At 43.4% G+C, this 141,461-nt stretch overlaps 6 protein-coding genes and 1 long non-coding RNA gene across 18 annotated transcripts in view; 3 read left to right on the top strand and 4 right to left on the bottom strand.

The window, feature by feature from the left end:
- Positions 1–46,530, top strand: part of ATP2A2 (ATPase sarcoplasmic/endoplasmic reticulum Ca2+ transporting 2) — a 53,989-nt gene extending 7,459 nt beyond the window's left edge. The window contains exons 4-21 of one of the 3 annotated variants that reach the window (XR_014214629.1): positions 7,742–7,846; positions 11,937–12,075; positions 20,883–20,963; positions 24,258–24,343; positions 26,049–26,513; positions 29,082–29,170; positions 30,601–30,703; positions 32,446–32,577; positions 32,692–32,814; positions 33,073–33,291; positions 33,927–34,262; positions 34,550–34,770; positions 35,379–35,581; positions 36,456–36,541; positions 36,902–37,035; positions 37,779–37,896; positions 38,032–39,854; positions 45,653–46,530. Coding sequence is in view for 2 of the 3 variants with exons in the window: in XM_082203775.1 (XP_082059901.1) it covers positions 7,742–7,846; positions 11,937–12,075; positions 20,883–20,963; positions 24,258–24,343; positions 26,049–26,513; positions 29,082–29,170; positions 30,601–30,703; positions 32,446–32,577; positions 32,692–32,814; positions 33,073–33,291; positions 33,927–34,262; positions 34,550–34,770; positions 35,379–35,581; positions 36,456–36,541; positions 36,902–37,035; positions 37,779–37,896; positions 38,032–38,301 (2,910 nt within the window). In the remaining variant the exon portion in view is untranslated. Of the gene's footprint in view, positions 1–7,741; positions 7,847–11,936; positions 12,076–20,882; positions 20,964–24,257; positions 24,344–26,048; positions 26,514–29,081; positions 29,171–30,600; positions 30,704–32,445; positions 32,578–32,691; positions 32,815–33,072; positions 33,292–33,926; positions 34,263–34,549; positions 34,771–35,378; positions 35,582–36,455; positions 36,542–36,901; positions 37,036–37,778; positions 37,897–38,031; positions 39,962–45,652 lie in introns of those variants that run through there. The other 2 variants (XM_082203776.1, XM_082203775.1) reach the window with 2 other exon arrangements.
- Positions 46,531–49,851: 3,321 nt separating this feature from the next.
- LOC309521397 lies at positions 49,852–54,014 on the bottom strand. 2 transcript variants are annotated; one of them, XR_014214656.1, is made up of 3 exons: positions 51,294–51,417; positions 50,366–50,464; positions 49,852–50,186 (listed from the first exon to the last, which is right to left on the bottom strand). It is a non-coding gene; the product is annotated as an uncharacterized lncRNA (long non-coding RNA). The 2 variants fall into 2 exon arrangements; XR_014214655.1 differs by having other exon boundaries at positions 49,852–50,464; positions 51,294–54,014.
- Positions 54,015–64,080: 10,066 nt separating this feature from the next.
- Positions 64,081–75,482, bottom strand: ANAPC7 (anaphase promoting complex subunit 7). Of its 3 annotated transcripts, none has more exons than XM_082203622.1 (11): positions 75,241–75,482; positions 71,745–71,886; positions 71,132–71,251; positions 70,643–70,754; positions 69,541–69,694; positions 68,578–68,720; positions 67,697–67,814; positions 66,641–66,837; positions 66,170–66,394; positions 65,318–65,468; positions 64,081–65,134 (listed from the first exon to the last, which is right to left on the bottom strand). In XM_082203622.1, exons 1-11 carry the CDS (start codon positions 75,339–75,341, stop codon positions 64,945–64,947), a joined length of 1,653 nt encoding a protein of 550 aa, XP_082059748.1. In that variant the 5' UTR covers positions 75,342–75,482; the 3' UTR covers positions 64,081–64,944. The 3 variants fall into 3 exon arrangements, with proteins under 3 accessions (XP_082059748.1, XP_082059747.1, XP_082059749.1); XM_082203621.1 differs by having other exon boundaries at positions 71,700–71,886; positions 75,241–75,480; XM_082203623.1 differs by lacking the exons at positions 70,643–70,754; positions 71,745–71,886; positions 75,241–75,482.
- Positions 75,483–78,365: 2,883 nt separating this feature from the next.
- Positions 78,366–89,044, bottom strand: ARPC3 (actin related protein 2/3 complex subunit 3). Its single transcript, XM_082203680.1, has 7 exons — positions 88,905–89,044; positions 84,738–84,837; positions 83,501–83,577; positions 82,018–82,086; positions 81,360–81,486; positions 80,414–80,508; positions 78,366–78,639 (listed from the first exon to the last, which is right to left on the bottom strand). The coding sequence occupies exons 1-7, from the start codon at positions 88,908–88,910 to the stop codon at positions 78,577–78,579; spliced, it is 537 nt and encodes a 178-aa protein (XP_082059806.1). The 5' UTR covers positions 88,911–89,044; the 3' UTR covers positions 78,366–78,576.
- A 3,199-nt stretch (positions 89,045–92,243) lies between these two features.
- Positions 92,244–101,431, bottom strand: GPN3 (GPN-loop GTPase 3). The gene is made up of 8 exons (XM_082204052.1): positions 101,272–101,431; positions 100,045–100,153; positions 98,246–98,413; positions 97,550–97,674; positions 96,035–96,150; positions 94,065–94,161; positions 93,341–93,469; positions 92,244–92,701 (listed from the first exon to the last, which is right to left on the bottom strand). The coding sequence occupies exons 1-8, from the start codon at positions 101,317–101,319 to the stop codon at positions 92,639–92,641; spliced, it is 855 nt and encodes a 284-aa protein (XP_082060178.1). The 5' UTR covers positions 101,320–101,431; the 3' UTR covers positions 92,244–92,638.
- A 1,125-nt stretch (positions 101,432–102,556) lies between these two features.
- DENR (density regulated re-initiation and release factor) lies at positions 102,557–112,081 on the top strand. The gene is made up of 8 exons (XM_082203870.1): positions 102,557–102,752; positions 104,784–104,898; positions 105,941–105,960; positions 107,147–107,231; positions 108,933–109,016; positions 110,186–110,302; positions 110,677–110,816; positions 111,769–112,081. Exons 2-8 carry the CDS (start codon positions 104,793–104,795, stop codon positions 111,811–111,813), a joined length of 597 nt encoding a protein of 198 aa, XP_082059996.1. The 5' UTR covers positions 102,557–102,752; positions 104,784–104,792; the 3' UTR covers positions 111,814–112,081.
- Positions 112,082–115,244: 3,163 nt separating this feature from the next.
- CCDC62 (coiled-coil domain containing 62) lies at positions 115,245–133,778 on the top strand. 7 transcript variants are annotated; one of them, XM_082203864.1, is made up of 14 exons: positions 115,245–115,792; positions 117,009–117,185; positions 118,034–118,226; positions 119,317–119,483; positions 120,818–120,919; positions 121,938–122,109; positions 123,487–123,588; positions 124,077–124,165; positions 125,414–125,514; positions 126,571–127,275; positions 130,635–130,812; positions 131,464–131,592; positions 131,840–131,932; positions 133,436–133,778. In XM_082203864.1, the coding sequence occupies exons 2-13, from the start codon at positions 117,150–117,152 to the stop codon at positions 131,924–131,926; spliced, it is 2,061 nt and encodes a 686-aa protein (XP_082059990.1). In that variant the 5' UTR covers positions 115,245–115,792; positions 117,009–117,149; the 3' UTR covers positions 131,927–131,932; positions 133,436–133,778. The 7 variants fall into 7 exon arrangements, with proteins under 7 accessions (XP_082059990.1, XP_082059989.1, XP_082059994.1 ...); XM_082203863.1 differs by lacking the exon at positions 115,245–115,792 and adding an exon at positions 116,060–116,318; XM_082203868.1 differs by lacking the exon at positions 115,245–115,792 and adding an exon at positions 116,118–116,318 and having other exon boundaries at positions 126,571–126,654.
- Positions 133,779–141,461: the final 7,683 nt, after the last annotated feature.

The following is a 141,461-nucleotide window of genomic DNA, read 5'->3' as shown; positions in this document are numbered from 1 at the left end:
ACTTGTATACAAAGACACAATCCTTCATACTAAGCATTCATACACAGTGTTCTAGCTTCGGCATTCTCTGACTTCTGAGAATTGGCCTATGTATCTGATGTTGCTTCTTACAGAGTAGGATACTTGTAGCCTAAATTACATAGCCGCTAAACCAAAAGCCTCTTTTTTGGTAACTCCAGTAACTACAAATAAAATCCTGCTCTCTGGCAGATTGAACTTAGTTTTGTTAATTTTGTTGAACTTAGTTTTGTTAATTTTGTTAAACTTTGAAACAGGATTGAAGAGAGATTCTAGCAGATGTGATCTATGCTTATGTGTGATATGCCAAATAGTGGAGATTAGAAAATATACGCTATATGAGAGTTTAGAAAGGAAGGTGGCTTTATCATTCTTTTTAGAAATTTGGCAAGCTTTAAACATTGAGTATTTTTATCAAGTATTTGATATGCTGTAAAGCAGGTACTGTATCTTCAACCTTTTCAGATGCAGCACCCACTTTTAACCCAAACATGCATTTGGGGACCCATTTCTTAATCTTTCACCATAATATTTGTGTAGCGGTAGTGCTCCTATTACGGCCCACCTTGGATCAAACTGTGACTGACTAGTGGATCCCGACTCACCATTTGAAGACCAGTGCTGTAAAGAATAATATGTAATGTATTAAGAAGCACTGCAGTAAAAAATTATAAAAGAGGGGTGTTAAAGATTTTATTTGGTTAGTGTAGAAGAGGGGATGCAGCTCATTTTATGTGGCCTTGAAAGCTGGCTTGAGTTACTCATTTCTCTACACCAGACAGATTAAGGGAATGATCGAACATGTTATATAAAATGGTGAGAAAAGTCTTGGTATGTAAAAGTGCTGCCTGCATTCTGATAAAAAACATAATTTCCTTTTATAATGACCTCCCTTGACAACTTGTGGACATTTCCCCTTCAAATTTGTTTTCAGGAGGCATCTGGAAGTCACGTAATCATCTTATTAATTTATTCACTGCCTTTTTGACCATGTATTTGTTTGACAGACTTGTAACATAAATTAGCAATTTACCTGACAAAAGTTTTTTAATGCTTGTAGAATACCTAATCCTATTGTGCATCTAGCAGAATGGGCACAGTGATCAACTAAATACATCTTTGGTCCCAAAACTGCTTAGAAAATTATCTTTGTGGCAGTATTTGGCTACTTCACTGTGTGTAGCATTGGATTAAACATAATATGTAATGGGAAGTACTGTAGAATTTTAAAGAACTCGCTTATCTTAAGAATGTGTAGCTTTCCTCCCTCCAGGATGTTTTCATTAGTTTGAAGAAGCCTAGAACCCAACCAGATGAGCAGCTAATAAATTATTATTATTATTATTATTATTATTATTATTATTATTCTATCTGAATTATAGCAAATGGTATGTACAGAAATAACTGATAGAATATCTAAGCGGTGGGTGCTCCTCTATTGACTAACTTTCTGTAACAACTGATAGGGAGAGTTTTTTGGCTGTGAATCATGGAAAGAGTGGAAATAACCTGAACTGATTGTGGACAGTGTCTCTAGGGCAAAATAATTTGTATGGGATAACTTGTTATCAAAACTATTGCAAAGGAATGCTTTATCTGTTTAATTTTAAATCGATTATGGTAAATTAATAAAAACAGTATGCAATAAGAGTCCATACAGCACTCCAGAGAGCATGAGTAAAACAATAGCATTAATAAGGTACTGTGAATTCCAAAAAAGTACTAAATGTGCATAAAAACAACAACTAATTTTAGAGTTGGACAGAGACATGAATCCAGTTAAATGAGAATGGCATACCGTCCAACATTTCTCCAGTGAAAATAGGGATGTCCTATTCCATAATAAAAATGATAATAAAAATTTGATTACAGTATTTATACCATGCCCATCTGACTGGGTTGCCCCAGCCACTCTAAGCAGCTTCAAACATAGTGAAACATTAAGCAATAAAAATCTTCAGATGTCTTCTAAAGGTTGTATTTATCTCGTTGGCTCGGGGTTTACATAACTCGGTACCTTCCAATGAAAATAGGGACGTCCTAAGGAAAAGCAGGACATTCTGGGATCAAATCAGAAACCAGGGCAGCTTCTGTAAATGTGGGACTATTGCTGGAAAAAAGGGACACTTGGGAGAGTCTAGAATTGAGTGGGATGCATGTTCTATGTTGTATTTTTTATCTAGCACTTTACAATGTTTGTAATGCTAATCTCATTCATGACACAAAATCAGATCTTTAGGCTTGTGGGCAGTGAATTTAATTCTGCTTTATTTCAGAATTAGTCATTAGATACAGCACTGGTCCATTAGTATTACCCATGTTTGTGTTTAGCTGATCTTTGGAGGCTCATGGAAGCAGTGAGACTTGCTGCTTTCAAGAACCTCCAAAGACCAACTCAGGATCAGACCCAAGCTGGGGCAAGTGTTCACCTATAGTTTTCACTGGTGAGTTCATTGTGACTAGAGTACAAATCCTGCACAGAAATATATTAAATACATAATGGCATAGTCTTTTTTATGTGTGATGACAATTCTTAAGAACTGGTCTGCCTACCCCCAGTTGCTTTATAGCAGACTGCTTCTACCAAGTCTGCCAAATGCCCACTAGAAGCTTTGACCTTTCACACAGCCAGTAGCCACACAGGAAGCCCAAGTGCTAACATGCCAAAACATTCACATTTGTCTTTCCTTTTTAAAGCTTCGGCCTATAGCGTGTTATACACTAGGTTGAGTCTCACATGGTCAAATACACGCAAATGCCCTGCACATAGAAAGCAGGTTGTCCAGGAGTAGGATTTTAGGACAGCATGTTGGTTTTCTGTGTGTGTGCGCAAGAGTGTTTCGGGGGTGGGTGGGTTCTGTCATGTGATCTCTTCCCTTCCAACCTGAAACAATCCAAGCTTGCCACCTCAACTGCTTGCTGTTTATGAGAACAAGCAGCAGTCATTAAACATGTGTGTTAAGAGTCTTGCGTGGTATGGAAATTTCACACCATTGTATGGTGTCTGCTATGTAGTTAAGAACTTAAAAGGTGACAAGCATGATGTCTAGAGACATTAAACATTTGATACCAGTCTGCATGTACGTTTTCAGGACTTGCAAATAGAACTATTCATATTGGGCAAAAGATTCCTGCATTGCAGAAGGTTTGACTAGTTGACCCTTGTGGTCCCTTCCAACTATGACTCTAGGATCTCAGAGACTCTTGACCACCTATAGCTTACTATTCCATGCCCATCCCTAGTTGGTGTACCTATTTGCTTCAGCTCTCATAATCTTTTGTAAGCAGCAGTGGTATTTTAAACATTTTTGGAAGGTTTATGAAACAGCACATATTACTACAACTCAAAGAATCACTTCTAAAAGTCTTAGCAATATAAAGCTGCAATCCTATATCTGTGTATCTGGAAGTAAGGCCATTGAGCTTGGTAGAACTTCAGAGCAAGAATCCCAATATAAAGGGAATAATGATAATCTAATCAAGATCCCTCTAGCAGTTCATAGGACTGCTTTGTGGTAGAATTTTTTTAAAAAATATGTTACAAGAAATATCAAGACAGTTATTTGTATTTACTAACGATTTTCTGGTTTCAGTGTGTATATTTTGATTGGTTTGCTTGCTTGTGGGGATCTTGTGATGACGTACAACAAATACAGTCTAAATAATTAAAGTATGCTAAATTTTGTATTTTGCTATAATGCCTTCAAACGTTGAAATTTGGCTTAAAATGCAATACATGAGTGACTAGTTTATAATTTGTGAATGTAGAGAAGAGGAAAGGCAGATGGCAGCTACAGTGGATCTTTACATAGAATTCTCCAGTTTCAACTTTTTCATGTTAATTGTACTAACCTCTCACAAAGGAAACTGTTCATTATAAGCTTGGCACAGCTCATTGTTAAAGTTTACATCCTCTTTGGAAGAGAAAAGTGAGATGTAAGATGTGGTTTTTGTAATTGGTGCTTTATATCTAGCAAGGCGTCTAAAATCAGCATGGCTGCTATTAATGAAATGAACCATTTGACAGTTTGAGCATTTATTTTACACAGCAGGTTTCTAGACCTCATAATTCCTTAAGAAAAAGCTGCTGTGTATGGGAAACTTCAGCAAATGCTTATAAGAGTTTAGGATGGGATATATTGGAACTGGTCTCACTCCCTTCTTGTGGCCTTGAAGTCAGTTATTTGTGTTCTCATCTTCTAGTTCCTCCTCTAATTGATGCCTCTCCGGTGCCCATTGTCTGTGCTGGGTATTGTAGAGAAAGGTGGATCAAAAGATAATCAGTTTATCACGAGCCAGAAATTAAAGACCAGCATGAAACATGTAGATATGTATACAGTTGATCCTCAGGTTACGTTACCTTTGGGTAACGTAACTTTCAGGTTGCAAACGCGGCAAACCAGAAGTGTATACTTCCGGGTTTCGCCGCATGCGCAGAAGTGCTCTATCGCGCTGTGTGTGTGTGTAGAAGCAACACCTCTAGATGCAGACTTTTGGGGGTACATACGGACCCCCGGAACGAATTAAGTTTGTATCCGGAGGGTCCACTGTACTGTAATACATTCCCTGTGCCTAAGTGGGAGGTGATGTACCTAAAAATCTGGATCAATAATATTTTCTTGATTTTCTTATTTTATCTTTTTGTAAGCCACTTTGAGAGTATTTTTACAATGAAGTAGTGTATATATTTTATGAAGTGAATTAATCATCTTAAATCAGTATGAAATATTTATTGTTTTTATGTCATATTGCGCATGATGGACTTTAAAAAATTGGCTGTCGTATTGGTGCTCGTATTCCATTGATAGATGCCATTGCAGAGGCATTTAATCTCTTATTTTAGTACTAGGATCCTGAATACTTCAGTCACATCATAGCTGTATAACTGGAGCTCCATCAAGTGGCTAATGATAAGTTATAGCAACAGCTATTTAAAAGAGCCAAGATTAAATTGAGGAGTGAAATCTAGATTCTGTGTTCCAACCCAAAAGAAGGTGATTTTCTAATTGAATTTTCCTCTATTTAAGATTTACCATGCCCCTCAATCTAGAAACTGCCTTCCCTATAGCCTTTAGTGCAGTACTGCATTTCCTCCATTCTCTATTTCCCGCAGCCTGTGTACCCACCTGGAAAATAGTTCTACTTAACAAGATTCCTCTTTTTTTAGCTTCCTATTGACTGGCTTCCAAGCACTAATGATTTCAGCATTATTAAGTTTGTTGATTTTTACTTCCTGTTGCCCAATATGTTGAATATAGCAGTAGTTATTTTCTGTATTAATCGTTGCAGAGTTTGATACAAGCTACCAAGTACCGTATTTTTTGCCCTATAGGACGCACTTTTCCCCTCCAAAAATGAAGGGGAAATGTGTGTGCGTCCTATGGGGCGAATGCAGGCTTACGCTGAAGCCTGGAGGGGCCCAGCGCCAGCCCCACAAGGTCGGGGGACAGAGGGAGGCGGAACGCCGCCATCCTGCTGTCTCCCGAAGTGGTTTGGAGGCTGGTGGCGGGGAGACCCCGCCGCCAGCCCCGCTGTCCCTGGACCTGATCTGAAGGCGGGCGGCGGGGAGAAGAGCGCTTCTCCCCGCTGCCTGCCCCGCAAGCTCTGGGGACAGCTGGGAGGCGCAGTGCGTCTCCCCGCTGTCCCCGGACCTGATCTGAAGGCGGGCGGCGGGGAGAAGAGCCCTTCTCCCCGCTGCCGGCCCCACAAGCGCCTGGGGGGAAAATAATTTCCCCCCAAAAAAACTTGATGCGTCCTATGGGCCGGTGCGTCCTATGGGGCGAAAAATACAGTAAGTGTAGATTAAATAAAATTTTGGCTGTGACTCTTAAGTACCCCATTCAGTGACCTGGTTCACGTGTAACATTAAACCATGGTTTAGTGGTGCATGTGAACCCAGCATAGCACTTTACAAGCCATATTTTGTTGTTGGCTCCCTAACTTTAATTATGTTTCAGTATTGTGTGTGACCCCAGACATTGTATGTAATTCTTTCAGTTTGTATAAGGATTTCCACTGCTCTTGCGTATTCTTCCCGCTGAAAGCAGCTCTTCATGTTTGTGTTGGAGATGACTTCTGAAGCAGCACAGGAAACGCTTTGGGGAAAACTAGGGCAAAGGGGTTCAGAAACCTTTGGATAAAGGCATTTATCTACCTAAGATCAAGTTTCATTTTTAAAAGTTTATCATGGATTTTTATAATATCCAATAGCTATGGGAGCACCCATGTAGATACAATCAAGGAACTACATGTATTCAAGAGAGTACTTGACTGCATTTAGCTGTAAATAATTAGGGTACTGTAGGGACGCGGGTGGCGCTGTGGGCTAAAGCCTCAGCGCCTAGGGCTTGCCGATCGAAAGGTCGGCGGTTCGAATCCCCGCGGCGGGGTGCGCTCCCGCTGCTCGGTCCCAGCGCCTGCCAACCTAGCAGTTCGAAAGCACCCCCGGGGGCAAGTAGATAAATAGGTACCGCTTACCAGCGGGAAGGTAAACGGCGTTCCGTGTGCGGCTCTGGCTCGCCAGAGCAGCGTTGTCACGCTGGCCACGTGACCCGGAAGTGTCTCCGGACAGCGCTGGCCCCCGGCCAATAGATGTGAGATGGGCGCACAAACCCCAGAGTCTGTCAAGACTGGCCCGCTCGGGCAGGGGTACCTTTACCTTTAATTAGGGTACTTTCCTACGTTTCCTGATATTAAAGTAAATTATTCTTTATGCTGATGAATCTAAATAAGGGGATAGCTGCAAGCTGAGCTTCAGCTCTCATGGGTCTGACATCTTTTTTTAAAATGCACACACGCAGTATTGTATGAATTTTTGCTGAGACATTCCACACTTACTCCATTTTTATGTTGTAATCACTTTGGTTTCTCTAGTGCCCTGTCAGTATTTTATTACATATGCACCTCTGAACTGTGTGGCGACCTTATCCAGAAAATGTCAACTACATCCTAGTTCCTGATCACCTTGCAACCAGGACCGCTCAGTATTACATGACTTAACCTTCTCTATTGTTTACAGAGAGGAGGCTTGGCTTTAAGGAATGTGGGACTTAGTAGCAGATTATAATGACAGTTTAGAACCTGATAAATATTACCATGTTTCAATCTCAGAATAGCAAACTAACCAAGCATAAGCATGGTAGCACAAAGCTTACTATGTATTAAACTACTAAAGTCTTATCTTTAAGAAACTGTTGCAGATTGTGTCTCCGGATTTTATTTTTTAAAACTAACCTCTAACATTGCCATGTAAGCTACCCGAGAGAAAAAAATACATTATTAAAAAAAAATTATACACACACACACTGTGTGTGTGTGTGTGTGTGTGTGTATGTGTGTGTGTGTGTGTATATATATATATATATATATATATATATATATATATGTGTTTCCTCTAATTTATTTAGGCATTGTGAACAAAGCTAAACTTTGTAATTTGTTTTGAAAATTAAAGCTACAATTCTAGCCTTCTAACGTGCAATGTACTTTCAAATAAAAGCCATTTGGGAAGGTGAAGATGGGATTATTTTTGTAAAATGGAATTTGCTTTTAGCTTCTAATGTGTCGCTTAAGTGACTTTTCTTTTTAACTGGTGCAATAAATCCTAGGGTATATCTAATTATCAATGACTAACATATAGCTAACATTAAGACAACTATTATAGAAAATACAGTATATAATATTTGAATATGTAAAATGACCTGTTCTTCAATCTCTCTTGTAGGTGTTGGCCTGGTTTGAAGAAGGTGAAGAAACAGTCACAGCCTTTGTAGAGCCTTTTGTAATCTTACTCATATTGGTAGCCAATGCAATTGTGGGTGTGTGGCAGGTGAGTGAATATTTTGTAATGCTTGAATCTTAAGTAAATTTGCTATATATATTTTAGATTAGCCTGAAAGTAGATGCAAGTTGTGAAATAGTTCAGCATTTCAGATTTAGTTATTTGAGAGATGCTCTACATTGTAGAAGTACTGCAGGATCCAAAGAGCCATGCAACTAATTAAGTGAACCCAAGGAAACTTAGGACTTGTATTGCTTAAGCAGCAGCCCTCCATATTGTGTAACAAGTTCTTTTGAAATCAGGAAGTTACAGGATGGATCTGCTGTACTAGAAATTAAATTTTGAGAGTTTGTGAAGAATGCTGAACTTTAGGTCTTTTTATAGTTTTAATTAAGGTTTTTTGTGTTATACCTATTGTCTCCATTTAGGTCATTTATGAGAATTGAGTATTTGGGGGGATGAGGTGATACATGTGTTTTTCATAGTTGATGCATGACACTGAAATCTTACTTGCTTATTTAAATCTAAAATTTGAATTCCTTCTGCATGGTGTATTTATGGTAGTTCTAACTTGCATGCATGGACTGACATGCCATTAAGGTTAGGAAAACCCAATTTGCCCTGAACTACTTCCTCAGTATGCTTTTATTGTCTTTTATATAATTATATGACATGTGAATTGGTCGTTTTGTGTATTTGAGAATGTATGTATGTGTTTACAGCCAGTGTTAGAAACTGAGATATAAAAGCTAATCTCCATATGGCACCTTAAACCTGGGTTGCGGCTGCACTAACAGAATATTTAAGCTCTGTTTTTTACAAGATAACAAAGCTGAAAATGAATTGTGTATATTGTCAGCTCCAGCTAAAATATGCCTACCCCACAGATACTCTTATGTGGGTCCTTTCTTCAGTCTTCGGAGAGTAGCTGGAAATGGGGAGGCAGAAAAAGGTCACCCTTTCCTTCCACTCTGCATTCAAGCTCTAGAACAGGGGTAGGCGACCTAAGGCCCGGGGGCTGGATGCAGCCCAATCGCCTTCTCAATCCGGCCCGCGGACGGTCCGGGAATCAGCATGTTTTTACATGAGTAGAATGTGTATTTTTATTTAAAATGCATCTCTGGGTTATTTGTGGGGCATAGGAATTCGTTCATTTTTTCCCTTCAAAATATAGTCCGGCCCCCCACAAGGTCTGAGGGACAGTGGACTGGCCCATGGCTGAAGATGGTTGCTGACCCCTGCTCTAGATTCTCACTACACCCTCTTTCCTTCATATTACATATATCCTTCTGGCACCACCTTAACTGAAGAGAATGCAAACAACAGCAGACCACCAGGCAGTAAAGCGGTGGCAGCAGATTTGGGCCACATTCACAGCACACATTAGCAGATCTTCTTTTATACTTAGTTCTAACTAGAACCTTGAAAACCCTTTATTTTTTTGACTGTTTCCTTTTGCTGGCTCATCAAACAGCTTGCGTCTTAAATGCACTTTAACATATTTATATTTGTCAAATGTCAAGTAGTTGCCGGTATGAAGACATAAATTGCCCCAATACATAAACTGGTCACTCATTTTGTAGCAAGTTATTTCTATATCAGGCTTTTGTATAGTAGGGCCCACAGCCTTCATATCCTGACAGACAGTGAGTTCCCTCACCCCCAGTTTGTGCATTGGAGATTATTGCTATGCAGGATTCAAGAGAAATCTGGGATCTGAGAAATGTTTGAAAAGGAAGGGCCCCAGTTGGCTATTTCTGAAAGTATGGTGAAATGAGAATGACTGTCCCCTGAAACCATGGTAATAAGATATTGGTATAAAGCCACTGCCAAGCCAGAGCTACCAGATTCTGACTAATAACTTATAGCTAGTGTTTCTTTTAGTTGGTTTCAAGCAGCTCATCCGTTTACAATCCAATAATGTCTTCTTGAAGCCTATACCACAAAAATATACCCAGCCAATGTGTATTACAAATCCCCAAATGGTATATGATAGGTGATTATTGAAGTTTCTCTCTGCTTGGAATGTACAAGGTAGTTGACTATTCTAAATAGCAGATGCTATAAGCAGTTGAATGCATGAATTTAATCTGGAGCAGAAAGTGTGAGCAGGATGTCCCTATAGTACAGATCTTTTAATTGCTCTCACAGATGGATTGTTAAAAATAGTCACTCAGATAAATTCCAAAAGAACATTTTCTATTTAAAGTGGCCTATCTGGGTGGCTTAATAACAACAAGTATGCTCATGTTACAATTCTGAATGGGCACTGGGAAGGGAGACAAATGTAACTTTTGCCTCACGTAACATATTGTTAACAATATGAACATTTCCCCAGAAAACTAATTCTTTAGTTGTTGGATTGGCAGAAAAGACACTTGATTTTCAGCACTTTTTTGAAGCAGTTAGATAAAGTGTTTTGCAATGGAACAATATGCAAAACAATTTTTGATATCTGCTAATGTTGAATCTGGAAAAGTTATGATTTGTGGGTTGGGGCAAGTAGCAATTCCTGCCAACATGTATTTCTCTTCAGTGTAAACTTGGAAGTTTTAAAGATTTTTTTGCACTATTGCTGTATCTGAATATACTGGCAATATGAGTCATGGATAGGTACTTCTCATTTGACTTTCAGTGTAGATATTAGAGCTGGAACTGTTGGCTACTTGAACTTTTTTTTTCTGTTGGTGACCTATAATAACTTGGCAAGATTTTAACATTAAACTGTCTGGAAATAGACAATATTATTGACTGCAAAGTCCTTATTAAATAACTACAGGCATAAACCACTGTTAACATAATCAGATTCAGTTTTTGTGGACAAAAGCAGAGTCCATCTGAAATATTTATGAGCAGCATTCAAAATTAGCTGGGAACCAGGTGCATTTTGTGACTGCGAATGGTCTGATTGCGAGCAATTTGAGAAGTCTTGGTGCTGCGTATGGTGACTGAGATTCAAGGTTAAAATTGCCGCTGCTAGAAATACCTTCCTGCCTGACTTCAAAGTAAGATCGCTGCCTTCCATGCTGCTTTGCCTCACCTCGCCTCCCCATCCCAAAATGAGATCTCTGCTGCCTTCCACATGCCTCTTCGCTCCCCCCTTTAAATAATAATAATAATAATAATAATAATAATAATAATAATGCTGGTATTTGTAAATATTAATTATTCAACTTGCTTATGGTTCTGGCCACAATTACAGGGGTTGAGCCCCATTCATGTTTGTGGTGTTCAATTAAGAATTGCCATTAAAAATGTGATACTAACAATGTGTCACTGGTGTGAATTGTGCCTTAGTTCATGCATTTCAAACAAATTAATAAAAAGTGCTGCTACGTTTTGGGGGGTGGTGTGGCTAGCCATTCTGTTTTTGCACCCACAACAGAGGTTCCATGTGGCAAATAGCTTTTCTATCCCAGTTTCTAACACTGGTTATGAGGTGTTAATATGTTCTTTTAAAATGCCAAAAATGTCACTATGTTCAGCTAATAGCAGTTAGTTTGTTAGCAAGTCATGCACTACACTTTTCTTTTATAAGTACAAATAGGAGGCTTTGAGGACAATTGTTTTCTTCGAACTTGGATGCCAGAGTTGTTGTAGTAACTATCGATATATCCAGTTGTAGTTATGAACGCATCTAGCCAAACAGTGGCTAATTGTTGTGGGACGGATAGAAGCTTATTTCCAAAGAAGTGATTCTGATCTGTCTTGTCTTAATGCTTAATCACTAACTATAAGAATTACGCTTTTGGGTTTTTAGGCTGCTTGCTCTAAAATGACACAGGATGCAGCCTGCCTGTTTTTTATATGAGAAAAGGATCTCTCTATGATTATGAAAAGAGGTTCTTATTGAACTATCCCCAAGTGAAAACTACCCTTGTCTTTCCCAAATTGTAAGAAAACACATTTGCAAGAAAATGAAATGAAGTAGAGGGCATTGGTTTGCAGATTGCATTTGAAAGTGATGTTTTGCAGGCTGCCCCCCTTGCTGCAACAGCATCTGGTAATGTCAGTAAATGAACGAAGATTGTTTGCCTAACAGTATAAACGAGAAAATTGGAGGGTGGCAATTTGGCCAACCACAATAGTAAAAGCAACAGCTTGTGTGCCCTCTAATCTCAGTGTTTATTTCTTGCAGGAAAGAAATGCTGAAAATGCCATTGAAGCTCTTAAAGAATATGAACCTGAAATGGGTAAAGTGTATAGACAAGACAGAAAAAGTGTACAAAGGATAAAAGCAAGAGACTTGGTTCCAGGTGATATCGTGGAAGTAGCTGGTAAGATGACATTATGGGTCTTTTTAGTTATTACGAATTGATTTGCTGTTAAGACAAAGAGTGATAAAAAACATTAAAAAATAAATATACTCAAAAACAGTTTTAAACATTGTAAAAAGCTGTGAACTCAGGGTTGCCAGGAACAGCATCTTTCAGCCATCAAATGCTAGGGTAAACAGGAACATTTAAAAATATCTCCTGATAGTAAGGAGGGAGACAGATGCACCTCATTAGGGAATGTCTGCAACTTATGTAGGGGTTATATTCCAGGGATTGTGCCTAAAGCCAAAAATCATGTATAATCATAGCACATTGGGTTCAGCAGTATGTGGGATTGCCAAAGTCATTTTCTGGGACCCCCTTTCCTTTCTGCCCACCTTTTAAAAAAAATTGTGTGCATAAAGCTGAATGCACACAAGTTAAATTTGTGTAAGTTGTGGGCTTTACTGCCTTTCCTCATCGACCTCTTTACTGTGAGGGGAGCAAAACTGCTTACTTCTAGAGGTGCAAATTAGCTGTTACAACAGCTGAACTGACATGAAGTGACCTACAACAGAATAATGTCTTGTGTAACCAGTCACCTGCCTGTCAGTCATCTGATGTCAATCACCTGACATAATTAAGACATCTGTCAAAGTTGACCTGGGGTATGGGGGAAAGTTGCCCAGCACTTCCCAGATGCCTGACAGAGAGGGTATTTGGGAAGTGGTGTGCAAGTGCCTTTGCAGGCTTTGCCAATTGGCAGTGCCTTCAAAGCCCCTTTTTCTAAGCCACCATTACATTCCCCACACCTGGTTTCATATATGATGGCAGATGGGCATGACTTGTCTGAAACTACCTTATGGACCACATGGGGAGGACTGGCAGGCCAAAGTCATGTTTACTTGCGTCTTGACTTCCTGCATCAAGCTTCCCTCCCTGTGTTGTCTCTACTGGGGGTGGCTTTCTTCCACCCTCTATGGTGTTCCTCCACTTCTTACTTTTGCAGTGTATTGTTTAGGTATGTGTTCGTGTTAAGATTTGCATAGATGTTTAACTTCTTTATTGTCAGATTCAGAGAGCAGCTATATTGGTTTGATGTGGCAAAAACAAAGAACCCTGCTAGTTGAGCATTTTGTAGGGTAGAGCACTCCTTGCCATATGGTTTAATGAGCAATGTGTGCACTTAATAGAAACGTGGTACAAACTTCCTGACTTGAATCCAATTTTGGATAGCCTATTCCCTCCCCTCCACAAAGTTCAAGCATTTGTTACTCAGTTCCAGCTTCAATTCCTCTGACATGAGTTTAAGAGAAATGGATGGCTTAATTTTGTTTGAATGTATATCTAATACATAGATCTTGGGCAGTTCATTTTTCACAAGTTCAAGTTTAACATGTCCAAAAATGAACTACTTATAGTTCACATTTCTCCCTTTACAAAATCGACTAGTTCAGTTTGGTTATACTGTATACAAGTTCATCCAAATGATCCATGGCAAATTTTTTCAGCATACATAATGAGTTGTACTAATATTTATGCCCTCAGGCTTAAAATCTAATGTTTTCATGTATGTCTTGGGTTTATATACCACCTTTTCTGTAAGGAGCTCAAGGTGGCATGCATGGTTCATCCCCTTCTTGATTTTATTCTCACATCGACTCTGTGTGGTATGAGAAAAAGTAACTGTCCCAAGGTCACCAGTGAGCTTCTTGACTGAGTGGGGAGTTGAAGCCAGGTCTCCCTGGTCCAGTGCTAACCACTACACCACACTGGTGTAAGCAACACTGGAGCAGCTGCTCTTTCACTGCTGATACATGAAGCCAAGTCTCCCTGTGGTCAGTGGATTGGGCCAGGCTGTGTGTCCCTTTAGCCCTTGCAGTCCCAGAGTAACTGGCAATTGGAGTAGAGCAATCTTCCTGGCAGAGAGGAGGAAAGACTGTTACTTCACGGACTGATGGATGTTGCCAGCTTGGTTCCCCCCTTATTGTGATGTTCTTCTTGGGAAGCATGGGGTGTAACCGCCCAGTGACCCAGGGTCTCCTGATTTATTTTGTGGTAGATCATTGTGTTGGGTTTGCTCCTGAAGTAGAAACCTGAGTTCCAAAATTCATTGAACTGTGCTGAATCTTCATAGTTGGCACTTTTGAGAATAAATTTATTTCTGTGCTTCCCTCCTGGCTTTTACATTGGGTATAAATACCTTCCTGCTAACATTTCACTCTTGAGGTCCATTTGTGTGTGTACTGAAGGGCATTGAATATGTGTATCTAGCATATAACTTGTACTACATATCATACTGATATTGCAGTGGTAGATGACAAAAGTTATATAATACGTGTACTTGATCTTTCTAGTTCAAATTACTGTCCTTAATAAAAAATATTAATACTATGTGGATTGAATTCTTTCATGGTCAAACTGATGTGCAGATAACTAATAATTCTCAGATTTGCAATAATGCCATTCTTACCCTTGGAAAGACTAAACTTAATTTTTGGAATGACTTTTCAATTAACTTGAATAGACTGTGCTGTGAAATGTAATCCAGTCACTGTAAGTGACTATAGCCAAGCTAAAATTTCAGGGTGGGTGGCAAGAGTACATACACTATGTTCCACAACTAGTGTCAAAACCTGGAGGTGAGAGAAACTGTGTGCATGCCTCTGTCATAAGTGTAAGCATATTGGATGGCCTTTGACATGGTGCCTGCAGAAATAGGACCATGTAGGGAAGCGACAAAGCACTTGATGCGGGGATGCATATCTGGGTATGGAATTCTAGGCAGTGTGCCAGTGACATTGCATTGCAGGCACCAGTGACTGTCATGAATAACCAGGTGGCAGTTACCTCTCAGATATCAGTGCTGTCTAATGTTCATGGATGTTTTAGGATAGGTGGGGGGGGGGGGTTTAAGCAAAGAAGGCAATGGGACACAGTCACTGGCCCTTAAATAAGCGTCCTTTTTGTCAACACAAACAACTTGTTTTGGGGGACGAGTTGCTTTTCCAACAGCCATATCTTGCCTGGAAAAAACATTAAGCAAACACTGAGCTTTCAAAGTATGTAAAGTACTTGTTAGATGATGAATTAATAAGGACAATGTTGTAGGAAGTTGTGGTTACACTAGAGCTTGTAATTATTAAATATAGGTTGTTTCCCTTCAAAGGATATTGCTTACAGCTTAACAATGGAATATGCATAATAATAACAACCACAAACAGAACAGGTAGAATGTGCCAATTAGCCACCTTCGTGCTTTTGCTGCCACTTGTAAATGTGGGATTAATAAGGTTGCCTTCACTAGGAGGCTGGTCACTTCACAGGGATAAATGCTGCTGCCTTTTGAGGGGATTTTATATACAGTGCCACCATGCATTGCCTGAAACTACCTGGTTGTAGCAAGTTGATGGTATTGCTTACTGGTAAAATAACTATACCTGCCATTTGTGGGTAGATTTTGCAGTTGTAAGTTGCTGATGGAGATTTGAGCAAAGATGCTCTTAATGGATCAAGACTACTGAAGAAAGAGAGGTAGTAGAGGAACCAGCATAGGAACCAAAATACAACAGACATTGCAGTCAAACAATAGACACATATTTTGAAACTTCTCAGCATCTTTTACAAGTGATATTTTGCTGGGGGAGTGACTGTTGAGGACATATCTAATTAGAACTTGTGATAATCACCTTTTTCTAAGAAAAGATTCTGTTCAGATGGGAGACTTTACTGTAATACTGCTTTATCACAGTGTATGAAGATCAGCTATCAATAAGAAGCTTATTTTGAAAAGTAGAAAACAATGTTCTCACAGTATAAACCTTTAGGAACTTTCACTAACCTCGACAGGGTTCTAGGTGTTGTTAAACAATCACAATGTAGTTTGGTAACCTACATATGACAACCAAAGAATACCCAGTTTTTCCTCAAATGACTTTGTATCTTACTCATCTGATTCAGATTTTTACTGGGGAGGATCAACTTCTAGGGTTTTTTTTATTAATCTGCAGTTGTTTGTTTTAAGCTTTATTAATCAATTGTACTAAAGTAAAGGTACTTACTTACTTACTGCTTCTTCTGAAAGTACTGCGTGCTTACAGAACTGATGCCTGCTTTTCGCGGGTGGGGGAGAGGCACGTTTATGCAGTTTTCAATTATTAGTATTCCCATATTCCTTACACTTTGGTCATGCGCTATACCTCATGCTCTATAGTTCCATAGTATGTGTGTTTCTGTAAAGGAACTGTATCAGTTTTGTGTTGGATAACATAGAAACTTGTGTATAGTTCAAGCACACAGTTCACATACTGTAACTGTTTTAAATTAAGTGTTCAAGTCCTGTATAATACACATCAGTTTTGTGTGATGAAGCCTTCTAAATTTTTATAGGTAGAAGAGTACAGGCAGAATGTACTCACAGACTATAGAAACCTTGCATATTAAGGAGCACTGCTGAAGTACCACTATTTCCTCCTTTCATTACCTGAATAATCCAGTAGTTTGAATGTTCCTACTTAGCTTGGCATGCTTGCTAGAATCCTCTAACATGGCAAAAAGTGAATGTTGATGGTCTTCCTTTCCAGACATTTGAGCAGAGAGGCTGCATTTCTGCCACTAGTTATGTTGACTGCACTGCTACTGCTGTTTTGTGAATTGCTTTTCTTGTATTTGCTAAAGCCTACGCATTTAGCTATTGCTATAATTAAGGTCTCCTAATTATTTTCAACTAATCAGTTTACTACACTATATTCAGACAGTCATAATTATCTCTATTGGAAAAATCCAGAGTAGCAGCTTTTATAAAGAAGGGTAGGGAGTTTACTGATGTTCAGAGTACTACTGCAAGAATTGATCAGTGAGTGATTTTTTTCATTAGATTGCTGAAGCCTCTGGCTTTTTTTAACCCACTCATTTCCCAACAGATTGTCTATGAGCACCTCCAATGTCATAGTCCTTAAGTAAGCCTGAGCAGGAATTTGCTGGTGTCTGGCCAGGGTCAAATTGCTAATTGTGTGTTCTCTAAGCAAATGATGGGGAAGTTGAAGAGCAAATAACAACTATGTGCTTGGCTATTAAAAGCTGTCTTCTTTTATTTTTCCAGAGTTGGTTGATTGGGCTAACTTTCAGCCAGTTTTGTTGGTGGTGGTTCTCATGGAAAAGATTGGGGGGGGTGTCCATAGAATCCATAAACCTTTAAATCATTTGTTTAGTTGACTTGGAAAGAGAAACAAATTAGATAACGAAGAGTAGAATTTATAAGCTAGGTATTAAAAGTAGAAGAAGAGAATGTTACTAATTTGGAATTATGGGTTGGCAGAGGAAATTAAATAAGAATCTATGCATTTCTTTCTGCAAAGCATCTCAAAAATGATTTTGCAATACAGTAGAAACATATGTAGAATTTCAGATCCCATGCAGATACTGACTGACATAAAAGTCTCCACTTGGAAAGCTTTTTGAAAGGGGAAGTCTTCAACATATGGCAAAAAGACTACAGTGGAGCTTTCCAAACTGTGTTGTGACATGTTAGTGTGTCAGCTGCAGTGTGTAGGTGTGTTGCGCAAATGCTCACTGTGCTCCTTCCAGGGCTGGAAAGGGGTTAGTTTAACCTCCGGTTTGCTATTAAAATTGAATTGCTGTGTCATGAAATGATGCATGTCTATAAAGGATTTCACCAACATGAAAAGTTTGGAAATCTGGACTGTAGGATATGGGACTTTGAGCTCTGATTCATCTAGGGATGCCATTACACATTGCTGGTTCAGGTCAGATCTGTAACACCCCCAAACATACAAAATTTTAGCAGATGGCGGAAGAATGTGCTTCTGGATAGCTTAATATTTTATAACATTTAATCACTGTATTACAGAATAGCTAACATTCATAAGGGCGGTTTCATAAATACCAATATCTGAATATTGTCTGGATAAGGTATGTAGCTCCCTCAAAGTAAAGTAGAGCAGACTTTTTTATTTGGACAGACACTGTTCAGCTGTTTATGGTGTGTGTAGTCCAAAAGTAATATATGTATTTAGCAAGTTTCTCTCTCTGGATTCCCTTTATTCAAGTTCTTACTGGTACCATTATCTTTCTTGCTCTGAATCAGTGATGTGGTATGGACAATTTTCCAAAACAGAACCTTTCCCATTTCATAAGTTCAGTAGTAACAATGAACTGATGCCTATTACGAATATATACATTAGGCTAGCTTGGCAGTTTCAAGGTAGTTAGCATCTCTTACTACTTTTGTTATCTTGTAATGGTCAGGGGTCCCTTTACCATTAATTATGTATTTATTTCATGTTGTAGGCAGTCTTGAGCATGGCTTGAATTATGGAAACGTGGCATACAAGTAACATGTATCTATGTACCAAATACAAGTAAAATAATTGTGGCAAATTAGAGCATTCTGTAGGGCACCATAACATTTTCCAATGCAAACTGATGTAGTTTTTTCTAATTTGTATAGGATTTTTTTCTGGAAAACTGCATCACTGTGTGTGAAGTGGGTACATTTGAGCAAGAATGACAATCTCAAGGCTCCATCCAGTAAACTGCATGGGGGGGGGGCAGTGTGTGACTGGATGAGTAATTCATATAATGGGAATATAAACCTACATTAGCATCTATGGCTGAGGCAAAAATCCATAAATTAAATAGATGCTTAGTTCATATTTTGCTGTGTTCAAAGGTTTGCTTTCACTTTATGCAATCAGGAGAATATAATGCTGTCACATGCCAGTAGTGTATCTTAAGTTAGGGGATAAGACAAAGTTTAGAAAGATTTATTAACCCATGTTTTTTGTCTTCCTTATGAATTGTTTAGATTGTACAGAACTCTGGGAAGGTGCTAGGCGTTGAAGTGTGGGAAATAAGATTGCAAAATAGCGCCCGCCCCCCCGTTCCTGGAATGTCAAACTTTTGTCCTGTACTTTGGCATTAGAACGGTCACTGTGTCTCTCTATGTGCTACCCGAACTTAATTGTTCACTTTGGATAGTTAAGCAAACTTCAGAACAATGAAACTTCAGCTTGGTTGCTATCCTTGCTGCTTAAAACAATTGGCAGCAATTACTGGGGAGAAGTATACATTTTGTACAGGGAATTTACTGGAGCCACAATAATTTTGTTCTTATTTGGGCTCATCAACTTTTGACTGTCATAACTTTTACGGAAGAATTGTTAATAAGATTTCAGAACATGCTGTTGAGGAACAAATAAATAAATAGTGGTGCTTTTTCTAAATACTCTGCTGAAAGGCAATGAGCTGTGGTGTTCACTTGGCTGTGTTGAAAGCAAAGTTTGTTAGAATAATATTTCAGTGCTTTCTTCCAGTAGTCCTTACCCCCATTTTTAGCAGTTGTGTGTAGGCTGATCTATATACATTTCAGCAAAGAGATCCATTATTTTAATATGCCTTTGCCAAGTGGGGCAGTACATTTGAGATGCTCAGCTGTTGAAAGCCCAGCAACCGTGTGTGCCCTTACAGATTGATGGACTTTCTTCTGCATTGTGCTGAGTCTTAGCCTGCTGTTTGGTGGAATTGTGATAGATGAAAAAGCAGCTGCTCTCATGTATCTACATATAAACCTCGTCACAACACCAGGGGACTGCATTCAAATAGTTTGCCCATTTTTGGCCTTGGTCATTGTTTTGTACTATTTTCTCTTCACTGCTGAAGGGCACAGCGAATTTGGTTTTCATGTTGTAATGACAGAGCAGAAAAGAAAAAGTCTAGCTGGCTTATTGGCCTCTTTATTCTAAATAGAGAGTGGTGTTAGTTACCTACCTAAGACTCTGCCCAAGAGAACACTATAATTTTAACCTTGTGAGAAATGTTGCAGAAATTGTTTTTCTAAAAGAGTCTAAAGCTACAAATAATATGTGCTTAATCCTCTGGTATGGTGTTTGTGCATCCATGACCTAGCACATAGAAGTGGCAGACCTACCGGCAGAACTAACTTCCTCACAGCGTCATTCTCTCCCTCATGCATGATTGCTGCCAGTTGCATAAGCAGTTCCTGTAGGAATTAGCATTTAGTCTGTGCATCCCTACAGTAAAACTAGAGGGACTATTGTGTAACAAGTCCACATATTCTGGCAGGATTAGTAATTACTGGCTGATGATGCAAGTATTTTCAGTACCCTGTTTTAGGGTTTTTGTCATGTGTTGGCAAAATAGCGTTTTATTAGTTCTTCCTTCGTGTGTGTGTGTGCTACTTTAGAAATGGTTATTAGAAGAAATGTAGGCTAGTGCAAAAGATGTTGGATATGGCAATTTCCTGTCCAACATTAAAGAGCTATGCTGGTCAAACTCAAAGATTGAGGTCCTAGGGGGAACATCAGACACCCATGTCATAGTGCACACTCTTTAAAATATTATCAGTTTCAAAAGTGGTTTGCACTGATATTTGAGAAATCCCAAGTCTGTTCAAAACCAGTCAGATAGTATGGATTCTCCCAATTGTCAACATCTTAATGGGCAGATGGAGAATTCTCTGAGAATGTACAATAATGATATTAACCAAAATAGATACTTCATTAAAGGTTTAAGATCTAGTAACAGGGTTTAAACTACATGAGGAGAAATTGCACATAGCAAAATGTTCCTATAAACACTTGGGCAATGAGATACACTTCCAAAATAGGTTATGGAATTTCTAATTGTGGGAAGCTCTGAAAAATGGGTTAGCTTCCCTCATTTCAAAAGTGAAGTGAGATATTTTGAATAAATATATGGTTGATGTATGCTTGTTCTGGCACTACTTGAAAAATATTTGCATTCTTTAATGTCTGATCAAACTCAAATACTCTCCTCTTAATCCACAGTTGGTGACAAGGTTCCTGCTGACATAAGACTTACTTCTATAAAATCGACAACTCTGAGGGTTGACCAGTCAATTCTCACAGGTAAGTGTTTCTTGGCAGTAATGATCAGAAAATCTATTTCTTTTAAAAACAAATGGGAAACTGTCCTGATTACAGCAGCAACCTCAGTTTTTAACAGAACTCTTAGGCATCATTGTGGTGAATGAGAGCCATCAGTGTTACACTGGGTACATGCCATTCTTACTCAGTGGAAGCCATTAGTATATCTTGGCATTTGTTCCCTTCCAACTCTGCAATTTTATGATTCTGTTATTCTTTCTTTAAACTAAAATAAAGTACCCAAAATAGGAGGTTTGCTTAGAAGCTGGCGTGAACACAATCTTACCTGCTTCAATAATCTTAGCATGATCTATTTATATTTTAGAAAGGTATATTTCTGCTGCGTGGTTGAGTGAAGAACTTCACTCGTGTTTCAGGTTCCTTCAATTCTATCTTGTCTGGACCAGGGATTGTGATTTATAACCCAACTTCCTTAGAATCCTGGACAGACTGAGTAGAAGATAGAATTCTCGTCTTGCACACCTCTCCCCTCTGAACCGCCAATACTTTTTTGTTTTCTTTTTTCTTTCCTTCATAATTTTTTATTAGTAACTTGCTTGAATAGCCAAATCAGTATATGTATACATGAGAGCTGTATTGTTTCATATGTAAGACATGGAACATACCATTCAGTGACTGCATTAGAGGGGAAGGAACAATGGAAATAAAGATTTAATGTTGTACTACCCAATTGGTTTTGAAGTTGACTTGTTAAACTAACCAGAGCTTGTTTTAAACCACAGTCCTTGGTCCAGATAGCAAGCTAGATCCGGGAGGAAAATGAAAACTAAATTTCAGCTAATTTCTTCTTCCTATGCTGGTGGGTAGGGAGAGTGTACAAGCCTAAGGCTCCTCTTACATTTGTTCCAGATCATGCACAATGTGCTAAAGTTAATAATGGATTAGTGTTACTTGTGAATGTTTCCAAAATCCAAATGGAATACATACTTTTAAAGCAGAGTATCAGAATTGAACCTGTGGCATCTCCAGGGAGGGTTGTGGAAAACTCTTGTTTGAAAAACTGGAGAGGCACTGCTAATCAGTAATCAGTGTAGATGTAACTGAGGTCAGTGGACCAGTGGTTTGACTTTTGGTATACAGCAGCTTCCTGTGTTTCATTATACATACTCAATTGGGTTTATCTTTTCCTAGTTAAAAGTCAGCCATCCATCTCTCTTCAGAAAGTCATATTTCAGCGGAAATGTTAGAGAGGGAACTCTTTGTACTGTGTCCTAGTTATGATTTTTATTTGCCATTTTAAAGGCTAGAGTAATGTGCTTGCTTTGTAGAATCTAGGTTAGATTAGATTCCCAACGGTTCTTGTCCAGATCACAAAAGGTACATGAACAAAAGGCCAAGAGAGATGTCTACCTGTTGCTTCTTTCTCCTGGTCAATAGGTCTAACAAGCTTGAAGGGTATCATAATGTATTTGGTTGTATATTTGCAGTATAACCAAACAAACTGGGTGTCAGGATTGGAATATTTTTCCAGTAATCTGATAGCTCAGTCTTTGAGCATTATTCTGGAGATCAAATAAATGTTGGTTCAATGAAAAAAATAGGTATAAAAGGAAAATTCCTAGATGCCAAGTTCCAAGTTTTAGGCTAGTACTCTTGGGTGAGAAAACTCCCACAAAGATTTAAAATAATAAAATATGCAGCAAAGTATAGCATGGAAATATAGACTGTTAGGCCTTTAAAATATGTGCCCTTTAAAGTAAGTTCCAAAGTTCACCTCTTCCTCTAGCATAGAAAAAGACAATGGGTTTGGTAAGTTAAAAATGCTTTTCAGACAACAACCGTTTTGCACAAGGGCTACATTTCTGATCCCAGTGCATGTCGGCCTACTCTGCCCTTTTACAGCTCCTGCCCTCTTTTCCAGCTACCTCCAGGTCACTGGTGTGTGTGTGTGTGTGTGTGTGTGTGTGTGTACAGTTGTGCATCAACTGGATGTGTGTAAATTAGTCATTGCCTGTACTTACAAACTCTCCAGATTCATGTGCTTTTCCATACAGCATTCAGAAAAGGTTGCACAGGCAGTAAAACTTGGCTTTAGTTAAAGTGGAGAAGGCTCCTAAATTATTGGTATAGGAACTCTAGAGTGGCTTGTAAGAGCCATGCAGTTTGGTTTGCACCAACCAGTACAAACCTTCTCACACGTTGAGCTTCTCTGGTAGACTGGAGGGGAACAGAGGCTTGATTATCTAGTTCTTCACAAGGTGTGCTAAACCTGGCATGATGGTTTACTCTAGGGTCTTAAATGTTTCATGCATTAATTAGACCAGATTGGTGGGGTATTATTATTATTATTATTATTATTATTATTATTATTATTAGTGTTGGTTATATGAGGCTGGCTATCCTACAGTAAATACATACTCACTTAATTGGGCCCACAGATCATAAGGCCTGTGGATTGATTGTGGCCCCTCGTTTATATGCAGATCCCTGGAGGCATTCGAAGTCTGTTGGCCATCTGTCTGTTCCCCTCATGTTCTTGGAAAGTGTGAATGGGCACTGGGAGAAAGCCTCCATTGCAAATTCTGCATTTTTCCTCTAATTTGATTCAGAGGCACATGGTATAGGAAGAAATTATCTTTAGGTCAAAATCAGACACAAAATCTAAATTAGAAACTGGTTTCTGATCAACTGGCTTGCCTTTTTTTGGTATATATGGAAGCTTCTTACATGCCCAGGCTTTGTAAATATTTCTGTATTCACATATGTTGAATGTCTTTCTCTAACTCTTAATTGGAGGATTTTCTTTTAACTTATCTAGACTATCTGTTATTGCCTGGTTTTCTCCTGGCAATTATTTGCATCAAAACTATTTTCAGGTGGTGTTGGTTTTTTAATGGCTACTGTAGGGTTGCCATATTTCAAAAAGGGGAAACCAGACACAGAAGTTGTTGAACTTTTTTTTTGCAAAATCTAAAAAAAATAAATGTTTTCGAGATATTTTTAAGGAAATTCATCAAAATCTAGACTTCTGAAACAGATTGACATATCTCCAGATTTTCCTGGACATCTGAGCATGATTTCCACCCAGACACTGTTTACGACTGCCGTGTTCTGACTATGTCCGGAAAATTCCAAGTGTATGGTAACCCTAGGTTACAGTTTTAATGTAGTGGCTTTTTCTATTTAAAAAAATGCTTTTCATCTATGTAAACCTTGTATTATGATGTAATGGCTTTCACAGGTGATGTTCTGCGTATGCAAAAAGGTGGGAAATGGAGGCATTAATGTCTTACTAAAGCTGTAACCTTCATCTAGGTGAATCTGTGTCTGTAATTAAGCACACGGACCCTGTGCCTGATCCTCGTGCAGTGAACCAAGACAAGAAGAACATGCTCTTTTCTGTGAGTAAATGGGGGGAGGGTCCTGTTTGTGCGTACTGATTATTAAAGGATTGTTCTGCTGTTTCTTGACTTACTTCCTATGGGTTCCCTCCCCCCCCCCAAAAAAAAAAAATAGCCATCACTCATTTTGTTTAGGGCAGCTCATGTTTAAAGAATTAAGAATATCTTGGACATCTAAATGGTAACCTTGTATGGAACTAAATGAGCCTTAAAAAACCTGATGCATATAAACACATTGTCTCTTCAATCTTGGTAAACTTTGTTTAGCTACACTTGTACATGCAAGGCAAAAATGAAGAGCAGTAAAACAAGAAACCATTGGAAACACACAGTTGCCCAGGGGACATGTTGGGCTTGTAATCCTAGGTTTTCAGGGTACATGTTTGAAAGGCAAGTGTGAGGGCTGTGGTTATAAAGCAAGGTGTTTCTGTCATCTACCAGTTACTGCTAAGTGTTTTTTTGTAACTGGAATGCTATTTATTAAGAGAGCTTATCTTCCAAGTTTCACTGATACCCCAGTTTCTTTTTTTAAATCTCCTGTAATGTGCCTGGCAGAAAAGCTTAGAAAAAGGGCTCAGCTTCTTTTTCATCTCTTCCAAGTCAGTTGCCACATTTGACCATAGGACGTCCTGTTATTTGTTGCATTTGTTGGATGAGCGTCACTTGAAGATGCAAAAAGTGTGCTTGACCACATGTCTGCCCAACTCTTGCCCATACTGGCAAGGCTGGTCTAAGGAAGTGGTCAATGCTTCTTTGTGGGAGGGAGTAATACAATTACATTCTTCAAGAGAATGAATGTGAGGCCTTTGAAGGATTTAAGAAAACAGTAGGTGAATGCTTTCTTGCATTCAAGCTCCCTCTACCCCAAGGTCACCCTGCAGGAGGCCATGATTTCATCTGCAAAAGAGCCTTCATCTGGGATCTCCCTCCCACAAAGAAGCATTGACCACCACCAAGACCTGCTCAGTCTTTGTTTTCAGAAGATTGGTAAACTCTTCTTTCAGTGGGCCTCTGAGAAGTGCAGCCTTTTACTGGTTGTTAAGCAGGCACATGTTTTTCGGTGTTTGTGGAATCTTTGGGAGGGAGGTTCTTGGTAAACTGCTGCTCATTTGTCACTTCTATAAATATTGCTTTAATAATCACTTTTACTTGATGCTTCTATTTGGTTGGTGATTTTAATTTGATGGTAGCTACCTTCAGAACTCCATAGAGTACAGCTCACCTAGTGTATAACTGGCCAATAAATACTTAGAGGCCATGGGCAAAGCCAACTGCCTCCTTGGAATGAGAGTAGTAATGAATCCATCCATGACTGGTGATAAGAGACACAAGAGAGGGATTAAATTCTTACAATGTTGGACACTCACTGTGATTGTTTTTTTCAAAGCTGACCAAACTAGAGTGAGAGAGTAATTTATGGTCATAGTAGGGCACGTAGTACATACAAATACACATAAAATATGCCTGTGTATATAAAAACCCAGTTCAAAGACAGAATGAAATCTAAAGTAACTTCCAGAATGCTGATAGCTGCATTCATGTATTTTATGTTGCTGTTAACTCGAATTAGCCAAAATAAGACTACAAACCTTGCAGTTTGGCTATAAGGTATTGGTGGAAAATAGTATCTGAAAAAGCATAACCTAGCTTTATGTGCTAGTGATTAACCACAGTTCTCCAATTCCCTTTTAACTTCTTGATTTAGGGTACAAACATTGCTGCAGGGAAAGCTATGGGTGTGGTTGTGGCAACTGGCGTGAACACCGAAATTGGCAAAATTCGTGATGAAATGGTGGCTACTGAGCAGGAGAGGACCCCGCTTCAGCAGAAGCTGGACGAGTTTGGAGAGCAGCTGTCAAAGGTCATCTCCCTGATATGCATTGCGGTGTGGATAATCAACATTGGTCACTTCAATGATCCTGTCCATGGAGGCTCCTGGATTCGGGGTGCCATCTACTATTTCAAAATTGCTGTGGCACTTGCTGTGGCTGCAATCCCAGAGGGCCTGCCTGCTGTCATTACCACTTGCTTGGCTCTGGGTACTCGCCGAATGGCAAAGAAGAATGCTATTGTTCGAAGCCTGCCATCTGTGGAAACCCTGGGCTGCACTTCCGTAATCTGTTCAGACAAGACTGGAACTCTTACCACCAACCAGATGTCAGTTTGCAGGGTATGGTCAATTCACTTATCTAGTTTCTTCTTAACTTATGTAATTTGTCTGGGTTTCTGTCAGAACTATGAAATAGTGTCAGCACAGCTCTGTCACCAAAGCCTGCTTCTAAGCCTTTATTTTATTAAAATGTGATTGCAGATGCTTTATCAGCAGAAAAGATAATTTAAGTTAATTAGAAGGATAGTGCTTACCTCTTTGTAACTTGAATATTACTCTGTACATAAAGAGAAAAATACACGGCTTGGTTTGAGACAAAACTTAACCCATGCCTATCCCTTGAATCTGTTCAGTTCCTGAGCTCAACTCTGGGAGAAAAGGTGCCTTGAGAATAACTTTCCTTCACCACTGATGCAGTCTTGATAGGGTGAAGATAAATGTGCCCCAGGAGAGATGGAAAAAGAAAAGAAAACTTTTTGCCATTTATAGACTCTTCCCAAGTTGATGGCTTGGGAATTATTCTCCTTGTCACAGGTTTTTTAATGAGCTTATTACCCTCTTCAAAACAAAACAGAAACACCTCAAATTTTGAGTGAAAAAATTCCATTCTGTATTAAATTGCCTATGAACTTTGAAGAATGACCCGTGATTACCATTTCATTGAAGGTAGGCCCTGGAGACATAGAATAGATAAGACTTAAGAGTTACTTCCTTCCCACGTTGTCATACTTCTGTCAGTCTTCTCCACTTTTCTCTATACCCCACACATGGGTGGTCCACAGTATTTGATAGTAAATTCAAACTGGAGTAGATATGGGAGGCCCTGGTGTAAAATTTGATGCATAATCTGTTATTGAGTAGATTACCAGAGTTACCTCTGATGCTAGGCACTCTCTGTAGAGTAGCCAGCTCTGTGTGTGTGTGTGTGTGTTTTTAGAAAGTTGATGAATGCTGATCTAGGTATTGTCCTGTTATTTAGCAATTATGCCAGTCTCTTTCTTCAGTTGGTTGTGCCTCACTTGTGATTGATATTCTAAGCAGGAACTGAATAGAAGCACAAAGAAAGAATTTTAAATCAAATTAAGGCACTTTTATTTGTGAAGGGTAATTGCTGGAAAGACTTAAGGGGCTAGAGCTTCTCCTGATTGCATTATGCGGCTGCAAATAATTACATTCAAAATTATTGGGCCAGGGTAAGATTTCAAATAAGTAAACAGTAACAGACCTCTTCTTTTTGAATCTACTTAATATTTGTGTGACTGTAACAGACTTTGGTGCCCCTGTTTAACTTGCTGTTTACTTATTTGTATTACTTTCCAGTCTTGTCCAGAATTTTATGCTGAAGTGTTTGTGCCTGTGGAACACAAAGCAGCTGCTCATCTGTATTCTAGAGAAGGTTACTTGCAGAGTATTGCATAACTGCCCGTCTCTTAAGAAGTCAGATGCCAAAAAAACCAGAAAGGTTCCTTAGCATAGGAACATCAAACTCTTTTGCCTTGGAATGAGCTCTTCATTCTTTTAGATCAAAATATTTCTCTAATCCTATATAGCTGGGAGAGTGTGTTTTGTTTTTTGTTAGTGTCAAGTCCATTAGGTAATGCAGAGAAGTGGTGTCTGTAAGATTTTGGAAGAAAGCCTTTGCACATAAAAGCAGTAAAGCAGCATTTTCCTGTGGAAAAGAGAGAGAGTCTCTCTCCTTCTCTTTAGGAAGATTTTACAGAAGTAATCTTGGAGATTATTTTTCTGCATTGTGGTCTGTTGCCAAACTATCCAGTCCAAGCCGATGTGAATTTACTCATGTTGCTTGTACACAGCAGGCTTGAAAGGAAAGTAACTGCATACATTTGAATGGTGGGTGTTCTTTTGAAAAAGGTTTTCCTTATGGTGGGGTAGTGGTGTTCTTCCTTGGGGACTCGAGTTCTGTCTTTTGCTCATCCATTATTGGTAAACACTGTCCTCTCTTCCTGCTCCAATCTCTATTTAAACTATAGTGCTCCTTTAAAAAAACCATTTCCCCTGCCTGTTCAAGACCCTCGTTCAGTAAAAACCTGCCTTGTCAGCAGTGCCGTCTCCCCGGCTCTTTCTCAGTGCTCATGTTAATTTCTGAAAAATGACCCCCACCCCAGCATGCCCCCTTAGTCTTTTCCCTTCACCTTCCTTGTGTTCTGGTCATGCTAAATGAACATTGACTAGCATATGCCACATTTCCATGTCTGAGGCTGCATTCCTGACGCTCCAGGTTCAAAAAGTGGCATCAGGCACTGCTTCTGAAGCATTTGCCTGATTCTAAAACTCCCCAACACCTGGCAATGAAGGTGAGTGTTCTGAAGTCAGTATAGCTGTGCTTACCTGGAGTGGACTAAACATTAAACTTTGGCTGATATAAACTCTTGATTAAAATGAATTCCTGGGAATAAAATGAATTCCTCCAGAATATAGAGGCAAAGATCTAAAGAAATTTATGTGGAAGAAGCCCATATTATAAAAATCCTGAAAAATAAGTGCTAGCTAAAAGTTATAATTATTAATGCCACTGATATAAAGTCCTGCCTGCACTTCTGTCTTGACGTTCAAGCTTTAAGTTACCTCAGTTGGTTGACTGGATCTGTACCCTTTTCTGTTTTACAGATGTTCGTTGTGGACCGAGTAGAAGGAGATAGCTGTTCTCTGAATGAATTTACAGTGACTGGCTCAACATACGCTCCCATAGGAGAAGTGTAAGCTTGATTCTTGCACAGCAGCACTTAGGGCTTGAATTTAACAGCCTGAAAGAGAAGTGGATAATGTAAAGCGGGACTGAAGTGTAACCTCTTGATTTGTAGATTACCAATTTAAATCTAATCTTTTGGAATAGTTAATTTTGTGAGGAAATTGCAGGCTTTCCACAAGGTTATTGATATTTCGCCCATCTTAGGGAGAAGAGTGTTATTGGTCTCACTTAATAAGTTATTTACTGTGAGCACTCCAAGCATTATAAATATACTCTAGATCTGTCCTTCAGAATTACATTGTTGTCCTAGAATATATTTCTTATGTGTGCAATCTTTCATTATGAATACTGTTGTGCAGGCTTGTGTTTCAGCACTTGCCTGGCAGCTTATGAGGACAAGGATTTGCATGCAGGTGAGTGAGTAACCTGGTATAGAATAGGTAAAGCACTGTTTCCTCCTTGGAGCCCACCACCACACACCAGGCTGCTAGAGGAAGGACAGACCTCTCCATCTGACCTCTACTGGCTCCCAGAAGGCTAGAATTTGTTGTTGTTTAATTTGGCAGGCCTATAAAATTACAAGACTGCTATGCTTTCCCTCCTTCGAACCTTAATTTCTCCAAATTGTTCTGAAATGTTATGTTTTTGAATCTACATATCATACTACCACTTCTCTTATGCCTTTGTCTCTGCTTTCCGTATAAAGAAACGTGCGCACACTAGTGTCTTTTCAGTTCTTCATAGCTCCAAAGAAAGGCACAGATTGTTAATGTTGAGATGATGACTGGAAAAGACATAACATCTATTGTCATTTCCTAGTTGATGTCTTTGTTTACGTGGAGCCCTTAAGAGGAGCACATGAGGTGTCATGATTCATCAGTGCTTCAGCAAAGCTAATTTCCCCCAAGTAGAGCGAAATCTCAATTTGTCCAGTCTTTATAGTCATTGATGACAAGCTTTTGATGTGAATCAATCCCATGATGGGCCCTTTCTAAATGTTCTTTGTGTAATATTAATTTCAATTACCCTTGAACAAAATTCACTTAGGGCAAAAGTGAAATACAGCATCTTAAAAACATGCAGCACACTTGCCTCATTGATCATGGTTCCTTTTCATATTTGAGTGGGCAAGGAGGAATTCTTAATTAGGACACAGGAACTTTAAATGCCCATGTTTTAAAAGACTACCTGTAAAAGTGAGGTCTGCTGTTGATTCTGGCCTTGTAAACATAATGCAGCATGAAATGTCCATTCACATTCATGTCAATGTGATTTATTTATCCCAATCGCAAGCTGCAGGGGGCTTTCCGGATTTCAGCATATGAAGAATGAGAATAACATGAACATGCCAGAGAGGGAAGGATCTTAGCCAGCGGTTTACTCTGATACAGCACAGAAAGTCTCACCATCTATTTTTCTCTTGAATATTTTTGACAGGCATAAAGATGAGAAACTGATCAAATGCAGTCAGTATGATGGTCTTATAGAACTGGCAACAATCTGTGCCCTTTGCAACGATTCTTCTCTGGATTTCAATGAGGTAAGTATCTCCTCCTAATTCAAGAGAGGGAGCAAAGTGGTTGCTGTTGCTCTCCTACGTTAGAAAGGGCTGCAGCACGAGTGTCAAGGTACATTCCTCCCATCCTCTTTGATTAAGGGTATTTATCTGTTCACAGGAACAGATACTTTCCCTCAAGGGTGTGTTTGTTTAGTCTTTTATGCACCTCTTTTCCAGCAGTTGTGTCCAAGACAAATTGCTCAGTTGTTTTCGGTTATTAAATCTGTACAAATAGATAGCAAATGAAATAAATAAATAAAGTATACAGCAAATGAAATAACAATTCAGCAGCAGGATATCCAAACCAAGGCATCAAGTTAAAACAACTAAAAACAGCCACAGACTGAAATAATCAGATTTTAATGTTGCATCAAAATATCAACAATGTAGGTCTTGACCAGACATCCCCACTAAGGGAATTTAAGAATGGGGTTGCCACAATACAACATATTTATACTTTTCTGATAGATGCATTTTTGACACCTGTAAAAGAAGCCTTGTATGCATATCTACTATCTAGGTATTTTCCTGAATCATGTGAAAAGTGACTGTGCCTGCACCAGTTAGTTTTTCATGATCTGGGAAACGTATAGTTTTATCTTGGCGCTGAAGAACCTTGGTGTTGTATGAAACAATGCATACATGAATTCATACAAAGAACTCTGACAGATATGAGAGCACCTAAGTCTGAAGCTAAACAGGTGTGAACTTGAACAGTCCCTTGAATTAGTCTGGAAGCTTTGCATCGAGGGGGCGTTGCATCGAGCAGGAGTGCAGGAGTAAGGAAAAATATGGGGAAAGAAGGCCAGAAGAAAGAGGCGCTTGTACACATGGTTGGTTATACAATATTAGCTTGAAAAAGCACTTCCATAATGAGTGCTGGTTGAGATGCACCTTTAAAATAGTTAGGCAGAACACTAAATAAGGAACAGCCAAGGGAAGTGGGCTTTTGAGACAAGGTAGTGTATTCTTCTAATTAACAAATAGGTTTTCTTATGCTGAGCCTGTGCTGATAGTCCCCATACCAAGTGCAAAGAATGTGACTTACACATACAAATAAAAGACAGTGACCTTTTGGTGCTGAGCAGGACAGAGGAAGGTAAAACGTTTGGATAAAGGAGCATAAATAATAGGCAAGGGTTAACATAGCAGAACATTCAGGACAGTTATGCTTCTTTGGGGGGTTTATGCAAAAGTTGATATAGAAGGAAATAACTTGATAGATGCAGTGGGGAGAAAGGTCACAGACATGAGTGGAAGAAGTCAAAGTGTAGGGCTGCAGAGTGAATCAAGAGAAAGTAGTAGACTGCCGGGAACGAAACCCTTAGAAACTAGGGCTTGAAGTGTCATTAGAAAGTATAGACTAGTATGAGTAAACACTTGAAAGGGCTGATGTGGCTTAGACTTATGTTCTCACTGTGCCAGTCTACTTACTGCTACAAAATGGGGGCCTCTTATGGCACTTAAGGTACAAATGCAAGTCAAGGTAACCCCCCACACACAGCAGGTCTTTGTGTGCTGGAAAAGGAAGCAATAATTGGTACAGTACAAAAATATATTTTCAATAAAATCCATTATTGCATAAATAGATTTTATTACAAATTCTGGTTTTGTTTTCATTTTAAATAAGAATTTTTGGATGTCTGTTATCAAGAAGACTCCCAAAATATGTAAGTGATAGGCAAACTGTGATACTAATCATGCTAATTACATTTTTGTTAAAGGCTAAAGGAGTGTATGAAAAGGTTGGTGAAGCCACAGAGACTGCCCTCACGTGTCTGGTGGAGAAGATGAATGTGTTTGACACAGAGTTGAAAGGACTGTCCAGAATTGAACGGGCAAACGCTTGCAACTCGGTCAGTACTTCTGAAGTAATACACAGCAGAGAACCAAGTAAAACTCTTCTCCTTTCCTGCTGGTTCATTGCACTCCAATTCTGACTTCTCCATCTTCCCACCTCCTTTCTGCAGGTGATAAAGCAACTCATGAAGAAAGAGTTCACCCTTGAATTCTCAAGGGATAGAAAGTCCATGTCGGTGTACTGCTCTCCAAACAAGCCCAGCCGGACTACTATGAGCAAGATGTTCGTTAAGGCAAGTATGCTTCATGGAAGCAGGCGGTTATACTTAGCTACAAGGCAGCATGGCTCTTGAAGTTGTGCCAGAACAGAATTGCAGTGGCGTCTCAAAAAATAAATCTGTGCTTAGTAGTATTCGACCCCTGCAGTTGAGTGAGCTACTTTAATTTAATTTTATTTTTTTCCCCTTGATGGCTTTGTGGTGTGAAGGCAAGTGATTGTGATTCTGATCTTTCCTGGAAGGCTAATTGACTCCCACTTTGTGCTCCTGCAGGGTGCTCCCGAAGGAGTAATTGACAGGTGTACACACATCCGGGTTGGAAGCACTAAAGTGCCATTGACACCAGGAATTAAGCAGAAGATCATGAGCGTCATCCGAGAGTGGGGCACAGGCCGAGATACCCTGCGCTGCTTGGCTTTAGCAACACATGACAATCCACTAAGAAGGGAAGACATGAAATTAGAGGATTCTGCAAATTTCATTACTTACGAGGTTGGTTTACTGTCAAATTGCAGCTTGAGGAGAATGGCAGAAGTTTCCTCAAACAAAGTGAGCTTTGTCTTTGGATGGAAACACCAAGTGAGCCACTCGGAGGTCCTTGGAGGAAGGGATGTAGCTGGTGTTAGTTTGTAACATTTAGCATCTCCATCCTAGTCCCATCCTAGTACATTGTGCATTTATCACTAGGCATCCTGGGTAGTGTTCATGCCCTTGCAACTAACACAGCTGGTGATAAACTCCACCTAATCCTAGGCTACAAAAATTTACCTAGGGCTGTCTAGTCTCTATTCCTTACCTATAGAATGGGAACAGTAGCAACTGACCTCTGTGGATTGTTGGGAAGATGAACAAATTAAAACAAAAATGCTGTACAAGCAGTAATAGCAGTGCCTTTTTCCTAGAAAAATAGGTACTCATCATGAAGTTGTTACAGTAAGTGCCACACTCTTTAACCAAAAAAAGAGGCTTCAGTACTTCGTACCCTTGAGTACCCCCTCAAAAAAACCTGACAAGTAATATAACAATGGTAAAAGACATATTAGTTCTGTTCAGCAACTTAAGAATGTGTGCCTTTTACCTTGTTACTGGAAAATCTGAATGCTTAATGAGGTTTATTCTTGTTTCAGACCAATTTGACATTTGTTGGCTGTGTGGGGATGCTGGATCCCCCACGAATTGAAGTGGCATCATCCATAAAGTTATGCCGGCAAGCTGGTATTCGTGTGATTATGATAACAGGGGACAACAAGGGGACAGCAGTGGCCATCTGTCGTCGTATTGGCATCTTTGGGGAAGAAGAAGATGTCACCACGAGAGCCTTTACAGGGCGTGAGTTTGATGAACTTTCCCTGGCTGCCCAGAGGGACGCTTGCCTAAACGCGCGCTGCTTTGCCCGTGTGGAGCCTTCCCATAAGTCTAAGATTGTTGAGTTTCTCCAGTCTTTTGATGAGATCACAGCTATGGTAAGTGTGAAGGGGGGGGCATTAGATAGGCGGCAACTTCTTGTGTAGAGAAAGATCTGTGTACTAGTTGAGGGGAGGGGTCTTTATGCAGTTGCATTTTATGGAGGTTCCAAACAGTTCTCTCCCAGCATGAAGATGCAGAATAGGATAGAACGTACATTAGTCCGCCCTAACGTGCTGCCCAGTTATCAGATGATGAAGATGGGGCTGTGCTTTGAACCAGTTCTGCTGTATGCTGGCACAATGGGCCATGTCATTGCCCCCGCTTGTCAAACTTTCTCTTTCAGACTGGAGATGGTGTAAATGATGCCCCAGCACTGAAGAAAGCAGAGATTGGCATTGCTATGGGGTCAGGCACCGCGGTGGCAAAGACAGCTTCAGAAATGGTGCTGGCTGATGACAACTTCTCGACCATTGTAGCAGCTGTGGAAGAGGGACGTGCAATCTACAATAACATGAAACAATTCATTCGCTACCTCATCTCCTCCAATGTTGGAGAGGTCGTATGGTAGGTGTGCCAAGCAATCTCAACTCCCCTCAAGAACTGCACAAGTGAACTTTGTTGATATAAATTGAGCTGGTCTGGCCTCCTGGGACAAATTCAATCCAGAGGTGGCTGACAAGCGACTTAGGGAACCTTTCCCGTCCCCCCTTAAACAGAAGAAAATGTCAGAGGATGGATTTGAAGAGTGCTTAGTGGCAACTCAGCTCTGGACAATTTGTTAGCAAAGACCATAGATGTGCCAAACCAGAGAGCTTTTAAGTGCAAACTAGAGCTTTAAGTGTAACAATGTATTCTTCAGAACCACTTCTGCTGTTTTGGGTAATGAAAGAGTGGTTTGCAAAGACACACTGAATGTCCCTAGTTGCCAACGACTATCATTCTCATCCCACTTTCAATGCAGCACTCAAGTTCTCCTTTCCATAGGCTGCATAGGACTTGCCTTGGTTGTCGAATAGCGTCAAGAACTGTTAGGATTGCAGCTAATTTGAATACTTGACTCTTAAATAGTTGTAACCCAGTTTCCTCTCATGCTGTGAAAACCCTAAGTACAACATATCCATTAAATCCTTCAGTTAACATGATTAATCTTACTTCTGCTCTTTTTTTGACAGTATCTTCCTGACTGCTGCCTTGGGTTTCCCTGAAGCTTTAATTCCTGTGCAGCTGTTGTGGGTAAACCTTGTGACTGATGGACTCCCTGCTACTGCTCTGGGATTCAACCCCCCTGATCTTGACATCATGGACAAACCACCTCGTAATCCCAAAGAGCCCTTGATCTCTGGGTGGCTCTTCTTCCGCTACTTGGCTATTGGATGTGAGTGTTGATTTTGGATTTGCGAACCCCTGGATAGAACAAGAGGTTTTCTGCTTTCCCCCTTCCCTCATTCCCAGTACCTCCCTGTTCCCTTCCCTTCTCCCCTTTGCTCTTGCACAAGTGAGTCCAATTAGGGCAGCAGCATGGCATCAGCCGGTCCGCATTGCAATTTGGCAGAATGGTAGAAGTTAGCTTAAAGGTACTGAAACTTGTTATCACCTGCTGTTGCTGCATCCTTTCCTCCTCACCTTCCTTTCTCTTGGCAATTGCTAATCTTGCAGAAGATGGCTGCAAAGTGCCACTTGGACCAGTCTCTCTCAAACTTGGGTCGCCAGCTGTTGTTGGACTGCAGCTTTCATCATCCCTAGCTAGCAGGACCAGTGGTCAGGGGTGATAGGAGTTGTAGTCCAACAACAGCGGGGGACCTATGTTTGAGAAACTCACTTTGAACAGTTTACTTACCAAGCTAAATCTACTTCTGAACTCTCCATTTTAACTAAGCACCCAAAATGTTTTTTTAAAGCCAGCATTGCCTTGGATTGAATTATCTGATAAAATAATTTGTGTGTTTGTAGAAGAGTTAACTTCCGTTAGGCAGGTTTTCAGTGGGGAAAGTGTAAGTGTGTCTTGCACAGAGCTCTGGCCCCATCTCTGGGTCTGTTTTTAAATGAGATATGTGGTGCTGGAAAGAATCCAGTTTTGGTTACTTGGCATTCAAGATATGAGCATGGATAGCAATTGCAGGAAATGGGCAAGGGTTACACAGTAACCTATTGTACAGAGGAGAGAAAGTTCAGGTGAGGTGAGCAGGCAATACAGTTGGCCCATTATTCAGCCTAGAAAGACCTAAAATTATTTCCCCCCCCCCTTTAAGGCTACGTTGGAGCTGCTACGGTGGGAGCTGCTGCTTGGTGGTTTATTGCTGCTGATGGTGGCCCAAGAATTACCTACTACCAGCTGGTAATATTTTCTTCTCAATATTTCAACATTAGCATTTTTGGAATAAGGCTTACATTTTTGTAGTGCTGTTGGCTATCTATGGTGTTTAAGTGGAATGCACTGGTATCTTTTCAAAATAACACCAGTTCTTATCTTTGGAAAGATCTTACATATGTCAAAAAACTAATTCCTGCTTAAAATAAAGATCAGATTAGAGTGTTTAAGAAAAAGCTTTGGTTTGTTCAACTTTATAGCTGAACAACAACAAGAATTATAATGATGGTTGATAGCACAAGAGTATTTTGATGAGCTGCAGCCGGGGGACGAGGAGCAGTGATGTCATGAGGGTACTTAACTAGTATTTGTGTTCACATTTTCCAGAGCCATTTTCTGCAGTGCAAAGAGGACAATCCAGATTTTGAAGGTGTTGACTGTGTGGTCTTTGAGTCTCCATACCCTATGACAATGGCACTTTCCGTTTTGGTCACTATAGAGATGTGTAATGCACTCAACAGGTTGGTGTGCTTGAAATGGATGCTTTCATGTGCCGTGTGTCGGTGATGCGGTGATGGGAGCTCTAGATTGCATCATGCTATTTGAAGAACTTGCCTTGACTGCAGAAGTTCTGCATTTGGGTGATTTTCACTGTATTTCTGGAATTCAGTGACTTTAGGGATTCAGCTACTTTTACTTTTTTTAACAATGGGTTTAAATAAATCAATGAAGGAGCAGTGCACGAGATGGGGCAGAAGAAGTAGTTTTTTCATCTGCAGAAACTGAAGAGAAATATTGCCTGCCTTAAGCTTCACAGGACATCTGTCTCGGCACCGTCAGAAGCATTGCAACGTTAGACAGGCTTGATCCAGTGCAATGTAGATATATGGAGCAGGATCTGGGTCAGCAGTTTTTGCAGAACTTTCATAGGGAGCTATTAAAGCAGGTGGACCTTTCACTAGAGAGCTGGTGATGGGTTGTGGGCCTACAAAACTGGGCACTAGGAGAAATGCCTTGTGCTGTAGCACATGCGTGCACTTGGTATCTTGGCAGCCAGAACTGGAAAAAACAAAAGAAGCCCCCTGCATTAAGAGTTTTTAAAGCTAGTGGAAGGGGAAAGTAGAGTGGCAGACTCTCTGAGCCTGCCGAAGATAAGAGCTGGTGAAGTGCTGTGGCTTTGAGCAGGAGCTGTGAGCCCTGGGTCAAGTCACACATGCTGCTGTGAACTGTGAAGCTTTAGGTACGCCTTCATTCTTTTTTCCAGCCTGTCAGAGAACCAGTCCTTGATGCGGATGCCTCCTTGGGAGAACGTCTGGCTGCTGGGTTCCATTTGCTTGTCCATGTCTCTTCACTTCCTTATCCTCTACGTGGAGCCACTGCCAGTAAGTTTGCATAGCTCATGTTCCAGGACAAGTCTTGAGCCAAGCAAGACAAGCTCTTGGTCATCCCCAGCTCTCTTGCCCCTCAGCTCAGTCAAAAGGCTTCACCAATAATGCTATTTCTCTTCCATTCCCCAGCTGATCTTCCAGATCACACCTCTGAATCTGACCCAGTGGCTGATGGTGTTGAAAATCTCGCTGCCTGTCATCCTGCTGGACGAGACACTTAAATTTGTGGCCCGTAACTACCTAGAGCCTGGTAAAGATAGTGTGCCGCCTGCCACCAAGCCACGCTCTTTGTCCGCATGCACCGAAGGGATTTCCTGGCCGTTTGTGTTCATTACCCTTCCCCTGGTTATTTGGCTGTATAGCACAGACACTAACTTTAGCGACATGTTCTTGTCTTGACCTGAAGAGATAACAGTTTGACAGAGAGATGTTTAACTTAAATCAATTTTTTTATTGTTTAAAGCAATTGTCTTATTCTGCTGAATTTTCACATGAACATATTTGCCGGTGTCTGAGGTTCCATATTCTATGCCGGCCCTTCCCCATCCCGGCGCCCTCCACGTACCTGCTGTTACAACTCCCATCAGCCACAGCCAGCCCCCCTGTGCTTGCCGGGCCCAATGGGAGTTGTACCCCAGACACCTGGGAGGGGCACCAGGTGGTGGAAGGGCTGAGCTAGACGTTTTGGGTTTTTTCTTTTCCTTCCCCTGACCCAACTCCAGTGGGGGAGTAGCATTTCTCCCCACCCCCTTTTATACACATCTAGGGTGTCCATTGACATGTACAGAGAAATTTAACACTATTTTATGCAAATATTTTTTGTAGAGGAGAAGCATGTACAGTGTTCTGTTTAATAGTCAACTCATCCTTGTAAAAACAAACAAAAAAAGTGCTTTGCGGGGGGAGTGCCAGTGGACACTATATTGAGCAAACTGTAATTGGTAGCAGATTTTAGGGAATGAATGTTTTTGTGTGTGTTTTCTTAAACTAAAAAGCATGCAATTGTTTATGTCTTCTGCATGGTCACCTAATCTTAATTTGTCATTCAGCTGGTTTTTTTCTGCACTGGGCAGATGTATACGCTACCTCAGTATCTGCTCCCCTTTTTTGCCCTTTCCAATATTTTTAAATAACAACTGAATCTTGTTTACACCTGTATTTGTAAGAGGTATGCTTATTTTTGCTGGTGCAGAAAATACCACTCCAGGGGCAACCTATTACTGTTCTCCTCCTCAACCCCCCCATCACATGTAGATTTTTTTAAAAAGACAAATATTATTTATTTAAATATCTTATGTATTTTTATTGTAACAGCATTTTCACCAGCATTGCCCACTTTGGGATGGTGGGGGAGAAGCAGGAAAGGTAAAAGGCTACCTGGATAGACTTCAGGCAAAGCAAAAAATAAAAAAATAAACTTTTTTTAATTGAGAAAATTTTGTTTCTCATTTCATTTATACCTTGGAGGCTGCTCCATTTTAATTAGCAAAATCCATGCGTCAATATTTTTTGTGTTCTTTTTTTTTTAAAAGTGGGGGCATTCATAATGGGACCTGGAAACAAAGGACTTGCGTTTGCACAGCTGGAGTTCTCACAGGGTCTTTTTTTGGTTAGGTCTCTTAACTCTCAGTGCCACATCTTGGGATATAGTCTGCTGGCCACATCTTACCCTGAAGTGGCAAAGTAACAAATTTGTGTGCGTGTGCGTGTTACGTCTCTGTGTGTGCTTTTGTAAAATCTGTAAATACCACATGACCAAATGAACATATTGTATAGAACTATTTTTATTTTTAATGTGGCACTAACCACCATCATTCTATTGCGATAAATGTTACCGCATGTTGTGTTTCCCCCCCTCCAAATTGAGTCCTGTATCAACAATGTGTAAGTTCATTAACAGTCCTAACTGTGTGGTGTTTCTCTCCAATGCCTTCCAACATTCATCGACTGAAGTGAGTATCTCTCTTCCATTTCACCATTCCAGTGGTGATGTGCTGTGTTAAAAAAAGATAGCATATGCTGTATACATGTCAAAGAATAAATGCTAATTTTCCCTTCATTCCATGCTGCGTTTTGTCAGATATTCTGCTGTGCTACATTATTATCACCACTCTTCACATTCTGCCTCCAGTATCATAAGGCTCAGATGTCTTGAAGAACAAGCATATTTTGCACCCCCAATTTCTATCGGGTTAAATCTTTAGAACCAAGCTAGCAAGACCTGTGCCCTGAAAGTATTAGAGAATTAACAGCGTTTCCCCTTCCTAAATTCACATTAAACTCTTCCTTAGCAACCGTCAGCACCTCCAGGGTGGCTTTGCTGCAGTGGAAGCTTTTTTAGATAATCTATCTTCCCCACATCTCAAAAGTAATAGGCATCCTTGAACATGGGTCCCAATTAGCTTCTTGTAGTTTTCATACTGTACTTTGATGCTCTTGGACTTCTTTGTTTTGTTATAAAGGTGTCATGAACCATTCCAGATAACAGATATTAACTTCAGAAGGCCAAAGGTCTTTCAGTTACATTCTCTCAGGTATTGTGTTTGTAACAGAACAGTATCTTAATAGTTCTCAGTGAGTAGAGACTCTTCTTGTGTCCCACAAAAACAGCAACGGAGCAGTCGAATGAACATAACACGGTTGAATCCCGAGGGACTGGGGGACATGTTCTGTCAAAGCAGCAGATAGCATGCTGGCTTTGCAGTGTTTTTCAGTCACCTGCTAGGGCACTCTTCGTTTAGGAGCTGGATGGATTAAAATTCGGCAAGAGTCCTTTTAAGACTCTGTGACTAGCACAGAATGGATAAGCTCAAAGTGCTCTGGGGTGTAAAGTGAAATCCCTTGCAGGTGGAAGGTTTCACTAGCAGACGTTAAAAATGAGGACCTTGCAACTCAGGAGTGTGTTAGGAGCACAGCAGTAAGCAGCCTTCTTAGGCAAAGTTTTCATGTCATCCTAAATCTAGACTCCAGTGCTGACCTTAGTGCACATGCTATCTCCACACCCCCTTGCCTTAGTCTGGCTTTGCCTGAGCTTGGGAATGGGAAGCAGCACGATATTATCAGTGCAGGCTGACTTCTGTGACAGGGGTAGCTAATCTGTGACCTGCCAGATATTGCTGGACTACACTCTGTCTCTGACCATTCTGTGCTACTCATTGGGGCTAAAAACACTGCCAAAGGTAGCTCAGTTAAGTAGAGCATGGTGCTGATAATGCCAAGGTTGCAGGTTTGATCCCTGTACGGGATAGCTACACATCCCTATGTTGCAGGGGGTTGGACTAAATGATCTTTGGAGCCCCTTCCAACTCATTGGGCCTAATGGAAGCTGGGAGTCAAACAGCATCTTCAAGGCCACAGATTAGCCTCATAGGCAGGCCCAGAAGCATCAGCTTCTGGCTTCTTGACACCTGCACCATATTGGCCATATTCTGTCTAGCTGTAGGTCTCTGGTTTCCTTCAGCTGTTCCTCCCTTGCTCCTCACAAAAGTGAACACAAAGACAGCCCCAATGTATCTCAGTATTTTATTTAACATACTCAAAGTAAAAGAGTACAGGTCCCTTCCTTGATGGGGTTATAATCTCAGATTTGACAGGAGGGGGTTTGAGCAGAGAAAACTCTTTCTCAGTTACATGGATTTAGGAGGACTAAGCAGGTATGCCAAAGACCTCACAGGAGGCTGGGAGAGGTTTTGAAGAGGGAAGCAAGAAATGGCATTGTGCAAATGTTCTGGGAAGCAGTATCACCCATGAAGGTCTGGAGGGGAGAAAGAGCAGAGTTAAGAGGAAGCTAAAACTTTCAGAGGTCCCCTACACTAAGCATATTTGGAGAACAAGAATCCTGAATGTCTGGACTCTTATGTGTGTGAATGTACACATGAAAAGCCCAGCTTAACCAAATGAAAATAGAAACCACGGTGGAAGTCCCTATTTCAGTTACTCATCTTTACAAGTGGCAGTGAGCTTGGACGATGCTGGTGGCAGAGGCTGGTGGCAGTTGGAATGCCAGCCACATTTGAAGGGCCACACAGGTAAGGGCAGGTTACCAAAATTGCTGTTTCTGAAAAGCAATGGAGCAGACCAGTAACTTTCAAGCCCACTTGTAAGAGGGTTCTTCCACGGATATCCATTTAGCCCAAATTGTTAACAGCTTGGAGTGTTTGTGAAGGTAGACAGTTCTTTATTTTTTTAATTTAAAAAATCTGTTGTGTTTTGATCTGCCTTCCATTTCTCACTGTGCTTTTCAGTTGGTTTAGACTGTTCTTGTCTCAGTGTTTCTCACCCAGATGAGGAGACATCTGCATAGCTGTATAGGGCGGTGGCACAGAATCCTGTGACCATCCCAATGGTGTCAGACTTCAAATCCCAACAGTCCCAACCACTATGGTCAAAGGGGATGATGGGAGTTGAGGTCCAACCACATAGGCTGGGGTAGATGAGTCAATAGTCTACTTGGTATAGAATAGCTTCAACGTTAATCTCTGAAGCACAGCTCCAGCACACTGGCCTTGCTCCTTCGTCTCTCATCCCCCTTTTGACTGAATTAGGGAGATAATAAAACATATGTTTGTGGTATGGTAAGCCATCTAGTTAAATGATATTTGCAATTCACAAGGCCAGTTATGGTAAGCAATATATTTCCCCAAGGGAAGCACACATTCTGCCAGGAGGTAAGATGGCTAGTCATCAACTTTTCCATTAGTGAAGCTTTTTCAAAGTGCTTTGAACCTTGCAGTGACCCCTTTGGAAAGGGGCACAGGGTGCCTTCCCCTTCTCACTGAATAAGGAGTTGTCTTTCCAAGCAGAACTTAACCCTAAATCTCTTAAAGCCCAGTGCAACCTTCGGTGGTTCTCACACCACCACGAGTTGGGTGAATATGGTAACTTTTCTAAGGCCATCCAGTAAGCTTAGAATTGAACCAGTGGCTCTAATGTTAAAAACCTGATGGAGCAGAGTCACCATTCAGGGAGGACATACTTTTCCTCCATAGAATCCCAGGTTCAATTAAAGCCCCCTCAGTGCAGCAACGATGGGAAACACCTTTGCCTGAAACCTTGTACAGATGCTGCCAGTTGAGGTTGACCAGCCGTCCTCCAACCTGGTGCCTTCTAGGTGATGTTGGATTTCACAACTCCCGTCCGCCCCAGCCAACGTGGCCCATGGGCGGGGGGATGGGAGTAGCAACCCACAAAGCATCTGGAGGATACATTTGATTAATAACTTGACTTAGTCCACAGCATTTTGGAGTGAAGCTTTCTTTTCTGATAAACATTCAACAATTTAGATGTTAAAAGAATGGCCAAATTGTGTTTATTTTCTCCCCATTTGTTTACCAGTACAAGTGGTGTCTTAAATCAACAGGGGATTTTTTATTGTTTAAACTGAATGCAAAGCAGCTTTGGTTTCGCTTAAATTAGTGTTTAATATTGGGGAATCTTAACTCTGTGGTGATAAAATGCAGTACAGCAGTTCTAGTGTCTCCCAAGGACGCAGCCAATAAGAGGCTTGAACGATGAGCAAACTGGATGGGTGAGGCGTAGGTAAAAACAGCCCAAGTTGTCTGTCCTTGCACCTGTCTTGTTTTACTTTTTGCACTTCTTAACCATCGTTTCCCTAATTTCTGCTTATTGCATTAAAACAAACAATAATAATGAAACACTAACACAGAGAGTAAAAAGATCTGCATATTTTCTAACACAAACACTGTGGGACAGGATACTGCAGTTGTACAATAACTGAGTTGAAAATTGCTATAGAACAGCAGAAGCAAATAGGGCAGGGGCTGAATCATGATGCAAGCTTCGTTCTGAACAAGGCAGGTGTAAGGATTTGGGGCACATGCCCAGGCCACCAATTGGCACAAAATGTCCACGTGCAATGGAGCTGGCCAACCAGGCAATGCACCAGCGATGTTGGTGTGTCTTCAACCAGCCTCTACCTGCCAGCCCTCTTACTCAAAGAAAACCGGGGGGCTGGGGGCTGGTTGTCAGCTTCCTCCTCCTCAGTCTCAGTGTTGACGTTGCAGAAGAGGAGGAAGGGGGCAAATTGAGAATGAGTTGGTGCTGTCTGTCATTGGCTCAGGCAGAGGCCATCGCTGGCTCTAGTTCCCCCTATTGTTGGGGGTTTCTGCCTTCCATTCTGCCAGCCATCAATGTCCACATGTTAACTCTGGGCAAGTAAAGTTGGTGGGTGGGGTCTCAACAGGACTCTGCCTTGTAAACAATCTCTTTTGAAATTAAAAGATGAAGAGGGCAGGAGGTGTGTCACCCCCCCCCGCTCCTGGTTCTTGTATGTCTCCATGAGCACAAGGCTGGCATGCCAATGGTTCTGGTGGCAAAGCTTTTCTGGAAGGAAGAAGGTTTCAGCAGATGGACTGGCCCTGCAGCCTTTATGCTGTCTCACCTTTTTAGTATACAGTGGTACCTCGGGTTAAGTACTTAATTCATTCCGGAGGTCCGTACTTAACCTGAAACTGTTCTTAACCTGAAGCACCACTTTAGCTAATGGGGCCTCCTGTTGCTGCAACGCCGCTGGAGCCCAATTTCTGTTCTTATCCTGAAGCAAAGTTCTTAAGCTGAAGCACTATTTCTGGGTTAGCAGAGTCTGTAACCTGAAGTGTATGTAACCCGAGGTACCACTGTATACTATACTTGGGGGGTCAGGGAGAGACAGGCTGGGGAAATAGCTTAATTCCTTATTGTACTTCTTTCCTTTTAATAATTTCCAAGGTACCAGCTGCATTCCAAACTACTGGGGCATACTAGACATCCTATGCTAAGGGGACTTGCAGTTGAAAGACCTCCACAAAATACCACAAAATTATTAGAAATTGAGAGAAAGTTTACAAACAAACATTGAATGAGAAGCAGTGCTGTTGCCTGGGGAGAATCTGAAAGGGAGACTGGTTGGATGGGCAGCCAGACTGACCTGTTTGCTAGGTAGAAATACGTAAAGGAAGCAAAAATGGACTAACAGAACCACTTCTCTTTTTGCTGCAAAGTTAATTGCATACTAGGAAATTGAATGGTAGGAATTTGTTAGGGCCTGAGAGCTCCAACATGCTGTGGCTAATCTGTAACTCTTAATTCACCGCAGACAAGCCATTAACAGCCAACAAGTGATGAAAAAGGATGTGTGAACATATTTTGGTTACTCCAGAGCTTTGGCAACAGCATTTTTTTCTCACCTCACTAAAGGTTTGGGAGGGAAGGGCTTGTGGAAGGCATGGGAAGCATTCAGAGGCTGCTGGGACCACAGCTCCCTTCCTCCTTGGTCACTGGCCAGTATGGCTGGAGCTGATGGGAGTTGGAGTACAATAGTATCTGGCAAGGCCGCAGGTCCCCCATCTTAGTAACTTAACAGTGAAAGGGAAATTTGTCCCTGTGTCCTGGAAATGGACAATTTTACGAAGTACAGTATCTTTAGCCTCCCTTGTACAACAGCTACTAAATCAAAAGATTTGGCAGTTTGGCTAAAGTTTTAAGGATTGGCTTATGGGGCAAATAGTGAGTGGAAATCTCTTAACTAGATGTCCTTCCAGCTTTTAATTCTCTGTCATACTTTTCCAATTAACATGTATTCTCCCATTTGAAAATGAGAGGATGCTTATCAGACTGTTAGAATTTAATTCTATCGCTTTTGAGCCTTTTAAAAATTACAATAATGTCCTTGCTTTTATTAAGCCTTCTTTATCCATCCTTTTCACTAACGTTTTCCCTCTCTCTCTCTCTCTCTCTCTCTCTTTATTTACAGCAAAACTGGAGTAATCACTTAGTCCTAGACAAATTTTGCAGAATTGTAAGGTTAATTTTCTTGCATGCGTCTTTAGGAACGCATCTACCGAAAACATCTGCATGAGTCTTGTAAATGGGAAAATAAAAATCTCTCCTTAAGGAGGGAGAAAAAAATAGAACTGAAAACTCGTGTTCCACGAAGGAAGTGTGTGGTGCTCTTAAAAAGCTTCAGTTTATATACAGATCTACCAATGTGCAATATGGTTTTTAACTGATAAAACAGACCTCTGCGAAGAAGTTTTGGGGTTGCATGAAGACAAGTCTCCCTAAACTGCTGAGCAAGAATTAATGAGTGGTGATTCGCCAAGTTTTATCTTTTTTCTTTTTCTTTCCATACTTCGTTGTGTAAAATGTCATAGTTTATAAAATGTACAATATTGGACTGTAATGCATGCTTTCAGTTGTAAGTAGCTGATAATCTCTATTGTATCTCAACATAACACTTAAAAACAGCTCTGTACAATATGCAATTCTATTTATACAGGTTCGTTGACAACGGTACTGTTGCTGAACGTTTAAGAAACTGTTAAACCTTCAATTCCATAACTTCAGCTTAAAAAAAAATATCTTGGAGTGTGCAGATAGGTCTATTTTGCACTGTAATAATGTAACTTATTTAAATCTAAAGCCGTAGACACACACTGGTGCAATACACATGTTGTGGTGCATTTTATCTTAACAACAAAAGCCTAATAATGAACCTAGTTCATAAAACAGCATGTGTGACCTTTTTTCTTTGTTAGAAGTTGTAAATAACATTGTCTGATTCAATGCTGATGGTGACAAGCATCACACCTGCCATCCTGGTTTCGGGTAAAATAAACTTATTCTATGATACATAGTTTGTGTGTTTTATTGGATATGCATTTAGTCCTGTTTAGGAACACGCAGGCTTCCTTGTAAGCTAATTCTAAACACGTTTACTGAGAGCCTGTCCTGCACATGATGCAGAGTAAGGTGGTAGGATTCTGGACTTCACTGCTTCAAACTATTGGAGAGTGCACATTTTTAATGTTCCCTGCATACTAAAGCAAAAGATGTCTGCTCCTTTTATATACTGAACTAGAAATTCAGAAAGAGAGAGACCAGCCTGTTGGATCAGGCCAGTAACCCATCCATCCCACCAGCCTGTTCTCTCAGTGGCCAACCAGGTTCCACACTGGGACACTGGCCAGCAGGGCCTGAGTGGAGCAGGACTCTTCCCACCTGAGATTCCCAGCCTTCGGAGCCAGTCTGCCTCTGATCCTGTAGGTGGCATGTAGTCCTTGTGGCTGGGAGCCACTGAGAACTCTATCCTCTATGACAGTGATGGCCAACTTGGCCCAACTGCTTTGGGACTACAATTCCCATCATCCCTGACCACTAGGTCCTGCTAGCTAGGGATGATGGGTGTTGTAGTCCCAAAACATCTGGAGGGCCGAGTTTGGCCATCACTGTCCTTTGAGAGAGTGCTTTTCTTTTCTTTTTAAGTCGAGCCCAGTTCCCATTTTAGGGAGCTTTTCTTACATGGGAGAATATTCAGAGCTATGAAATCCCAACCACAGGCTCAGGTGGGAGAGTTCAGAATTCTGCTTTTCATTCTATGTAATGTGTGGATTGGCTGGCTCTCAGGAATAAAAGCACATTGCACTGGCTGGGATCCAAAGAACCAAAGAAGGAAGCTTTTGAATTGGGCTTGTTAGAACGGCACGTTGCAGAGAAAATGCCCTCTGAAGTTGAAGAGGACTTCAAACCCCATTTGTGATATGGCCTATGCACATGTCATTCAAAGGAAAGAGAATGCCACTTAACACAGGCCCAAGCCCTTGGGTGCTGCTGCTTTGGATCTGTGACATCGGTTCCAGTGAGATTTCCTTCCAAGCTCTTCACACTTTTAAGTTTGTGGCATTACTTGCGCACGATTTCCTAGCAATGCCAAGGCAACACTTCTTCCTCTTAGAACTACATAGCGTTCCTCTTGGAGTGTGGCATGACTGGGGTAGAGAGTGTGTGTTAGAAGACAACCTCTATATAATCACCTTTTTCAAAACAAAACAAAAAATGTTTTCCATTGTTTGTATAAAAAAAGTGAGAGACGCAAACCATCTTGTGTCCCAACTGAATTATTTATATTTATATTTATATTTATATTTATTTAATTTTCTAAAGAGTGTACAACTGTTCATACACAAGACGTTAAAATCTTTAAAGCACAGGAAGTTTTCTGTGTGGTGAAATAATCATCCTCCCAAGTCAGAGTACTTAACCTGTAAAGTGCTTTCTGTAGTGGAGTCTGGTCCAGCAGGGTGAATGGCCCACCAATCTTCTGCCTGCCTCCTTTCTCCAGGGGGAGGTCACTCCTTGTCAACTTCCTCCTCAGTGTTGCCCTCATCAGGGATGAAGGGGCCAAAATGAGTTGGTTCTGGTGCCGTCTACTGTCAGTCTCCCTATATTCTGCCCTACCAGTCCCAATGGGCACCAGCCACTGGCTTCATAGAATCATAGAGTTGGAAGAGACCACAAGGGCCATCAAGTCCAACCCCCTGCCAAGCAGGAAACACCTTCATGGTAGAGCTCACACAAACAAAATAATTGTATGAGTTCTACCCACTCAATTAAATCTCCATGATTTAAAGACATCAGAGTATTTTCCTCTCTCTTCCTGGGCTACGACCTTCAACAGGAAGGAGTGATGAAAAAACCACCTGTGGCCCAAGTCCCATCAGCTCCCTGCCCAGGGTCTCACGGTCCCTTGCTGTGCGCTGCAGGCTGTGTGTGGCAGTATTATTTGTACCCACATGAATCAAGGAATTCTTTTTTCTTTTCTTTTTTTACAGCTGTATTTTAACTGTTTGACCAAGACTTGCTTTGTTTTAATAATTGCAAGCCGTATGAGGGATGGCCTCTGTAACCTGTACATCCACCTTGTTGGGTGTGCTTTAAATGGATCTGTTGTTAACACTGTAGAACTCTGTGACCCTGGATTCTAGTATTATGCAAATTGGAGGAAAACTCACACCAGAGTGGTAATCTCATAATCTGGGGAACCGGGTTTGCGTCTCCACTCCCCCACCTGCAGCTGCTGGGTGACCTTGGGCCAGTCACACTTCTCTGAAGTCTCTCAGCCCCACTCACCTCACAGAGCGTTTGTTGTGGGGGAGGAAGGGAAAGGAGAATGTGAGCCGCTTTGAGACTCCTTAAAGGGAGTGAAAGGCGGGATATCAAATCCAAACTCTTCTTCTTCTACCATGCATAGCTTTCTACCCCTCTTATTAGTCAGAGAAGAATTGATGGAGGCAGGAAGCAGTCAAAGCAAGGCAGATACTATTTTTTTCTGCTGCAATTGAGTCCCCGCCACCGCTGCGGGTGAGGACCCAGAACAAAGGTGTGTAACATACTTTAATGGCTTAGAAATTGCCCAAACCCTTAGCCAAAGACCACCCAAAAGCATCATATAAATATCACAGAAAGAGGCAGAAATGCAACAGAAATTTGAGTGTGTGTCTTGTCTCCTGTCCGTCAAGCAAGATACCTGATAATGTTTCCTGATTGCCTTTTCTTGGCCCGTCTGGGTCATTCTTTTGAAAATTGTAACTACCAATTGTTTCTGAACCTCCCCTGCTCATACACAAAACGTGCTATTTTGACTGGATTTGAAGGATTTGTAAGTGAAAATAACTATTGGGAAAGGTTCTTCCCAAGATAGTCCTTTCTACAGCAGAGTAAATATTTGGGGTCCTTAAGAAAGTCTAGATGGTTTCAGGATTGCTCTCCTGTAATATTTAACATATGTGGTTTATGTACTTATGTGTGTTTACATTGTGCACTTATGAACATTCATTTTGTATGCATTTTCCATACATGCACTTTAGAGCGATCATCATTCTTCGACTTCCCCACACATCCCTCCATGGGTTCTTATTTAATCCTTGTTTAGCTGAATTTCCTTCATTACTGCCCCTCTTAATTCATCTTACACTCTAGTTGTTTTTAACTGCTGCTCATATGTCTAGCCCCACTTGGAAATTTATCTGACTGTTGTATTGCTTTAAGTATTCTTTATGAACATTCATTTTATTTCTGACACCTTATAATTTTTATAACATGGGGAAGGGCATAGCTCAGTGGACAGAACAAACATATACTACTATATATACGTATACTACTGGATACGTATACTACTGTTTAATATTTATTGTGGTATTCATTGTTGTAAAAAATAACAAGAAGAAGGTTCTGGGGGAGAGAGGAAAGTGGGCCGTGGCAGCAGCAGTTCCCTCTTTTGTCTGGATATGAGGGCAGTTGCATAGAGCCCCCCTCGCCCTGGCAAAGGCAGGCACAAAAAATAAGCCTCGCCATCCTGCAGCAGTTGCCTGACCAAGAGCTCTGCCTCCTCCTCCTGGTTCTCCTCCTTGTCATCTTCATGCTCTTCATCCTCCTCACTGTCATTCTTGTCCTCCTCCCACCAGCAGTTTAATTTCAGGCATGGCAGAGGTGGGGTACCATTTTACTGTCTGGGGAGGGGAGAAAGGAAGCCATTCCACCAAGGTCCAAAAGAGGAAGAAGGCAATGGGGGGCAGGGGGCTTTGACCCCTCCCAGATCTTAGGAGGAGGGGGAGGAGGGGAGGATACTTCCATCATGCCTTGCCACCCTCAAACTTTGACCACTGAGGCTGCCACCATCATCACCCACCCAGCCACCTCCAACAACTCGCCAGGAGCCCCACTCTAGCTCCTTCTCCTTGGAGTCACAGGAATGGAAACAGCATGATGTTGGACCAGCACCAGCATCCTAAAAAAAGAGGAGCAAATATGTCCATTGGTGGAGTGTGTGGTGCAAGTAACCCTTCGCCCCCCTGAGTTCAGAAGGAAACATCAGGGTGGAGGTCTCCCTCACCTGGAAGGTGCAGTTGGGCCTTGGGGGGGCTGCCTGCAGGCGTTCTTTGTGACCCCCTCCAGATCCTCCAGCCACTTGCCAGGAAAAGGGAGGGGAAGAGAGAGAGACAGAGAGACTTTCTAAAGGAGAAGAGCTGAGTGACTCTCCGGCAGCATCTTTCTCCAGGGGGTTCCAACACAACACTGAGCTAGTGTGGGTAGCTATGTCTTTACCTGGGCTGTTGACCCTTAAGGTGATTCATAAACTATGCATCCCATTTCTGTGCTAGTAGGTTGTTTTAAACTAATTTCATTGCTGTAACCCAACCTGGGAGCAGAGGCGGAGATACCTGCTCCAGCACCCAGAGTGGACCGGAGTTCCCTAGCCGCCCGCCACCCGTGCGGTGAGTGTTGGGGTGCTGCTAGCCTCCCACTGCCTGCGGTGAGCGTATGGGGGGCGCAGTGAGCATGGGGGGCTGTGGCGATGTCCCCTCCCCGGATGGCACCTGGAGCAGACTGCACCCTCGCACCCCCCTTTCTCTGCCCGTGCCTGGGACCTGTGAGTGAAGGGCAGGTAGTTAAGAATGATAGACACACATACCAGGAGTGTGGGCCCAGGTACAGCAATGCAGAGAAGAGAGACAAGATGGAAGAAACATCCACACAGCAGGGCTGGCCTGTGCAGCTTTACAGGTTAAGTACTCTTTAAGTGAGGAGGAACATGGTTGTGTGGCTTCCCTTCTTACCTGTGGCCGTGGGACAGAGGAGGACCTCATTCAGAGGGAGGATGGGGCTGAAGGAGGGGCTCTGTGCCCCCTTCCTGTGGCATTCCAGAAGCACCACCAGGTCCATGAAGAGCAGCACACACAGGCCTAAGAGAGAGATGGTGTGGTTTCCTCTCTTCCCTTCCCTTGGTGCACCCAGCTCCCTCTCGCCAACTCTCCATTAAGCCACAGCCTCTCCCCTCTTTGATTCCTGTTCAAAGGAAGTGCATCCCCCTCCCCACCAAGAGGGCTAGCTTTGGCCAGTCACTGACCCACAGTCTTCCTCTGGGTGGTGTGCAAGCGAAGATGCCCCTCGTGGATCAGCTGGTGGCCCCCCAGGTCAAGGCTCTGGACAGCAGGGAGGAAAGACGCAGCATTGCAAGGAGGGGAAGAGCAGGATAAAGACAGGCACTCTTTGCATAGTTGTCAACTTACATATTTGAAAATAGGGGACCAGCAGCCTCGGAAATAAGGGATCAGCAGCCAAAATAAGGGATTTTCAGAGCGCAGGTATGTTCGACTTCTGAGCCCCTCTGAGCCAAAGGCAGAAAGCCCAGCCAGCAGCCAAACGAAGCCTCAAGCGGTGGTTCCCACAGCGCAGCAACCTGGCAAAGGGGATGCAGCAAGGAAAACCACCACCCCCTCTCCGCTGGGAAGCGCTGAGCAAAGCCGAGTCCCCAGGCAACATGGCCAATTTGATCGGCACAAGGCATGCAAGCTCCACCCCCCAGTCGTTCTTAGACTCCTTATTGGGTGAGCAACGCAGCCAAGCAACACAGTTGGAGCCTCCCTGGCTGGCAGGGAGGGAGGGAGAGGAGCTGCTTCCTTTGAAACCCGGGAAATTTAAGGGACATCATCAATAAGGGACAGCAGCGAGACACAGCGCTGGGATAAGGGACTGTCCCTCCAAATAAGGAACGCTTGACAGCTATGCATTCTTTGGGATCAGTCAGTTAACTGGCTACAAATCCACCTAGTAGTTACCTTGTTCAACCCACGTTTTACCGGCTTCCTTGCACAAGTTGTATTATGCTTATTTATTACATTTCTGTACCATCCTTCACCCAAGGATCACAGGGCAGTTTAGAATATTAAACACAAAAATACATAACACAATAACAAACAAAACCAATACCCCCCACATAGAATATATAAGGCATACCAGACTGTTCAAAACAATTCACACATTATTGTCTAATCCTTACCACCAGCTTCCTAGTGACTTTATCTCCACCCTGTTTCGCCATAGGAGATTTGCTTCAGACCTTCAGCCATTTTAGATACTCTTTTCTACCTTTCCCAGTTCTGAAATACCCTTTTTGAGGTGCAGTGTACATAGTATTTCAAGTGGGATTGCATTAGTCATGGCATTGCAACATTGGCAGCTGTGTTTTTCATCCCTTTCCTAATGATCCCTGGCATGGAATTTGCCTTTTTCCACAGCTGCCTCACACTGGCTCAACACTTTTATTGACCTGCCTACCCTGACCCCACAATCCCTTTTGTGCTCAGTGCGAACCTGCTTGCTCAGACCCCCATTGTCATAGACGTCATTTATATTTTTGCCTCAATGTGCATAGTTTTGCACATACACCCAACTACATTTGTAATTTTCTTGTCCTTTTCATTGCTGCCAATTATGACAGTTAGGGGTTAAAGGATCAAATCTTCCTGGCCCTTGCAGCTAAGAAGTAAGCTAAATAATCCGAGGTAATTCTCACCATTGTTGTCGTTGTCAATGATAATCCTTGGCAGACAGAGCAGCAAATGGATATGGAGTGGGAATAAAGCGTTCCCAAAACATTCCCTCCTCTAAACATACTGCAGAGTTAAGTTGGTGTTTTGCAATTCAGTAGCCAGAGAGGCATTGAAATGTTGAACAATGTCCCCCACCCCACCTTGACTTGCAGTTTTCCTTTTTATGGTATTGTTCCATGGAAATTTCCAGATCATTTGGCTGATGCTAATTCTTAATTGCAAATAGCTTCATCTTTCTCTTCTCTTCTTTGGATTTAAATGTTCATTTCAGAGAGGAGAATACCATGGTAACCTTTTGGACAGTCTGCTTAGAAGGAACCACACAGCAGGAATTATTTAATATTGAGGCTCCCAATCTAGATATTTCACACCTTGTGTGAACAGAGAATAAATGGAGGCATTGAGAATGGTCATCACAGTAGCAGAACAGGCTCCTGCCTCAGGCAAGGCCTAAAATTGGATCCTAGACTTTTACAGCCATATTGTTTATTATGGCTCTCCTGGATTTTAGCCAGCACTTGCTTGTAGCCTCTCTAAGTTAACTCCACCCCTAAAAGGCTAAGCCATTTTGTGTATTGTTCTCTCCCAACTTGTTGAGACAACATGCCTACTATTTTATTCTTCTTAGCTTCACTTAGCAGGGGCGGCACATTCTGTTTCACCACTTTAAGTGAAATGGGAACATGCTGGCACCCTCTGCTATCATCACCCTTCACTGCCGCCCTGCCGCCGTACCTGTCTTAACTGTGCTGCACGGAAACAGTTGGGAAACACTAGCAGTGGCACTGGCTTCCAGCTAGATATTGAAAGATCTCTCCAGAAACTGGTGCCACTACTGGAAGTAGAGGCAGTGGGGAGGGTGGCAGAGGCAGGTACCTCACCTTGCTTCCTCTGCTCAAGGTAGGCACCTCACCTTGCCTCACCAGTGGGCCTGGTCTGTCACTCATCCTGTAAATAGTTCCTGCATGAATAAAGCCTTTGACCTCCATTAACTGTAAGTGATCTTTTCAATCCAATTCACCCAAGCTGCAAGGTGCACATAGTTGACTCTGTCTTTTCATTGGCTCTGGCTCCACCTACCATTTGGGTTGCCTGCCTTCTGCCCTCTTGATTCTAACATGCACCAGCTACCATTGTTTCCAGCACAACATCTTCAGTGGATCTTCCCAGCCAATCTCTGTGCATAATAAGCTAATAAATCACTTAATTCAATTTCTAGGTGGCCCATTCCCCAGGGCTTTTTAAATAACAGGTAAAACACATGCATTGTATCCTATAAACACCTCGTTATACTGTTTTCGTATGCTCCGCCTCCCTGACTTTAGACTTCTGAATGCCAGTCTGAAAAGTAAATTGCATGCCCCCCCTTTTTTTACTTGGGCAGTCCTTTAGAAAGGAAGGGAGTACCACAACTGTGGAGCAAGAACAGCTGTATATAAGGTATTTATTATGACGGTATAGTCAATAAAGTGCTGTCTGTTGATTGACAAATGGGGCGGTTGGTTATGCTGGGATGAAAAGAAATAGCTCATTGAGGCGATAGCATTTCTTAAAGCTCCATGAAACTAAATCCCCTACCTGATCTGGGCTTTCGCACAGCCTCTATCAGTGCCAGGTTTCTGGATTGGCTGCCAATAGAATCATCCAATTCCTGCCAGCTGCTAAACTCTTTCTAAGCCTGGGATCCCAGCTGGGAAATGTTCCAAACTCCTGAAAGCACACTGTGGGTTGCTTACCTCTGTCTGCTAGCCAAGCTGGCTTTGATGCAATAGTACTTTCTGTTCTCTGGTAAACTCTTAGAAATCTAACCGGTTCTCCTCCTCCTCCTCTCTCACTTTCTATTTTCCAGAGTCTGGCCCACAGTTTACCAGCTGTTAATCAGGAAGCAATAAGAAGGAAGATGCGTACTTACCTGTAACTGTAGGTGGCAGAAGGAATTTTGAAGTTTGGGTATGTTTTTCTCTATCTATTTTATACTATAATAATTCAATACATGTAAATAACATCACAATTAAACATCAAATTACAGAACAGAAGAGAAGTGGCTATATTTTTCCATTAATGTCATTTCAAGCATTTCAGTGGTTTTTCACTCTTTAAAGTGTGCGGGTGCGCATGCGCATGCACACACAAACACACACACATGCGCATGCTAAAAAATAAAATAAAACCAGAGTGCTAGAATAACATAATGGCTAATTGTTGTGAACCATATCTTAGCTCTTCTATTTATTTAGCAAACTGCCACAGTCTCAACATCATCCCATCATAATAATTCATCACATTTATATCCCAACTGTCCGACAAGGAGCATAAGGCAGCATATGCCGTTCTCTCCATCCCTGTTTTATCTTCACAACAACCCTGTGAGACAGCGGCGCAGCAACCCCTGCCGGCTCCTGGGGTGGAGCTTCTTTTTAATAAACTGCCAGCAGCATCTCTCCAGGGTTTCAGGCAGGAATTTAGTAAGAGCAGCTGCCATATCAGCCAGGGATTGATCCCGGGACCTTGTACAAATAAAGCCTCTGCTCTGTTAATGAGCTACAGCCCTTCTCTCCTGGTGGACTGTGAAACAAAAATGCTGGGTATAAATGCATCTTTCAAACATTAATCCTTTTGAATAACCCCATGTACCTAATTCATTTATTATTTAGATTTAAAGTGACCACAGTTGCATACATTCACAATCTGTTCCATTTACCTGTCCCAGGTTCAGTGGCGAACCTTGGCATCACCAACTCCAGCAGCACCCTGTGCAACGCCAAAATCTAGCAGCCCTCTTGCCTTCTATTGGACTTCATGGCTGCAGTTCCTGCTGCAGCATCCCAGAATCACTGTGCCTGGTGCACCCAAACAGGTAGTACTGCCTTAGATCCGGCTTTGGCAGGTTACTGTTGGAATTAAGTCCCATCCGTCTCCCCGCTGCTTCTCTGAGCTCAAGCAAGAAAATGAAACCAGGACAATAACATGACAGGCAAAGGCACCTGATGAGAAGGTGAGAAGCAAGACCTGTTAGGTGCGGGGCCCTGAGAGAGAAGGTGTGGGCCTTGGGAGACAACTTGTAGGGGAGCATTTAGTCCTAGACAGGAGGTTTTCCATCCCTATCTTATATAGAAGGGTTTCTATTTAAGGTTCCAATAAATACAGCCAAGGATTCACATTTCTTTGCTGAGGGAATATATACATTTGTCATCAGTAAGTGTTTTGTTTTGTTTTGTTTTATTATTAGCTATCTGGCTTTGGTTTTGGGGGGTTGTTGTTTCTTTTGACGTGGCAGTGCTCAGACAGTCCTGGGTCAGGTGTCCACCTTGGAGCCTTACGGAAAGATTTAGAAAGCCGCTGATTCTGCGACAAGGGAAAGTGCCTTTGCAAGTCCATTAAGGCCCTTTCTGCTGCTGTGCTGGAGGGAGAAGGGAAGGCTGGCAGTAATTTTAATGATGGATTTCATGATATAAACATCCGTCACCAGCTGCAGTGAAATTTCCAACGCTCCTTCCGTGTAGAGCATTAAAAAGCTATTAAATCCATCATTAGCAGTTCTGGAGGCAGCTAGTCTAGAGACATTAGGAGCAAGTGCTTATCGACAGTGCAAACCACCCACCAGTATTGTATTGTTTTTCAGGAATATTAGCCTCAAGGGAGACTTCTATTAGCCTCACCTGTTAGTTCTAAAAGGCTTACAGAAATCGAAGATCCAAACCCAGCTCCCTGGAGAAAGCGCAGCTGCCTGCAATTCAATTAATATCATTTGTTTTAAGAGCAGACTCAAGACACATTAACCGTTGCCCCTCCAGCAGCATTTCAGGTTTCTTTGTAGCAGTGTTGTGCACCCGAGAGGAAGGCAGGGGTGATGCACATGACCTGCTGTGTTTTTCCATGCCAGCAACCCCTAGCCCTGAACACCAGCTAAATGTATTTATGGATTGCATTTATATCCCACCATTTTCTCTAAGGAGCTCAATGTCATTTATGTGGTTCTCCCCCACAACCAATACCCTGTGAGGCTGAGAGGCAATGTCTGGCCCAAGGTCACTCAGTGAGTGTCTGAGTGAAGATTCAAACCCTGGGCTCCCAGGTCCTAGCCTGACACCCTAACCACTATGCCACACTGCCATTGCACTGTGCAGTGCTTGCATAAAATGCACATGGCCAGCTTAACTACAGCTTGTGTTTTCAAACCAGAGGGAGGCTGGCTTGAAGGAAAACACATCAATTAACAGCAGTTCTCATGAAACTATGGGATACAGATGAATTGTGGCTGTCTTGTTCTTCTCCCTGTGTGAGTGCCTGAGGGCCCTGCTCCTTCTTGCCACTTACCACCTGGCCCGGGGCGGGGCCTGAAGCCTCACAAGGACTGCTCTGCTGCCCAGGAGGACTCCCCTGTGCGAGTGCCTGAGGGCCCTGCTCCTTCCTGCCACTTACCACCTGGCCCGGGGCGGGGCCTGAAGCCTCACAAGGACTGCTCCTGACACTTACTATCGGCCCAGGGTGGGGCCTCACAAGGATGGTTGTTGCCACTGATGCTGCTACTGCCCAGGAGGACCCAGAGGGGTGCAGAGTTCTTTTTAACATGTTTTTTTTAAAAAAATATTTTCCTTTCCCTTTAGATTTTTTATATATGTGGGTGGGATGGATGTTGGGAATTTGTTAGATTTTGATGAATTTGTAATTTTTGCAGTTTTTATTTGTATTGTTTTATTGTTTTCTGGGTTGTTTTTGTTTTTTGTTTTTATTGTTTTAAGGTTTTAAGGTTTTATTGTTTTAGGCTGAGAAAGAATAACATTAATTGCCATCAATGGAGGCTACTATGAGGCTTGGGATTGCTACCGTGGAGGGGCGAGGGAGGTGTGGCGGTGGGGGCAGATGTTATAGGCGAAGGGGATCGAGATATGGATATGCTCGTACCCCTTCCAATCTGTGCCTCATCCCGAGGGACGAGGGTAGGGTGAGCAAGGATTACTCACCTCTGTCAGTGGTGCTGTGCAATGCCAGGTCTATAGGCAATAAAACCGCCACCCTGTGAGATTTATTTATCTCGCAGGGGGTCGACCTGGCTTGTGTGACGGAGACCTGGGTGCGCGAAGGGGCAACAGTTACCTTACGAGAGATGGTGCCCCCGGGTTTCTCCGTCCTCCACCAGTCGCGGACTGTGGGCCGGGGGGGAGGGGTGGCATTATTAATCCGGGAAGATTGTTCTTTCAGGGCTCTACCATCGCCATCGATTCCCGGCATTGAATGTGTTTGCCTAGTGTGGGGCTCCGAGGTGAGCTTGGCTGTCTGGCTGGTGTACCGGCCACCTAGCGCACCAGCAGCCACCCTGTCAGGCCTATTGGAGGCGGTGGCCGGCTGGGCCTTGGAGTTCCCTAACCTATTGGTATTGGGAGACTTCAACTTCCATGCTGATGCCACTCCCTCCTCACAGGCTCTGGACCTGGTGTCTTCCATGGCGACACTAGGGCTCTCCCAGTTTGTTTCGGGCCCCACACATCAAGCAGGCCACACGCTGGATTTGATCTTTGGCGTAGGTATAGATGTGATCATGTCTCCTTCAATGAAGGTGCCATGGTCCGATCACTACGCTCTGAAAGCCAGGATTGACTTTCCACCCCACCCCCCGCTTAGGTGGCGTGCCGATTTGGGCTCGCCCGCAGAGGCTGATGGACCCTGATAGATTCCGCCAAGCCTTACAGGACCTTGCTCCCCCTGGCGACTCATTGACTGAGCTTGTTGAGGGCTGGAATACCCAGCTCCTGGCAGCCATTGATGAGATCACACCTAAGCGCCCTCTGCGACCCCGCAGAAACCGGGCTCCCTGGTTTACCGAGGAGCTCCGGAAAATGAAGCGGGACCTCAGACGGCTAGAGCGAGTATGGCGGGGTGCCTGTGACGGAGCCTCAAGAACATCTTATAGGGCTTTTATGAAAACCTACGAGATGGCGGTGAAGGCTGCTAAGAAGTCATACTTCTCAGCCCAGCGCAATTATTTAGTATAATCAGGTCTTTAATGTCCCTTGAGGGACAGCCAAATTTAAATAACAATTTGACACACAGCTGTGAGGCATTTGCGAGCTTTTTTGCGGAGGTCTTGTTGCTCCGCCATGACCTCCCTGCCAATTTGGATACAATAAAGGAACTGGAGGCCCCTCGACTGTCCTCAGGTCCAGTATTGGACCACTTCGACCGGATATCCCCAGCCGATGTGGACAGACTCCTCCGAGCTGGAAAGCCCACCACCTGTCCTCTCGACCCGTGCCTGTCTTGGCTGATTAGAGTGTGTCCAGACGAGGTGCGGGCCCTCCTGGGGGATATCATCAATTTGTCCCTTGGCACGGGGACATTCCCAGGGGAACTGAAGGAGGCAGTGGTGCGCCCGCTCTTAAAGAAAACATCATTAGATCCTTTAGATCTATCCAATTACCGCCCGGTTTCGAATCTTCCGTTCCTGGGTAAGGTGATTGAGAGAGCGGTTGCTGAACAGCTTGGTGGGTTTCTGGATGAAACATCGGCTCTGGATCCATTCCAGTCCGGCTTCCGCGCTGGTCATGGGACCAAGACGGCTCTGGTTGCCCTAACAGATGATCTTCGTAGACAGCTGGATCGAGGCGGGTCAGGGCTGCTGATTCTTCTAGATCTGTCAGCAGCTTTCGACATGGTCGATCACGAACCTCTGGACCACTGCCTTGCCGACGTGGGGATCCAGGGCACAGTCCTTCAATGGCTGCGCTCGTTTCTCTCTGGTCGGGGACAGAGGGTGGCACTTGGGGGGGGCGAATTGTCATCGCGCCACTCCTTGGTGTGTGGAGTACCTCAGGGTGCGATACTCTCCCCAATGCTTTTCAACATCTTTATGCGCCCCCTCACCCAGATTGTTCGGAGTTTTGGGCTGGGTTGCCATCAGTATGCCGATGACACCCAACTCTATCTGTTGATGGATGGCCATCCTGACTCGGCCCCAGACACACTGACCAGATGTTTGGAAGCTGTGGCTGGATGGTTACGTGGGAGCCGGTTGAAGCTAAATCCTTCGAAGACAGAGGTCCTGTGGCTGGGACGGGACGATATGGGATGGGGGGGGCAACTCCCATCTCTTGCGGGGGCACAGTTAGTGCCAGCACCGTCCGTTAAGAGTTTGGGTGTAATTTTCGACACCTCCCTTTCCATGGAGGCGCAGATTGCAGCTATAACAAAGGCGGCATTTTTCCATCTCCACCAAGCTAAGCAGTTGGCTCCTTACCTCTCTCGCCCTGACCTAGCCACTGTGATCCACGCGACAGTCACCTCCAGAGTGGATTATTGTAACTCGCTCTACGTGGGTCTGCCCTTGAGACTGACCCAGAAACTCCAGCGGGTGCAGAATGCTGCAGTGAGACTCCTTACGGGGTCCTCGCTGCGAGATCACATTCACCTGGTGCTATACCAGCTGCACTGGCTCCCGGTGGAGTACAGGATCAGGTTTAAGGTGCTGGTTTTAACCTTTAAAGCCCTATACGGCCTAGGACCCTCGTACCTACGGGACGGCCTCTCCTGGTATGCCCCACAGAGAAACTTACGGTCTTCAAATAAAAACATCTTGAAGGTCCCAGGCCACAGAGAAGTTAGGCTGGCCTCAACTAGAGCCAGGGCTTTTTCGGCTGTGGCTCCGATCTGGTGGAACACTCTGTCCCAAGAGACCAGGGCCCTGTGGGACTTGACATCTTTCCGCAGGGCCTGCAAGACAGAGCTGTTCCACCAGGCCTTTGGCCAGGGCACAGCCTGACTCCCTCCCTCGGCAATCTTCGCAGAGCTCTGGCCCAATGGTTGCCAGTGGCTTGAATTAATTAATTTTATAATGAATGATTTTAGAGTGTTGTTTGTGCTGTACTTTTGCACTGTTTTATTGTTGTTAGCTGCCCTGAGCCCGGCTTCGGCTGGGGAGGGTGGGATATAAATAAAATTTATTATTATTATTATTATTTATTATTATTCTCCGCGTCAAACACCTACAGTGGGAACTCATTTGCACAGCCAGCAGCTCTGGCGGCCCGACACTTATAACTGTGCAGTGTGGTTCCCAGGCTGTCTGTCAAGGCACTTAAAGATCAGTGCTTGAAGGCCTTCTTACATGTGAGTGGGCTTAATCTGCCAAACAATCATCTGGTGTCACCAAGTCAGGCCAAAGACAGGTGGGTTGTCTCACCCATCAAAAATAGGTCTGCAGGGGTGGGCTGCTCATCCAAAAAGGTTCCCTGTCCTTGCTCTAAGTGTCTTCTGGGTCTCCACAGTCCAGGACATAGGCACACTCCTTTTTGTATGGTCTCCTGCAGGTGAGCTGAAAGAGGCCAGAGTACAAGGCAGGTGGATGCAGATTCCCTCTTCCACACAACTATGACGGGAGCAGGAACCCTGGCCTCCTCATTCTTCACTAGCAGCAGTCCCACTAGCTGAATTCCACTCTCCCCAGGACCTCTCAGCAGTCCCCTTTATGCACCATTTTTCTTAAGAGTCTTCTTCCAAAAGGATGTGATGAGCTGTCTTCCTCATCCTCCTTTCCCTTTTATAAAGATTAACATTATGAGAGGGTGTGTAAAGGGTGGCACAGAACTTACTGCATTTGCATGTATATTCATTACACCACTAGCAAAGTTTCAACCAGCAAAATGTCTAGCTGGAGCTCTTTATCAGCATTGGATCTGAATTGATTTGAACTATGCGCTATTCTTGTTTTAAACTGCTTTCATTTCATATATACAATTAATTTTAAAGAACTGTTTTTACATGCACAACTGTTTTAAAATATTTTTTTTGTTTTACTGTGGGATGCCTCATAGGAAGTAGTTCATAAGTGAAATAATTTTTAAAAATCACAGACCAGGGACTAGGGTGCTTTCTTCCTTGTTGATGAGTTTTATGAACCATTGTAATGTAATGGTACTATATAAATAACAATGGACAACTAATTTACATGCTCCAATTAAGATAGTTCCCCCCCCCCCCGAAAATAAGAATGCCCACACACTGAAAATCAGCAGCTTGTCTAGCAAATAATTGTGTGCCTGGTTTTGCTGGTGGTGGGTGATCACAAGAGCTGGAGTGGCATCACAAACAGGGAAAGGCCCCAATTCAAATCTCATCTTAGCCACAAACTGATTTTGACAAGCCATTGTTCCCTTTCATTTATCTACTGGGCCTGGAACCATGAACCAACTGTGTGAAGCAAAGGGTGATTTTAGACATTCTCCTCCAATTTCCAAAATGGTTTGTGGAAAGGGGGGAAGAGTGGTGCTTCTTCTGTTTAAAGAGAAAGCAATACATTTCCATTGTACCAGCACTATTCCCTTATCTGAACTAAAGTATCTCTTTGTATCAATGTGCATCTGGCATCCTGTGTTCAAGACTAACCTGATCTCGTTTTTTGACAGAATTACAAGCCTGGTAGATGAAGGGAATGCAGTGGATGTAGCCTACCTTGATTTCAGCAAGGCATTTGACAAGGTGCCCCATGATATTCTTGTAAAGAAGCTGGTAAAATGCGGTCTTGACTATGCTACCACTCAGTGGATTTGTAACTGGCTGACTGACCGAACCCAAAGGGTGCTCATCAATGGTTCCTCTTCATCCTGGAGAAGAGTGACTAGTGGGGTGCCACAGGGTTCTGTCTTGGGCCCGGTCTTAGTCAACATCTTTATCAACGACTTGGATGATGGACTCAAGGGCATCCTGATCAAATTTGCAGATGACACCAAACTGGGAGGGGTGGCTAACACCCCAGAGGACAGGATCACACTTCAAAACGACCTTGACAGATTAGAGAACTGGGCCAAAACAAACAAGATGAACTTTAACAGGGAGAAATGTAAAGTATTGCACTTGGGCAAAAAAAATGAGAGGCACAAATACAAGATGGGTGACACCTGGCTTGAGAGCAGTACATGTGAAAAGGATCTAGAGTCTTGGTTGACCACAAACTTGACATGAGCCAACAGTGTGACGTGGCAGCTAAAAAAGCCAATGCAACTCTGGGCTGCATCAATAGGAGTATAGCATCTAGATCAAGGGAAGTAATAGTGCCACTGTATTCTGCTCTGGTCAGACCTCACCTGGAGTACTGTGTCCAGTTCTGGGCACCACAGTTCAAGAAGGACACTGACAAACTGGAACGTGTCCAGAGGAGGGCAACCAAAATGGTCAAAGGCCTGGAAACGATGCCTTATGAGGAACGGCTAAGGGAGCTGGGCATGTTTAGCCTGAAGAGGAGGTTAAGGGGTGATATGATAGCCATGTTCAAATATGTAAAAGGATGTCATATAGAGGAGGGAGAAAGGTTGTTTTCTGCTGCTCCAGAGAAGCGGACACGGAGCAATGGATCCAAACTACAAGAAAGAAGATTCCACCTAAACATTAGGAAGAACTTCCTGACAGTAAGAGCTGTTCGACAGTGGAATTTGCTGCCAAGGAGTGTGATGGAGTCTCCTACTTTGGAGGTCTTTAAGCAGAGGCTTGACAACCATATGTCAGGAGTGCACTGATGGTGTTTCCTGCTTGGCAGTGGGTTGGACTCGATGGCCCTTGTGGTCTCTTCCAACTCTATGATTCTAAGAATGTTTCTGTACAGGTAATGTTGTATCTCCATTCACAAGAACCCTATAACAGTATCAACAACCTTTTCCATCCTGAATCTTTGGTAGTATTAGTAGTTTTCAGCAGGTGATCAAGACACATGGGGTCTTTCAAATTCTACTGTGATTCAAAAGAGAAGGGTGGGGACCCATGGCTCTCCAGATGTTGCAACTTCCATCTGCTTCAAGCTGATGGAGTCAATTACGGATGATAGGAGTTGAGAGTGCGACATCTGGAGGGCTGCAGGCTAGCCACCCTTGTGAAAGGGAAGGCCACATCATTTAAAAAAATAATTACTTAACAGAGAACACAGCACTGTGGTCTTGTGCAGATGGGGCACCCAACAGAAACTGCTGCTGGACTGTGCTTTGAGGAAGTTATTTAATGCAGCCAAATCAAAGTCAGAAGCACAGTATGTTAGCAAGGCTGCTTTTAATAGTCATGTATGCAGGAAAGGATTATGTGGTTTAGATATTGTTAATTGGTATTACCCAGTAAGAAGTAACCTTAAGAACCTTTCACTGGCTGTAATTTCCTCAACGCTGCTCCATTTCACTTTCTCTAATATCCTTACAGAGGCTTAAAAGGAGTGGCACTTGTTAGCACAGAATGTGAAAATAACCAACTATTTCACAGGCCACAATTTCTTGTGTATATGGATTCATCAGCTATAGAATTCCTCATCAGTTAGGAGCCTGAAGCAGCATGCTTCTATTTTAGAGTGTGCACGCTAAATATCCTCCACAAAAAACACTGGGGAGGCCAGGAAAAGGCTGGAAAGAAATGTACTGCCCCTGTGTGAGATTCCAGCAGCTTTCTGGAGGAGTTTGTGTATCTAACGACACCGTACAGGCTTTGCGAATAAAGCCTCTTTTATAAAAGGATATAAAAGTAGCCTACATTTATGCACCACTGGGGATCAAGCATAATTAGTTTACAACATGATTCTGACATCGTTTTAGTCATTAACAAATGTTTGAAAAATGCTTTATATCATTTGAAAGCTTCTAATTTTAGAAATAAGAACTCAAAATTGCTGCTTGGCACGAATGCCTCCCCAGCACTTAAGTTGCTCAGACTTCACCATGAAATAAGGAACACCGAAAGCATAACGTAGAAACAAAAAAGGGACAGAAGGGGCTGCTTGGATCTTGCCTCAGTCCAGTTCTTCCAGCAGCACACAGTGCCCCCTTGGCATTCTTCATTCCAGGGAGAAGAATGTCTTATTGGGTGTCACTCATCAAGGGCTATGGTCCCAGGTTAGTTCAGGAAGGCGATTTCACTGCATGCCAAACCACTGTTCCTGATCCGCCCACTGGGCTGCCTCACTGTCACTGCCTTCCAGGTCACCTTCCTCTCCACTGCCTTCCATGTCATCCACATCTTCCTCCTGGGTGGCATCCGTTGGACTTTCCTCTTTTTCCATTTTCTGCATTCCCTCCAGTGATTTTTGATCATTGGGATCCAAACTGGGGGAACAGAAAGTAAGAGAAAGACATCCTGGAGTCAGGGAGCAGCAGCAAGAACAGGACAGGCTGGCTTATGCACATCTCCATTTCAGCTCACTGACATCTATCAGCAACCCACAGATAAAGCTCCTGCAACCGTCCTTCAACTCATGGCCATCACAACAGGATTTTCCAGAAACTTACCTTAGAGCAATACTGTACTGGTCCATGGCTTCCTGATACTCATTAACAGCCACAAGGAAGTCCCCTAACATTCGATGGAGAATGCAATCACTCTGGTTGGCAAGGGCATTCCTCAGCAAAGCTATTCCATCTTCATATTTCTGTTCTCGGCCTGTCAATAAGAAGGGTTATTTCAAGCTATTTATGTTGAGGCCATCACCCAAAAAAGAAATCATAAATAACTGTATGAGGCTTTAATTTAATTTGCAGAAGTATAGACTGTCTCACAGCCAAAAGCTTTTTTTATCTTGCACAACAAGATAAAAATAAGAAAAAACACAGAAGTCTATGCACCCAGCAAACTAAAACCATTTCTGCAATTATGCATTCAGATACACATTTTTTTGCAGTTAGGTTTTCAGAGGAGGAAACAGTTTGTTTCAGAGGATGCCGAGATTGTGTCTTCCTGTGACATATACAAGAAGTTCTCTGTGACAGAGAAGGAAGAATGCCTATTCTAAACCACCTAATTACCTATGGATTTGCAAACACTTTGAATTTTAAAGAGACACGTTAAAAAATATCAATTTAAAGAAAATGACAAAACCCTGCATCTCCAGTTCACATGACTTCTTGCCAAAATGGAAAGCTTGAAATGTAATGAGTAATTCAAGATGGGCATTTTCAGCTGGTTGTTCCCAACAGGAGTGAGAGGGTGCTGTAAGTCTGATTATGGCTATAGTACGGAGAGATGTGGGTGAAAATTGCTGCCTTCCACCATCTTCAAGACTTGGTGGGAGTTGCATCTGCATACATCTCTATTCATGCTGAATAAGACTTGCGCACAAGAAAAGAGGAGGGGGAAAGACTTACTGAGAAGTTCTGCCTTCTTTACCACTGCTTTGATGTAATCAGGGCGCTGTGTCAGTGCTTTGTCCAGCAATGTCTTTGCTTTCTCCTGCGCAACAGGATCTTCCAGACAAACAGTTGCCAGGAGGGTGAGTGTCTGTGCGTTGGCTCCCAGGGTTTTGTAGACATTGTTAGCCATGACTGTGGCTTCACGAAGACCATTGGATGCTAAGTAGCATTCAATGAGGCCTGAGGGTCAGAGGGGTAAAAGTCATATTTGAGAGAATATTTGGCTTTTTTTCAAAACCAGCGCTCATCTAAACAATGGTCACCGAATTTAGCACAGTAGGCTGACAGTTCACGACTTTAAGGTGGGGTCTTGGCATGTCAGAAAGACATCTCAGTGGTGACAGTCATATGTGGGCCTACAGAAACTTTCATTTCACTACCAGCTTTAACAACTCCTGTTTGGAGAAGTCCGTCCTTTTTACTTGCCTTCGTAGCAGTCCAGCCTGCAAGGGGCAAGCCGTATCGCTTCACGGAAGTGGATGATTGCCTCTTGCACTCTCCCCATGTTCCGAAGAGCAGCGCCTTTCAGCAGCAAAGCCTGCACACTATTGCTGTTCAGCTGAATGGCTTTGGCTCCCAAATACAGGGCACGGGAATAGCGCTTGCTGTAGAAGCTATGACACCTGCAGAAAGAAGAGGGAATTGTGGTTAACATGCTCAATCTGTTCCATCTCAGGAGGACAAGCAGAGAGTTTTACAGCCATGGCAGCATTGTCACTGTATTATTAAAGGGTGTGGGCAGAACATCTTGCCAAAGTAGGATGGGCTATTCTGTTATAGACCCACAGCACCAACTCCTACAACCTTCTATTTCAATTACTTTTGATGATGGGGGGGAAATATACTCTCTCTCTCTCTCACACACACACACACGGGAATGATGTGTTCTACCTAATGAAAGCGGAAATGCCTGTTGCTATCAGGAAATGTAATTTTAGCTTCAGCATTCTGAAAAGTGACCTACTTTTTAGTGATGCCTCCAAAGTAAAGAAACACATTAATAATTTTCTAATGTAGACAACCAGCTTTTAGACACCACAACAAAGTGTTTTTTAAGGGAAGATTTTAAGTACGTTTTGTAATTTTTGTAATCTGCCTTGAGCAGTGTTGCTGAGAAGGCTGTGTTACAAAATATATTAAAGGCTATTTAGCTCCCTGAAGAATTTTATTTCAGACAGTGGCTTTGGATATTTTTAGATCCAACACCTCTTTGAATTTCAAGAATAGCAAGAGGTGCTTTGAAAGTGGCATTTCAATAGTATGCCAGTTAGAGAGACTCCAGGACATCCTACACAAAGCTTTGGTCGAACTCCCACAGACTTCGGTGAATTCACCAACTCTGTGTCAGTCAAGATTTTGCTGCCCAACACTAAGCCATTAGCAATAAACCCAAGACCATCTGACTCTCCTCATTAATAGGGAAGATTCTGCCTTCAGAAAGTTCAATGTAAAGCCAAACAGGAGCAAGAAGCAGCCCATTACCCTGATACCACCCACGGCTCAGCGTGCTGGTCAGAAATATTGAAGAGCCGGCAGCCGAGATTCTCCACATCCTCCAGGCGACCCTCGCGGGCTAACAAGTAGCCATATACATCCATCCCTAAAGACAAAGCATGAAAGAGTTGGACACACACACACAAAAGCTATGAAGGAAAAAAGATCAAGGAAAACTAGAGGACAAGACTGTTCACAGCTTTCACCTAAAAGGCAGGAACAGATCCAAATGTTTTCTCAACTTCTATATTCTATACACGTATCCATTAGCATAAATTCAAAATGAAGATTCAAAAATATTTTCCATAAAACTGGTTGCTCCAGTTCTAATCAGTTGTCATGTATTTTCCACATTATTTGGAGCTCCACAGTGATCCAAATGTACAATTTGTGGGGGAAACAAACAGCAGACCTGCCATTCAAAGGAATCCCATTGGCTGGGAATTTGCTCAACACAAATTTGAAATATAACATCTTTTATTTTTGTACCATTAACCACAAATGTATTTCATTGACACAATGCTGTTGTTGCATCAGCTGTTTACAATATAAATGTGTCTTCAACAAATTACAAGTGTTTTTGAGGTTTAACCATTTCTTATTTTAGTTAAGTGTAAGGACAGAAGGAAAAAATCCCTCTTTTTGCCTCATTTGTACTAGTTTTTCTTTCAACCTTACCAACAAAAAATAAAACTAGTGAGAATTTTTTGCTCTGTTAAAAATATAGTTAAGGTTGCAGTACTACAAATACCTACATGGGAATTCAGTAGGATGTTTTTCTGAATAAACATGCATAGGATTGCACTATAAAAGTTGAATACAGAATACAAATTATTCTAACAAGGTCTCCATATTTTCTAGAGACTTACCTTTTATCAAATAAGGATCCAACATTTGCGCCTGTTCAAATTTTAGAATTGCGTTCTTATTGTCACCCGCTCTGAAATAAAGATCAGCTAAACTCCCTAGTATATCCACATTGTCCCTCAGCAGTGACTTTTTCTCCAGCGAGCTTTTGTGGGAAGAACAAATTGAAAGATAAAATCAATATATTGGAACTTCTTGGAGCATTTTTATTCTGTTTTATGGGGAAAGGTTCATTTCCTTAAGGCAAACATATCTACATGTCACAATTTATCATTCTCCACTACAGCACGTCTAGATTCAAAGCATCTTCCACCCAAAGAGGATTAAAAGGAAGGGCATGAGACAAATAAAGTCAGTAAGAGAAAGGTGTACGCTTTGCTTTCTTTCACAGTGGAACATCTCCAAATATTACTTGGGCCGCACACACTCCTCTAACAACACTAAGAATGCAACCACAATCAACTTGTTTCTAGGTCAGCTTGGTGCCCAAGGGGTATAGACTTCTTTGCCCATGGTAGGAGGGGAGGGGCCCCCCGCTGCTGCAGCTGTGCAACCTGGTAAGGCATGCAACTCTGGCTTCCGGGGGGGGGCAGCGACTGTGGCACCTTCAACAGCATGACTAATAGTTGACCACAGGTTCCCCATCCTTGTTTTAAAAGACATATATATGTGGGATTTAAATTCCACGAGCTGTTAAGCATTCAAACACTTAGCATTGTAACTGTCTTGCTGCAAAGGGGAAGCAGCCTTCAATAAGAAGAGAAGAAGAGTTTGGATTTGATATCCCGCCTTTCACTCCCCTTCAGGAGTCTCAAAGCGGCTAACATTCTCCTTTCCCTTCCTCCCCCACAACAAACACTCTGTGAGGTGAGTGGGGCTGAGATATACCCAAGTAGTATATCTTACAAGATACCAGGCTAGAGGTTCTTTGAGAAAGCTCATTTGTATTTGCTCTAGATTCTTACCAGATGGTGTTGATTGCTCTGGTATTATCACCTGTGTGCACAAATGCGTATGCCTTGATCCATACTGAAAGCCAGTCCAGGTTTGGGACACTCTGGATCACATTCATTGTCATGGAAGCGACTTCTGCACCTTTCACTGAGAGCGACAGCAAGCCTAAATGAGAAGCAACAGCTGTTGTGACCACCATTTTGACAAAATGTTCTTGGTAGTCGCAAGGAAATTAAGTCCTCAGGCACCGACAACAGCAGATAATTGACCAAAGACTGGAGAACCTGTGATCCTCCAAATGTTGCTGGATCAGTGTTAGAAACTGAGATATGAAAGCTAGGAGCTAAATGGCACCTTAAACCTATGTCTAGGCAAGCTTTTTTAATAACAAGAATACAAAGCTAAAAATGAATGAACTGCAACTAAAATATTTTGTTCATTTTTCACATGATCTAGTCCTTCCCCTGCCCACCCCCCTAATATTCTTAAGAGGATCTCTTCTCCAGTCTTCAGAGAGTAGCTGGAAATGGGGAGGCAGAAAAAGGTCTTCCTTTCCTTCCACTCTGCAGTTTTAATCTGAAATCTTAGGTGCAGTACTGCGCCCAGAGCTCAGAAACTGCTCGGGCTAATGAAATTCCATGTGGCAAAAAGCACCTAGAACAATGGGAGTTTTGAGCAGTGCTGGACTACAACTCCTTTAAATCCCAGCCAACATGGCCATTGGTAAGCAATGAGAACTGAACACCAACAACATCTGAAGAGTCACAGATTCCCTACTGCTGGATTACAGTGATCAAGTCCTGCAGACAGATGCATTTTGTAAAACTTATCCACGCCAATTGTCTTGCCATCTCTAGCACCACACTCCTCCCTCAGATCAGAAAGAGCATTGCAATGCTATCGTTACTGCCTCTCCCAGCCCTTACGTCTTCTAAGACACAATATATGCAGTCATAACAAGCACCCCTTTAATGTTGTAACTCATGAGGAGGCCAATGGCGGACTGCACTAATTCATATTTTGTTCACCTGCCCATGCTAAGACTGTTCAGATATGCCAACGTCTCAATCACAATTTTCAACAATAATCATTGATCAGAAGAAAAGTGGCTACCTAGGATGGCATCAAGGGCTAGTGGGCACTGCCTCAGCACTTCTTTGTAACTCGTCACAGAAGAGCGTTCCTGACCTGCCTTCTTGTACAAATTTGCCAGCATCATGTTAATCTGCAACCCACAGAAATCCAGTGATGAGAACAATCATGTTTTAATGTTGACATAAGACATAACATTTTGCACCACTTTGGATCTGTTAATTCTACCTGTTGATGCACAACTCTCGGGGCTTGCAGTTATTAACGGCAAGTTTTTACCTTTATTCAAAAAACCTGGGGATTTGTGTCAGCCAAAGGGTGTTCGAAGAATGGGTTGTATTCCGTACTAGTTTTCCTGAGGGTAGATCCACCGAGGCACATGGCTGTCTTAGGTCCATTGATGTCAATGGATTTATTGAGTAGGAACAGCACTGGTTACAACCCTATAAATTGTATCCATATCTCAGCCAAAGGCTCCCAAGGAGCATAACTTAGCTAGGAAAGTACTACCTTTGGGGTTCTCTGTCTTGAAGGGATTCCATCAAGTATAGCAATAGCATCTTTGTCTTGCTTCAGCATTGTATAGCACTCCGCCATTTTGTACTTCACTTCAATTTCAGAAGGCAGGCACTAAGAAGACAACATACAAAATACAACAGTGGTTCAATAACATCTGGAGGGCCACAAGTTCCCCACCCTGATATATGGAGAGGATAGTCAAGATCTAGGAAAGACCAAGTTGTGTGTTGTAGGGTGCTTGGGGTTGTCAGAGGTAATCTTTACTTTTCAGGAGTTTACTCCAAGGCTGGGACACTTTCCACATACATTATGAAGGAAAACTACAAGACAATAACATCTTTCTTAGGCTTCCAAGTATCTGCCATCCCATTCTGTCTATTCAAGGCGAGTGTTAAATCACATTCAATTATATATTTAATTTCTCCCAGAACTCACATAAGGAGAAAAAAACTTTTCAGATATAAATGAATTCATATCTTTTGCCATGTATAATAAACAGTGAATGCAAGACTCTTGCACTGAGGCACCAAGCTATAATCAGAATTTAAGCTATGAACACCTGGCTCTGAGGAGCAGATGCAGCATTCCCAGTTGAGGGTCTCACTTTTGAAGTTTTACTCAGTGCTTTCTTCTGCTGCAAAGCCATTGTATACTTGCTGACAGCATTTCTATATTCCTTGTCATGGAAGAGAGAATCTGCATGATATACAAGAAGCTGATACTTCTGTGATGGAGAAAATAACTCACTGTAAGAAACACAAGACAAACCAGTGTTAGCTGACCACATGAGGAAATCCTGGAGCAAACATCCCTGAACTACTGAAAGGTGAAAACAATAAACAGAAACGAGTCTGTATTCAGAAACCACCTGTCCATTCCATTTTCTGACTATGCAATGCTATCCTACAATGACAGCATTAAGCATCCCCAAAATCTATAAAGTTGCTAAACTTTATCTGTCATCCAGGAAACTATGAACTTACCAGGTGACCGTAAGCAAACTATTATTTCAAGATACCTCTTCCAACTATTATTATTTATTAAATTTCTATACCACCCTTTATCTGAAGGTAACAGAGCAGTTTATTAGTAGTACTATTAGTATTACAAATAGGGAGGGACCTACTGTGGTACCTTGGTTTACGAACTTAATCCGTTCCAGAGTCCCATTCTTAAACCAAAGCGTTCTTAAAGCAAGGCATGCTTTCCCATAGCAGTGGGGGACTCAATTTACAAATGGAACACACTCAACAGGAAGCGAGACATGTTATGCTTCCAAGGCAAAGTTCACAAACCAAAACATCTACTTCTGGGGTTGCAGCGTTCTTAATCCAAGTTGTTCATAAACTAAGCTGTTCTTAAACCAAAGTACCACTGTACTTATAAAGCTTTTGTAAGATTTACTGAGATAACAACTATAAAGAGCTTTGATAAAGCATCGCGTAAATGCTATCATGCTTGGTTGGCATCCATCTGTCTCGGGAGACAATGGAGGATTGAGCCTTTGGGGGTGAGGTCAAGCTGCCGGAAGGTTGCAGTGCCCGCTGTGGCTGTAGAGACAGATGTGGGATACACATGTTTTGTTGCAGTTGGGACAGATGAAGGCGTTCAGTTGTGATGCTGCAAATGCACCATGGCGTGTCTTTTCTTTGCACTCCTCCAAGTGGTCATTTCTCCTCTGGTCACTGCTATGGATACACAACATGACTGCCTGTCTACTGTGAAGTTCACTGGATGACCATGGGTAAGACAGCCACTCGCTCTCCACTCTCTGAGCCTAACCTACTCTACAGAATTCTTGTGAAGATAAATGGAAAGGTGTGTGTCCCTGAGCCAACTGTCCCTGTTGGTGCCTTTTGCACTGATGCTGAAGATGCCTTTTTAAAATATACTAGTATTCTATAGGATTCAACTCATTTCCAAGGTCTCTTGCACTTAAACCCGTGAGAGGAGAGAAGGGTGAAGCACATGTACCTTGAGATACCATGCAGTGCACAGCTTGCCATTTCACACACGCCACAGGCCTTCAAAGTATTGGAACTACCAATAACCCACGGTAGGGAAATTATGTTTTTGATGGTCTAATTCTTAACCCAAAGTACCAGTGCCCTCTAGGCTTTTAAATCAGTATGGGTAGGTGTAGCAAGCATGTCAGTTATTTCAACAAAAATCAAAAAGTCTTGTAGCACCTTAAATTCTAAACAGGTTGATTAAATGAGCTTAATCTTTTGAGAATACGTTCATTTGTGCTTAGTTAATGTAAAGATGCCCAAAAACTGTTTAAATACATGCAGCACAGGCCTATGGATGTTTACTGGGATTTACTACTGTGTTTAGGAAGTGTGCAACAAACTGCAGCCTGAACAGATTTAGTGTAGTCCTCTTAATTAGCTGCGTGAAGTATTATCAGCAGTCATTGGGTATTAGAATTGGCACTACTGCAGGTGCCACATAATACCTGTTCTTCCAACTCTGGTCACTTAGTGTGGCAGCACCAGCATTTTGGATCTCCCTGCCTATTAAAGTCAAGAAGGCACCATCACTGTTCGCTTTGCGGCACCTGCTAACAACATTCCTGTTTAGACAAGCCTACCCAGATGCTTAGAAAGTTACGGCAATTTTAATCTGCTTTAGTATTTTAACCTTTGTATGTTTTAAAGTCTGGTTGTGAATTTTTCTTGATTTTACTGTTTTTTCTTCCGTAAACCACTCTGAGGTTTGTTTTTTACAATGACGTAATGTATAATTTTTATGAAATAGATAAACACTATAAAGAAAGATGGAAGAGGGAAAATGGGGTCAAACAACTGAAAAAATGAAAAAGCTACCATCCATGAAGATTCTATGGAGTTCTTTTAATAGTGTGATCCTAAATGTGTCTACCTAGAAGTAAACCCTGTGGAATTCAATAGGGCTTACTCCAAAGTAAACAGGGTTAGTAGGATGTAGCTTAACTCTCCTCTGTGTCTGCAGGCAGGTCCTATTTCCTGCAAAAAATGTGGCACTGATTGCAGTCATTCATTACAGACTCCAGGGCTAGGGAGACCTGGGTTCAAATCCCCACTTGGTCATCCCGCTCACTGGTGACCTCAGGCCAGGGCCAGAGAGCCTATGGCCCTCCAGACATTGCAATTTAATTTCTGATGTGCTTTTTTGCTGTTACTGGTGTGTGTGTGTGTGTGTGTGTGCGCATCTTTATCATTAAAGACCTCATTGTGACTTATGTGGGGGCTGCTTAAATTTTGCTGCATGTTTACCAAGATGGTTTTAATTTACTGCTCATGCCTACTTTCTGTTATATTTTTGCAGTTACATAAATCTTGAGCGCGGTTTTAACTATGGGAAGGGCAGCATGCAAACAGAACGGTGATGAAGATGCTGCAAGTCTCCCTCCTCTCTTTTTCTTCACTTCATCAAGTCAAAATGGGGGGAGTTGGGGGCCCAGTCGACATTTGGGGAGCCACAGGTTCCCCACCTCACCCTCTCAGCACAGCCCCAGTGATGTCCGACATCACTTGGCTGCTTTATTATTATTATTATTATTATTATTATGGATTTGACTTCACTCCCAAAGGCAAACTCTTCCATTGTCTCACAGGCAGATGGATGCCATTGCCAACCAACAATCTATTGTTAACAATTATAACAAAAGAAAGGGGGGAAACGAAACCATAAGGAGGGGGCACAAAATGTTTGCAACTGCAAATGGGCTTTTGTTCTTGTCATGTATTTTGTGTTTTTATTTTATCTCGTATTTTTATGTGGCGAACTGCCCTGAGATCTACAGATGAAGGGCGGTGTACAAAAGTAAGCAGAGTCCCGGGCGTGTGACGAGGGTCGCCTTGAATGTCACATTAAAAAAGGGACAGGAGGCCGCGGCCCTTCCTGGCCGAAGCCTCGGGTCAGGCGCGCTTTCGCCCCACCTGGCAGGGGTGTCGTGACGGCGGGGGACGCGAGGGAGCAGAGGCGGAGCAGGATGGCGCCGCTCGGTCGGGGGGGGGGAGTTCGAGGACGGGGAAGCGCGAGGGAAACGAGCCCTTTCTGGGGCTGCAGTCGCGGCGCCGCCGCCGCCCCCCTCCTCGGGCCGCCCCCCAACTCACGGGTTGTTGCCGCTCATGGTGAGCAGAAGCCCACTGAGGAGCCGCACGTTGGAGTGGAGCCCGGCGGCCGCCATCTCCCGCACATGGTCTACCACGCTCATCGCCGCGGGCGAGCCGAGAGAAGGGCGGAGGAGGAGGAGGCGGCTGCGGCAGCTACGAACTCGGCGGCAGGGAAAGCTCCGGGTCGCCTCAGGAACTCTAAAATGGCGCCTCTCCGAGGGGTCCTGGCGGAGAAGGCAGCCATGACACCCGCGCAGAAAACGCCATTGCACAAAGCGCCAGCCCGGCGGGAGGGGGGGTAGGGGCTGCCCGCGACGTTCGCCTGCGTAGGCTATGACCCAGTTATTCACCGCGGGAGCCGCAGCTCTAACTCTGGACTCGCTATGCGCTTTTAAAAAAAGATATTTTGTATATTCTTGTTCACGCAGAAAAGCGCGATAAGAAATATAAAGAAATGAGGCGTTAGTGTGGACACCCTCCGCTAGCTAAGACCATTAGACTAGAGAGGGGCGGCGAAAGAAAGGCCTGAGCATGCGCGTTAGGCGCCACTGCTGTACCTCCAAAGCCACAGGCAGCCCAGGCAGAGGGCGAGCGAGAAAATATCTGAGCATGCGCGTTAGGTACCCCCAGCTATGCCTCAGCTTGGTACAAAGCCCTTTGGCGGATTTTACCCACATTTCAATAGAAAAGGCACGCCATTGGGGGAGGTCAAACACTGCTCGTCTTGAATTTGATACAACAATAGGGCTTTCTCCTAAGATTTCACTGCTAAAACACAACTGTAGTACATTAATAAGTAAAGGGGAGACGTTAATATAAAACAAGGAACCATAGCTGTCAACTTACAGATTTGAAAATAAGGGATCAGCAGCCTTGAAAATAAGGGACCTGCAGCCTCACCTGTCCCAGGCACTCCAGTCTTCCTGTCCTCCTACAGTCTGGTCAAACTCATGCTGGTAGCTTTGAGAACACTGTCCAGCCAACTTTGTAACCAGAGGTTCAACTGAATAGAATCTGAATCACATGCACCACAAGGCTATGCAGCCTAAACTTAAGATGGCTCCCCGGCCTGGCTTTGCACTGCAAAGTTTGCAGCGGCACGTGCAACAAAATGGTGTCCAGCATTCAAAAAACCCCTCAGCTTGCATTAACTAGCCACACACAAGGCATGCAAGGTCCACCCCCCAGTCGTTCTTAGACTTCTTATTGAGTGAGCAACACAGCCAAGCAACACAGTTGGAGCCTCCCTCCTCCCTGGCCGGCAGGGAGGGAGGGAGAGGAGCTGCTTCCTTTGAAATTTAAGGGACATCATTTAAGGGACATCCATCAATAAGGGACAGCAGCGGGACATGGCGCTGGAATAAGGGACTGTCCCTTCAAATAAGGGACACTTGACAGCTATGCAAGGAACAAGAAGGTAAAAATCAGCTACTAAAAAGCTGCACAAATTAAAAACGTTGAAAAGATAAAAATTCCCTGAGACAAAGCCTCTTACGAGGTGGGTTCCTCAAGAGTAAGAACATCAGAGTCCTGCTGGATCAGACCAAAGGTCCCATCTAGTCTAGCATCATTTAAATATATTTGGTTATGGAGGCACATTTCTTGCTTAGCTTTGTTGCAGGATTTCATTATATTTATACCCAAAGAGCTCAATCTGGGGTGCATGCTTCTCTTTTCCCGTTTTATCCTCACAACCACCCTGGGAGGTAGGCCAGGCTGAGGGTCTGTAACTGGCCCAAGGTCACTCAGTGAACTTCACTGCCTAGTGGGGAATTAAACCTTGGTCTCTCCCAGGTCCTAGTCTGACATTATTCACTGCACCTCGCTGCTCTAGCCGATTTACTGTCTTGTCTAACAACAAACTGACCTGAAAAGCTATTCAGCTCATTCCAAATTTTATGTTGTTATGAGTTCAAGTCAGGGGTCACTAGCTAGGCAGCCACAGCATGTTTCCATAAATATCCCCTTAAAAAATCTGTGGTGCATGAGAAGACACAGAGGATGCCCCCAGCAGATTGTGCACTCGTCTTTTTCTGCTCTTTTAGATATGGCAGCCTTCTTGCATTTTGCCACACACCCTGCAGCTGCCATTGTGTTATGCCATATCCCCCCGCCCCCCACAACAGCCATTTTGGGACTGGCATCCACACTCATGGATTTCTAAAAATGCCCACTTGCTGAAAAGTTTGGCAACCCCTGGAGTAAATTTACCTTGCTCTTCTTAAGCAAGAAGAGAATCCTTTGCCCTTACTTGCTGGTCTGTTTAACAACCCGCAGCCTGTCTCCAGGGCTGACCCAAGCCATTTTAGCACCCAGGATATGGGATCCTCTTTACCCTGCTGCAACTTACTGCAGGCATTGCGGAGAAGCTGTCGCACGGCTTGTGTGGCTTTGCCTGGCCACAAAACTGCCAGCAATGGAAGTTCAAGCAGTGTGACAGCAACAGACAAACAGTCATACTCCTTCTGACACACAGGTGGTGTGCACTGGGGTGGGTGTCCTGATTTTGTTGCTCCTCCCAATCTGCCAACTGAGATAAGCATTTGGGATGGGCCAGCCTGTCTCCCATAGAACCCAAAAGATCCTGGGATGTATTCTTGGTCACACAGTTCACTGGTGTGTGGGCTTTGCAGCCAAGCTCACAGCCAAACTGAGCATGTGCCCCAGCTGTGCTGGGAGATCCGTAGTGCTGGGAAAGCAACTGTCTTTCAAGGAAACTTGTTGGTCGCTGCTGATCTTCCAACTGAGAACCTCCCCAATAGGCTTCTGAGGGTCTCCAGGGTACTCCAGAACAGTCTGAAAGGGGTGGAGAACCTTTTGCAGCCCAAGAGTCACATTCCCTCCTAGGGAACTTTAAAGGGAACAATATGAAAGCAGCAGGCAGGGCGGAAGTGGGCAAAGCAGGGGACGTGGCTCTGACTTTTGTAAAGTAGCCACATAAAAGTCAGAGGTGTTATCACAGTTGATGGACATACTCCAGCCAGGCAAAAGCAATAAAAAATACAGAGAAGGCCAGTGAGGAGAATCTTAAGGGCCAGACAAAAAGGCTTGGAGGGCCACAGTTGACCCAGGGCCTAAAGGTTCCTCACCCATTTTTGTCAAAGACACAAGAACAGCCCAAACGATGCTAGAAACCACATTTTATTCCTCATCGTGATAAAGCTCCAGCTCAGCAAGGTTTGCACATGATTTTAGCTCCACCTTTTCATCCACCGGTGGGTATCTTTCCCCCACAGAAGCGCTTATTCTCTCGGTAGAAAACATATATTAAAACAGAGGCAAAATTTTATACATCTGGCAGCAAAGTGCTTTGGCAAGACAGCCACACGCCTCTCTTCACTGCCCTGGTCCCGACAGGCTCTTGTTCATGAACTGTCTTTTCACAAAACACATCCACCACTAGGAGACAAAGGGAAAAGAAGAGGAAGTGTGAAAATGGAGCGAAGAAGTGGAAATACATCCAAGTTTCCACCCTGCAACTTGTCTTCAAAGACATCGCAGTGAAAAATACAACCCTGCACTCCCCGATCTCTCATTAACGTCTAACAAAATTCATGATGTGACATGACATTGTCACACCAGGAGCACGTGATTGGCTGGTGTAACATCTCAGTGAGATGACATCACATACTGTGGGTTCGTATTATCCATGCTTTTACTTCGCAATGTTTTGTAAATTACTTCACAAAATAATTAATAATAATAATAAATTTCTATACTGCCCTTCATCCGAGGATCACAGGGCAGTTTAGTTTTAAAACACAGGCATACTTAACATAATAATAACCCCCTCCATAGTTTAAAAGGCCATAGATTGTTTAACCAGCCAAAGGCCTGGGAGAAGAGGAATGTTTTTGCCTGATGCCTAAAAATATGTGAAGAAGGTGCCAGGCGAACCTCCCACAAATGGGGAGCCACCACAGAAAAGGCCTGTTCTCATGTTGCTCCCTTCCAGACCTCTCATTGAGGAGGCACACAAAGAAAGGGCCTCAGATGCTGATCACAGGGTCCGGAGTTGCTCAGGTGCGGAGAGGCGGTCCTTGAGGTGTTGCAGTCTTGAGCCACTTAAGGCTTTATAGGTGAAAACCAGCACTTGGAATTGGACCCATAAACTAACTGGCAGCCAGTGCAGTTGGGCCAGGATTAGTGTTATATGCTCAAACTGCCTTGCACCGATCAACCTGGCTGCTTTCCAAACTGAGGCAGCCCCATGTATAACTGGACTTGATAGCAGACATGAGGCTGCTGCGAAAAACTGAAGCTGTGTGCCACGTTCCCCTCTGATCTCCCACAAGAGACTTTTGGGGAAAACTAAACACACAGCTTCTGTTTGGCAGCCATCCTGGCTCTGCAATCAAGTATGGTGCTGCTCTAGCTAGATGTTGTAAAGTAAAAAGATAGTCATACAAAACACACCCTGATTACTGATAGACTCTCTGTATTTATTTTGTAATATACCACACCCTATCCAATTGGCTTAAGGTAAGGTAAAGGGTAAAGGGACCCCTGACCATTAGGTCCAGTCGTGACAGACTCTGGGGTTGCGGCGCTCATCTCACTTTATTGGCCGAGGAAGCCGGCGTACAGCTTCCGGGTCACGTGGCCAGCATGACTAAGTCGCTTCTGGCGAACCAGAGCAGCGCACGGCTTAAGGTACAATGCCATAAAACAGCCTGCCCCAGCCTGGGCTCTCCAGATGTCCTTGCACTGTAACTGTCATCATCTCTGACCAGTGACAACGCTTGCTGAGGCAGGGAAGATGGGAATCCAACACCCTGAGGGCATTGCCATGGATGTACACAACTGATAACGTAGATATGAACAGAGAATTTTTAATTAAATACATGAATTATTTGCCAAATTCCACTGGTCCTTCTAAAAAACCCAAAAAACATAAGGCAGAGGTGGGGAACCTGTGGCACTCAGAAGGTGTTGGACTTTTATCCCCCATCAGCCTGAGCCAGTGTGGTGGCCAGTGATCAGGGATGATGGGCTCTGTAGTCCAACATCTGGAAGGCCACTGGTTCCCCAGGTCTGTTCTGTCAGGAGTCTGCTGAGACTTAAACCAAGGATGGCTAACTTGGCTGGGACTGAAGGGAGTCCCCACGGCCACCACAGGGGAGGCACTCCTAGCTTAAATAGAGCCAAGTCACAGAGGAGATCAATATCTGACCTTGCTTGGTTTGTCACTCTGGGGATCAAAGACCTTTTCACAAAGCCTCAGGCCGGTTTCCTGCCTCAGCTGCTGCAAGTAGGCCCTCATAATCTCTGAAAAACAAAGACGTACAACCACGGCCAGATCATATTATAGCTCCCATTCAGTCACAGTTTTGATGAATTAAAAAAAATATTAATAATATTTCCATTTATCTGTTGATCCCAAAAGTTTACAGTAGATATAAACACATACAGTAGATATAAACACATTAAATAAATACAAGTACAATAAAACCATGTTAAATGATTTTCTCCCATTCTCATACTAAACAGCCTCGTGGTGTCCTGCTTTCCCAAATAATACGGTATTTTCAACACCTTGCAACTAGTTTTGCTATGCCACCTCCCAAAAGGTGGTTTCGGCAGCCAGCCTGCAGCTGAAGCTGGCTTTGCCCCTCTCCTCTCTTTGAAAGCTGCCTACAAAACAAGCTGGGATGTTCTCTGCTGGACTAAGTGAACACCTGAAGCCTGTGGTTCCTAGGAACGTGATGCTGGTTCACAAGCAGCAAGCTGCCATGAAAAGTCTCCCCGATCAGATGGAGAAAGCCCATCTGCCCATTCTGTTGCCCAGGCAGAGCTGCTCTTTCCATCAGACTGCAAGGGGCACAGGCACACCCAGACCTCTAAATCAAGTTGTAGGTTCGCAAGATTGAAAGAGTAGGAGCTTGAGGAAATGCTACACTGAAAATGAAGTTGTGGGGAAATGGGGGCAGAGGCTGCTTTGCGTCCTACTCTAAATGCAATGAGAGGAAGGATCCAATCCTATCCTGTACACCCTTAATCCAGAGGTAAGCCCCCTTTAGTTCAGTAAGGCTGATGAATGAGCATATTTAAGATTCAGCTGTAAGTGGATTAAATCCACCAATTCAAGCTTGCAGTCCGCATTGTTACCTTGCCCTTACCTTCTTCCTGTTTGCTGCTAGGTCTGGCATAGAGAGCGTTCAGTGGAAATCCTGGCTCTCCAGGGATGGGGAAATTTGTTATTCCTAATGTATACATTTCTTTTTCTCCCTGGCCTTTGGAATTACACTGGAGGAAAAGAGAGCACAAGGAAGCATGAGCTACTTAAGACAACACAAAACGTAATGTACACGCAACACACAACTGGTAGGATTACAGCAGGATCCTATGTGTCTTTACTCAGAAGCAAGTTCTGCTGTGTTCAAAGGGACTTGCTCGGCAGTATCCCCATACCCACTGTAATCCCTAAGAACGGTTACAGTTTTATTTTAATTTTCAACCCCATCCCCAAAAAGGACAGACATAGGAAAATAATACATTTATATTTTCTTGTTTTTAAACTTTTATTTCCTTCGGCTTAAAAGCAACAACCAGCTCTCAGCACATAAGGAACATCCTCCTGGCTGGGTCTGAAAGCAGGATTCTGTTCTCACAGTGGCCAACCATTTACTCCTGGGAAGCTCACAAGCAGGATGGGGGCCCAAAGGCATTCTCCCCACCGGCGCTTCCTGGGAATGAGAGCAACATCCTGACTCATTACCCTTGGCAGACAAAGTCCATGGAGGCAGACAAGGCTAGTGCCCTTTTCAATGCTGTTACCTTCTGCAGCTTTTTCAAGCACTCCGTAATGTAGAGTGTTATGTAGATCAAAGTTCTGTCGGCCTCATTCTAAAAATAAAAATAAATCCAAGTCATCTCCTGGGAAAACTTAATATCTCTTTTCTTCACCTCTTTCTGCAATCTTAGTTTGCCCAAACCAACTAGCACCTCCTCGTTGTGTTAAGATTGCGCCGTAGTTTCTATTGGTTATTTAAAATCTGTAAGCAGCATACAACCCTTTTTTTAAATAAAAAAAAATAGTTACTAAAAATGCAGCCTAGAGGAAGACACAAGATCTACCCACCCTGGAAGAATGGCAGATGAAGCTGATGGACTATATGGAACTGACAGAAATGACTGGCAGAATCCGAGACCAGGGAGAAGAGTCGGTGGAAGAAGATTGGAAGAAATTTAAAGACTATCTACAGAAATATTGTAAAATTAATGAATGTTAGAATGATGTTGGATAGAAATTAAGTGGTTTCCAGCTGTAATGCTTTAAGGGAATATGAAAAATGGGTTGCTAATAGGGAAAAATCTAATGTTACTATTTTAAGACCAAAGATTAGGATAAACAAAGAGGGTAAGGATTGAATTGGAATACAAAAAAGGGAGGTATGAGGAGGTCTGAGAAACAAGCTAAGGAAAATAAGTAATAGAAAAATGGAGTGGTTTTTAATCATTTTTATTTTGTATTTTTTTCTCTCTTTTTCATTTTGTATTGTAATATCTTAAAAAATATTAATAAATATCTTATAAAAAAATAAAATAAATATGCAGCCTAGAGCCAATAAAACAGCAATATGAAAGCAGATGAAACAGACCAAGTGGGAGGAAGGGGATTCAAACCAGTGAACCATAAGCATTGCCACTCATCGTGTGAATGTCATGCATGGGGATTATTCAACACACACACTGTTCCTCTTCTATAATACTAGAGCTGATTGAAAATCATTGGGAATGTCCTTGTTCAATACATGATTAATGCATCAATATTTTAAAAGACTTTAAAAAGGGATCAGACAAGGGGGGACAGGTTTATTAGCCAGGATAATGGAGCCTCCTTATCCAGATGCAGTCAACCTCCGCACACCAGCTGACCGGGGAAATTGCCTTCATCCCTGCTGGAACCTTCTGGCTGGCCTATTTTGAGAAAAGAGGCCCTGGACAAGGGGAACCTTCCAGCAGGGCTGTTCTAATAGCAGGAGCAACTGATCCCTTTAATATGCAAATCACAGGTTGTTTTGTTTTGTTTTTGGGTACTTAAGTCACTCTTATGTCTGTATTTAATTTCTTTGGGTTGTGTCCATTTAAGTTCTACTCAGAGTAGAACCACTGAAATTGATGGATCTAAGTTAGCCATGCCCATTAATGTCAATGGGTCAGCTCCAAGTAGATACAATCCTATGTTTCCGAAAACAAGTCCCTGGCCCTCCAGAATGCACAGCAAGCATTTTAAAGCAGGTTTTCCCATCCTCCTTACCTTGATTTCATAATTTTTAAAGAAGACATTTGCTTTGAAGTAGTAAATGGCTTCATCTATGATGTCTGTATCTTTTGCTACCAAGAAAGAGAAAGAAGATAGATGTACTTGGAATATTATAAGAAAACAAGGTATCGCAAGAAATGCAAGCTGACTCCTGAAGATGTCTGATTGACAATGCAAAAGTAAGCCCCACCAAGTTCAATTGGACTTACTCCCAGCTAAGAATGCATTTAAAGGATTGCAGCTTCAGTTTCTAGTACTGTACTTTAAATAATATACATAAGGTTAGGGTGGCGCTGTGTTCCAAACCACAGAGCCTAGGGCTTGCCGATAGGAAGGTCGGCAGTTCAAATCCCCACAATGGGGTGAGCTCCTGTTGCTCGGTCCCAGCTCCTGCCAACCTAGCAGTTCGAAAGCACGTCAAAGTGCAAGTAGATAAATAGGTACCGCTCTGGTGGGAAGGTAAACGGCGTTTCCATGCGCTGCTCTGGTTTCGCCAGAAGTGGCTTAGTCATGCTGGCCACATGACCCAGAAGCTGTCTGCAGACAAACACCGGCTCCCTCAGCCAGTAAAGTGAGATGAGTGCCACAACCCCAGAGTCGTCCACGACTGGACCTAATGGTCAGGGGTCCTTTACCTTGGTAGAATACAGAGCTCAGGAACTATCCATGTAAACTGCATGCCTACACAGAATGCTTTGACATGCACCCTAAACCTCATTAATGGTGCTGCTTTTCAAAATATGTTGCTTGACAACAGCACAGAAAAGGGACTTCTCTGTAGGGGAGACCCCTCTTAGAAATACCTCTTCCTATCAGGGTGCTTCCGAGAACTATTAAGAACACATTTGTTTACATAGGCATTTTTTTTCTAGACTCAATTTGCAGTGTACATTTAAAGCAGTACCACACCACTTTAAGCAGTCATGGCTTCCCCCCAGGAATCCTGGGAAGTGTAGTTCCCAAGCAACCCAGAGTGGCTGGGGTAACTCTGTCAGATGCAAATGATAAACTGCTTCAGCATCCTAACATAGCCAGGCCCTTGGTCCATCTAGCCTAGTACTGTCTGTACTGACTGGCAGCAGCTCTCCAGAGTTTCCGGCAGGGAAACCCTTCCAGTCCTATTGGAGGATTGAACCTGGGGCCTTCTGTGTACAAGGCAGATGTTCTACCACTGAGGGACAAACCTTCCATGTTGCGGAAAACACCCTTTTGAGGCCTGCTGTGAACTTACTTTCCTTGGGTGCCGGCCCTTTGAACTGACTCCTGATAGGCAACAACGCCATGTTCCCAGTCAGTTTGGTGTCTGGGTCCATAAGAGTGGAATGATAAGCCTGTAAGAGGGAAAAGAAGGGATAATCAGTAACAAAAAGCCACAGGCACACAGAAAAGCTGTTTCTATGTTTTCCCAAAAATGTACAGAAGAGTCAGAGTTCCCCAGTCCCTGGAGGCTCTTTAGCCGGTCACAGCACCCAAAGGCTAGAATAGGGGTTGGCAAATATTGGCCTCCTGGCCCACAAGTCATGTGGTTAAGTAGAAATGAAGGCAGAGCTCCTGCACCTTTACTAGTTGTGCAGAAGTGGGGATCGCAGCAGCTTCAAGCTTGCTTCACAAAGCAGCACCTGTTGAAACCCCCTCTTCTGCTGCACAATTATTAAAGGTGCCACCTAAGTGCCACCTGGGTTAACAACTGCCAGGTCCTCCAATATATCTTCTTTCTCCTTTTTTGTTTCTGTCTGCTTCCAGCAAGGGGAGCAAATGGGAAGGAGGCAGCGACAAAGAGCAGCATTCGTGGGAAGAGACAGCTCATTGGCAGAGCAGCTGCCTTGCGCGGAGCAGGGTCCTGCTGCAATCCTTGACATCTCTGGGTAGGACTAGGGGGGTCCCCTGCCTGGAACCATGGACAGCAGCTGCCAGTCGAGCTGGGCCAGGGACAGTGGGACCTTTTTATCCTGAGGGCCACATTCCTTTGTGGGGGAACTTTCTGGGGGCCACATACCAGCAGTAGGCAGAGCCAGGGGCAAAAGTCTGCAGGGCAGTGGAAGCCCCTCCTTCCTGCGTATGGCAGGCTTCATTTTAGCCACACACGAGTCAGAGGGTTTCTCCATCCTTCCTTAAAGTCAGGCATTTTTCAGCCAAGCAAATGCACTCAAGGAGAGTATGAAGGAGGTCCAGCGAGGGGTGTGGCCTGAGAATAATCCTGAGGGGCCTGAGGCCTGTCTCTCCCCAGTGTAGACAGTACAGATGAACCAATGATCTGACCCAATACAATGGTGCCCCGCAAGACGAATGCCTTGTAAGACGAAAAACTCGCTAGACGAAAGGGTTTTGCGTTTTTTGAGCTGCTTCGCAGGACGAATTTCCCTATGGGCTTGCTTCGCAAGATGAAAACGTCTTGCAAGTTTGTTTCCTTTTTCTTAAAACCGTTAATCCCCAGGGTGCATTGCTTGAAGAGGTGCAGTTGCGACTTGACTTTGAGGAGCAACTCATAGCACGTGGTGTGGTAGCCTTTTTTGAGGTTTTTGAAGACTTTGCTGATTTTTGAAGCTTTTCCAAAACTTCTTTTGCAGCCATTTGGTAAGTTAAACTTTTAAAACTTTTTGGGGGTTTTTTTGGATTTTGGGTTGGGGTGTTTGGAATTCAAGGACTTGGTGTTGGGGAGGGGTTTGCAAGAATCTGGAAGCTTGTGTGGTTTTTTTCCTGCATTTTTATGATTTTTTGTGACCATTGGGCCACTCTGCTGTTGTTTTTTTAAAAAAATCTGGGTTTGAATTTCTGTGTGGTGGATGGCTGGGGGAACAGTTGAGGAGGGGTTTGCAAGAATCTGGGAGCTTGTGTGGGGTTTTTTTTGAATTTTTATGATTTTCTGTGACCATTGGGCCATGTTGTGTTTCTTTTAAAAAATGTTTTTCTGTCATGTTTAGAAACTTAATTTATTGTTCCTTCAATTTTTGAAATGCTCTTTACAGCATGTGTGACTTTAAAGAGCACTTAATAAACTCTTGTTGTACCAGATTTGGCTTTGTTTGGACTTTTTTTGACCATAGGAACGCATTAATTGAATTTCAATGCATTCCTATGGGATTTCGTGCTTCGCAAGACGAAAAATTCGCTAGATGAAAAAACTCGCGGAACGAATTAATTTCGTCTTGCGAGGCACCACTGTATAAAGCAACTTTTAAAGTAACAACCACCTAAGCATTCTCCTCCTTGTGGTGCAGCAATAAAACTGCTATCATGTTTGCAAAGCTAAGCAGGGTCCGCTATGGTTTCAAATTGGATAGGGAACCACGTGCCAAAATTCCTGGATTGCAGGGGGTTGGTCTGGACCCTTGGGGTACCTTCCAACTCTACAATTGGAATTATTATATTATTCTTGCTCCAGGTCAGTGGGTAGTCAGTGTGGGACCCTCAATGCTGTAGCCTACAACTCCCATTATTCACTGACATTGGCTAAACCAGTTGATGCTAATTGGGCTGGTAGTCCAAAATATTTCAAGGGCTACCCCTGTTCTGGGATGGGCTTCACTCCCTCAAATTGCTCAGCTGCTCAGTGGAATAGGTAAGTCGTGGCTCTCCAGATATCCTTGGGCTCCAACTCTGATTAATCTCAGCCTTGTTGCTGGCATCTTGAGACAATGGAGTGCACCTCTGGGGGTTAAGACAAATTGCTGCAATAGCAGCACCAATGTGACCTCCCTGGGCAGTGTGCATGGAGGTATTGGGCTGCCCAGACAACAAGACCCCCCCCCTCTCAGCCTCACTGATGTGGTCCAAAGGAAAGCAGAGCAAGACGTTTGGCATCAGCTTGGCCGCAGGAGTTGCTGGAAGGAGGCGTAGAAGACGCCATCCAACCACCTTTGGGACTCCACTCTGGATTCGTGTAAGGTTTACTTACTCCTTAGCCTTTGCTTCCCCCAAAGAGATCCCTCAAGGCAGCAGAGGTTTAATGTCAGTCTACAAAACCAATAATTGGGGATGATGGGAGTTGGAGTCTTACGACATCTGGAGACCCAGAGTCAGGTTTCCCACCCCTGGGTGAGAAGGTCAACAAATCCAACCTCTGCTGCTAGGCAGGACCAACCCACATAATACAGAAGTCAATGTGTCTAAAGCATGGGGGGGGGAGACTTTTGGGTCCTCCAGATGTTGCTGAGCTACAACTCCCATCATCCCGGGCAATATGCCTTGCTTTCTGGGTCTGATGGGAGTTGAAGCTCAGCAACATCTGGAGGACCCAAAGGTTCCCCACACCTGGTCTAGAGTGAAACATAAGGTGCTCATTAAAGTACAGTGGTACCTCAGGTTACATACGCTTCAGGTTACAAACTCCACTAACCTAGAAATAGTACCCTGGGTTAAGAACTTTGCTTCAGGATGAGAACAGAAATTGCGCACCAGCGGTGCGGTGGCAGCGGGAGGCCCCATTAGCTAAAGTGGTACCTCAGGTTAAGAACAGTTTCAGGTTAAGAACGGACCTCCAGAACGAATTAAGTTCTTAATCCAAGGTATCACTGTACCTGGTGCTCTGGTCGATGTAGGTCATTTGGGGCAAATGAGTACAGTTAAAATAATAATAATAATAATAATAAGCCACTCTGGGCAGTTTACAAAATAGATAAAAACATAATAAAACATCAAACACTAAAAAAATTCCTGATACAGGGCTGCCTACAGATGTCTTCTAAATGCCAGTCTTTTAAACTCCAAGAAATGTGATAAACGGTACTGATTCACAGGGGACCCAGCAAACCAGGGATGAATCAAGGTATCAGCCTAGCGTCCTTTGAGTAACCTCCAGCCCACAGGTCCAGACACAGGACTGCAGGTATCAAAAGTTGTATTTGGGTCAATGTTTTTCAAATAGCAACTTTTAAAAAAAGAAAGAGCAACTGACGTTTCCTTTGCCCTGCGAATTTACTGCTGCCGAGTGTGATTATTTGATGCACATTAAAAACACATCCCTTATTTTTCAACAAGGATGTTGCAGTGCGAATCCTCCACCGCAGAGAGGGTGCTTTTGTTATAGAAAAGAAAAACCCGCTGGCCATATAAGGAAGTTCTTCTTTCCCCTGACATCGCCAGCAATTCACAACACAAGGCTAATCCGGGCGCAGAGACCCAGAAATTAGAAACCCAAATGGATCTATACCCAGAGTGGGGAGGGGAGGGTTTTAAAAATACACCCCAGCTTCCTTGCGCACGTTCTGGATCACAGGAAGAAATCCAAGGGGCTCAATTAACAGACCGCCTTCCATCTCTCCCCGGGCCCAGCATCTTACGCCCCCAGTTCCTGTTTTTAAAAATCCCTATGAACTAACATTTAAAAGAATAAATAAATGCTGTTTTAGGCAAGTGCACCAGCTGCAGTTCTAAAAGGTACGCGGATCTTTCCCCTTACCGGCATATTTGGGGCGCAGCAACGCAAAGTGACCCAGGAGGGAGAGGTGAGAGGCGCCCTTCCAGCGAGCGAGGCAGCGAAATCTTGCAAAAGGCAAAGCGCTTCCTGCTCCACCCAGGCAGGAAGTGAGAGGCAGGCGAGGCAAAGGCGGCGGCCATGGACCCGGAGAGCCAGCAGGGGGCAGCAGAAGCCAAGTCCTATTGAATTCCACGCAGCTTACTGCCAGGTATGTGCGGTTGTTAATGATTGACAATAATACAGGAATTAAAAAGGCGACCACCTCTTTTAAATCTCATTGAACTAAATTAAGCTTGCTTCTGAGAAACCCAGTTTAGGACTGAAGCTTCATGACTAAGTCATGTGTAAGTCTTCTGGAGTGCCTACTTCTGAGTAAATGTGCATGCAGGTCAGGCTCCACATTTGTTTTTCCCACAGAAGCTTACATTAATATTTGCTGTTTCTTTCTTCTTCTTTAACAACACAGAAAACTGTACATTGCAGCAATGCAAACAGGATTTAATATGTACAGTTCTGAGGCGGCAGAGAGAGTTGGACCATCAAAACATAGCTGTCAACATTTCCCATTTTTTAAGGGAAATTCCCTTATTCCAAATAGGATTCCTCGCAATAAAAGGGAGAAGTTGACAGCTATGCATCAAAGAGCCAGTGCATGAGGAATCAGGCCTTAGCCCCCCCCTTTATCTATCCCAGGGGTGTCCAGCTTCCAAGAGACTGCGATCTACTCCCACTATAAATAAACGGGCAGCGATCTACCCACTGGATTGACCAGAGTTGTCGAGCTGTATTTGAGAGGGGTGAGCCAGTTTTTTTCGGGGTGGTGGTGAGGCGATTGCTGGCGATCATGTAACCAACCAGGATCAACCAGGGACGGCCCATGATCGACCGCCCGATCTCTCACATTGGCATCATACCCTTTTTCTAAGTAGCTTTGGGGAGTGTATGTGATATTGCTCAATTTTCTCCTCACAAGAAGCCTGCAAGGTAGGCCACTATCCAAAACCAGATACTCCTGCTCTACACACCATAAAGGTAAAGGTAAAGGGACCCCTGACCATTAGGTCCAGTTGTGACCGACTCTGGGGTTGCAGCGCTCATCTCACTTTATTGGCCGAGGGAGCCGGCGTACAGCTTCCAGGTCATGTGGCCAGCCTGACTAAGCCACTGCTGGCGAAACCAGAGCAGCTCACGGAAACGCCGTTTACCATCCTGCCGGAGTGGTACCTATTTATCTACTTGCACTTTGATGTGCTTTTAAACAGCTAGGTTGGCAGGAGCAGGGACTGAGCAACAGGAGCTCACCCCATCGCGGGGATTCAAACCGCCGACCTTCTGATCGGCAAGTCCTAGGCTCTGTGGTTTAACCCACAGCGCCACCCGCGTTCTGTCTACACACAATACTTGTCACCAAAACACTTCTCATAGTCAGGGCGGGTCCTCCCCAGTCCTTGTACAGAAGCCAACTAGACTGGTGGCTGGATCTTATTTCACTGATTTTGAAAGGACAGCATCCTTCATCACACCTGAGGCTGTACAAGTTTGGGGTGACTCCCAACACCTGCCAGGTCACTTTGTCTAATGGTAGGGCTGGCTCTGTTCATATTTATCTGAATTAAACATGCACAGACCTTGTCCACCAGGAGGAAAGGAGCAAGGAATCTAGCAGAGAACGTGGGCTGGTGGTGGAGAGCAAGAGGATGTGTGAATGGGGGTCCGGCAGTGCAGGTCTACTCAGAAGGAAGTCCCACCAAGTTGAGTGAAGCTTGCATGCAAGGGGTTGCTTGCTTAGACCCATGATATCTAAAGCAAGGTCAAGGAGGCTGTGGCCTTCCAGATGTTGTTGGGCTTGGGTCAGCCCCGGCCAGCATGGCCAACAGTAGTTCAGCAGGATAGGGAGGGTCACAGGCTCCCCCACCAAAGGACCAGCTCCTCTCACATGAGCCTGTCTCATTAAGATCTAAAAGAGAGGCCCTCTTTTGAGTCCCACCATCGCCTGAACTGGGGAAGGTCTCTCCATATATCCACACAGTGACCCTGTAACAGAGGTGTCATCCTCTGAAGCAGATTGACACCGTGCAACATCATGACGTCATGGCATAGCCACCTTGACATCGTACACCACAAGGAGCCAGGTGGCAGAGCTAAATGCCTCAAAAAATACAGGGGGGGGGCTGAAACTGTATTGGCCCCTAGGAGTTGGTGTGCCTGCACTGTAAGGTAGGGCACTGTTATTATTCCCCGCCCATCTATAAGTGAGGAAGGAGGTGCCTTGAGGTTGGCAAAGTGGGGCTTAAAGGTAGAGGGACCCCTGACCATTAGGTCCAGTCGCAGACGACTCTGGGGTTGTGGCGCTCATCTCGCTTTATTGGCTGAAGGAGCATGTGGGTCATGGGTCATGTGGCCAGCATGACTAAGCTGCTTCTGGCAAACCAGAGCAGCACACGGAAACGCTGTTTACCTTCCCGCCGGAGCGGTACCTATTTATCTACTTGCACTTTGAGGTGCTTTCAAACCGCTAGGTTGGCAGGAGCAGGGACAGAGCGACGGGAGCTCACCCCGTCATGGGGATTTGAACCGCCGACCTTCTGATTGGCAAGTCCTAGGCTCTGTGGTTTAACCCACAGCGCCACCCGCATCCTGCCCTGTAAGTTAGGGCACTGTTATTATTCCCCGCCTATCTATAAGTGGGGAAGGAGGTGCCTTGAGGTTGGCAAAGTGGGGCTTACTGAAGGCCATTACAGCATTTCTGACGTATCTTAGCGCAGCCCTTCCTGTTCCAGAGTCCAGCCTAAGATGCTACTTTACACTGACCTCTTTATTGACTTAACAATGCAGCCTTCTGGGTCTACTCAAAAGAAAGCCCCATGGAGTTCAATGGAACTTACGCCTAGCTAGGCGTGCACCAGATAGCCTAGGATGCAACAACTTATTCCTGCTGTCCAGGCATGCAGAAGAAGCAAAAAGATAGTTAATGCAAGGACTGCTTCTGCTGGATTGTGGGAAATAATTTTTAGTGCAGGCATGGAAAATCTGTGGTCCTCCAGATGTTGCTGGATTCCAACCCCCATGAGCCCCGGCCAGGATGACCAATGGGCAGAGATGATGGGAGTTGGAGTCCAACATAATTTGTTGGGCAACAAGTTTCCTCCACCCCTGTTTTACTGGAGACTAAGGAGACGGAAAGTTCTGTCTTAATTTTCAGCATGGGCCATGGAGGGAATGACCTGAATACACATGAGAATTCTTTTGTTAAAAGCTGCTGTCCTTCACAAAGCACAGAAAGGCAGCACTGAGCAGCAGGACCACAGCACTGTAGTTCAGTTCAGATTAAACACACTCCCAATTTATTTGTACATACTTGCTCCGGTTGCTTAAGTAAATACCACCATCAATGGTTACAAGGCTAAAATGAAAATGCTCCATCTTTTTTGTAGCTCAGTAAGCAACCAAGAAATGCAGAGAGTCAATAATTTATTTCTCATGATGCCCCTTCTTTGCCTAGTCACTTCTACGAATAATACAACTGTGTGAAGCGGCATTATATACACTTAATGTATTACACACACATACACATATTAAAATGCTTTGCGGTGGGGAGAAATGCCCCTACTTCAATCGCTGCCCGAAATTTATCAAGCAGTTTGTGGTTTTCAAAACACAATGCATAGAAAATCTGAAGAGTCCTTTTTCTTTTTACAAAATAAACCCTTAAATCTTTATTCGTCTACTTGATCTTGGAAGTATTCATCAAAAGCAGATGATTTATCTTCCTCATTTTCCTGTTGGGGAAAAACACACACAAACCTTTAACATTTTGAGTAGTTCAAGACAGCAAAAGATACACACACTGTCAAAAAAAGGAAGAAACCCTGTTGTAATCTTTCCTCATGAAAATAACAACCCCGACACACACACACACAATTTTTTATGGTCCATAATCCACAGTGAGGACACCAGAGTAAATATTTCTACCTGAAAATTGTGATAGGTTGTCTTTTCTTTTGTCTCTCTTACCCTTTGACAAGATTTAAAGAAGATGGAGAACATACTGAATGGACCCCAAAATAAGATGCAACACCCACAATTTGGGCCAGCTTTCTTTCATGGCAACCCTATACATGCATACCTGGGAATAAACTCCAGTGAACAATATGGCACTTCATGCATGAGACTATGCTTTTTAGGGGGCAAATTCAGGGTTATTCTGGTTAACACCCCTGCAACCGAACAGCAGCTAACCCTTCTCAGACTGAGGTCTACCTTGACACAAAGGTCACCCCTCCTGGGCGTGGCCAGTACTGGAGGGAGATCATATCAATGGCTGCTAGCCACAATGGTTAAGGGCAGATTTGTGGCCTTAATGTTCAAGGCTGGCTGAAGCCTAGCTAATGTTGCAGGAGGACTTTGGAACTTTTTACCTTTGGCTCTTTGAACTCCAGATCCTCCCCATATTGAATGGAGAAGTCTATGTGCTGCAGTACAATATTAATGCTTTCCTCATCGGAGCGATCAAATGGCAAAAAACGGACCATGCTGTAGTCGTCAATCTAAAAAAGAGGCAATAAACAGATATGGAGAGAGTGAGTGGCAACGAATTCAAGCAGCAACAGTTAACAAGCAAAACACTTAGCCCCCAGAGTACTTTACAAGTGGGAGAGGCAGCTAATGCTGATACAGTCTGCTTTAATAGGCAATGGACCGACAACTGTACTGTGAATCAAGCCAGGTTATGAATGACCCTTGTGTCTGCATGTCCACCTTCTTCTCTCCTCCCTTTGCACCACACCTGGATCTGGTGCAGAAGTCTCCAATTAGCCACGGTTTCCTGTTTCATCAAAACCAGGACACTGTGGTTACTGGCTATGCACAAATATCAGATCTCAAACCAACTTCAAACCACAGTTTATGATCCTGGCTTGTTCTGAAGCTGGGAGCTAACCACAGTTTCTTGGTGTGGATGAAACAGGAAAATTGTGTAACAGGAATCTTCCATTGTAGCTGTAGCTTAAATTAAAGCCAGAGCTGCAAAGGAAGAACTAGAAAAAACAACAACTAGAAGCTACTGCATTGGGTTATTGCAGGTGGCAATTTTAAGGTATAACTGTACTAATCTCCACTGCTGGATCTTAAAACACAACTTACCAACCCACAGATCGCCTGAGTTAGCTTCTTAAACCGTTTGCTTTTGAGCAAATCTGTAGAATCTTCCAGTGTAGAATACATGTCAGGATCCAGATACCTGGAAGGTGTTGGTTGAAAAGTTAAAAAACACAGCAGTTTGAAAAGATCTTCATGCTAACTGTCCATTAGCTGCGCCTTATACTAGTTACTCCCCACCCCAAAATTTCTGTTTGTGTTCCCTGACACAGGGGAAGAAGTTGATGAGGAGCTTTTGGTAGATCTCTGGGTGATTTGCAGTTTATCAGCAAGTGTTTACAACTCCCAGCAGCTAACAGAACAACTTTCCCCACCTAAATCAGGCAGCTGAAATGAAGAATGCTAGTCAAGAGTGGATTTGTGTGAATGTGTGTGAGATGGAACTGCGAGCTCAGCTCAGTTCTGATACCACAAGCAATCTGCTTGGATTCTAACTGTACATCTTTGACAAATGGCTCTGCTTCAGCAGATCTTGGCGTTCTAGTAAACGAACCAAACAACCACAAACATGTAAGTAGATCACAGAAGTTCGTCCCTGCCCTAAGCTGCAATCCAGGGCTGTTTCCCCTCACAAATAACTGTGCACAGGATCAGGTACACAAACCACTGCAAGCTGTCACAGGGCTAAGAACCCAACCCTGGAAGTTTTGTGAGTGGCACCAGATGTCAACCTCCACCACATGTACAAAGATGCTCTATATCTCCAGGTGGCTAACCTGTTGCCCTCTGGACTCCAACTCCCATCATTCCCAACCACTGGCTATGTTAGCTGGAGTTAATCCAACTACATCTGAAGGGCAAGAAATTAGCCCTTTCTGCCCTTCCGAGACTATTTCTTAAAAAATCATTTTTATTTGGGGTGGGGATATCTTCACCCCTCCTTTCCATTATTGCATTTTCCTCCTTTCATTGGAAGCTGAACTGAAGTCATCTAGTGTGGCTGACTTTATCCTGGACAGTTCTGAAAGGTGGAGCTGATGGGAGTTGGTAGTGTCAGGTTAGGAATATGCTGTCATATGCTAAGACAGGCTCATTGGTGCATTTAGCTTAGCACTGTCTACACTGACTGGCAGTGTCTGTCTAGGGTTTCAGGCAGGGGCCATTCCCAGCCTGACTGGGAGATGCTGAGAATTGAACTTGCTCGGGACTGGAAACTGCCACTCAGTACCTTCCTTCCCAGATAGGTCTCAATTATATAAACTTTGCTATATACAAAAAGGGATGGGAATTACCATATTTTTCTGTCTATAAGACACCCCCATGTATAAGACGACCCCTATTTTTGGGGACTCCAATTTAAGAAAATGGAGGGAGGTGCCCCCTCTTTATAAGACACCCCCAAATTTTGGACATTATTTTTAAGGAAAAAAACCTAGTCTTATACATGGAAAAATACAGTACTTTTTTTCTCCTTCTCATCTCATTCCTTTTGCCTTTTTATTATTGCATCGCTTAACCATTAATTTTTTTTCCAGTTAAGAGTCACCCTAAACACTTAGCTTTTCTGCCAAACATGTGGTAAATAGGGCAGCCTGAGCCTCATGCCAGGATTTCGTCCAGAGGATGACGAGGGAGGCTTTGAGATTGTGGCAGAACTGAATGTGCTGCTGCTGCTGCTGCTACCTACAAACAGAGTCTTCTGTATTTGGTGGGTGGTTGTCTCTGTGGTATTCTGGATCTGCTAGTTGTTACTGTGTTCCCCATATCTTATTTGTTTCATTTTATACTGCTATTTAAGAGGATATTTTATATAACTGATATCTATGCTGCTGTAAAATTTCATTTTTACCCTGTATTTTGGTATTTGACTTTTATTTCTGACATTTTTAGGATGTTACAAACCACTGAGAGGTTTTCTTTGAAATATGAGGCAGTGTGTAATTTACATAAATAATAAAACATGAGATCCAGCCCCACAACATTGAGGCAAAAAGTCCGCATTTCCACACGCTTACTTTTCAATTTCTGCTTTGGCTTTCTTGCTCAGCAAGTCCATCTTTGTCATGACATTGACTTGGGGAATCTCTAACGATATCATTGCACTCAGGGCAGCCATGGCTCCGGAAATAAACTAGCGAGAGAGAAAGACACAAAAATGAACGGAATTTGAGAAGAGATGTGAAGGTGCCCTGTTCCGAAAATGCCACCTGTTTAACCGCTGCTGCAGGGATGTCTCAGGCCAGCCATTCAGCAGGGTGAAATAGGTGGCATCTGGAGGTCGCAAGGGATAGATGAAGGCAGGGATATTGTAGAGCTAGAAAGGGTGAAGAAGAGGGCAAGCAGAAAGATCAAGGGAGTGGAGCAGCTCCCCTGTGAGGAAAGCTTACAAAAATTGGGACTTTGCAATTTAGAGAACAGGCAAGTAAGAGAATAATAATGATGATGATGATGTTATTATTTGTACCCTGCCCACCTGACTTATGCATGATGTGGAGAAAGCTGATAGAGAAAAGTTCCACACTTTCCCATAATACCAGAACCAAATGACGCTCAATGCTGGAATATTTAGGAGACACAAAAGAAGACAATGGTTCACACGTAGTTACACTATGGCATTCACTCCCCAAAAGTGGAAGTGATGGCTACCAGCTTTAAAATGGGGTTAGGCAAATTCACGGAAGATAAGGCTATGTACTACGTCCAATATCAGAGGCGGGACAGCTCAGCTGGTTAGAACAGGGGTAGGCAACTTAAGGCCCATGGGCTGGATGCGGCCCAATCACCTCCTCAATCCGGCCCGCGGACGGTCTGGAAATCAGCATGTTTTTACATGAATAGAAGGTGTCCTTTTATTTAAAATGCATCTCTGGGCTATTTGTGGGGCATAGGAATTTGTTCATATTTTTTTCCAAAGTATAGTCCGGCCCCCCACATGGTCTGAGGGATGGTGGACTGGCCCACTGCTGAAAAAGGTTGCTGACCCCTGGGTTAGAGTGTGGTGCTGATAACACCAAGGTTGCAGGTTCAATCCCTGTATGGGCAGCTGCATATTCCAGGGGGTTGGACTAGATGATTCTCAGGATCCAGTTGCTGGGAATCACATATGGAGAAGAGGGCTGCTGCGCCCAGGTCCTGCTCGCAAGTTTCCTTCCCATAGGCATCTGGTGAGCCACTGTGGGAAAAAGGACAGGCCTTGAGGCAAAACCAGTTGCATTGCTCTTATTTATGTTCTCATCAACTGGAGTCTGAATGGTGCAGCAAGACTTTTTGTAGCACTGGCCCAGCGGGGGGCTGGGGGGGATGGAGATTAGGGCTCCACTTGAACCAGTGCAAAGTCTTATGTCTTCCACTGTCCAGAAATCCAGTTGCTACAGCAATACAAGAAAGCAAGCAGCCAGATGGTTAAGACAGCAGGTTAATTTGCCTCAGAGTCATATTTGGATGCCAAATTGTGTTAAGACCCTAAAAAGAAAAAAGGGGTGTGTGTCTAGATTTGTCACTTGTTGGGGGTGGGCAGAATTATAAGTTACCTTGAAGGATTCCACCATAAACTGAGAATCAACAAGAAAAACGCCACAGACGCGGAACTCCCACTGCTGAAGCTGTTCGACAAGTTGCCTCATCACTGGCAGGTGCGTGTAGAGCTCAATCTGACCTGAGGAAGGGGTCACAACTTTTAAGAAATGTATTCGTTTCATGGACTTGCACCCTGCCCTTCCATAAAAGGTTCAAGGTAGCTAAACTTCTTCATTTTTTAAACAGCCAATCTATTTGAGACCAATAAAAACAACAATATATAATTAAGAACTGAAAACCGAAATAGACAAAAACGACAGTGGTTTAAAGACAAAGGCGAAAGCAAGTGGGGCCCAGACTCAGAGCAACAGGCATGAATTTTACCCTTATAGAGCAGGTGACATTCTAGCCACAAAAAAGCCAAATTGGGTTCCTAAAGCCCCTACACACCAGATCTTTTTCCATTCAGGCAAGCAAGAAGAATGATCACAATTCAAGGCCCGATTCCAGCCAGGTAAAAGCACCTAAGGAGGGTGCAGAACAGAGCTGAGGGAGGGGTTGCGCCAGTGGAAGGAGGCAGGGCCTGGAGGGGGTCCCAAGGGCACTACTGCAAAGCAGTGGTCCCTCCCCCACAGTGTGTGTACTAAGGCTCCCCCCACAACTGTACTAAGCTTTTGTTTCCCTTTGTTATTTTAAAATTCTTTGCTCACCTGGGCAATCAAAGAGTATATAATCGTCTTCCACGTGGCCAAGACATCCTTCCAGCCAGTCAAAGTTACTTGCAAAGTATTCCATACAAAATACTAAGCCACCATTGGGGCCAAACCTTAGAGAATCATCTTCCATGACATCGTCCACTTCAATTAATTCCCGGATATCTGAAACAAAAACAAAAAAGGGAGGGGGAACACAACAATTTTGCTTGATTTCTCTCTCTTTCGTTTGTGTGCATTATATTTTTTTACATCCTGCCTTTTCCCTGGACCAGAACTCAAAGTGGCTTACAAATAAAAATACAAAACACAAAAGGCAGGGGCAGGAAGAGGAGGAGGAGCCTCATGCCTGTAGTAAATGACTTGGGAGAAGGGTTTCTCTGTGCATGACAGTTTTAGTCAGCTGGTGACTGGGGAAGTGAAAGGAGGAATGGGGGAAAGGGAAGGTGGAAGTGGTTAAAGAAACATGTGGCATTTGGCAGAATGAGGGGGCATGTGGAAGGTAGGGAGGAAGGGTGTGTGTGTGTGTGTTAGAGAGAGAGTGTGTTTTAGGGCTCTGTAGATGGGGACGAAAGCTGAAGAGAAGGAACTGGGGAGGAGGCAAGTGGATGGGGTTAAGGGGGGATTTGGAGTGCTGTGAAGGAGCAACAAGGGGGCATTAGAAGAAATGAAGAGGAATATGTCAAGTGTCCGTCCCTTCTGGTGGTTGTTGTTGTTAACAACAACAACAACAACTATTTTATTATTTATACACAGCTTACAACAGATCTAAAATATAATAAAAACATCAATCCTTATAAACTTCCCTAAGCACAGCTGCCTTCAGATGTCTTCTAAAAGTCAGATAGTTGTTTATTTCCTTGACATCTGAAGGGAGGGTGTTCTACAGGGAGGACGCCACTACTGAGAAGGCCCTCTGCCTGGTTCCCTGTAACTTTGCTTCTCGCAGTGAGGGAACCAGCAAAGACCCTTGGAGGAGGACCTCAATGTCCAACCGTACTCAACCGTCTCCCCTCTCAGCTGCCTCATATGAGAGAGATAAAGTATCTGAAGCCCTCAAATAGTACCTTCACACAACACATTTTACTCCTGATACCATGTGTTATCTTCAACATGCAGTTCCAGATTCAATGAAGTGATTTAGCAGAGATATTTCATTAACAACCAAACACCTAAACACGTACATCAACTAAATTTAACCTCTAACTAAACAAGCTAACTGACAGGCTTGCACTAAAAACTCTATTCATCTTAAATATACAATAACATGTATCATCATGGGGGTGTGTGCAAAAGGGGCCGCAGAATAGGAGAGAGTTGGCAGCATGGAAATGGTAGTGGTCTGTGTACAAGTTGGAATTGGAAGCAGCAGAAGCGAGAAAAAAGGGGCTGAAGGTGAGAAGAGGGGTGTGCAAAGGGGAGTTGTGAAAAAAAGGAGGCATGGAGGTGAAGATGAAAGCGAGAATATTAGAAGGGGTGTAGAATAAGAGGGGGTGGTGGCTTCATAATTGGGCAGAAAAAGTGAAAAGGGAGCTCAGTAGCTGCAACATGTGGGAGGTGGAAGATTCCAGCGATTCCCATGTGAGTGGTCTGTGTGCAGGGAGGGGCATTGCAGAAAATACCAGTTGCTGGGGAACTTGAGTGGGAGGCTGCTATTGCACTCATCCTGTGAGAACAGAATTCAGCAATCCTCTGCTTATCATAGAACCATTAGTTCAACCCCCGGCAATGCAGGAATCTCAACTAAAGCATCCATGACCTGCTGCATCCCCATATGCTTCAAGCCTTGGCCTTACCTGCCATGACATCATAGTCAAAGTGTTCTGCAGCGGGATCAAGGTTCACTACCTGTACCGAGCGATTCAGTTCTTCGCAGTGTTGGACCATGGTGGAACAGTAAGTGCTCTGGAATTTAAAAAATCCAGAGCATTAACAAACTAGCAAAAGCCACCAGGAGAGTTTCTATCAGTGGCCAAGAATCCAACATCTGAGGAGAGGAGATAATTGAGACATCTCTGCCGACAGTCTCCTTTGGAACATGGGGCAGCCATTTGCTTTCCATTGAATTGAGCACAATCTATCTGGGTCCCTAATAGGAATGATCAGACGGTTTTACAGGAATTTTGTTTAAATTTTATGAAAATCACCATGGTTATTAATTTTACAGAGAAAATGGGTATTCTGAAAAGCTCTGAAGAAACAGCTGCCTCTACATCAGCCTCTCCATGTGACAAGATCATCCAAGGCCTCATCTGTGTGTCTCTACCATGTGAGCCTAGATGGGTGACAACTGTGGAGAAGACCTTCTCAGTGCTGCCACCCCATTTATGGAATTCTTTCCATTAGTTTGGATTGCCTTTGGCTATCTTTTTAACACCAAGTTGGACTTTAAAAGAAAAGATTCTAGGCATTATTGTTTTTTCTAGGCAATGATATCGCTGCCAGTTTTCCCCCTTCCATTCAGTTTTATCCCTTTAAATTTTTGCTGCTCTTTTCGCTGTACTGTAGCTTTTTATTTTTACCGCCAACCCCAGCCAATGAGAGTTGTGGTCCAAAACATCTGAAGAGCAGCAGCAGGAATAAGCAGCACTTAAAAACCAAAGTATGCTAAGAAGCTTTTACTTTGGTAAAATCGATTGAAAGTGGTTTTCGTCTGCCATCAATACTGTACATGCAACTTTTTGGAACGGTGACTTTAGTAGATTGGGTGAGACAACACCGACTTTATTTGCCAAGCTCTGTATTCCCTTTTCGACGACTGTTTTGTTAGCTTCTTGTTAACTTCAATATTGTTAATTTAATTAATAATTCAAAAATCTATTAACGAGGAGTAAAACCCCTTAAAGAGGCAGAAAAAGACGAATAAGCTTTTAAGAACCTCGGCTATAAACTGCGTTGCTGTGCATAGCAAGGGCGGCAGTTTTGGGCAGCAGGAGAGAGGATCATTTAATGCAGCAGCAGCAGCAGCATCAGCATCCCTTCCAGAAGCCTCTTCGCCGGGCTCGAGTCAAGGCCGCACTCACCTTCCCGCTCCCCGCGGGACCCATAACCAGCTGCGCATAGCGAGGCATCTCGGCCTCCTCCCGAGCGCAGCGCCTGGAAAAGAACAAGCGCCACTACTTTGGCCCAACGGGCCATCCGTAGCGCGCACGCACTTCAACTTCCTGTTCTCGCGCCACCCGGCTCCATGGTCTACGTCACTTCCGCTGGTACGGCAAGCCCAAGGGCCCAACCGCAGCAAGTCAAACTCGGATCCTTTGGGCAGGTTTAGAAACTCTTTGAAGAGCCGCCAGAGCCCGATCTCTCTTCTGGAGTGTTGAAGAGGGGGCGGGGCGGGGTCCCGGAGGGTTGGAAATGTGGGGTTTTGGGGGTGGGTTTTTTTTTTGCAAATGAGGCTCCAGTCCTTAAAAGGGCTTTCTGATTCAGTAAAAAATATTATTTATTATTTATTTTGGACTCTGCCTTTCTGTGATAAAAGCAAACTCATGATAGTTTTAGAAACACACACACACATGTATCTTAATCTTTAAAAAAATGTCCTGTAAAGCCCCACAGAGCTCGCCTGCACTTACTCTAGGGTCAGGGTGCATCATAGGGCTCCCTGGGCTGCAGGAGTTGCCAGAAGGAGGCCTACAAAATGCCACCCAACCATCTTAGGCACTCCACTCTGCATCTGCATCACTGTATTGTGAAATCGTCAGGGGAACTATTTAGTTATATGACCACAGCAGTCAGAGTGGTGTTGGCTAACATATGGAAATCTGACATATGCCCTTGAATTTCATTGTGTTGTTGTCTTCCATTGATCTGGACAATTTTGATCTGATGGTGACTTCGGGCTGATCTAGTGCAAAAATCATGAGGATCCGTGTTTTTTAACCATGTTTTTGCGCCATTGCGGCCCCACGAAACAGTGGGTGCATGATTCTTTTGATACTGCCTGCAGACTAAGACATGGTCTACAATATCATGGCAGTTTTATTGAATTTGAATGAAAAAATCATATGAATTCATGAGGATCCGTTTAAAATCAGCTGGACCCGCCTTTTACCCGTTTCCAACCGAGAATACAGCTCCCTGCAACATAAAACATTTTAACCAAAGATGATTAAAGTTCATTTCAACATAGAACATTTTAACCACAATAATAAGGTACAGCAACACGATGCGGGGCTCGAACCACCAAAGCGCAGCCCAAGGTGGGCGGGAGAGGAGGGAGGGAGGGCGGGCTCCGCGTGACTACGGCGGCCGGGCCGGCCCATTCCGCGCAGTCGCAGCGAAGGCGGAGCCGCTCCTAGAACGAGAGTCATCGCCAGCCCGGGCGACTCTCCGGAAGGAACCTCGCGAGAAGCGGGCGGCTCTCGCGATATCTCCCTGTCCCTACCTGAATCTGCTGCTTGCTGCTGCTGCTGCTGCATGTGCCACTCAGGAGGGTGGGAACGGCAGGAGGAGGAACCACCGCCCCCTTCCTCCCCCCGGACCCCGGCTGAGGGCCCCCCCTCGGGTAAGAGACGCGCCCCCGCTCCGCTGGCACTTGGTGGGCAAACTTGGGCTGCTGCCCAGCCCCGAGGCTGGCACGGCTCCCTCCGCCCATGCCCTGCCCAGCCCCTCCCTGGTGGCATCTCCCTCCCTCTTCCCCACCCCCCAAAAAAGTTGGCACTTGCAGCCCTGCCTGCATCGTTGCCCCCCACCCCTTTGGGCGACACCCCGCCCGCAAAAATGGTTCTGCTGGTGCCCGGCATTCAGGGCTGGGTGCTGCCCCCCCCACCCTGGGCAACTGTTCCGGTGCCCGGCTCCCAAAGCCCTGCGGGGGGCTGTGGAGAATGGCCCCCACCCAATTCCTGAAGAGCTCAGTATGAGAGAGGGGAGGTGGGCAGAAGTGAAGGAGGAATGAAATGGAACGTAGCATAAATCAGTTTAAAAATATCAGATAATAACAAGAAGAAGCTTAAATGAAAAGCACTTTGGTTGGTGGAATTGGCATCACTGCCACATAATACCCGGTCCACTTTTGTAAGAACCTTGGAACTCCCTGCCCATTGAGATCAAGCAGGCGCCTTCAGTGTACTCTTTTTGGTATCTGCTGAAAGCATTCTTCTTGAGACAAGCCTACCCAGATGTATAGGAAGTTGAGGCGATTTTGGTCTGTATTTTTAACCTCCGTATGTTTTAAAATATGATTGTGAAATTTTCTCATTTTTGTTGTTTCGTCTTTCTGTAAACCACTTTGAGGTATTTAACAATCAAGCCATGCATAAATTTTATTAAACAAACAAATGACCGTACACAACGACTTAATGCTGTAAGCGTAGTGGCATCTGCTCAGAAGTAAATCCTGTTGAATTCAATGAGGCTTGCTACCAGGTAAGGGTTTAGGACTGCAGCCTTACTCTGGCTCAGCCTGTTGGTTGCCTAGATTTAGACTTTAATTTAAGAGTCGTAAGCTTCCTGTAGGGATATTAAAAGACAAAACAGTCCCTGTTTGCAGGCCCACAGTGTTCATTGCTTGCTTATATTCTGCTTTTCCCTTCTGAGGGAATCCCTAATAGACATGATGCAAAAAGAAAAAGGAATGGAGAGGAAAGAGGAAAAGTATCATATTTATTTACTTATAGAAAATTTATATACTGCTAATTCTCCCTCCTGTGCCCCATTGTGGCCCATTTGCTCTCTGTTCACTTTGTTTATTGCGTGATTTCTTTCTTCTATGACTTGATTTGTTGTAATGCAGTTTGGAAAATTGTTTTTATCATACTCTATTCTGCTTTACTATACTGTGTGAAAAGTGGTATATAAATCTTTTTATAAATAAATTAAAAACCTAGCACACACACCACCCAGATCCTGGCCCAAGCTCCCTCATACTATAACAACCCCACATCCCAGTGCCCAAATCTCCTTGTTTTGCCAGAACCGTAGCTATCTTTCTTTTAACTGGTTCAGAGTTGCCACACACACCCTTTTTTTCGGTTCACACTTGGTATTTGTAATTAGTAATTTTTGTTCATCTCCCACCACTGTGCTTTGCCTGCCTCAAGATTGGTACCCAGATTTATAACCACCACTTTCACATTCAGTATCTCCCCTCCTTATTCAAACTGGTACCTTGGGCTCTTCCTTAGACACACAAATGCCAGTCCTTTGGCTTTCTCTACTGTCTCTGCCCCAAAAATTCAGATCCATCTCCCCATTCCCACATCTGTGCTTTGCTTCCTGGTGGTAGTAGCAGCCACAGTAACCTCACTTTGCCTCGCACACTTACATCTATGCTGTCATCGCTCAATACCTTCCCCCTTCCCCTTCTCTTTTTGGGCCCAAATCCCGTACACAGGATTGCAGAGTAAACTAGCCATCTCTTACCACACCTTTGATCTTCAGCAGCCTGTTGTCGGTTATTAGATTAATTCAATTTATATCCTGCCCTTCCTCGTGAAGGAGGCCAGAGTGGCAGTGCCATGCCAGCCGCCGCCCATGGTTTGCGTTGGTTTCTAAGGCTGAAATATGCACTGAGCTCCTCTGCTTGTGTGATTCCTAGACTTGTGATATGGCAATGGATGCACCTGAGTCTGCACTTCTTGATTGTAAAGGAGACCAAAGGTGCCACGCGAGGCCAGACGCAGACTATCCTCTCCGAGTTCTCTACTGTGGAGGCAAGTACTAACCAAACTGTTACTGTAAATAATAACAGCCCAGGATAGTTTGCAAAAGAGGGCAGGTTGTTGATTATTTAAAAAACAGAAAGGAGTCTTGTGACACTTGAGAGCCTAACTATTTTTTTCACTGTGGCTTCTGTATATTTGATCAGTGATTTGTATCCCCTGATTTGTACTCAGTTATGAAGTTTGCACATTTGACTAAATCGTGATTTAGCATAGTGAGGACTGGCTGCACCAAAGCCTCGGGATTATCCTCTCCCATCTCCTTCTCCCCCCCCAATAGATTTTATTAAAGTTTGAAAAAAGATCTACAAAGATTAATATCAAATACCCAATAAACGAATTAAATAAAAAGACAAACCAACAAGAGGAAAAGAAAAAAGGGGAAAGATAAAAGAATAGAATTTGTGGAATGCCCTCCCTGGTGAGGTGCTTCTATCTTCCTCATTCAAGAGGAATTTTTAAAACATTCCTGTTCAGCCAGGCATTTGATCACTGAAATATACTGTTTCCTGCAACCTTGAAGTTAGTAGTTGTGTGAGGGTACATTGCTGATAGTTTTAAACAAGTATCTCTTTTACTTTAATGGTTATTGTTTTTACTGCTTTGTTGTTTGCTGCCTTGGACTCTCTTATTTCCTTGGTCCTTTGCTATAGCTTTGGAGGAAGCCTGTGGCATCATTTTGTCAGCTTAACTTGCAGTGTAAAATGAGTAACAAAGGAAGCTGTAATATACCAAGTCAGTCCATTGGCCCATCTAGTTTAGTATTGCTTACACTTCCTGGAAGCAGCTCTCTAGGCATTCAGACAGGAGGAGACACTGCTAGCCCTGCCTGGAGATGCTGGCGACTTTCTGCATGCATAGCAGGTGCTCTTCTAAGCCGCAGCTCCTCCTTGGTTTTTTCCTCAGAGAATTCCTCTTAGTAGGAATCAATAGACTATTTAGAAGTGTTTGTCTTAAATGTTAATTTTTTTAAAACTATGAAAACTGCAGAGAAAACAAAGAGAAAAGACTCCCTTCTCTTTTCTTTCCACAGTCTGCTCGTTGCCAACAGAGGTGAGTTGCCTTAATTTTGATTAATTTAGGCCTGGTCTGCCTATGGAAGCAGTGGAATGAGGCAATTGCCTGGAGTGTGTGCCACTTCTTCCCAGGCTTGTCTGATGTTCTAGACAGTATATCAGCCCCTTGCTCTTTTCTCTCTGTGTCTTTCATCATTCTTCAACATGATGCCCTTAAATGGTTGCTGGAATACAACTCCTATTGTCCCTGACCACTGGCCATACTTGCTGTGGCTGATGGGAGTTGGAGTCTAACAAATACTTGGTGGGCCACAGCTCCCCCCCCTTTAGATATTCTGGGCAGTCCAAGACTTTACTGATTTTGGTAGTGAGCAGTGGCAAAAAGAGAGGGGGAAATTACAATAGACACAGTTCTATCAGTGATGTCAGGTGCAAGGACAGGTGGACTTAATTAGACCTGCTCCTGGAGGTTCCCCACCCCTGGTTTTTAGCTTTCCCTCCCTGCACGAAAGCCATATATATATATATATATATAGTGGTGCCCCGCCAGACGAATGCCTCGCAAGACGGAAAACTCGCTAGACGAAAGAGTTTTCCGTTTTGGAGGTGCTTCGCAAAACGAATTTCCTATGGGCTTGCTTCGCAAGACGACAATGTCTTGCGAGTTCCTGCTGGTTTTTTTCCTTCCCCCCCTTTTTCTAAGCCGCTAAGCCGCTTATCAGCTGATCCGATGATCAGCAGATAAGTCGCTAAAAGCCGCTAATAGCACTAATAGCGCTAATCCGTCAATGGGCTTGCTTCGCAAGACGAAAATGTCTTGCGAGTTCCTGCGCAGAAGTGATTTTCGGCATCTGGGCATGCACAGAAGTGATTTCCGGAGCCGTGGGGACTCGCTGAGCAGGCGGCTCGGTTCAGGGACAGCTCTTGGGCCAGTTAAATGGCCTCCATGGGCCACTTCCGGCCCATGGGCCTTAGGTTGCCAACCCCTGCTGTAAAGACTCTTCCCCCCGCTGGTGGGGTGGGGAATTTGCACCAGGAGCAGACCTTCCTTTTATGGTGCTCAGGAGTGGGAGAGGCACTCTTTACTAATATGCTGGACCCAGGGTATTTGTCAGCCCTTATTGTACAGGGACACTATCATCAATGCTACTATTATACCCATGTGTGTGTCTGTGGAGGGGTTCCCTCAGCTAACAAACTTATTCTGTGTGCTTTTTCCTCAGTATTGCGAATACATGCCGGATGTGGCAAAATGTAGGCAATGGCTAGAGAAAAATTTTCCAAATGAGTTTGCAAAACTTACTGTAGGTAAGAAGATCTTTGTACTGTTTTTAATGTGAGATTGTAGGACAATGAAAAGGGTTCAGATGCTCAAGAGAGGATAAAATCAAGGGAAATTTTGCCACAGATATAAAAAGGAGCAGGATGTGCGTCTTTACGTGTAAAGTATCTGTAATTATACTACCTGTAATTAGAACTGAGCATAACTGCACAAAATTCTTCCAGGATAGTGTCCCTAGTGCAGCAGGGGCAGGGAAACTTGTGGTATCTATGCTTTCTTTTACTAGAACTCTGAGATCCGCCAAGCAGAACCTGGTAGAAAATACGTACACTTGGGGCTGAAAAATTAGGATCACAGGAATATGTTCTGAATACCAGCACTGAACTGAATCCAGCCCTTCCACACAATCATCCAGTGATGGAGCCTTTGCCAACCAGGTGCTCTTCAGATGTTGGTGGACTACTGCCTGCTTGCGCAAGGCTGATGGGAGTTGTAGTCCAACAATGTCTTAAGGGTTCCAGGTTGGTCAAGGCTGCACTACTGGCTGCCTCACTTCCCTTCCAGCATTCCACATTTCGTGGTATGATTTCCACCCCCCAGGGAGGATAGCTACCGTATTTTATTTTGGCCATTGATAAAACAGGGCGTCAGAAACCCTCAGTGGGCTACATCTCACTAGTAGTAACTAACTGCTTCTTTCCAAATTTCATATCCCCTTTCACTCTGGACATAACTCTGTATTACTCCTGGATTTGCTGATACATGCCTCTTGTATCACACAACCCTCTGCTTGGATTAGCGACAGACACAGAAGGTCTGCTAAGCACAACTAACCTGGACCAAGGCTTAAACAGATTATTTACAAGAGCTTGTGTCTTAATTAACTAGTTAGTCTTGAAGGTAGCCCAGGACTCTTGTTTTTGCTACAACAGGTCAGCATGACTGCTCTTCTGGAATATGTTCCATGTAAGCTGTTTTACACTATCCCAAATTTCTCTTCAATTTCTAGAGAAGAGGTAGTCTTCCTTTCTATGGCGGATGCTTACTGGGGAGTAAATCCATCATTTTATTTGTATGCCACCTTTCCAAAGTTAAAACTGAAGGCGTCTTACAACATATAGGCAACCCGTTTTGCATGGGGGTTACATTCCGGGTCACAGTGTGTGTCTGCGGAGTGTGCGTAACCCGTTCCACCCCATTATACCCACTTTTCCAGCAACTTCTGAGTTTGCGACAGTGCGCATGTACACAACTGCACATTCTTTGAACACACGCAGAATGGGAGTTGCCTGTATTTAAAAATTTCATAACTACAAACATAACAAAAGTAGTCATAAGCAATAAACAAATCATCAGAAAGAATATAATCAAACTGAACAATTTTCACATAAATAATAAGATAAAAAGTAAAGCTACAAAAAATTAACAGCAGCAACTCTTCCCCCGCTAAACAATACCCCAGCCCAAGATTCTGTTCAGCCGCCTCAGCTTTTATAGCTGGAGTCAGTCAGGGACCTGCCTTGCCAGGCCAGGCGAGAAGAGGTCTGCAAAGGGAGGGAGCAGGTCTTCCAGGGCTCACAGCCAAGATGGTCACTGTTGATGTTCCACTGTTGTGGGAATGCGTGTGTGTGTGGCCGAAGTACCATTATTTGCAAAGTCACTTTGCACTTAAATTTCTTTTCTCCCCCCAAGCTCAATTAGTTAATACCATTTTTTTCTTCATACAGAAAATTCTCCTAAACAAGAATCTGGTGTTGGAGAAGGACAAGGAACAGTGGGTGAAGAGGAAGAGAAAAAAAAGCAAAAGAGAGGCAAGGTCTAAACCAGGGGCAGGGGATTTTTTTCAGCCTGAGGGCATCATTTCCCTCATGGACACAGCCAGGGTGGTGTGGTTGTTAGAGTGTCAGGCTAGCACTTGGGAGACCAGGGCTTGAATATCCACTTGGCCATGAAACTCATCGGGTGGCCTTGGGCTACTCAGTCACTCTCATCCTAACCCACCTCACAGATTTGTTGTGAGAATAAAATGTGGGGGCAGAGACCTATGTACACCACCTTCAACTCCACCACCAACTCCTTGGGGGAAAAGGTGGGATATAAATACAATAGATAAATAAATAACCTTCCAGGGTCTGCATGCTAATAGTGGGCAGGAGGGGGGCAGAAATGGGGGGGGGGGCTAGAGGCAAGTGTGGGTCATGCAAAAGGTGTGTCTCTTAACCTTCTTAGGGTAGGCCACAGTCGAGCCACATGAAAGTCAAATTATCACACTTTAAAGAGACATGCCTGGAGAAAGAGTGAGTGGCCTGGGGAAAAATAGTTTTGGTATGTTTAGCCTGGAGAAGAAAAGACTAAGGTGATATGATAGCTGCCTTCAAATGTCTGAAGGGTTGTCACATGGGAAATGGAGCAAGCTTGTTTTCTGCTGCTCTGGAGGGCAGGACACGAACCAAGGATTTCAAGTTACAAGGAAGGAGATTCTGATCAAGCATTCTGAAGAACTTCCTGATGTTAAGAGCTGTTCAGCAGTGGAACAGTCTACTTGGGAAGGTGGTGGACTCTCCATCAGTGGAGGTTTTTAAACAGCACTTGCGTACTTGAGATTCCTGCATTTCAGGGGTTTGGATTCTTGGGGTCCCTTCCATCTCTCCAATTCTGTGATATTCCTGAGGGTCAGATGAAGAGGTCTGGAGGGCTGCATTCACCTCCCCCACCCCAAAGGCCTGAGGTTCATCTCATGAAATCTTGGTCTAACTAGCTGGTGATTTATGAGTTTAATAGAAGAGTAATAATAAGGGGAACGTTAAAAGAATAGCTGGGTCTCGGCTATTTTGTGTTGGGGTGGTGGACAGCAGTGCTGGTGGAGGGATAGGAAACTATAAAACCCAACCAATCCCTGACGCTTGTGTTTCTGTAGTCTGAAGAGCAAAGTGTGGGTTCTGAGGTGTTTATCGATAATGATGTTATGTTCTGTTCCTAGGTGGAAGAGGTCAGATAAAACAGAAGAAGAAGACGGTACCACAAAAAGTTACGATAGCGAAAATTCCTAGAGCAAAGAAGAAATACGTCACAAGAGTGTGTGGTCTTGCAACTTTTGGTGAGTCAAGAAAGGGCCTTGTTCACATGGAGGTATCTGTGACATTAAAACGATGTTTTCATGCAGAGCATAGTTAAACAATGGAACTTGCTACCCCAGGACGTAGTGATGGCTTTAGAAGAGGATTAGACAAAATAACGGAGGATAAGGCAGTCAGTGAGCCCTGATGGCTTTGCTTTGCTTCTGAATACCAGTTGCTGGAAACAGCAGGAGCAGAGAGGTGGTCTTGCTTGTGGGTTTCCCAGAAGAGGCATTTGTTTGGCCACTGTGAGAACAGGATGCTGTCCTGATCCAGCGGACTGTTTTTCGGATCTTTGAAGAAGCAAAGATGAAATCAGTATTGTTTTATTTGTGTTCTTTTCTACTCCAAACAGAAATAGACCTTAAGGAAGCACAAAGGTTCTTTGCTCAGAAATTCTCCTGCGGTGCCTCAGTAACAGGAGAGGATGAAATAATCATTCAGGGGGACTTTACAGACGACATCATTGACGTCATCCAGGAAAAGTGGCCTGAGGTAAATAATTTCTCTCCCCATGTATTTCCTTCCTTATCCACTTGCATCCAATTGAACTTCTGGTCACTGTGAACTTTTAAGTTTTGCACCACCAAGACACTTCAGGCAACATTTTCAGGTGTCTGTGAGAGGAAAAAGAGTAAGAATTGGTGAGAGGAGTTGATGGCTAAGTTAACTACAGATTTAGACCTCATGAAGACTAATAACTCTGCATGACACTTTCAGCAGGGTTGCCATATTTCAAAAAGTGAAAATCCAAACACAAAAGTTGCAAAAAAAATTTGTGAAGTTTTTGAGCTAGTTTTAAGGGAAATCACCCAAACCAACGCTGCTGACATGGGTTGCCATACGACCAGATTTTCCCGAACATTTTTAGCGGTTTTCACCCGGACACTGCTTCTGACTGCAGTATTCCGGCTATGTCCAGGAAATTCGAGACGTACGGCAACCCTATTTTCAGGATTCTCTGGGTGTGAAGCCACCATAATTTTTTGCAGCCTAGTTGTGGTCATGCATGTTCCTAGATGGGCAACACTCCAGAGTTTCTGACTGGAAGCTCTGCCGTGTAGCCGATCCAAGCAGGGCTTGGAAGTCACTGCCAGTCAGTGGTGCTTGGCTTCCTTTGAACCCAAGCTGTGCTGCAATGGGGAAATGGGTCTCCTGACATCATGACGACATGGGATAAAGCAGTGGTGAGGGACCTCAGTTTCCAACCTGCTGGGCTGAAGAGGCTTCCCACCCCGGCTCAAAGGAAAGGTGCTGCAACTTCTTTGTGTGTGGCCCCAGAGAGGCTTGCCAGGTGCCTCCACTGTGGTCTTTTAAGCACCAGCTGACCTTTTTAACGACAATCCATTGGGTGCTTTAGCATTTGCACCAACTTCTCCCTTGTTGGGTTTTATACTGATTTTAGTTGCTTTTTGCGTTTTTGATAACAGAATTTTGTGTCTTGCAGGTTGATGATGATAGCATTGAAGATCTAGGAGAAGTAAAGAAGTGATGCTGTTTTTTTAAAAGAAGAAAAACAACACTGCCTTCTAACAAACACCAAGTTCTAGTCAACGTAGCCAAAGCAAGGCTTCTACGTGTGTTCGCCTGACAGCAGAACTGTTAAAGGGGCACCCTTATTACTGTTGGCATTTTCACTGTTCTGTATTGGCTGCTTATTTTCTGTTTGTGATTTTTGCCAAAGTTTAAACCTGGGGGAAGTGAGACACTCATGCCTCCGCATGAAGTAGAGACTTAAATAAAGAAGTTATTGTTCCTCACCAAGTAAGCGGTTCCTTTTTTCCTAACACAATTCTCAGTCCCTCAGAAATACAGTGGTGCCTCGCAAGACGAAATTAATCTGTTCCACGAGTCTCTTCGTCTTGCAGTTTTTTCATCTTGCGAAGCACGGCTATTAACGGCTTAGCGGCTTTAAGAAAAAGGAAACAAACTCGCAAGACGTTTTGTCTTGCAAAGCAAGCCCATAGGGAAATTCGTCTTGCGGAACGACTCAAAAAACGGAAAACTCTTTAGTCTTTCACGTTTTTCATCTTGCGAGGCATTCGTCTTGCGAGGTACCACTGTACTGATGTATTCTCTCAAGGCTCAATCTACTAGGTATTTAAGGTAGACTTTAAATCTGGTTTTTGTCATTGAGGTGCTGCAAAGCACTCTCTTTTTGTGTCTGCTGCAAGAGGCTAACCCAGTTGTTCCTTCTGGGGTTTGTAGGTGCAGAGTTTGCCTTCAAGGTGCTTGGTGTTTTGCATCTGCACAGTCGCCAGAAGAATTCTGGCATTCATGGCTATGGAAAGGAACTTTTGAACATGGGTTCAAAAATCATCTTGACAGATCTGTGTTGGTTTAGGGAATGGGTAGTGGCGAGGACTTATTACATTGGCTGGTGAATCAAAAATCCATGCCACAGTAGGGTAATACCTTTAGACCAGCTAACCTGCCACGGGATATTGGGCAAGATTTGGAGTTCTCCATAACTATTGACGTCACGTGGCTTTTGAAAATAGGTAATTTTGAGAGGTTTGCAGACCTGAGGAGGGCTTCCAGCAGTAAATGAATTGGGGTTTTCATACCATGCTTACCCCTTCATTTCTGTCCACAGCTAGTAGAAGGAAAATGAATTATGCCAAATAAGCACTATTGCATCCCTGTTCTTGATATACAATAGTACCTTGGTTTTCGAACGTAATCAGTTCCGGAAGACAATTCAACTTCTGAAATGTTTGAAAACCGAGATGCAAAGGGCGGTCTGCCAATTCAATAGAGAAAATTGTGAGAAACAACAGATACACGTAGTGGAACCCGTTCAACTTCCGAGGCACTGTCGAAAACGGAAGCATTTACTTCCAGGTTTTCGGTGTTCAGAAATCAAAATGTTCACCAATGGAGACGTCCGAAAACCGAGGTACCACACTATATGTTTTTGGTGCCTTTCATTTTGGATTTTTCTTGGCATGGAACTTTTGGGTGCTTTCTGGTGTCGTTGTTTACTACAATACATGGATGTGCTTAATGATTATGTTTACAGCTGCTTAAAGCGTACAGCTGCAGTCTTTCAGTATGCTATATTTACCCACCCTGCAGAGAAGAATTAATTCTCTTTACATTTGGTCTGATAAAGAGTTGTGTATGAACTGAAAGTTCACATCCTTCTACACTGTGACCAAAAGCTGGTCAAACAAAGGATTATCTCCATCTTTAATTAGGACCTTGGAAACAAAATTTTAATATATAGATGTTTTTAATCTCTATGTTTCATTTCATTCCCATAATAGTACAGTTTTTGGAAATTAAATTCCAAATATATTCAGGGAAAGTTGTGTGATCCAGCTGCTGTATAATACCTGAACTGTGTATTGCCTTGGACAAGCACAATTCACAGATCAGTTCTACTATCACACCTTCCACCAGTCTGGTGAAAAATGTAGTTATTTGCTCTGTGACTTGAGCTATTTGGGGAGACTGCTGCTATGCTACCATGACCTGTTTAAAGAATGCAGTTCTAAACAAAAGTGGGATAAATCAGTTTGCTTAAGACATGTATGTGGGAAATTGGGGAGGGAAAGAGAAAAAGGAAGCACCACAAGGAGTGTGGTGGAGTCTCCTTCTTTGGAGGTCTTTAAGCAGAGGCTTGACAACCATATGTCAGGAGTGCTCTGATGGTGTTTCCTGCTTGGCAGGGGGTTGGACTCGATGGCCCTTGTGGTCTCTTCCAACTCTATGATTCTATGTTTGTTAGGAAAGAAGTGTGTAGTGGGAAGGGGTATGCTCTACCTGGGATGATTTTAACACAGAAATAGGAAACCTGTGGTCCTCTGGATGTTAGGCTACAGTTCCAATCATTCTTGACCATTGGCCATGTTAGCCAAGTCTGATGGGAGTTAGATTCCAGCATCATCTGATGGGCCACAGGCTTCCTACTTGTTTAAAAAGATGTAGAATCTGGGGTGAATTTCTATTTGTGCTTATGGACAAAGTGTGGATTCTGACCTGTAGCAGTCATTTTGAATTAATTTGGAGAAAAATATGGAATAAATCAGTGTGGGGTTAATGCATGTTTTAACATTCAAGGGCTTGGCTGTTAGGAATAAAACCTGATTCTGTGTAAACAGCTAAAGCGTATTTGGGGGAGGAGGAAGCAAAATTCTAGTCTGCAGTAGTCACTCCAGATTATGTTCTACCTCTGCTTGTGGAGGCAGCAGACCTCTGAACACAAGAGCCCATCTATGCCAGCATCCTTTCCTCACAGTGCCCAACTAGGTGCCCATGGAAAGCAGGGCCTGAGTGTGACAGGATGCTCCACTGCTGTGTTTTACAGCAACTGGTATTCATAACCATGCTCTGAATACTAGTTATTGAAGGCAGCCCTGTTGAGGGAAGCTTTTAATGTTTGATGGATTACTGTATTTTAATATTTTGTTGGAAGCCGCCCAGATTGGCTGGGGAATAAATAAATTATTATGATGATGATGATGATGATGATGATGATGATGATGATGAATTCAAAGTGGGCTTCCCATGGGCCTGTGGTTGGCCACTGCAAGAACAGTGTGCTTGCCTAGATGGGCTCTTGGCTGCATTTATTTTGTTCTTACTAATGAAACAGGAGTACAATCCAATGTGCTCTGGTGCTAAAACACAGCTGTGGCAGAAGAGGAGATTCTAGACCAGGATAAAACACTGGGAAACAAACATACGAAGAGCTCTGCAGCTGGATCAGGCCAGTCACCCATCTATCCACCCATCCTGTTGTCACAGTGGCCCACCAGTTGCCCATTACAGGAAGTCCGCAAGCAGGGCATGACCATCACTGGCACTCAGTGGCAAAGAAGAAGAGCTGGGTCTCCAGGACTGTCTCTCTCCATATGAGCCAACCTAGACCCTGCAATCATTTCCCAAACTTGGGTCTCCAGCTGCTGTTGGACTACAATTCCCATCATCCCTGCCCATGGATCCTGCTAGCTAGGGATGATGGGAGTTGTAGTGCAACAACAGCTGGGGCCCCAAGTTTGGGAACCCCTACAATGGGGTTTTTCTTGCTGTGCTTCCTCCATGAGGGACGCAGAGGGTGGTATCATGAGAGGGGGCCTTTTCTGTGGTGGCTCCCCGTTGGTGCATGTTTCTCTTCCACCAGGTCTCAGGCCGATGAAAGAATGTGTGGAAGGGGGTTGTGGGCTTTTCTTCTATTTTGGTATCTTGATGTTGCGGACCGCCCTGGGATCTTTGGATAAAGGGCGGCACACAAATTTAACGGACGATAATCGTCTGTGCGGCGGCGGCGGCCACTCCGCATTAAAGAAACCGGAGTAAGAAAACAGAAGCAAAGCCACCCCGGAAGGCGGATCAGAGAGCGGCTGGCGCGGGTCGGGGGGCAGAGCAGCCGTTGGAGGCGGAGCGCGGAGGCGGAGGAGGAGGAGAAGGGCCGCTCCGAGGCCGCTCCGTCCCCCTTTGCCCCTCGCGGCGGACGCCGGAGGCGGGTAAGCGGCAACTTCGCCCGCCGCCATTTCCCTCTCCCTCAGAGAGAGAGAGAGAGAGACGCCCCCTCAGTTTTCCAAAGTTAGGGTCGGTCTCCCGCAACCCCACCCGGCTTACTCCCCCCCCTCCGCACCCACTTTCTGGGGGACCCCGACTCCCTTGGGTGCTCTGCGGGTGAACTCTCTGCCCCCCCCCCCGGTATACAGAGGCCGCGCACTGTGTCGTGTACGTTATTCTCTCCCCCCCCCCTCCGGTCTCCTGGGATCTGTAGTTCATCCCCCTCACGGGGCTGCAATTCCCAGCACCCTCAGGAAACCGCAGGGCCCAGGATTCTTGGGCCGGCTGCAGGGGGGGGGTACTTTAATTCGCCCGGGGCCTTCCTTAAATCCTCAGGAGACAAAAGCGTGCACTTAACATTTCCTCTGCTCCTGCCTGCCTTTTTAAAAGATGTCTTTATCAAAAGATTTCCATAAGTCACAAAAGTACATTCAGTGTCTCTGCTTTCAAATCGTAGAATCTTCCATACAGGTCAGTTACTGTCCATTTGAAACTTTTTTTTTGGTGTAGGCAATGTGGGGGAGTGGGGGGGGGGAGGAAAGGAAGGAAGGAAGGAAGGAAGAAAGAAAGAAAGAAGAGAGGAGAGTGAGAGAGACAGTATACTTTCATTCTTTACAGAGTATTTGAGTGGTGTGCCTGTCTTATCTTTCTAAGCCACCTCCCACTTTTCATCTCACATGTAACTGTATATAATCGATTTACTTGGAAATTTCTGCTATGCCCCTTCAGTTAAAAACTTGGGGTGGTACACAGTTACATGTATAGGTGGGAATATATGTATTATGTGCATGCATTTGGTTGTAATACACAAGCACTGCATTCAGAATGTCTTTCACTGTAATCTACTTTTATATGTTTTTAATTGTGCGTTTTAGAATGCTGTAGGTGATTCATGTCTGAATTTTGGATGTGGCCTATAACAAAAAACAAAAACAAAAAATGAGCAAATGTTAAAATTGATATAACTATATTAAAAACAAATTAGTATATAATAAGGCAACAACAAACAAATTCAGCAAACATTTAATACAATTCAGTGTCTTCTTCCTCATGAGTAATTAAAATTTTCCGTAATGTGAGGTGGCCTCTTACTATAAACTGACTATAAGTTGTTTCAACAACACTTTTTGATGTATCCCCGCTCAATCTCTGTTATGGCAGTTGCCCTCTGAATTGCTGAGTTGCAGCGCACAAGAAAAGGGTTCTTCATTGCTGTGGGACAGCTGAACTACAGTTAGAAATTGACCACACCACTTCTGCAACAATTGTACCTATTACAGTCCTGACCCCAGCACAGTCCTTATGGAATCATCATTGCCAATCTCCACTCCACAGCAGGTAACAAAACCAAGTTAAATCTGAAAGCAGTATTTACCGGTAATACCTCACATTTCACTAAGCACCAAAGACTGATGGACCTAGATGTGTATTCTCCTTTTTTGTTTCAAGGTTACTTCTAGATTAGAGTTTAGGAAAGGTCTGTGGTGCTTGTATGTTCGTACCAGCTTGCTGTGTGAGGCCACTGGCGCATCTGGTCAGCCTCCTGTTCTTGCAGTGGCCAAGCAGGTGCTTGTGAGAAGACCACAGCAGGACCTGAGTGCAACATAACTCTCCCCTCCTGCAGCTTCCAGTGGAGGTAGAACATGGCTGCTGTGGTTAGTCACTATTGATAGAATTACAGTGGTACCTCTGGATGCGAACGGGATCCGTTCTGGAGCCCCGTTCGCATCCTGAAGCGAACGCAACCTGCAACTGCGTGTGCATGGGTCGCGATTCACCACTTCCGTGCATGCACATGACGTCATTTTGAGCTTCTGCGAATGCACGAGCAGCAAAACCCAGAAGTAACACGCTCCGTTACTTCCGGGTCGCCGCGGAGCACAACCCGAAAAGGCTTAACCTGAAGCGACTTCAACCCGAGGTATGACTGTATTTTCCATGAACTTCTTTAATCCCCTTTTAAAAACATGCAAGTTGATAGGCAACTCGTCAGAGTGAATTCCATAGTTTAGCTATGCACATGTCTCTGAGCTTTCAATGAAACAGTTGCAAGCTTTTAATGGAATAGAAACAAGCCACAGCGCTGTTAATAAATGCTTCGTATTTTGAACTGCATACTTCTGTAACAGCTACCTAATTTGTGATGTGATGTAGGCGGGACTGTTTTCTCCCCCTTCCTTTTGTAGAATACAACCTCTGAACTGGAGAGCAGTACCATTCAGAAGCAGAGGAAAGAACTTCAGCTGCTAATTGTGGAGCTGAAAGATCGTGATAAGGAGCTCAATGATATGGTTGCAGTGCACCAGAGGCAGCTGCTGGCTTGGGATGATGATCGTCAAAAAATACTGACGCTGGCAGAACGGTGCAGCAAATTGGAGAGTGAGTGCCATGCAGACCACAGGCTGAAGTATTCAGCCAGTGCAGCAGTAAGAGTATTGTGCCCATTTTGCAGATGGAGGAACTGAGCCTGACAGCAGCTTGAGGGCACTGGTTAGTTTTTTTTGAACTGTGATTTCCTGGTTTACAGCTCCGTCCACAGCTTCATGGCAGTGGGCATGGCTCAGTGGCAGAGCACATTTCACATGTAGAAATCCCCAAGTTCAGTCACTGGCATCTCCAGTTGAAAGGATCAAATAATATCCTAGAAGATGGAAAATGTCTACCTGTACCTGATCATCTGCATAGCCACTGCCGGTCCAAAGTAGAAAGCAGTAGAGAAGATGGATTAATTGACTCTCTATAAGGCAGCTTGATATGTTCAGTCCCTTGGCGGTTACATTATGATTGTGCTCTAGGTTAGAGACATTAAATAAAAGGTAATAAGCCCAATTAAAGCATATGATGTGCACCTCTTCTCATATATGCCCTAAGCTGTTTGTTGGAACTTTAAAGATGCTGCAGTCCAGGGGCTTGGAGAATCTATTTGGCTGGTCCCACAGGTGCTGGCTGGCTACAGAATGGTGATTTTATCTGAACAGAAGCACCATGGAAATGCTAGAATGTTGTGAATGGCAGGAAACATGTAGAACCTTTCGTAAGTGATGCTGTAATAATAGCAAAATGCCAGTAGTTTTCTAAAAGGACTGATATCACATAAGATGGATGCTGTTCAAAAAGAGCTTCATGTTTTTGTATTGGGTTAATTTTTATATGCCCAACATCTGTATGTAAAACCTTCAAATATAACCCCAAAGATGTGCTAAGAATTCCATTCAAACTCCCAAATTGTGGAATTTAAAAGGGGGAAAACATGGCAGGTAAAAAGATCCAGGAGAACATAAAACATTTCAGGATGACTCCTAGGTAGACATTCCTTTATAGAATTAAAATATCTGTACCTATCTGTACCTCTCTCTCTCTCTGCCTTTTTTTAACATTTCAAACGTCAGCTTAGTTTAAGGAAGTTTTGTGTGTGCATTGTTGCTCTCAGTTGCTTTCCCAGAAACAGTACCTGTCATTTATCCCTCAGATGAGCTGCACAAGAGAAATGAGATGATTAGCACACTGACTAGAAGGCTAAAGCACCTTGAATCCCAGCAAAATGACCGCAAGATAACACTTGAGAATACTCAGCAGAAGCTCCAGGAACTCTCTCGGAAAGCCTCTGATACATCACTTCACTGCCAGGCCCTCGAGGTAAGCTTTAGTTCGTGGCTAGATTCTGAATGCTTTGGGTAGATTTGAATGTAACTCTGAGTAAGGGACAAACTTGACCTAGTGCTGCTCCCAGGTGTTTTGTGGGTGGTCCCTTCAGCAAGATGCTCTCAACATGCCTCCCTTCCCCAAGAGCACCCACTTCCTCTCCCTCACTATCATTGCACCACCCCACCTCCCATAGGAGAGGATAAAGTCTATAGTGGTTACTGTTCTTCTTGCTCAAGATGTTTGAAGAAGGATTGAAGAAGGTAGATCAACAGATAGGAGGAGGAGGAGGACCAGGAGGCCCCAGAGATCAGCAGTGCACCCCATACATGAACTTAGGCCTTGAAAGGTGCCCAGAAGTTCCCGCTGCTAGGCCTGACTAGGCCTGACATTTTCTATGACTGACACATCTCAGTTTCTTTATTTGGCTGAAGACCGATGCAAGGGACATGTGTGTGATTGGACTGGACCATAGACAGGATAGACATTTGCCTCCACACAGATTCCCCTATGAAATTTCTTATATTGTAGGTTTCCTGTGTTTTCTCCTTTGTGGCTCATGCCAGCTTTAGGGAGGAGGGGAGTAGAATTCCAAACCCAGGGGCCCTGCAGCTGCTTTTAGCTAAAGGACAATACTTTGGGAGATCTGGCCATGGATATTCCACTTCTAGGTTAGTGTGCTAATACGGTTCCGGTGAAATAGGAACAGCAGGTGCAGGTTACAGTAGGTGGATAGGAAGAATGGAAAGTGAGGGGGAGAATTAAAAGCTAGTTCACACTGAACAGTTTGGGGTTGTTGTTAGCAGACCCTGCAGGATGGGTGCATTAGATTGTAATAATCACTTACAGTTTCTGGAGTTCCAAGGCTTTATTTATGCAGAAACTCTTTGCAGGATGAATAATGATAAGAGAGAAACAGCAGGCGTTGTCTAGACAGGTTGGGAGAGAATAACAAAATGGCTCAACTTTTAGGAGTGGAGTTATCTTTGACAAAGAAGCTACAAACGGGGTGGCTAGATCACTAGACAAACAGTGCCCTTGTTTGATCTAAAGTAACACATGCATTAACCACAAACTCAAAAGAAGGAAATGTATTTGTTTTTCTCCATCAGATGTTGTGAGCTAAGATGCTGCGCTCACACCAGTGTGCTGAATTTGTAGTAAGGTGGCTCTCCTTAAGTCATCCTTAAGTCATCCCTAAGTGATCAAGGATCTGGGCTGCTAGGGTAGCTTTCTGCTTGTGGTGCAATAGGGCTGGGAAGGCCACACAGGGCACAGCGTTTAGATTTGATCTGTCAACACTTTTTCCTTTCTTCTCTGTTTCCTAGGAGAAAAATCAAGCCCTCAGTTGCTCAGTGATGGAGCTGTCCAATAAAGTAGGACAGCTGCAAGCCAGAGAGCAGGAACTGCTTACTATGTTAAAATTAAAGGTACGGTAATTTTACCTTAATAATAATAATAATTTGTTATTTGTACCCCGCCCATCTGGCTGGGTTTCCCCAGCCACTCTAAATGTTAGGAGCACCCCTGTTTCTGGGTACACTTAAATAAGACAGGGGCAGGGCCCAAACCAGATGCTGCTGATTTCCTTATAGAGCAGGGGAAGACGACCGGTATTTAAAATGTAGCATCAGTAGCAGGGAGTAGAACTTTTCCCATCGCCACCCACTGTCTGCAGTTCTCTATCCAAACCGATTTTTAAGCTGGTTTCCCACCTCTGCTAGTAGGAGGTTACTTTCAATTATGGGGCTCTACATGGAGAAAAGGGAGGTAAGAAAACCCTGGAAGAGAGGGAGGTGTTCAGTGGGACATGAAATCCTCACTCCCAATACGAGGTTTTAAGTTTCTTGGTAGGGATTTGGTGAAAGGCTTGGTTCTGCTCACAGGCCTGCTGCCTTCGGCGATTTCAGACGGAAGTCTCTCCTGGCCTTACCTGCAAATGCTGGGGTTCCAACCTGGGACCTTCGGCATGCAAAGCAGTGTTCTTCCACTGAGCTTGGGGAAAAGACAGCAATTTGTGCTGTAAATATTCTCCTTGGGGAGTTTTTAAATTCTTTGTTTTGTTTTCGAGTCCTGTATTTTAAATGGTTTCCCCCTCCAACCTGTTCTCTTCTGGTCTCCCCATTCCTCCCCATATACCTTCATTCATAGATCTATTTCTTTCATGGTTTTAATTTTAGAAGAATTTTTTTTTAATGGAACAGTTCTAGTTTGTGAAGGTTGTGAGCCAATTTTGGGGACTGTGGTCAAGAAGCAGGATGCAAATCTGTTAAATAAATAAAATGTGATAGAGTTCATTCAATCAGATGAACACTGCCAAGCTCTGAGCTAGTTTTTGAAATGAGACTAATAACTTTCAGCATTCAACATATAAAATGAAAGAGGCACAGATGGCAGCAAACAAGGCAAAACAATGGACCAAATTGTTTTTGTTTTTGTTTTGGTTAGGATAATGACATACTTGAAGCAACGAATCATATTACTGAATTTACATGTAAATTTAAAAAATTAGAAAACGCTCTGCGTGCAGCAAAGATGGAGGAATCAAGCGTCAATAGGGAAAAGAAGGATTTTAAATTCAGGCTGAAGGAACTTATGTTGGAAACAAGCAAATTAAAAGGTAAACAATGCTTAGAATTTGATATTCATAATCTAAAAACTGAGTTGGAGAAGGGCAGTGTTCCTGTTTGCATTTGCTCCAGCCAAATGAATCAGGCTATCCATCAATCAGAGAATTTTCAGTTCATTAATCACCTGCCTTCATATTTAAGTACATTTGCAGTTTTCCCCTAAACTCAATATGTAGGTGCCTTTTTTCAGATATTGAATACAGTGGTGCCTCGCAAGACGAAAAGAATCCGTTCTGTGATTCTCTTCGTCTAGCGGTTTTTTCGTCTTGCGAAGCAAGCCCATTGACGGATTAGCGCTATTAGTGCTATTAGCGGCTTTTAGCGACTTATCTGCTGATCATCGGATCAGCTGATAAGCGGCTTAGCGGCTTAGAAAAAGGGGGGGGGGAGGAAAAAAACCAGCAGGAACTCGCAAGACATTGTCGTCTTGCGAAGCAAGCCCATAGGAAAATTGTTTTGCGAAGCACCTCGAAAACGGAAAACTCTTTCGTCTAGCGAGTTTTCCGTCTTGCGAGGCATTCGTTTTGCGGGGCAGCACTGTATACGGGAACTTAGAATTTAAAGAGCAGAAACTACAACAATTTTTTTAAAAGGAAAGGGAAGCATTTAATAACTTTCCCCCATTCCTTCTTGTTGGAATGCATCAGAAGCAAAAGACCCCCCTCCAAAAAAAGTATATGCTATTTTCTATAATCAGACTTCAAGTTAACATACATTTATTTTATTTAAAACCTTTGTACCCCACCTTTCCACCAATGTTGGCCCCAGGGCAGCTTTCAACAAACCTTTTACAAATAACTAATTGTATAAATACAATCCATCACAACAAAAGAAACAATAGATGCAGGAGCAAAATAAGACAGCAGATTAGCTGGAAATCTGAGTGCCACCCAAAGTTCAGGCATTATTATTATTATTATTATTATTATTATTTGGTGTCCTGAATGATAATATCACGGGTTCTTGACAGATGTTCCCAATGAGTGTTTGACCACAGAAAAGGCCCAGTGTCTGGTCACGACCCCCTCACTTCTGACGGTGGGGTACCCAGAGCAGAAAACCTTAATGTGTGTGCAAGCTATTATGGCAGCCTGCTGTCCTTCACATACCCTGCAATGAATGAGCCAGTTATACAAATGTACAATTTTGTTGGTAATAATGTACAATAAACTGCTAATGATAAACTATATATTCAGTGTATAGTTTTAATCCTTGTTGCAGTGATATGAATTTTAGTGTTGTATTGCAACAAAAAGTTCTTGCCGGACATTTGGTTTATCACCTCATGCTTATGATAATTTAAATAGATGTGAACTGTCTTTAAAAGATATTTCATCTCAGCAACACTCTCTCTTTTTGTTTTATAGGTGACCTCAGCGAGAAAACAAAAGAAAACAATGAGCAGAGGGAGGAAATCATACGCCTCAAGCAAGAAAACAGTTATTTGAACAATGAATTGATGCTTAGTGGTGAGTAGACGAAAACTAATGTTTGGACCTTAGCTTTTGAAGGGAGCCTACAGTCCATCTGCCTCTGATTTAGCAAATATGGTGTTGGATCTTTTGCCTGTATTCTTTTTTTAGGTATCAGCTGTTGATCAAAAATACCCGGCCAGAAATCAGGACTAGTTCCCATATGGAGTGGAACCATTCCCTCCAACCTTTGATCAGATGTAGGTGAACTTCAACACCCTTCAACCTGCATGACCAGTGGTCAGGAATGATGGGAGTTGTAGTCCAACAACATCTGGAGAGCCACAGAATCCCCATCCCTGCTTCCCAAGAGGGGAAATCACTCCCCTTAGGACCTGATTCTAAAGAAATCCCTGCGTATAAAAAAAGAAAATGTTAGCTAAATTAGCGTTCATTTTCTTTATGATTATTGCTTATTTATTGTTTCTCTGTGCAATTCTTTGTTGTGGAAAATCACCAACCGTTCAACCCCTCTCTCCTAACAGCTGAAAGAGCAAACAGAAAAGACCAGCTGCTTCAGTCTGCTAAATCTAAACAACTGCGAACTGACACAGAACTGAGCAATTTGCGACAGGTTTGACTCCAGTTTCTGGATGGGGGTGGGGGAGGGGATTGCACTTGTTTTTGTCCTTTTATGTCGCAATGAGGAACATAACAAAAATCAAAGGTGAACAGGATTGGCTGTTGCAATAACTTGTTTGAAGAACCTGTTTTTGATACTGGGGCTCAGTCTTGGAATATGTGAACTAAATAGAAAGGATGAACGTCTCTAAAGCATCTCAAGTGAAATATAGTAAAATATTTTAAATTCATATGCACTGGAAGATATCTCCAAATGCTTGTGGTTAAATAACAGCTTGGTATGGTTTATTCACCAGGGACACGGGTGGCGCTGTGGGTAAAACCTCAGTGCCTAGGACTTGCTGATCGTAAGGTCGGCGGTTCGAATCCCCGCGGCGGGGTGAGCTCCCGTCGTTCGGTCCCAGCTCCTGCCCACCTAGCAGTTCGAAAGCACCCCCAAGTGCAAGTAGATAAATAGGTACCGCTTTATAGCGGGAAGGTAAACGGTGTTTCCGTGTGCTGCGCTGGTGCCGGCTCACCAGTGCAGCTTTGTCACGCTGGCCACGTGACCCGGAAGTGTCTTCGGACGGCGCCGGCTCCCAGCCTCTTAAGTGAGATGAGCGCACAACCCTCGAGTCGGACACGACTGGCCCGCGTGGGCAGGGGTACCTTTACCTTTTATGGTTTATTTGTACATGGTGTTAATTATCTGTATGCTGCCCTGAGAGAACAATAAAGTAGCTAGATAGTCCAGGCCAAGGCACAGCCATGAATCTTATTGGGAAACCGTAATCCAGTCACCATCCTTCAGCCTGACCTGATCTTAAATGGAGGCTAAGAATGGCCAGAACCATTCTGGAGATCCTTGAAACAGAGTGGGATACTTAAATAACTAAAATTGGAGCACTACTTTTTACATGTATAGAGGAATTTTGTTTTCTTTTAGTCTTGTATTCTCTATGAAAACAAAACAAAAAATATTTTTCTCTTATTTTTTTAAACACAAATCTTTACTATTGTTATAGGAGCATGTACTGAATATGGAAAAAATGGAGTGGGAGGTATTTCCGATAGTTCTCTAAAATCTTAAAAACAAACCATTTAAAATTTCTATGAACTCTAATGCCCTCATTGTTATTCTTTTTATTTTAAATTTCCTGCTTTGTGTGTCCGTGAAGAGAAAAACAGGGCAAAAATAATGTATCAAAGTGAGCTGCTTTCTCTTCTGAGGCTTGTTTGTTGTTTTGTTTTCTGCCTTCAGATCTATGTGAAGCAGCAACGAGATCTGCAGTTTCTGCATTTCAACTTGGAGAGTTCCCAGGAAACGAAGCAGAAACATAAGACACAGGCACACGAGGCCAGGTAAAAGTGGCAAATGGCTTTCTGGAGAGAAGGTTGCTTTTAAAGGGGACTTACATGTTGCACAGAGGCAGGGTTAGGAAAACATTTCAAAATCCTAACCCTGGTTCTGTACAGTGACTACTGTATTTTAATGCTTTGTTGGAAGCCGTCCAGAGGGCTGGGGAAACCCAGCCAGATGGGTGGGGTATAAATAAATTATTATTGTTATTATTATTATTATTCCACCCCTCATAGAGCATATTTAAACACTAATACATCAACACTTGTTAAGAGGAAACCCCTAGAAATGCACCATACCAATCATAGTACAGCCATAGGCGTTGGGAGAAACAGTATTTGTTGAAATGCTGCCTTCTGCTCCATTCTTGGGGTGTGGTCACTTAGCAGCTGACTGTGCTCCTACTCTTGGTTCGACACACAACTTGGAGCAGCCTTGAAAAGACCAGCAATGGAAGCTGCGCAGCCAAAAGACTGAATGGGGGTGCCCCAGCTGTGCCGTGTTAGAAAGACTCTGTTCTCCTAAATTAGAGCCCCTTGGCATTGCCTGCATTGAGAGCCACCAAGTTGCTAAGCTGTCTCACAGCATGTAATTCAGGACAGTAAAATACCAACTTTAATTAGGGCTAACTGATGACATTACAAGGATTTTCCCTTGGGCTCAGCTTAAAAAAAAGATGGGGGCTGATGTTTCTGTTAAGTCCTGTAGAGTTTATGCCAATCTGAAGAGGAAACTCTTGCAGGCTAAATAGGCATACCAGGGCAGAGAAACAGATAGAGGTTGTCCCTTTACAGATCCAAAAACCAGCAGTTATTTGATTATGTATTTAGCAGTACTCGCAACTCCCAGTTCCCTTGAAACTTATTGTGAAGCAACAGTAGAAGCCAAGTGGGGCAAATCCTCAAGGGCTGGAAGATCCTGGATGTCTGAAACAGGAATGACACACCCTTGGGTGGACGAAGTGTGTAGAGATTGATGGGTGCAGATCAGATAATGTATAGGCTTAAGTTGTTAAATGCAGTCTTGATAACGTGAGTTCCTTATTGTGCCCTTTATAGCACAGAGATAGTTTTGTCAGATCCTGGAAGTAACGGCAACAAAGACACAGTGTGTAGCGAAGCCCATCAGAAGATACACACCCGGTTTGTGCATTCTCCCAGCTGTAGTTCAAAAAATATCTGCGAAGCACACAGAGCCGAGAATAGGCAGCAAAAGGGCCCCGAGGAGAGACAGCCAGCAAGCTCGGATCAGTTTCAGGAAGGGCTGTTTTATGGGCCAAGAATTATGCATAGGGAAGAGCTGGATCAGAGCGGTTCCTTGAGTTCTGGGGAGACAGACAGCAGACCTGCCTCCCAGACAGACAGCATGTGGAAGGCAGAAGGCAGGGAAATGGCCCGGGTGCCAGAGCAAAGCTTTGCGGCATCTTTACCAATTCATGAGCATTGGCTCGACCTAAATTGCCACACCGAGCCCACAAACTGCCAGAGTCCTGGGTTGAAGCTGTCCGAGAAATCCAGTGAGGACTGTAAAGATAAGGAGATGGGCACATGTGGGCTGAGTCCCGGCAAGTCTCCTAGTCCATTTAAAGGGCTGGAGTCGGGGTACTGCTCCCGCAGCTCCATAAACAAAGTCGCCCTGTACCAGCCTGTAAGTGACCAGCGGTGGATGCAGATTTTCAAGCCTGCGAAGGGAGAGGCAGGTTCATGGCACGGAGCTTTTCCCAACGGTCCTCAGGCTGCAATTAGAAGCGGCAAGTCGAAAAGGTTCAGTATTTTGCTAATTGCCTACAAAATTAGTCCATTCTCTTGTTAGCTATGACTGTCCCTACTCCAAATGAAAAACCTATGAACAATCTTTTAATAAACTAGCTAGCTTGTCTTCATCAGACTGTTTAGAGCAGGGGTCTGCAAACTTTTTCAGCGGGGGGCAAGTCCACTGCCCCTCAGACCTTGGTGGGGGGCCGGACTATATTTTTTTTGGGGGGGGGAATGAACGAATTCCTATGCCCCACAAATAACCCAGAGAGGCATTTTAAATAAAAGCACACATTCTACTCATGTAAAAACACCAGGCAGGCCCCACAAATAACCCAGAGAGGCATTTTAAATAAAAGCACACATTCTACTCATGTAAAAACACGCTGCAGGCCGGATTTAGAAGGCGATTGGGCCGGATCCAGTCCCCAGGCCGTAGTTTGCCTACCTATGTCTTAGAGCAAAAAAGGAAAGGAAAGGACACAAACAGGCAGGCAGGTGGCTACCTGGCTAGTCTGCTGCTAGACATGGACAAAGGCTGTTTTAATCAGATTAAACTGACGGGCAGCACAAAGCTTCTGGTCCAGCCAATCTTGGTCTGCATCTGAACCGCCTGAGTCTTTGTCACTGCTTGCTCAGCAGAATAGTGCCTTCTGCCTGCTTCACTTCAGGCAGCAGCTCCAGCTCAAGTCCTCAGCTCCTCTGGTCTTCTCTGTCATAAAGCATTGCTCTAATTACTGGGGGACTGGGCGGGGGGGGGGGAGAGATTCCTGGATGAAATCCACAGGCCCCCCCGTTTTAGTCAACTCCTGCCCCCCTTGACCAGAAACTAAAGGGGCAAAATCACCACCCTGTGATTTGAGCACTCTTATAACAAACCCGTTGCAAACATGGCCTGCAATTTTAACCTTCACACAATTCACTTTGCACTTTTGATATGCGTGAGCTTCTGTTGGCCACTTTTTTGCGGGGGTGGGGGAGAGAATCAAGCTGTGCAAGGGGCCTGGGGCTGGTCAGAGCAGCATCGGTCAGCCACACAGCTGCTTTCAAGGGCGCATGACTTAAAATGGGATCTAGAGCAGCCCCACCTCGCTCACCTTGGAATTCATACCCAGTCCCCTCTGGCTTAGTACACCAGCTGTAAATAAATCTCTTCACTTTCTTCCAAAGCCCATAAAAAGAGCTGAGACTTCACATTGCTTGTAATCTCCTTTCATCACATGACCCAGCAGCAGAGCTGGTTTGTACACCTGGTTGAGTCTGGCCATTCCCCTTGCACAGTTGCAGACCTGCGTCCCACTGAAAGCTGTGGCCCCAGGCCCCAGCAGCTCCACCAGTGTGGACAAAGGTCAGGGACTAGAAGTTGCAGTCAAGCAACATCTTGGGGGCAGGGACCACATTGGCCATTATTGGAAACAAGGTGGTAGTCCACTAAGTGATACTCAGAGTAGACCCATTGGAATAATTTTTTTTACTGAGAATTTTGTTCTTTTCGTAAACTGCTTCAAGGTTTTATTACAGTCAAGCGGTATACAGGTATAAATGTGAATTAAATAAGCATGTCTGAGTTAGGTTCCTTTATTTCAGTGGATCTGCTCTGAGTAAAACTTGGTTGAATAGCACCCATATCCTGCAACTACTGCCATTCTTCATGGTTCAGCTCACTCACCAAGAGTGTGTGTGTGTGTGTGTGTGTGTGTGTGTGTGTGAGAGAGAGAGAGAGAGAGAGAGAGAGAGAGAGAGAGAGAGAAGCAGGCATCTTGTCCCTTTTTGGCCCCCTCAGGGTTATGCAATGGGGTGCCACAGGGCACTGTTTTATCCTCAGTGCTATTCAATGTCTATATGAAGGTGAATGAATGAATGAATGAATCTTTATTTGCATCAGCCATTGGCCATAGCAATAAAACAACAATACGATATACAAAGAATAGAAAAACAAATAAAAAGTCAATTATATAAAATACATTTTAGGGTTTTGAATCAATAGTCAAATAGTGGATATTATTCTGATTGCCCCAGCTAAAAACCTTGCAACCTTTGCTCATCTTGATCTGCCAAGAGAAAGGACACTGTGGCAGTGGCTGGGCGACCCGGAATGGACAATACAAGAAGGGTGATAATCTCATTCCTCAAGTCTTAATAAAGAGTGCAAGCCAGAAAGGCATGCGCCACCAATTCAGTACTGCCATCTCCACAGGGACATAAGCATTTTTCATGTGGAATCTGTTGGAATCGTCCCTCAAGTACAACCGAGGGCAATTCATTTAATCTTGCGAGAGTAAAAGCGTGTCTACCTTTTAGAATTGCTAGGTTATGCAGATAGGGTGCCAGAGAGTTGAAATGGGAAGGTAGAAAATAGTCATACCATGGACAAAATTTCCTTATTGTGGCCAAGTTCTCGTTCTCAATATCATTTAGGTATTGACAAATTAAACTATATGAAGCTGCCAGGAGCAGTCACTGGGAATTTGGGGACAAGTTGCTATCAGTATGCTGACGACACTCAGCTCTGTTTCTGCATAACATCTGAATCAGAAGAGGCTGTGTGGAACCCGGACACAGTGCTGGGAGGGATGAAGGAAAATGAGCTGAGCTTGAATCCTGGCAAGACAAAGGCACTGTTACATTTCTTTGCTCCCAGTCCTTTGGCTAACTACACAGTCTATGGCCTTTTAAACTCCGGGGTGTGGGGTTGTTTTAGTTTGTTACTATGTTGTGTATTTTTGTGTTTTTGTATTGTAAACTGTCCTGGGATTCTCAGATGAAGGGTGGTATAGAAATTTAATTTAATAATAATAGTACAGGTGCCGCACACTACTTGTTCTGCATTTGTCATAAATTGTTCTTTTAGTATGGCAGCACCTACACTTTGGAACTTCCTGCCTTCTGACCTCAGGCAGGAGCCTTTGAAAAAATGCATTTTTTTTTAGGCAAGCATTTCCAGAAATGTAGGTGTTGATGTGTTTCCATTTCTTTCTTTCTTTTTTTACTGCTGATTTTAATTGTCTTTGAAATGTTTTTAATTATTTTTGTGGATAATTCAAATACTTCTTGTAAGCCACTTAGAGGTTCTGTTACAATTAAGCAGTATGCACATTTGGTAAATGAAATAAAATTAATACAGGGCCCTGGTTCCTCCGCTGCAAACCAAGTTTCCGCAGTCATAAGAAATAGAAACTTGTTTTTCTTTAAAGGGAGTTTAAAATTAGATCCCACCAGTCCAGAATTGCCTTATCAACCTGCACATCTGTTGCTTTCTCATCCCCTTTATGTTTTAAAAAGCATGGTGCTGTACCTAACCCTCATATTTATACTTACAATGTTTGCTGAAGCTGACTTTCTAAAAGTATTATTTTCAATATTCACAGTGACCATGATGTGGACCTGCATTTTTCGGACTTGGGTGATCCCTGTCTGACATCCACCCAAAAGACAAGCGGGAGCAAGGGAGACGGAAAGTTGTTTGGAGGAGAGCTGCCTTCGGAGTTCATGAGCTTAACAGACACCCAGGCAGCCAACGGATGCTGCCATCTGACCATCCACAAAGTGAGTGTCTGGTTGGGTCCTCCCTGGCTATTGTAGCACTCTTGATCTACAGCCATCACTTGTGCAGAAGTCTCACAGCTGCCCATTTCCCCCTCCGGCTCCTCGCTAACCTTTGGCAGAGCTCCATCCTCGGGCATTTTGCTGGGTCTGGGGCACAAGGATGTGGGCATGTGACTACTAAGTAGCTACACCATCTGCAATGCAATTAATAATTTTTGGGTTACAGTCCCCATCTTGCCCTGAATCTGGAACTTGGAACCTTAGGTTTCATTGCTAGGCTTGGTCCAGGGCCGGCCCAAGTCATCTTGGCACCTGAGATGAACCACAAAACGGCACCTCCTCAACCAGGGAAGAAGAGGTGAGTGAAGTTCTATATCAGGAACAAAGGTAGAATAAGACAATCTTACTCGGCTACGAGTGATTGCCAAAGAAAAACAAGGTCCAAGGCTGCTGAGGTTCTTGATCCTGCTAATTCTGCTTCCCATTGCTGCCTGCTTCCAGAGTACCTGCTGGCAGCCCTGAAGGCATGTAGAAATATTCAAAAGTTAGGCTGTCTCTGTGCTTTCCTTCCCAATGATCCCTGTGTTCAAACCCACCTTGTGTCTCTGGTTCCAGGTCTTCCTTAACGCATTTTGTTCTGGTTCTTCCTAGGATTCTTGCTCGCCCACCAGCAAGCTGCAGCGGCTGCTGGCAGAGTCCCGCCAGATGGTAGCAGACCTGGAGCTCAGCAACCTGCTTGGTCCCAGCCCTGGATGCAGTCCCAACAACAGCCTTCATATGGTAATTTCTGGCTTTCCAAACAGTTTTGGTGACAAAGAGAATTGACTTAGAACAGAAGTATCTATCATCTATCTATCTATCTATCTATCTATCTATCATCTATCTATATAAACTATACTAATTGCATACTGCAAAACAAATGTATTTATGAGTAGTTTTTAACCTAGCTTATGCCCTGCAATCACACATTTGTTTTTCATGGTTATTTTCTTAAGGATGTAATACAGATGTTAATATCCTTTGACAGGCAGGAGAGTATAGTGAATCCCTTTGCAAAGGGCGATTGCCAAGTGCGGAGGAAAGCGAGATGAAGCTCTCCCTTTTTTCTTTATGACCTCAGGTCAGTCGTTCTGCCTTTCCTCTCCATATTTGTTGACTTTGCACAACACAGAGCTGAAGAGCACAGTAAAAAAATTATATGAACACCTGCTGGTGCGTCACTTCAACCTCAAAAGAGGTGTGTTCACTGGGTACCCTGTTAGAGGGGTCTAGTTGGAAGTCTCTGTCCAAAAGCTGAGGTGTGCAGCTGATGGGCCTTAGAGCTGCCTTCAGTGGCTTGGGAGTGCCACCCATAGAGTCTTGCAGTTGACTCACTAATCCTAGGCTCGAAACAAAATAAAAAAATTCCTTCCAGTAACACCTTAAAGACCAACTAAGTTTGTTATTGGTATGAGCTTTTGTGTGCACGCACCCTTCTTCAGAAAGCTCATACCAATAACAAACTTAGTTGGTCTCTAAGGTGCTACTGGAAGGATTTTTTTTATTTTGTTTCGACTACGGCAGACCTACCTGTAACTACCGTAATCCTAGGCTCGACCCTGTCATTCCTCAGCTCTCCACCAGGAGGCTAGGAGTGCTATACACCCAATGCCTAAGCCAAATCCTATCTACAGTGGTGCCTCGCAAGACGAAATTAATTCGTTCCGCGAGTCTTTTCGTCTTGCGATGTTTTTCGTCTTGCGAAGCACGGTCCATCGCAACTGCGCCTCTTCAAGCGGCTTTAAAAAAAAAGCACAAGACGTTTTAGTCTTGCGAAGCAAGCCCATAGGGAAATTCGTCTAGCGAAGCAACGCAAAAACCGAAAAACCCTTTCGTCTAGCGAGTTTTTCGTCTTGCGAGGCATTCGTCTTGCGGGGCACCACTGTACATCTGGAATCAATAAAGTTGTGACCAGTTTTTTAAAAAACCCCAAACGTTGTCTTGTCCGGTTTGTTCACTGTTCTTAGGTTAGGCCTTGCTCCCTGAGGAGCGGTCGCTGCAAGTAGGTCTGCCAATGGTTTTATTGCTTTTAGCTTATTGAGTCAGTAATCCTTTGTCTCTTTATTTTATTTATTCTTATCGTACACTGTTTAAGCAGCTTTTGGTTGTGAACCATTTTATAAATATGCAAATAAAATAAACAAATAAGACGATCTGCCACAACCTAGGCTTGTGTTGGAAAGGAGTTTAGACAAATGTGAAAGAAATTAGAAATATGTTACACTGGAGCCCTTGGCATCTCTGGCATGCCTCACGGCTTGTAAATGCTGATGAACCTGATGTCAGCCGTGAAGGAAAAATATCTTTGTCAACATGGAAACTCCTGAACTGCCAGCTGTTTGCGGATCACTGGAAATGAAAGTTTCCGGCAGTGACACAAAGGCAGCTTTGTGGCAGACAGTTCATCCCATGAAGTAAATACACCTTTAAAACAAACAAAAAAACCCTCCAGGCGTCGCTGAGGTTCTAACTGGCTGTGTTTTTCCATATGCTGTCATAAAACTGCAAAGCCTGGAACTGAATTGCGGTGTGGAGTTTCAGCGTGTTTTGCTTCTTCAAAACTTTCCTTCTCTTCTCAAAGCAGGTGTCTCCCATGTTTTGTCCACAAGAGCAGAGAAATGCACCCTTCCTTTCCAAGACAAAGATAATCATGGTGTGTTAAACTCAGTGGACAGTCACTCAGCGTTCTTCTACAGCTCAGTTCATTTCAACCTCTGAAAAGCTCTCAAGTGCCAAAGACCCGTGACAAAACGCTGGGATTCATTCCCTAATTTTTATTTAAAAAACTAGAATTATGCTGAATGAATAAAAACGACTTCATATGCTCAGATTAACTGCTAGTATATTTTTGGAAGGTTATTTAAATATGTAACTGGTCATTAATCGGTGATTTTAAGAAAAGAAATAAATAAATATGTGTTTGTGGCTTTTCCTTGTTTTTGTACAGATATTTTGCATTTACCGTATGACTAAAGAGTTCATTTATACTCAGTGTTTTTAATGCCAGAATCTTTCATCCCTTATATGAAGTATTTCTAACTAAGGTCACATCCACATCATACATTTAAAGGACCTTTAACACACATAGTTTCTCTCAAAGAATCCCAGGAACTATAGTATGTTGAGGGTGCTGGGAATTATAGCTCAGGGAATGTGAAACTACAGATCCTCCGTTGTGCTTTAAGTGTTTGGTGTGGGTGTAACATTTGTATAGTAACAAAGGAACGCTCTATACACTTTTTGGAATACATTTTATATGTATAAGTCATTATCCACAATGTGGAGGAAATATTTTAGCCACAATCCAGGAGGAAGTTCTCTGACACAAAGCTAGGGCTTTTCCTGGACGTTACTGGGATTTCAATGGCAGCATTGACATCTGGGGGGAATTTCCAAAAAGCAGCACTTTGTCTTGGATCTTAGGCAACTCAATTGAAAAATTTGTGTTTTTGTAAAAAAGGGTTTTTGAAATATGGTAACCCTACACAAAGCTCCACTGAAACTGACATGACCTGTAGACTTCAATGGGTTTTGCTCAAGGGAACCCCTTGCTGGATTCTTCTTTGAATTGAATATGATTTTTATTATATTTTCTGTATTACAATTTAAGATAAACATTTTACATAAGATATCAGTGACTTCCCTTCTCTTTCCATGGGTCATTTTACATACCGTATCTTATATCCCTGCATATTTTACAAAAACTATACCAATTGGTTTTCCATTACTACATCCATCAAAAATTATTTGCACTGTTGAATTTATCTTAATGCTGCCAGCGTTTTCAGCTGCACACAATTATTTTCCATATATTCAATAAATGTTTTCCAATCTTCTTTAAACATATGTTCTTCTTGTTCTCTTGTTCTATATGTTAAGTCTGCAAGTTGTGCATATTCTGTCAACTTAAGTTGCCAATCTTCTTTAGTTGGGACCTTGCTCTTTTTCCATTTTTGGGCTAACAAAACATGGGCCACAGTTGTTGCATACATAAATAACCTTTTCTGACACTTGGGAATTTCAGACTGAATTATCTCCAACAGAAACGACTCCGATTTTTTGGGGGAAAGTAGTTTTAAACATTTTTTTCCAATTCATTATAAATCATTTCCCAATACTCTTTTACACTTTTCCATGTCCACCACATATGAATGAATGTTCCCTCCACCTTTTTACACTTCCAGCACTTATCTGATTCTGTCTTGCAAATCTTAGCAAGTCTACTCTGAGTTAAATACCATCTGTGAATCATTTTCAGATAGTTCTCCTTCAAAGCATAACATGCTGTAAATTTCAAGACACTTTTCCAAAGTTTCTCCCAGATCTTAAAATCTATATTGTGTGCTATATCTATTGCCAGTGTATCATTGAGGCTTTAACTAGCTTGTCTTTTGTTTCCCATTCTAATAACATTTTAGACAAAAGTTAATATTTGTTTTGTAGGAGTTATTTTTTGAGTTGTGAGCTTTGGTCCAAAAAACCATTCTTTCTATCTAGTTTAAGCATAACATGTATCACAACTGGTCTGTAACATGGCTCCTTACGTTTTCCATTGATTTCAGTTTGGGTTCTGCCCCTATGAAGTGCAGCAATTCCCTGTGAGCTGCACAGAGTCTAGCCATATTAACTCTCTTAGATGCCTTTTTGCTTTAAGGCCTTGACTTGGACCACAATGGGAGTAAGACCATAGCATGCAGGTTGTACTTACCTTGCTGTGCCAGCAATAGTATATACTGTCTCTCTTTCAACAGCACCCTGTTTTTCTGTGCATTTGAAAATATTTTGAGCATCATATGGTGCGTAAGTTAATAAACATGATGTTTCCCTTTAGACTTCTTTGTGCATCCTCCAAAATAGCTGATGTTTAGTCATTAATATGTGTTTAAATTACTTCTAACTTCTGCTGTTTGGAGAACTGTTTTTGGCCGCCATGTTTTCACATACACGAGTCAATAATGTTGGCAGGAGGAATTGGGATATGGGCACCTCCATTGCAGGGGACTACACTAGATGCCCTTCAGGATTCCTTCCAACTCTACAGTTCTATGATAACCAGTGCTATTTTTCTAGAAAAACAGGTGCCAAAACTCACCATGAACACCTCTCTCATTCTCTTAGAATGGCAATGGTGCCCACCTGAGAGATGCCAGAACTGAGTTCCACCATCTGATAAAACCCCTGATGATAACCATTTGGGGCCCATGTATTCCAGGAGTCCTTTTTTAAAAAAAATAAAATTTTTATTAGGATTTTCTCAATTTTTTAGACACACACAAAAACATAAACATACACATCAACACTACACACAAATAACACATATAAATTTTAAAACCTTATTTTCTTAACCACTGTCCCAGACTTCCCCCACCTCCCCTTCTTGCATCCCAATTCCAAAATTTAGCTCAGCAAGTTCTTTATACCCAAATTATCCCTTATTAATATTTTACTTAATTCATCTTAATTAGCCAGTTTTGAACTTCTAGACCTCCTTTTAATACTCGACATTAACCCCTTTTTCTAAGGTCGACCCAAGTTCCCTTTCACGAAGTTCCCAATTATTAAAATAATTACAAGACAACCTATCAAATAAAACATATAGTTATACCCCTTTGGATTCCAAAGCTTTCCCCCCCCCTCCCCCAGTTTCGATCCCCCAAAAATTATCCTTCAGTCTGTCGGCTCTCAGCCTGGATCTATCACGTCCGAGGCTCTTAAATCTCTCTCAGTCCCTTTCAACCGGTTTTGTTGGCAGTCCTTTATGTTGAACATCAGATCTCGGAGCATCTTTGACCCGATAGGGTCAATATTTTTTCCAACCAGTCCACCATATTCAAAGAAAGAGTCCAGGTCCTGCTTCTTAATCTTTCTAAGTCCGAGTGTCCCAAATGTCCCAGACATTCCAATTTTCGCCTTGATCAAATTTGTAATCCATAGGTCTTCCGGACTCCCCATAGGGAAAAGTCCCCAGTCCTCATTCTCCATTTCAAACCAAATTTTCTTCATCCAAACCTTGCTTTCCTTACATTCCAACTTGACAGGCCTCTGGTTGTCCTTCACCACTTGTATTCTAGGAGTCCTACCTCCAGCAGAGTTTGAGCGGCATTGGTCTTTTCCAGGAGAAATGTGGCCAGCAATTCCGGGTGCTGACAAATGCCAGGCAATTAGGTCTTTCCCCATCAAGATGCAGCGGTCGTGCTTCTCTCGCCACCTGCTCTGTAGCCCAGTCACTCAAACAGCAGCTTTCAAGTTGGAACTAGAAGCCTTGAGAGCTGTTTGTCAGCCAAATACATTTTAGTTCTGTGCATGTCACACTACAGGTGAGGATAGTGATATGGGAGAATTCTGGTTCAGTTTGCATTTTAATGTGAACGTACCTAACCCCCACTTTGCAAAACAATATGCAGACCGAAACACAGCTGTGCTTCGAATTATGTGATGCAGTTCTTCAACCCAATAATGCCACGTTTATGTTAGGGGAATGTCTGCATTCATGAAAATAACACAAAAGAACATTTTGTTACGGGAAATTGCTTGCAGAAATGTGTATATTAGGAAAAATATGCACTGAAAGGCTGGTGAATTTTCAATAGGACTTTTTTGTGTGTGCAAACTGATAATAGAAATGTTGAGTTCTGAAAAGACTGGAGAAATGAGAGACTGAGAAAAACCACAATTCTGCATCCCTACCTGCGGCTCACAGTCATTTTTGTGTGGACTTTGCGTGAGTTTGCTTTCAAACATTTGTCAGAGGTGTCCCAAATGTTTCCTGCGATGTGCTTCAGCTGGCTTAGAATGAGGGCGTGTTTTGGGAAAGGCAGTAAATGAGGGTAAGGCTGCCTGCCTTATGTTCACATTCTCTACTGTTATTCGAGGAAAACAAAGCTCCCATTAATTCCTGCCTGCCTTCAGCTTGGGTGTGTAGGCTTCCTCCGCTCCCTGTCTTGTGTTTAATTAGAGGGTCAAGACACAAGAAGGCGGTAGAATAGAGTGGCAGAACAGAACTGGATCAAATATATTCAATCGTTTCTGCAGCAGAACGAAGCTGGTGATTAAAGATCCAGGGCCAGTGCTAGCAATTGCATTAGCAAAGAGAAGCAAGGAAAAGCAGAATGGGCACTGCCTTTTCTTTTAACAGCTAAGCAAAAAGTAATAAACAGTAATGATATCAAGATTTGGGCAAAATGTACAGATTGTTGAAATGACTTTTGCTGCCACCGCTACTATTTATCCTGCACCATCAATGCGCACAGCATTTACATAGCGGGATTAGATAGGCCCTGCCCTGCCACAAAGAGCATAATCGAAAATCTGAAATGAGACAATAGAGGGAGGGGATGTGATGGGAAGGAAGAGGGGAAAAGTGCACTTGGTTCAGTTGGACATACTGAACCCTCATCTCCTAAAACAGCCTAAAGTTTGTGCCAAAGACAAAATTCCAAAATACATGTACAGTATTTACAAGGCTCCTAGAGCAACTGATGGTTGCTGCTTCACGTATGGCTTAGGGCATTCCACAGCCCATGGAGGATTGACTGAAAACGCCCATTTTGAGGTCACCGCCCTATAGTATTCTGTAGGTTTGCAGTGCCATGAGTACAATTTCACCGAATTAGCTAAGTGATCCTACAGATCTCTGTAGGGGCAGACAGCCTTACAAGGTACATTCAGGCTTGAAAGGCCACTAACTACCATTCTAGCATTCATTCTTGATGAGAAATACAGTACTTTGCTGGTAAATTACTGGTGGAATATTTGGGACTGGTTTTCCACCCCCAGTTTGGAAAGCTTGATGGAGCAAGTGTAGTTCGGTTTGGGATTAGTTTTGGAATTACTGCTGTTCTTTTGGCCAGAAATAGCTGGGAAGAGTGACATGATCAAACAATTTTAACAGTTTATTATAATGATTTCTGGACCATCTTACAGAACACAAAAGTGAAGTGAGAATCTAATTAATGAAATCTTAAAGGCTGCACCCTCCCATCTACAAAAGGAGAGCAACATGGGAAAACCCTCAGCAGCAGATGAATTTTTCATTTGCATTTCTTCATATGACATCTGCTAAAGTTCACTTACTAATTTCCTTTAAATTGGCAGTGTGGTGCAATGAGCAGAGGAGAGAACAAGAAAGAATTCATAGTGCCGGTACTATCTCTTAGGCCTATGGGTGTTCACAGTGGGGCCGCCTCCCCGACCCCAAATGAACCACAACCCCCAGATTTGCTGCTTTTTCTTTTCTTGAGAGAGCAACTTTCTAGTGTGTATAGAACCTGGTCTAACCCCATTTAGAAACCTCCAAGGAAGCGGAGTCCACCACCTGAAGTTGTGTGTTCCACGGTCCAACAGCTCTTGTGCTCAGAATGTTTAGTTGGAATATCCTTTCTTGCAATTGGAATCCATTGGTTTCAGAGCCATCAGCCCAAGGCATTAGGGGACCCACTCACTGCTAGGGAAGAAGGGGCAAGGAAAGGTCTGCATCAGGAACAAGGAGGGGGGAGACTGACATTGGGATCTGCTGCCCTGGTGGATCCTGCTGCCTGAGGCAATTGCCTCACCCTGTCTCACGGGTGGGCCGGCCCTGACTGGTTCAAGTCCTGCCCTCTGAAGCAGCAGAAAACAACCTTGCTCCACGTTCTGTGTGACGAAATTAGCCTGCTCTTCCCCCACCCCCATAAAAATCCTTGAGGACACCCGTCCCCTTGGCTTCCATCCAGAAGGAGCTGCATTCCAGAGATGGGTGGGGCCAGAGGCAAAAGTGGGTGGGGCAACAAATGCAAATTTTGACCTTTGTACACTAGGCTAGCAGTCCTACACCCATCTCTAGCCTCCCACGCAGGCAAGTGAGAGTCATCATTAGAATTCAAGGACACATTTCCAGCAGGCGAAAACACACAAGGCACAAAGGTTCTGCCAGGGGATAATCTGACAAAGGCAAACTTCACCTTCACAAGTGTACACCCTCTCATTACTTGGCCGCTGCAGCTGAATGTGTTGAATGAGATTCCATTGAGCTTGATTGGATAATAAAGTTCTGCCTCTAATATTGTCAAGCAACCAACGTTTGTGTGTGTGCAACCCACCTTTAGGAAGGGCAGGGCCAGGCAGGTAAATTATGGGATATCTATTTGCAGCCAAATCCTAAACTTGTTTGATTTGGTCATGATTTAAGTTGTTCTAGATGGTTTTTAACATTGTTTTTAATGCTGTAACCTGCCCTGAGACCTTAGTGAAGGGTGGGATGCAGTTAACTAAGTAATAATAATATTAATTAATAATTTGACTGTGACTGTCAAGCTACAGTTTGCAAACCCCACATTAAAATGGTCAAGGAGCTTAACCAGTAAGGTCCAAGTAAGAGGATTTGGCTGTATTTAAAAAGTCACTTAAGCGGTTTTTTAGTCCCACTAACGGGTGGCAGGCAGACTAACTTTTGAAATAACAATGCAGGCTATTAATTGTGCCTTCTGGCTTCATGCCCTGGAGGTCTGATAGAGCCATGAAACCAAATAATATCTTATTAGTGCATGCACACTGCAAGCTTCTGAGTATCACTAGGCTCTGCTTCAGCTGGAATGGGGAAAAACTTTAGGTCATTAACTACACTCAATTAAATTAAACTGACACCTGTAGGCATGTAAACAGGTCTTCTAAAATTAATACATCCACAGAGTTTTATTAGTTTTGAACACAAGCAGATACTATCAAATGATTAAAGTTTCATCTTGTCCAGCATCTTGTTTCCCATGGTGGAAGTCTATCCATAAATGCAACAGTCCTTCGTTTTTTTGCCCCTAGCACCAGATATTCAGAGATATATTACCCCTGAATATGGAGGTTTGGGTTTGTCATTCTAGCAAATAGCCACTGAGAGACCTATTTTATGCAGACATTGCATCCTTGTTTTGCTGTGTAACTTTCTTTATAGATGTCCAGTTTACTTTATTTTTTCTTAAATGAAAGCTAAGAGTCCAGGCCCCCTGAAGATGAATTAGAAATTGTTCCAAGTTCGACCCCAGGCTGAACTTAATTTACCATTAGTTCACTTGGCAATTATGGGAACTAATTTCAGGTGTAGTTCGGAGATGTTTGAACTAGAGAACTTTTGTTCAGCCAAAACCTTCCAAGTCCTGGCACCCATGGCCAACATTCTGGGATTATGGGAGATATAGTTCAGCATATAAAGTGTCATGGATTTTCCACCCCTGTCTGTAGGCAAAGACTCCATCAGATACAACCCTTATAAACTAAATATAAGAACCAGAACATCAGTACATACCTACAACAACATGAAATAAGATAAATAAGATAAAATTCTACATACCCAATTTTCCTTGCTCAAGTAATGTTGTTTCCAGTTTTTTTGCGGGGGGGGGGGCGGCCTACTGCAAGTCTAAACCACAGAGCCTAGGACTTGCCGATCAGGTCAGCTCCTGCCCACCTAGCAGTTTGAAAGCACGTCAAAGTGCAAGTAGATAAATAGGTACCACTCTGGTGGGAAGGTAAACCGCATTCCCATGTGCTTTTCTGGAAAAAAGGTGGGGGAACTCAGCACAAAGTTAGTTTATTGCAGGCCCAGTTGCAGTGCCACCACCCCACCCTGGCCCTAGCAGTGG

The sequence above is a fragment of the Podarcis vaucheri genome, assembly GCF_965113315.1.
Source record: "Podarcis vaucheri genome assembly, chromosome: 16".
Taxonomy (NCBI): Eukaryota; Metazoa; Chordata; class Lepidosauria; order Squamata; family Lacertidae; genus Podarcis; species Podarcis vaucheri.
Note: the sequence above shows the minus strand (reverse complement) of the source record. Positions and strands in the feature narration are given on the sequence as shown.

Bases quoted from the DNA above. Each gene is read 5' to 3' on its own strand.
- ARPC3 (XM_082203680.1), bottom strand. The intron at 80,509-81,359 runs GTAAGGGCAAGG...TTTGTTTTTCAG, and splicing joins TAGCAGCAAACAGGAAGAAG to AGATTATGAGGGCCTACTTG. The intron at 78,640-80,413 runs GTCAGATATTGA...TTTGTCTCCTAG, and splicing joins AGAGTGACAAACCAAGCAAG to TGGTGGATGTGTTTTGTGAA.
- ANAPC7 (XM_082203621.1), bottom strand. From the start codon at position 75,341: ATGAGCGTGGTAGACCATGTGCGGGAGATGGCGGCCGCCGGGCTCCAC. The intron at 70,755-71,131 runs GTAGTACTTTCC...TGTGGGTTGCAG, and splicing joins CAAGACAGAGAACCCCAAAG to ATTAACATGATGCTGGCAAA. The intron at 65,469-66,169 runs GTAAGTCTTTCC...TCTTATTGACAG, and splicing joins AAAGAAGGCAGAACTTCTCA to GCCGAGAACAGAAATATGAA.
- GPN3 (XM_082204052.1), bottom strand. From the start codon at position 101,319: ATGCCTCGCTATGCGCAGCTGGTTATGGGTCCCGCGGGGAGCGGGAAG. The intron at 97,675-98,245 runs GTGAGCAAAGAA...CCCCTTCCTCAG, and splicing joins TATACTCTTTGATTGCCCAG to GTCAGATTGAGCTCTACACG. The intron at 92,702-93,340 runs GTAAAAAGTTCC...TTTCCCCAACAG, and splicing joins TGGAGTTCAAAGAGCCAAAG to GAAAATGAGGAAGATAAATC.
- CCDC62 (XM_082203864.1), top strand. From the start codon at position 117,150: ATGGAATCATCATTGCCAATCTCCACTCCACAGCAG. The intron at 118,227-119,316 runs GTGAGTGCCATG...TTTATCCCTCAG, and splicing joins ACGGTGCAGCAAATTGGAGA to ATGAGCTGCACAAGAGAAAT. The intron at 124,166-125,413 runs GTTTGACTCCAG...TTCTGCCTTCAG, and splicing joins AACTGAGCAATTTGCGACAG to ATCTATGTGAAGCAGCAACG.
- DENR (XM_082203870.1), top strand. From the start codon at position 104,793: ATGGCAATGGATGCACCTGAGTCTGCACTTCTTGATTGTAAAGGAGAC. The intron at 104,899-105,940 runs GCAAGTACTAAC...TTCTTTCCACAG, and splicing joins CCGAGTTCTCTACTGTGGAG to TCTGCTCGTTGCCAACAGAG. The intron at 110,303-110,676 runs GTGAGTCAAGAA...TACTCCAAACAG, and splicing joins GTGTGGTCTTGCAACTTTTG to AAATAGACCTTAAGGAAGCA.